The sequence below is a fragment of the Tasmannia lanceolata genome, unplaced genomic scaffold (assembly GCF_043159265.1).
Source record: "Tasmannia lanceolata isolate RefF3 unplaced genomic scaffold, GAP_Taslan_0.1 ptg000037l, whole genome shotgun sequence".
Lineage (NCBI taxonomy): Eukaryota > Viridiplantae > Streptophyta > Magnoliopsida > Canellales > Winteraceae > Tasmannia > Tasmannia lanceolata.
Genome location: NW_027518714.1, coordinates 17,901,954 through 18,036,714, shown reverse-complemented (window position 1 = coordinate 18,036,714; position 134,761 = coordinate 17,901,954). Strand labels below are relative to the sequence as shown.

Below are 134,761 nucleotides of genomic sequence, written 5' to 3'. Positions count from 1 at the left end.
TATTATATGTAGAGGAATGATAGAATGAAGAGCGCCCTTGCAAAAAATCAGCTCCAATAACACCTGCCGATCTACCACCGGCAAACACACAGAATTACCCAAGATCTTGCACTAACAAGATGGAGAAAATGCATGCCAACAAACCACAACCACCAAAGGGAGCAAATCACAAGCAATAACAACATGAATAACAACATGAAGACTAGAATATACGTGGTTCACCACAATGGGCTACTCCACAGACAAGATAACAATCAATCCACTATTTATAACCAAAATAGTACAATGTTACCTCGTAAAATCCACGGATAAACCCTTCTTTCCAACCTTCTATGTAGCCACAAAATAACCTCCAAGTCTCTACACCAAGTACATGGAAAAACTGTAACGCCCCGATTTTTCTTTAAAATACCAACTCGGTGCGTAGAAGAATATGACATCATTTTTCTCAACAAAACTTTCATTATTCCCAAGATCTCAAATACGTTTAGAGGATTTACAGAAATTAGGTCTAACTTATTACATCGTAATTCAAGACATAGTTGATACACATTTAAAACATAATTGTTCTTTTAGAACAGTTCTGCATTCAACTCTAGCATTCCTCATCTTTCATCTATACTTCACCTGGGGTTTGGAACCATAAAACAAGGAAAAGGGGTGAGCTCAAATAGCCCAGTAGGGTATAAACAACAAGTGATGTAGAATTGTCAAGCTCATAAGAACATGATATCTTGCAGATAGGACATCTCACATTATAAACATGGAAAGAAAGAATAAGCACAACATGCTTTCCAAACGTAGAGAGAAAACTCACAAAACTTGATATCAAGAATATATAGACTTCATTAAGCATAGATGCTTTCATTCATAGCCATATCTCAGCTCATAATCCTCTAGATTTACACTCTCTAGAGTCGTCATTACCCACGTGCACATGGAGGACTATAACGCGTCCATCCGTCATCATATCATAACTCAGTCCATATTCAGAATTAGGGTATCACAAGATAAACCCTAAACATAAACATATCTCATTGAAACAAGTTTCGGGGAAGAAAAACCCTTATATCCCCGAAAAACCCTTACATCAAAGAATCAATAGATAGGCAACACTTACATCAAAAACATAATCAAAGGAAAGGAACACCCCTTACATAAAAGAGAATCAATAGATAAGAAACCCTTGAAACCCTTACATCAAAGAATCAATGGATAAGAAACCCTTGAAACCCTTACGTCAGCAAAAGAGAATCAATGATAGGGGACCCTTACCTATAGTTTTCTGGTCACAGGTTTGTTTGAGCTTACACCTTGGAGTGAATAACCTGTAAATATTCTAATTTGTATCAAAGTCATGTTTTAAGATCATGGGCCCAGCATGCACTATTCATGTGGACCCCACATGTTACTATTCATGTGGACCCCACATGTTACTATTCATATGGACCCCATATGTTACTATTCATGTGGACCCCATATGTTAATATTCACGTGGACCCCACATGTTACTATGCTCAGCAGGTTACCATTCTTTGAGTTAGTTTATTTCTTGGCTACTATGCTTAGCAGTTTGCCTATGCTTAGCAGTTTGCCTTTCTGTGCTGAAAGTTTACTTACGGTTACTATGCTTGCATTTCACCGTTCAAATAAGAGGGTAAAACTTGCATAATCTATAGCGAGTTATCGCCTCTTATGCATGTTTTATCCTGATTTACATAGATGGATATTTACATAGGTGGTAGAACCAACCATTTACTTTACGGTTACTATGCTTGCATTTCACCGTTCAAATAAGAGGGTAAAACTTGCATAATCTATAGCGAGTTATCGCCTCTTATGCATGTTTTATCCTGATTTACATAGATGGATATTTACATAGGTGGTAGAACCAACCATTTACTTTACGGTTACTATGCTAGCATTTCACCGTTCAAATATGACTTGCATATAAAAGAAATACTTTAACTATTGAAAGATTTACCTTGATGAAGTGGATTTCCTTTTCCCTTCTCCTCTCTCAGATTTCCTTTTCCTTCTCCTCTCTCAGATTTCCTTTTCCTTCTCCTCTCTCAGATTTCCTTTTTCCTTCTCCTCTCTCAGATTTCCTTTTCCTTCTCCTCTTACTTTTTCTCTGCGAGCCTCTATTTATAGGCTTAACTTGAATTATTATATTATTATTTTATTTGCTTGAATAGTAACTTGAATTATTATATTATTAGTTTATTTGCTTGAATAGTAACTTGAATTATTGTGTAGGACCTACTTGTTGTGGGACCTACTTGTTGTGGGACCCGCTGGTGGTAGGACCCGCTTGTGTGGGGCCCGCTGATGTGGGACCCGCTTGTATGGGTCCCGCTTGTGTGGGACCCGCTTTTGGTGGGACCCGTGTGGGGTCCGCTGATGTGGGACCCGCTTGTGAATAGTACTCGGTGGGTCCTACTGTGAATAGTAGTTTTAAATAGTGCATCTCAATAGTGAACTTGCATAGTATTTCTGCATAGTAATCTTGCATAGTGACTATTGTGAATAGTAATATATATATATTTTACCGGTTCTTACAAAAACCTTCCTTCGAGAAGTGGTTGGAAAATTCTCTAACACAATGCTTGTGCTACAATAGACAAAATCCAATGGAGAAGAAGAATGGAAGAAGAAGAATACACCTTGATAAAAAGAGGAACCCCCTTTTTGCTTCACCACAAAAAGGCCTTCTAAGAGCCCAAGAGAACACCCCTCTTTTGCCCTAAACCTTCTCCTCAACCTTGATTAGATGAACATTGCTTTTGCTTCACCACAAAAGCCCTCCTAGAGCCCTCAAGAGAAAACCCTCTTGCCCTGCCCTAGCTTTCAACTCAAGAAGAACCTTGCTTTTGCCACATCACAAAAGCCCTCCTAGAGCCCCCAAGAGAAAACCCTCTTGCCTTGCCCTAGCCTTTTCTCCTCTCCTCTCTACATTTTCCCTTCTACTTCAAACTCTCTCTTTCATATACAAACCATATATATAGAGAGAAAGCATATCCCACTTAACGGCCAAGTGGGACGCACTTCAAGAATAAAATAGGATCGGTGATTTTGTATCACCAACTCAACAATCTCCACTTTGATACATAATCACCATCATGTCGAGCCATCCTTCTTGAAGCCAAGAGAAGATAAGCACTAATCCAACTTCTCTCCTTGAGCCAGCCACCATAGTGAACATATCCACCACATTCTCCATGATATTGGGCAGGTTTTTTTTTTTTTTGTGATGGGTTTGGATGATATTGGGCATGTATTTTTATTATGAATGATGTCTCTTTTCTTTTTCTTTTCTATTCTTTTCTTTTTGTTTTTTTTGTGGCTGTTTTATTATTATTTATTTTTAAAGAAATTATTTACTCATTGCTAGGGATTGATTTGCTGCCAGGCAAGGAGTAGATACATAAAATTAGACTTTGGTTTCATATATTTGCATTGTTTGGTTTATTAGACGGGAGCGAGGAATCCAATGTTCACTTTGAAATTTGTTTGATTTTTTTTAACAATAAAGGAAAAATTGTTTGTGATATGAACCTATCTTAGTTATTCTTAGCCTTAGGTATTAATAGCAATTATCCTATATTAGCTTGGATACTATTAGTAGTTATCCTATATTAGCTTTATTTTTTTAAATTATTTGGAAAGTGATATGTTACGAATCTTTTTAGTAGGGAAAGTAGCGTGAGAGAGATTTTAGAGAATAAAATAACGATTGTAACTTTCTTTTAAAAATCATGAATGAAAATAGTCTTCTTCTTCCCTTATACTTCTGTTGTCCTTAAGGGTATCTCCCCGGACATGAGATTAATTAAGTCTCTCTTCCAAGCCTCTTATTCAGTGGTATCAGAGCCGACGATCTCCGGCTTGCATATCAATAATCATGGCAGATGGAACCAGACTTAAACAAATTGAGGCGGAATTGAAACTCTGTTCTACAACAATTTCTAAACCGAAAGAATCCTCTTCTCATCATTCGGAAGAGCTCATGAAGTTGTAGGATGTTGTTAGACCTGGCAAAAAGTGACCTGGACCCGCGGGTCAGCCCGGCCCGCCCGTAAATTACGGGTCCGGGTCACCAATCCGTGACCCGTTTGAAATTGACCCGCGGGTCCACCCGGCCCGTCAAAACTGGGCTGGGCCGGGTGGACCCGCGGGTGCCCGTATAGAAGTGAAGTTCGAAGGTTTTATTTTGGCACCTTTTTGGCACTTTTTTTTCCGTAATTGTCATAACTTTTACTTTTTCTATGTATTTTTTTCCGTCATTGTCATAACTTTTAGTTTTTCTATGTATTTTTTTCCGTAATTGTCATATTTTAGAATATTCTTTCGGTTTTTTTAATTTTTCTACTTTGGTTCCATTTTCCCGTAATTTCTCATTTAAAACTTAGTACTCCATGATTATTATTTATTGCTATTATTCATTGCTAGCCACCTTTGTCACACATTGTACTTCTGCCAATCTTTGCACTTTGCACCACGCGACAATAAGACAAATCTCTCAAACAGTCAACATAAATGGTTGGCAAAGGTGGCTAGCAAATCCCTATACAAATAAAAAAAATCTTAAAAAATATGTCAAAAAATCCGTGTGACCCGCGGGTCGACCTGGCCCGTGTGGGCCGGGTCCGGATCCAAGCTTAGTGACCCGTAGAATTTTTCGGGTCATTTTGACCCGGCCCGTTTGACCCGGACCCGTACGGGCCGGGTCAAAACAGGCCCGGCCCGCCTGTTTGCCAGGTCTAGATGTTGTTGCTCGAATAGAGGTTTCGACAACAACTCAGTTTATGGAAATTCTACAGCGCTTGGGAGTGACAGTCATTCGTAATGTGCTCGATGATTCGAAAATTGGAGGTAATAATGTCGATCAGAGTGAGGTCACTTTTCCAAGAATCTCAGCCCCTCCTTCAGGTACTTTCCAACCCCGTTGTGCAAAGATTGATTTTCCTAAATTTGCGGGCGATGATCCAAAGGGTTGGGTTTATCGTTGCGACAAATTTCTTGGGGTTAATGGAATTGATATGGAGCAAAGGGTGGCCCTAGCTTCGATTCGCTTGGAAGGGAAAGCTGTTCAATGGTTCCAATGGTTTGAGCACACCCATGGAATTGTTTCTTGGCCGGTCTTCAAAAAGGCTATTTGTCAGCGTTTTGGACCAAGAGTGGGAGATGATCCCATTGGAGACATTATGAGGCTTCGACAGACTAGGACAGTTGCAGCATATTGGGAACGTTTTGAAAATTTATCTAGTTAAACTGAAGATCTTCCTAATCAATTCTGTGTAAGTGTGTTCATTGCGGGACTTAAAGATGAGATTCGACCAGGTGTGCAATTGCACAAGCCTACAACTCTTGATCAGGCCATTGAGTTGGCTAGGCTACATGAGGAATCAGTTGATGCTATTATTTGTCGTCCTCGACCCCCTCCTAAACTTGCTCTATTGCCTTCACCGCCAAGTCTGAAAGCTTAATTTGGTGGTAGCAATGACTTTCCTCCCATCAAACACCTCACCAAAAAACAAATGATGGAATGCCGAGAAAAAGGCCTTTGCTACAACTGTGATGAGAAGTTTGTACCGGGGCACCATTGTAAGCGACCCCAACTATTTCTATTAAATGGTTGTGATAACGACGAGGTTGAGGCAGAAATGGAAGATACTGATCTTTCCCCTGAAGAAGTTCCACCTGCGGATTTACAGATATCTGTGTTTGCACTTACAGGTTCGTCGTCATTCCCAACTATGCGTATTAAGGGGTTTGTAAAAAAAATGCCGATTATGATCCTTGTGGATTCCGGGAGCGCACATAACTTCCTGGACCCACGAGTGATGAAACGATCCGGTTGTGTCATGCAGAAAACAAATCCCTTGCCAATGACTGTTGAGGATGGTACTCTACTTTTTAGTACAGGGATTTGTCGTGAATTTCAATGGACGATGCATGGAAATAATTTTTGTGTTGAGGCGCATTTATTTCCATTAGGCGGCTACGACATGGTTCTAGGGGTACAATGGTTGACAACGTTTGGCTCAATAATGTGGGATTTTGCAAATTTACGTATGGAGTTTTCTCGTGATGGCAAAAAAATTGTTCTACGCGGTTCCACGTCAAGTGATGTTCCGACAATGGAGTCTCAGCAGATGAGCAGGGTTATGCAGAAATCTAAGCAAGGAATGGTAGCACAATCATGCTCCCTACAGACAACAATTATCACTACGAATCTTATCCGGATGATGGCACATGAGAACACCAGCGTGACTTTCCGCAAAAATTCCAAATTTTAGACCTTGATGACAAGGTCATTTTGAAGGAGAAGGGAAATGATACAAACCTATCTTAATAGTTATTCTTAGCCTTAGACATTATTAGTAGTTATCCTATATTACCTTAGATACTATTAGTAGTTATCTTATATTAGCTTTTATTTAAATTATTAGGAAAGTGATATGTTATGAATCTTTTTAGTAGGGAAAGTAGCGTGAGAGAGATTTTAGAAAATAAAAGAACGATTTTAACTTTTTTTGAAAATCATGAATGAATAATAATAGTATTCTTCTTCCCTTATACTTCTGTTGTTCTTTAGGATATCTCCCGGACGTGAGATTAATTAAGTCTCTCTCCCAATCGCCGTATTAGTTTGATTTTCATCTAGTTTATATGGTAGGTCTCTCTCATGCTCACAGCTCACATAGAAATTTGATGAGTATGTTTGTATATGGGCTCATGTGTGATGTTAAATGGATGCTTGCCTTATATGTGAGAATATGTATGTATATGTGTACATACATTATGTATGTTCGTATTGGTTGGTGGATGGATGGATGTATTTTTATTTTTTTTCGTAGGTACACTGGGATTGAAACTACGATGTCATGAGATACAAAGTCTCAACCAATTGAGGTATAGGCCCAACCCTGATGGATGGATGTAATTTTAAAACTTAAAAACATTTGATCATGGGTAGGTGGATGGATGGATTGTTAAAATATTTGATCAAAGTACTGTAATTGTACTTTTCCATTCTGTAAGTTGAGGAATGCTGTGCATATTCGTGATTAGGCTTGGGTTTTCTAGTTGCACACCCACCTAAATGTTCCCATGGATTCAAGTTTCTACCGAAATGTACACGTTTACACCTAAACATGTTGGGTCCATGTGCACCGATACAAAAATCTAATGGAATTGTTTGAGTACTGTATGTAGGTCGAACCATACACGTTTCCACTGAAATAGTCGAAACCCAACAAAAAAGCTTCACTTTATAGCACCCGTGATCATCATACTATTGATTTTTTCAAAAAAAATATACAAACAATTTTAATTAAAAAAATAAAGTAAAACCTAACCCGTAATCCCTATGTTTTAGGCTTTATAAAAAGGACTTATATCAACACTACCAAATTTTGATAATGACAACTCTCTTCATTTTACTAGTTTTTAAACTGGCTCTACAAAATGAAGAGAGTCATGTGATTGTCAAAACATGATGAAATGAAAAGAAACATTAAGGATGGAGATGTTTATCAGATATGTGATTGTTATAATACATGTAACAAAATATCTATCAGTCCTCTTTTATAATTACAATTTTTTATTTATTCAACACGGTCATATTTTAATAATGCATTATATTGTTCCAAACATGGTGACAATGCATGCCACTAGGTGTTCGATGTTGTTAAACCATTATGGAAGGTTTTCTTGATTATTTGATGGTTTTTAAGTGTGTATTTGCACTAATTCTAGCATTTCCTGAAGTTTCATCTTGACTTTTCATTATTTGCATAGGTTTCCATATGTTTCTGCTATTTTCATAGTTGTAAATTTTGTTTTGGTCGCCATTTCGTTTTGGCCACCGAAACGAAATTTCGGTGGGATTTCGGTCAAAATTTTTCGTTTACACAAAAAATATATTAAAAAATATGAGAAAAATCCAAAAAAATAAAAATCAATAGAAAAAGATGAAAAACTAATAAATAGTCCAAAATATGTGGCCCAAAAGGCATATTTATTACTTAAACACATAAAGTCTTGCACAAGTCCAACTGATAGTCTAATACATAGAAAAACATAAAAAAAAGATACATGAAAGTGAAACATAGACAATAGCTAGTAGCAACAACTCTCAGTCATCAGAACCTGGATGATCATACTCAATGTCTTCTTCGCCGTCTTCGTCGTCGTCGTCGCCGTCGTCATCGCCGTTGTCATCACCACCTGGACCACCAGTAGGGACATCTTCTTCAAGAGGCATGAGAAAGTCGTCGTCGTCGTCCCCAACCCAACCACAGCAGTAGGTGCTTCAAGATTTTCTCACACAATGTCTTCCGGCGTGAATATGACATCTTCTTCTTCTGCAACCCAATCCATCATGGCATCTAGATGGTCTATGCTCAAAGGGTCACTAGTGGTAGATGATTTCCTCAACAAGTCCCTGAAAAGGAAAACATTAAGTTTAATGTCAAAGGTTAAACTTAAAAGCTTAAAGTGATGAGGTGAGAGTTGAAAACATTATATTACGTTGTATACCTTTCTCGAAACTTAAGATTGTAATGGACAAACACCAAGTCATCTAATCCTGGTGCTCCAACCTATTTCTCTTTGCAGAGTGAATGTGTTCGAAGGTGCTCCAATTCCTTTCACACCCAGTCGCACTGCAGGTCTGACTGAGGATTCTGATCACAAAAGTCTGTAATTCTTCCACGTCACCTCTGAATTGATTCCACCATGCAACTGTAAAGTAACAAATAGTAAAGCATTATTTGTTGAGAGACTGAAAGTTAAAATGAATTATACTTAATTAAACAAACAACTCAAATATACCTGGTCCCAACTTCGTTCGGTTGCGGATTGCAAGCTTCATTCCAAACATACCTTTAGCCTCTCGATAATCCTCAATTTGATTGGTGATGAGGTCTTATGTAGCTTCATCGGGTACTAGTCGAGTGATGCATGCCAACAAGCCTCTGGTTACTTCACTGTGCCTAGAGAAGGTAGGAGTGAAAAAGAGAGCAGGGTTAAGAAAATATCCTGCTGCATGGAGGGGACTGTGGAGTTGCCTATCCCATCTTTGGTCGATGATCCTCCAGATGGGCACGTAATCTGATTTTCTCTTCAACCTCTCCTTGATGTTCTCTTTGGCCTTATCCATGGCCTCATATAGGTAACCCATCGCCGGTTTGTCCTGCCGATCTACCAAAAATAGCACTCTCACTAAAGGCTCGCTGATGTTTAGAATGTACTTGCATTGGTCCCAAAAAGATTTATCCAACACAGTGCTAACTACCCCTTCACTCAGTGGGTGTTGGACAAACCTACTAGTACTATACTCATCAGACACAAACATCTGCTGAAGTGCTTTCCGATTCAACACCAGACTTTGTATGCTAATAAAATTTGTAGCAAATCTAGTTGTAGCAGGGCGGCACAACTCCTTCCCACCTGTGAACTTCTTCCTCATCAAATTCAAGAGGCTTCCATGGTTGTAGATGAACTTTGTAATCGTCCGAGCCCTCTCAATTGTGGTTGCTATGTGAGAAAATACAGTCGGTTTGCACAGATGCTCCAAGATGAGATCTAAGCAATGAGCTGTGCACGGAGTCCAGAAGAATGTACCAAACGCGACTTCTAATCTTTTCCCAGCAGCTTTGTAACTTGGCTCACTGTTAGTTACAAATTGCACCACATATTCCGGATTCACCTCTCCGACAATCTTTTCAAAGATATTGTATAATTCATCGGCATTCTTCACTATGCCAGATGCATAAACGGATTTGAGGAATCTGACTCCTTTAGGGCAGTACACCAAAAAGTTGATTAGGGAACGTTGTTTGGTGTCTGTCCATCCATCTGCCATAATGCTACAGCCAGTGTATCTCCATGACATCTTAATCTCCTCCAAGTAGTTGTTTAGCTCATCCACTGTATTCTTCAAAATGGAACCCCTTAAAGCATGATAAGTAGGTGCCTTATAACTCGAACCCACGGCATTCACAGCATCAACCATAGGTTGCCAGAAAGGTGAATTGGCAACGTTGAAAGGGAGATTGGCATCGTAGCAAAGCTTGTCAACCGCCATGTCTGCTCTATCCACTGTGTCTTTGGTAGCCAAAGCACTTTTAATGCTTGGCTGGGCTCCAGGGGTTGTTCGTGGTGCAAAGAAATTCCTGATCCCTCCTGTGATTCCCTTCTTCCTTTTTGTACCACTCGGTTCTACAAGAATTTCCTTACCCCTTCGTTGAGGCAATGGTGTGCCAATGACTTCATCCTGCTCTTCTTCTTCGTCTGGTATGCCATAAAAACCTCCAACCTCTGCTCTGGATAGGCTCATCCTAGCCCTTTCTTTTCTCTTGGCATCTAAAAGTTGCTTCATTCGATATTTTACATCTTCAATCACTTTTTTGCACGATGCTACTTCACCAGGAACAACCGCTAAATGTTCTTTCAAGCGGGTTATACCTCTACCCGATATGACTTTGCAACAGAATATGCAAGTTATTTTATTTTTTTGACCCGGAACCAATGTACCGTAAGCCAATGCCGGGTCATTCGATCTAGCGGGTGCCGAACCAATAGAGGATGCTCCTGCAGAAGGTCCCGAACCCGACCCACTCATTCTAAAATGAAGTAGAAGAAGGGGGAAAATGAATTAGAAGAAAGAAAATTGAAACAAATTACAAAAAAATGAAGTAGAAGGGGACAAATGAAGTAAGAAATAAAAGAAAGGAAATGGAAAGAAATAAAGAGAACCTTGAGGTTGAACTTGATTTGAAGAGAATAAGATAATATTAGCCTTCCCTCACTTGAAATTTGTAGTGTAACTTGTAAGCCTTCACTTGAAATTTGTAGTGTAACTTGTAATTTGCAAGCCTTAGGAAATAGTTCTTGTAGTTGTAAGTTGAAGGTAGGCCTTCCCTTTGCTCCAAAATGGACTTAGATTGAGTTGAAGAAGAGTGTAGACTTGTAGGAATTTATTAGAATAGATAGTGTAAGTAAAAGTAGAAAAGAGAAGGAGAATCACTTATGTGAAGGTGGAGGAGAAGAAGGTAGGGGAAATGCTATTTATAGAGTTTTTTATTGTTTGTGCAAGTAAAAATGACTAGAATACCCTTCCCAACAGCTATAAACTGTCACATTTGGAGGCTAAAATGGTCAAAAACCCAAAAGAGCTGTTACAGGGGCATTGATGTAATTTCTGCAAAAAACAGTCAAACTACCTGTTATAGCCAATTTCGAACGAAATTCAAAATTTCGTCCATTTCAGACGAAATGAAATTTTGAAATTTTCGTTTTGTTTTCGGAACGAAAACGAAATGTTTCGTCCATTTCGGACGAAACGAAACGAAATTTATAACCTTGGCTATTTTACATGATTTCCACCGAAATTTTCAACCGAAACCAAAATGTTTCCGTTTCGTGATGATCAAAACACATACCAAAACCGACATTTGAATCCATGATATATGCTGAATCAGACATGTGCAACCTTGCATGTCACTAGGTATTTGATGTTGTTGAACCATTATCATTTACTATCTTGTTTATATGACGGTTTCTAAGTGTCTATTTGTGCTTATTCTAGCATTTCCTGAAGTTTCATCATAAAATTCTATCATTTGTATTTGTTTTCATACGTTTCCATGATTTTGCAGGTTTTCCACCAAAATTTCCCATTGAAACCTAAACGTTTCCATTTCCATGGTGTCCTAAACAGAAATTGAAACAAAAATTTAAAACCTTGAACACCTAGGTGTGGGGTTGTGGTGATCAGGATCATTGATCTTCTAGGTCTCCACTAGACAGTAGGGGAGTATCCAGTACTCTGCTCCCATGCCAAACAGATGATCAGATAGACACTTTTATAATATATTTTCCTCAAAATATTTTGAACAGTGACATGCAAGCTTTGATCAAGCTATCGGGATCTTATTTCAGCATTGGACTGGATATTCCCATATGCTCTCATGGTGGCCAACAGATCACTAGTTTCAATAATCACATCCACATGCAGCGTGTACAGTGACCTCATGACTAGGATTTTGATCCTTGTCATGTGACTGCTCAAATAAAATTCATCTTTGTAAGTGTATTATGGCAATAGGAATTCTTCATTCAATTAGGGCCTGTTTGGATGCCGAGAAGATTCTGATTTGGATTTCTCACATTTGCAGCCCTTTTTGCTTTGTAATTTGGATTGGATCAAATTCTTGGATTTCTAATTCAGCAGCTGACAGTGAAAAAAATCAGATTTCTAAATTTGCTGTGGAAATAAGAAATTGGAAATCCACAGATCTGGCAGCGTCCTTCACCCTCTTTGCTCCTCAACCTCTCCCCTCCACTAGGAAGTACCCCCTTCCCCCTCTCCCTCTACATGAGCTGCTGGATCTATTCATTTTGTATTCAAAACTCAATTCCAAATCCAAATACAAAATGGGAGGTATCCAAACGCGCCCTTAGGGTATTCATGTGAAATTCTGATATTAAGTCTATCGATTCTCAGTCAATGAGAAATTTGTTCATTCTGGCCCAACTTTGAACTTTCATCAGAATTTCACATGTGTGTTGGTAAGCATAATTATATTGGTGGGTGGATTCATATTGTATTTGGATTTTCACAGCTTGTGGGCATTTGTGTATATATGATACCTCGACTATGTATGTGCTTATGTGTTTACTTGTACATGTATGGGCATTAAACGACACAACTTTGTATAGTGTGAAAACAGGGATATAGCCATCAAATATATAAGATCATTGAGTGTAGATCTATTGTACACCTTTGAGTATAAGTAAACATCCCTTTGAGTATAACTACAAATGGGGGGTGTACCTTTTCCTCTCTTATCTATGCAAACACATAACAGAAATAGTGTCTCGTGATACTCATTCCCTTACACTCTAACATCCTCCACGAATTAGGCAAATAATCACCTTGTATACACTGTACTCTGTAAAAGTTGCTCTGTACACACGCTCTTATATATTACAAATCAAGAATTTGCCTTTGTGTTCACTATAGGATTATCTCATCTTATTGTGACTGGGATATTGTTTCGAAGATCTATCAAATTTTGATCTGCATAATTTAAATTTGAGTATTGTCTATGTAGGAACTTTCAGCTTGATTCAATGTCGAGTCATTGTTTGGCTGGAGGAAAATGTTTTAACATATACCTGAGATCATATTTTCTTCTTTGAGCCTAGTTTCATACCTCATTAGAAAACCATAGAAGTACATATTTCTTCTTTATTTCTTTGTTTTTAATTGCTAATTTTGAAATTGACTGAGGGAATAGGAACAATTGGCCAGTCTGATCTGATTCTCTAAGCCCCATACATGAAAATGTGGAAACTGAGCACCTTGAATGGACAATCTATTTGGATAGCATGCTTCTCTCTTAAGCGTGGAAAATTAGAAACTTCCTATGATTTGTGTACACGGACACAGAGTGTTGGACACTGCAAACCCTCAAAATTTAGAAATGGAGACACAGCTAAAATAGAAGGTATATATAATCATAATGTGTGAATATGGATTCGTGTCTCGTGTTTCAACAAAGGTATGAGTTGTCTGACATGGCAACATCTAAAAATCTAGAAATGGTGACATGAGATAAATCTTAGAATTAATCAACTATAATCTAAAACAAACATGAGATAATCAAATAACAATGCATTCATCAATTTAATCTAGTTCTCTTCCGCAACTGAGCACCTTGAATGGACAATCTATTTGGATAGCATGCTTCTCTCTTAAGCGTGGAAAATTAGAAACTTCCTATGATTTGTGTACACGGACACAGAGTGTTGGACACTGCAAACCCTCAAAATTTAGAAACGGAGACACAACTAAAATAGAAGGTATATATAATCATAATTTGTGGATATGGATTCGTGTCTCGTGTTTCGACAAAAGTATGAGTTGTCTGACATGGCAACATCTAAAAATCTAGAAATGGTGACATGAGATAAATCTTAGAATTAATCAACTATAATCTAAAACAAACATGAGATAATCAAATAACAACGCATTCATCAATTTAATCTAGTTCTCTTCCGCAACTGAGCACCTTGAATGGACAATCTATTTGGATAGCATGCTTCTCTCTTAAGCGTGGAAAATTAGAAACTTCCTATGATTTGTGTACACGGACACAGAGTATTGGACACTGCAAACCCTCAAAATTTAGAAACGGAGACACAGCTAAAATAGAAGGTATATATAATCATAATTTGTGGATATGGATTCGTGTCTCGTGTTTCGACAAAGGTATGAGTTGTCTGACATGGCAACATCTAAAAATCTAGAAATGGTGACATGAGATAAATCGTAGAATTAATTAACTATAATCTAAAACAAACATGAGATAATCGAATAACAATGCATTCATCAATTTAATCTAGTTCTCTTCCGTATCCAATATACATTGAAAAATGGAGACCAATATGATACAATTTATATAGTATTGAAATAAGAGTTTGTTTAAGGTTTTAGGTTTAGGGGAGGGGATATAACAACAAATATTAGTTCAAGAAGAGTTTATAATGGGAGAATAGTTAATAATAAAAGAGTGAAACACAATAGTCTATAATAAATAGAATGTCACACTTGATATGGTGCAAAAACGTGTCCACTTGCCAACATTAAGTCTAACACTTCAATCAGTACATTTAAAAGTGTCCAAAGGACTGTCGACACGTGTGTACACGCGTGTTGTTTCGGACACGGCACGATACGTGTGTCAGCAATAAATTCAAAGTGTCGGCTAAATCGTAGGAAACTTCCCTTCAATCCCCCCAGTCGATTCCAGGATCTCCGATAATGAATTTATCTCCACGATCTCCAAGATCCTATCCTCGACAGGACATAGGACTCCTTGTTATCCCAATAGGAGTCACCTCAATGATACTTTGGCAGATCCATGCAACATGCTGATTGAGTACTTTACACCCATCCTTAGTACCCAGCTAAACCTCCTTTATTGTGTTCATATTTGGCTTCCTTAATTGAACATAATTTCAATTTCACTGGTTTTGCAGGAAAAGATTTTCAATTTCAATAAGCTAAGTGACGAAATAGCTGAAGTACCTGAATATTGTCTATAGAACAAATTTGGAATCATATATCTAACTTAGAAATGGTGATTTCTTAAATTGGCAAGTCAACAAATATATGATTACATTGAAAATATAGAAAGATCACTTCATTTAAGTGTTCAATACAAAAAAGCGTATCTAAATCTTTGGAAGTACATTGAAACTAAACAGAGTTACCTTAGGGTACTACATGAGTCTCAAGTTGTCAAAGTATTGTCTGGCACAACTATTGTAGAAATTAAGACATGGAAACACTTCCATAAACTATAAATAAATTAATAAGATACATCTAAAATAAGATACAATAAATAATTAGAAGGAAGTTTGATTCAAAATAAAACTAGTAAACATATAAAGTAACAAGCAATGAACAAAGAAAACAGTAGAAGGTATGCAACACCATGGTTTTAAATTTCGACCGAAACCGAATTTTTCCGAAATTTCATTTTTCGCCATTTACCAAATTTCGGACCGAAATTTTGATTGAATGCCATTATTTATTTTTTTTAAAAAATGTTCCAAAATTTCGGCCGAAATTTCGGAAATTCGGTCCGGAGTTTCGAACCGAATTACCAAATTTCGGATTTTGCCTAAATTTCAGTTTTTGGTAGTTGATTTTGTGAGGATTGGATTATGAGAACCTAAAGAACTAAAGTCTTCTTATAATAATCAGTGGTAATTAGATAGACTGAATATAGAAAGGTTGTGAAAGTGAAACGATTAAATGTAGGTTTAGGTAAAGTGACGTACCACACGCTATATATTTACATACATACAAATGTATACTGCATGTGGTGTGTGTGTTATGTGAAAATTTGCTTGTATGTGTACTTGTGTGTGTGTGCGCGCGCCTGCATGCCCATACGTGCGCCGATAACTTGGGATATCAAAATGAACAAATATTTTCTAATTTTTCATCTTCTAATTGAGCTGGAATGGGTCTATTCAATGTTTCCAAATCTCACAATGCGACAATGTAGAAATCAATTTGCTGAAATTAGGAACAATGGCCAGTGCGATGGAAATGATAAATCAAATTCTCTCTGGTGGGACAATGCTATCCATCTGATCAATCCGCAGTTTCAAGACTCCCCCGCATCATCGTAGGCTCGTCCGAGTGGACTCCCTTTCACTTTGACTGCGTTCTTGTTCGAGTCCACATTTTGTTCTACAATGTCAACCAAAACTCCTTTGACTATGCTAAGTTATGTCAATCGAGTACTTAGCTATATCAACCGAGTACTCGATCGCGCCGCACCCAGTCAACAAGGATTTTCTTTGGCCGCATTTTTGCCTGCATCCGCATTTTAAAGCACTTCCATTTGATGAATTTCCAATTGGTTCAATTGTTGGGAAATTTTTCCATCCACACATGCGTCATGGATGAATAATCTAGATACACGGGCCGTGTGTGCAAATGGAGATGGTATATACTTACTTACTTGATATGCAGTCGTCAACTCATATAGTTCCTGAGTAATACATAATGAAGACCAGATAACAAGAAAGAAAATCCATTGAAACCTCATAATAGCTCTCTCTCTCGATGAAGTTTGATTTCTGGAAATGATCGAAAAAAGTAGTTTGGGGTGTACTAGTCCTGGTTAAAATTATCTGAGGCAGTGGTCTTTTCTTTCTTTTTCTTTTTTTTCAGAAGTTACGATGCTATTTTCCATGCCCATTGTCCCCCAAAACTTTGGAATTCTAGATAGCTTATAAGAAAAATACAGTCTGAAACTTTTGTTATCTATTTCTAAAAGATGGATCGAAGTGCTATTTAGAAAATATTTTTGGTTAGTGTAACCATTAGAAGCATTCTTTCTTCATTCTTTTTCACCATTTTTGTGATTTAACCATTTATGATGAAAATAGCTCTGTTTTTTTTTATTTTTTTATTTTTTATGAACAGGGTTATGATGTGGTTGCAATTGCCAGCCCCGAGCGCTATGTTGTAGGCTTGGACATATCAGATAATGCCATTAAAAAGGCTAATGAGGTAAGAGAGAATGGAAGCTATGACTATTATTATGCACTATCTACATGCCTACACCTGTATCATATTTACCAAATTTACTTTAAGCCCTTATGAAATACAAGCTGATTTAGTGAAATAATTAGCCTCTTTATTCTCTCTCTTACAGTTTTACTTGGAATGCAGTGAACTGTGAACAGCGCACTGAGAATACATGTTTTGGCTCATTAGCAAAGAATTTTAAACCTTGCATTTAGCAAAGAACTTTTGTTGCAAATTTAACCTCTTTGCGAATGGATCTCTTTCTAACTCTTTGCATAAAATGTCCAGTGGTATTCTTCATTGCCAAATGCAAATTTATTCACGTTTTTAAAAGCAGACCTCTTCACTTGGCATCCAGATGAGCAGTTTGATCTCATCTTCGATTATATGTGAGTTCTTTCTTTCTTGAGGTCCAAGTTCATTTCTTCTCACTCATTTGCTTGGTTTGGTTATAGGAACTTTTCTTTTGAAGCTCATGTTAGTATTGGGAAAATTACAGGTTCTTTTGTGCAATTGAACCATGCAAGAGGGCAGCTTGGGCAAGTAAATTTCGAGATATTTTAAAACCAGATGGGGAGCTTATCACATTGATGGTCCCGGTGAAGGTCAATTCCTTTTTGCTATTTTCATTTTTTTGTTTTGTTTTTTGAAGTTAATGAAGAATGCCTCTATATGGTGGTTGAAAACCCAAGTAACAAATATCGGGAATTTCTTGGCAAGGGAAAATCTTGGGATATCTTTATTTTTTTTTATTTTTTTGGATTTATATTGGGAAAAATAATTAAATATAATTATTTAAAATATATAATTTAAGAAAAATGTAAAATTATAAATATTGCGATATTATCACTATAATATTGTGATATTGTTACGGTAAATGATAAAAATGAAAATATCCCTGTATTTTTTTAAATCTCGGGATCATTCTGGGATATGTCGTTTTATCAAAATTCCGCAATAAAATCTCATATTTTGAAAACATCAGAGAAATTTGTGACAGTTGGAAACCACCTTGAGTTAGGACATAAAATCTTGGGATTCGAGAAATAGTATACATGCTTCCCATTTTCTAGCCCCTCTAGTTTTCATAAGTGACCCTCAAATCCACATTTTTTATTACATGGAGAAAATAAAACGAAAAATTTACTTCGTCGGGCATGTTTTTATATTTTCTAGTGAAAATCTATCTAGTGAAAATCTATCATTTATCTTTTAAAGAAAAAAAAAACATTAACATTATTTCTATGGCAGATCAGTGATCACGTTGGGGGACCACAGTACAAAGTTTCTGTGGCCGAGTATGTCTTCCTTCAGAACTTATTGTCAAGAGTTATGTTCATCATTTCTCGCTTTTTCCGTCTTTTCTTAAAGAAAAAACTTTTGTCCATCAAAAATTGGAAAACATATCTCCCTTCTTGGAGCAATTCCTATGATTTAGCCGACACTTTGAATTTATTGCTGACACACGTATCCTGCCATGTTGACACACGTGTCGTGCCGTGTCCAACACGGCACACGTGTCCACCCGTGTCTGCACTCCTTTGGACACTTTTAAATGTACTGCTACGAGTGTTAGAGTTAATGTGGGTGTGTAGAAACGTTTTTGTGCTATGTCAAGTATGGCATTCTGTTTTATTATTGCATATTATGTTTACCTCTTTTATTATTAACTCATCTTTTATTATAAATTCTTTTTTACCTCCTCATTAACTAATATTTGTTGTTGCATCATATATATACTTTCTATTTTAGCCGTGTCCGACACTCTGTGTCCGTGTCGACACGCGACACTCGTGTCCGTGTCCACTAATCTTAGAGCAATTCAATAGAAACAACAATACTTTTTGTTGCAGTTATGAGGAGGTGTTGCATCCAATGGGATTTGAAGCAATCTCCATTACAGATAATGAGCTAGCGATTGGATCACGAAAGGTATTTGAGTTGAATTGATTACTTGATTATAGCTTCTCTTTTCTTATTTGAGACTTTGTATTTTCACTCTCTCTCTATTCCCAATTGTTTTTCTTTGCTTGGGATTTCCTTATATTACACATTCTACTAATTCTATGAGCTTTGCTTGGTCATTGTTAGAATCTAATACTAACAAAGTGCCTTATAACCCCTTATACCCTGAGCCTTGAGAGTCTCAGGCTCTTTCCAAGCACTCTCAAGTGTCAGCAGGTATGTAATTCAACACGTGTATTGGTAGCACACGACGAACTCTAAAAATCAAACATGCTGGCACATTCACTACATTTATATGATATTCAAAGGTGACATTATGTGGTGCCCGTATTAGTTTATATAGAATTTATATGGTGGACGGCCATGCATGCACATGCAGCCCCAAAAAACAGTGGGGCCCACAATTTTTGGGTGATCCAAACCATTCATTTGTTGGGCCCTGATATAGATAGTGTTGGCCCAGAAAATCTTCTCCATAGGATGATCCTAACCCTTTGATTTATGGGGGTTTAAAATGGACGGCTTAGTATAAATAGCTGCACGAATGAAAGGGTTAGGAACCTTCTATGGATAAGATTTTCTGGGCCCACGCTATCTACATTAGGGCCCAACAAATAAATGGTTTGGAGCACCCAAAAAAATGTGGGCCTCACTGTTTTTGGGGCTGTTTCGTTTGATCACCTACATATAACAAAGTTCCTTTTTGAGTTCCTTTGGAACTCACATTAAAGTTAAATGATAGCTTATTTTGTAATTCTTAAGGTGATCATCATGTTGGAAGAGAGGAATATTTTTGTGGTTTCTTCTTTTTTTTCATAGTAGTGTTGTGTTTGTGTAAAGTTGTTTTGTTTGATAATTTCACTGTCTTGCAAATTTGTAATACTCTTTCTTCAAGTTTATGGGCTTTTAAAATTTCACTAACCTTATAAAGTAGTTACTTTTTACAGCTTAAATTCAAATTGAATCGATAATTGTCGTACCTAAAAGTTCAAATGTGATCATCCTGCGTGCAAAAGGGATTGTATATGTTCTTTTTCATATTTCATGATGAAGTTTACTTTGACTAAACGCTAGTTTGAGTATGCAATCTAATTGGATTTCGAGGAAATTAGATTGCAAGTTTACACAATACTCTCACCCAAAATCTTAGTTATTTGCGCTGAACAAACTAGCCCAAGTGATTTTTGTTTGATCATTCCCTTGTTTATTGAATGACTACTTATTTTGAGCTTATGGGTTCATGAAGGTTTATCAAATTCTTTTTTTTATGGTTTTTTTTATTTTTTTTATCAAATTCTCATACAATATAGTTTCATTTTAGTGCTCAATTCTTAACTGAAAGATGATTCTAGTTTTAAAAAGTTCCAATGTGATGATTTTGCCAGGGAAGAGAGTAGCTTGGAAGGTGGAAGATGTCACTAAAGCAATCTTTGATGTGAACAAAGACACATTTCTGATACCTGGAGAATTATCTATGTCCTATTTGTAAGTGTAATTTTCATTTCATCTCTCTCTCTCTCTCTCCATATGTTATGCAGAGGAGATTTGCTAGGCAATTTCCAGAAAGCCATTTCGCAGTTCACTTTTTCAGGAGAGAACAGCCACCTCAGATGAATCAAATGAATAAGACAAAATTTGCTTCGAGATGGCTGTTCTCTCTTGAAAAAAGAGCCCGCAAAAATGGCTTTCTATGAAAGTGCCTAACAAGTCCATATTGAGAGATTGTTATCTTGGCATAATCTATTTTTTGTTGTATGAACCTCTCAATTCTCCTCTTGTGAATCAAGGCATGACCATATTAGTATATGCTCTCTCTTGAACCATATATTTGAATATTGCTGTTTTATTTACTTGAGATATTATTATTTTGCACTATTACTCTTCACAAATATGGTTATTCGTTGGATTTTAATTCTATTTACAGGATACAGATAGTCCCTAGACCTGAATGAGGCTCGTTTCTGTGCAATTTTAATATTATGAAATGATGAAACCTAATCGTGGGATATAAATAGAGTTTTTATATGATGTAAGTTCGGTTTCGCGCATAATCAGGTGCCACCCTTGATAGCTGATCCAACAACACTCTACCTTTTAAGAGGATGTCGTTGGATCAGATATCAATGGCTGCATCTTTGTTATACCGTAATAACCTTTTAACACCTCTTTACATACTAAAAGACAAGATGAGTTAGTGAAAATATCAAAACATGGTTGTGCTCATATCATTTTCCTTATCAAAATCGTGTACGATTATCATTTTACAAAAAAAAAAAAAAAAGGATATTCTTATCATAAAAATGGTTAAAAATATGGGGTTGCACCCATCATTTACACAACATGGTTAGATGATCCGAACCGTCTATATGGTGGGTGAAAAAATAAATGGATGTTCTAGATCATCTGGTCTGTGCCCGGACAGTCACGTGTAGAGCAGCAATGGAAGCCATCTCGGATTAACAATTAAAATAAGGGAAATGATATACTCACCCCATTTTCTTACTTGGGACAGCCCTCTCTACCTTATTTATGACTACTCTTTTTACACTAGAGGAGGCTGCCCCAAGTAAGAAAATGGGGTGAACATATCATTTCCCTAAAAATAATTAATTTATCTAAAAATAATACTTTGCCTGTTTGCCTTTATTCAGTAGAAATATGGCAGCATTATCTTTAATAAATGCTTAATACATTAAGCTTCAAACCCAAAAAGAAAAAAGAAAAAAAAAGAAGCAAAAAGAGATTAAAGAAAATCCAAGCCCGAGAAAAGGAAAAAGTTTTCCTATAGAGATTTTCTTGGCAACCTCAACAACAGCAGCAACAAGAGTGAAGGCAACATTCGCACCCCTCATAGCAGCAGCAGCAACAGCAGCAAAGAGCAAAGACACTGCATCCAAAAATAAATAAATAAATAAAAATTAACAGCTAAATAAATTTAATGGAAAAATATATTCTCAGCTCCGTTTGGTTGCCGGAATTTTTTTGGTTCTTGAGATTTTTGTGTAACAAAAAACTTCTTGGGATATTGGTGGGAAAAAAAAACTCCTTGGAAATATCCCGGTAAAATAAAAATTCTATGTTTGGTTGACCGGACTATGGTGGAAAAAAAAAGCTTTGTTTGGTTGCTTGAACTGTTGGGAAGAAGAAAAAATCTTCTGCAAGCTCATTTTTGGTTCCTGGGATTATTTTGGTTCCTTGGAGTATTTTTCTTTTCCTTCCTGGGGTTTCGTGCGGGGTTATTTTGGTTCTTGGGATTATTTTGGGCCCACCAACCAAACTTGGGTTTCCTGCGGAAATTCCACAAAAGTCCCAAGAATAAAAAAAATTCCGGCAACCAAATGGAGCAACGGAATCAGAAACAAAGAAGATATTACCGGCTGTAGAGAAAACCCTTTTCTTCTTTTCTCTTTTGGACCATTTCACTATAAGACATATCTTGTGCAATTGGAGCTTTGATGTCCATTACTTGAAGCTTTGAACAGTACTCTAGGAAGAGAAGAAAACTATGGAAGCAGAAAAGGCGGAGTTGGGGAAAGAAATCAAGAGAGAGCGAGAGAGGTGCATGAAGGCTTTAAAGCTTCAAGAGTAGCATGTGATTGCCACAAAAAATGAAAGTGACAGTTCAACTACTTCATTGAAGAGGCATAGCCCACGTTAGAATTCTATGTTATTTGTGTTGATTATTTAGTATTACTAGCACCTCAAACCGTTCATCACATTGTATGTTTTAGGAAAAGAATCATCAAATTAAAATAAAACTGGTAATTATAGGGGAGTGATAAATCGACCCCCATATATCTTAAATCGACCCCCCTATGTGTCTCTCTCCATAGGGGGTCGATTTAAGATATATGGGGGTCGATTTATCACTACACTAATTCTATGTGTCTCTCTCTCCATAGGGGGTCGATTTAAGATATATGGGGTCGATTTATCACTACACTAATTATATTGTCAAATAAATAGAGACTAAGATTGATTTATGGCTAGAGTGTGGAATATCCCAGCTCCCTCTAGAGTTTGTGTGTTTGCTTGGACGGCTGTAGGGGGTGCTACTTGGGTCGGGTTGGGTTGAGCTTTTGCTTAAATTGAATTGGAATCAACCCGAACCCGATCCGATTTTAGGGTAAAAGCTCAACCCGAATTCTGAAAAATCGACTCGAGTTGCACCCCTAGACGGCTGTCCTAGATAAAGCCCTAGAGTGGACCACATCCACAGTAGAAATATGTGGGTTATTGATCACTGTGAGTTATGTGTGGAGGTAGGTGAGTCAGTTGATTGCATATTCATCCATTGCTGGACCGCCAGGCTTGTTTAGAGTCACATTCTTGGTAGATTCGGCATTTTTTAGGTTTTTCCTAGTATGCTTTCAGAGTTATTGGAATATTGGTCCAGTGTACCTTGGCAAAGTAGAGACCAAATACAATGGAATGTGATTCTACTATCTATCATTTGAGTGATTTGGAAGGAAAGGAATGCCAAGATTTCCAGAGGCTTAGTGAAGTCCCCTTAATTCCTCTTCACTAAGGTATTAGCGCTGACCATCTCTTGGGCTAAGGTCTTGCCTAGCTTCTGCTTTGTGCCGTCATATGACTTGTGGCAGAGATGGAGAGAGGTATATTATAGTACAGATCGGAGGTCGATCTTTCAATAGATTTGGGAGTCTCCCTTTAGTGTGTTCGTCGACTTTGATGGTTCCAGGATAGGGAACCTAGGTTTGGCCGAGATAGGAGGTCTCCTGCGAGACGAGCAAGGTGAAATGCTTTGGGCTTTTTCAGGCCTGATTGGGTTTGCGGACTCAAATGGAGAGTGAATCAGAGCAGTTCATCAAGGTGTAATGATGTTAGATACAAGGTCTCTTGACAAGGTAGCGGTGGAGGGTGACTCCCTCAACGTTGTTAGGTGGCTCAGAGGGAGTTCTCCGTCTCCTTGGCGGTTTGCTCATTTTGCTCATTAGATGGACGAGATCTTAGATTGTGTAGAGGGGTCCCCCGTTTCTTTTCATAGTGTACGGAGGTTGGCAAATAGTGAGGTTGATAGACTTGGTAGGGAGGGAGTCTCTAGGAGACTGGGGCAGCTTTGTATAGAGAGGTCCTCCACTCTCATGCAACAGCCGTTTCGCAAAATGCCTTCAGTGATGGTCCCTAGCAGATCCCTATTTTTTTAACATCTCCCCAAACATTAACTACATTAACACCCAATTGTGTTTGATGGACTAATCCTCTGTATCCCTCTGAAAACATCCCCCTCTACACCAAGGCTGGGTGTTACATATGAGGAGCGTGCCACAAAAAGGAAAAATCACGATGATCGTTCAGCGATCCTTGTGCGGAGAAGGTACATCACACTCATCAACGGAGATGATATTTTCAACCCCCGCTCCCCCCTCTCGCAGTATGCGTTTGCCCCCTTATAACGTGAACAGTGGGCAGCTGTAATGCTTTTTGATGTCAAATCACGTTAAAAGTGGGGTGAATGCGTACTGCAGGGGTTGAGAATATCACGGCCCTAGATTAAATGAATGTTTTTTTTTTTTTGGGTAGGTATTAAATGAATGTTTGGTCCATTTACCAAGACACTTGAAATTAAATAGATCTCTAATAAACGATAGCTTGGAGAAACGGGGTAAAAGATACTTATAAAATTTAGATTTAACATCTATCTTACCAGGCTTTCTGTGATCATCCAACCTATCATGTAGGCTCGACCTTTGAATTTAAAAAAGGCACATAACATTTCATCACTATGCTCTCAGTAGATTATCTTAGGGCCCTCTAGTGAACCATCATTACGAGATCATATACTACCAAATTGCAGATGACTGGGAATGTCTGATGTGGAAGTTTTAGGATATGGCACTTCCTACGGTAGGCTCCTCTAGATGAAGAACATGGAGAGAAAAACAAACAAACCCAAGAATCGCTAACCCAGTGAAAATGCTCTTTGCATGCTTCAAGCATTTTAATTTACAACTCCATGGGTATTGTCACAGTAAAGATAGCAATGAAGCACCTATGTTATTCCACAAAACTTCATATAAACCGATTTTTTCGCCCCCAACTATCAAGTAAAGAAAACGTCCATGGTATTGTTTTACAGAATAAACAAGATCAGGGAAACATAAAACACAAAAGGAAAAAATATGAAATTCAGGGGCAAGTAAATGACAATAGCTATAGATTTTATGGCTTCCAAGGCGGTGGCGGGGATGGCGTTTTCGGGTACAGCGGTGGGACTGCTGAAAAAATGGTGTTCTTATCAATACCAACACGACCACTGTTTGTAAGCGAAACGAGAGCCGCGACTAGACCAGCATTGCCGGCCATTGTAGGCTCGGTGTAGTTGTAATTGGTGCGCATGTCGCTGAACCCATCATTCCGGTCTGGTCCACCAACCATGGCCCCCGTGATTAGGTTCGGATTCGGGCCATGGGCGTCACGCCACTTCCATCCACCGGTGCACGAGTATTTTTTCCCGTCGTGAGGTATCGATGCACCACGGTGGTGTACATGCTTAGGATAGTTCGCACCGTATCCTACCAGGTAGCTCATCTTCTTAGGGTTGGCTCCTAATATGTAATTGACCTGTAGAAACACAAAATTAGTACATTTTGGTTTTCAGAAGGTTATTTTGGTCATTTGGGGAGTTTATTAAAACTTTAAGCTTTAGTAACTTTGTCATGATTCTTACATTCTATGCAATCAATAAGTGCTTGCATCTTCTGGTATAACACTGCCCATGAGTGAATGGGCAAAAATACCCCTTTGCATTGGTTCTGTTTGGATAACAGGGAATGTTTGGAAAGGGATTTACTAGGGACCATCGCAGAAGGCATTTCGTGGATAGGCTGTTGCATGAGAGAGCAGTCACATAGGCTCAGATTTTGTCTTATTCATTTTCATTCATCTGAGGTTGCTGTTCTATCACGCAAAAGCCTGTCTGCAAATGCCTTCAGCAATGGTCCCTAGCAAATCGGTAGTAACAGAAAATTTTCTCCAAAATTTCTTACTGTTAAATTATTTGATTACAATTGAAGAAAAAAGTAACTTTGAACCAAAGCCATTCAAGTTTTATTTACCTTCAATTTATAATGGAGGAATGATAGACTGAAGGGCGCCCTTGCAAAAAAATAGTTGCAAGGGCGCTCCTATTTGTTATTGTCAACAAAATGCATTTATTGTTCATTTAATTTTGTATTTGTCATTGCCACTTTCTTGAGATTAGGGGTGGCAACGGGGCGGGTCGGGGCCGGATGTTGGGGTCCCCTTCCCCTTCCCCTCTGCGGGGAATTTTCCCCCTCTCCTTCCCCTTCCCCTCTGCGGGGATGGTGGGGAATCCCCCTCCCCTCCCCGCGGGGAATATCTAATCCCCTTCCCCTTCCCCTTCCCCTTCCCCTTCCCCTCCCCGCATCCTTCGGGGACAAAATCCCCGCCCCGCCCCCTCTTTGGAACCTAATCAAACCAGCAAACAGAGCTTCTTTCTTCTACGTCCATTACAGACAATATTGTGATGAATGCTATGATTCTATTCATGTGATCAACAAACAGATGGACAAAATCAGAAATGCATGGATGAGACAACAAACATAAATAACAACAGGACCTCATCTTTCAGCAATTTTCTGCATAAATTATGGAATGATAAATAGGAAATGAGCACCAGGATTACCTTCATTAACAGACAGCCAATGTGCAAAAAGTAACTATTTCAGTAGTCACAATGAACTTTAAAAGTCCATAAGTGGGCGCTCACACACGCAAAATAATGTTCATTAGTTCATTCTGTATAGCATCTTAACCCCCAGATGAGCATGAGAAATGAGAATGGAGAAGAGAACAAAATCAACAAATGACTTATTTCTTTAACTGCAATTCAGTCTAATGCTGACATGAAACAAATTTCTAGTAGCTAAATTTTTCTTGTTGAAAATTAAAACCTGCAATCCAACCCTAAAATTTTGTTGGCACTACGATTTTTTGATAATTGCATACACTCAGCGTCTCAGGCTCTCAGCTTGTCTTTATTATTTCAACATTTGTGAAAAGGTTATTATAGTTCCCAAAATGCTCTCAGAAGCTAATTAAAAGGAAAAGACAAGCTAAGTTTATGTTTGGGGGAATCTTGTAGCCGATCCACAGAGTTTCTAGTAGTTTTCCTTAAAAAAAACACTTAAAAATTTACAAAAAAATGGCATTGATTAGCGGGGCGTAGCGGGGCGGGGCGGGGCGGGGACAACTCCATCCCCTTCCCCTTCCCCTCCCCGCACCGGGGAATTTTTATAATCCCCTTCCCCTTCCCCTTCCCCTTTCAAATCGGGGAATCCCCTCCCCAAACGGGGCGGGGCGGATCCCCGCTTTTTCGGGTGAAATTGCCAGCCCTACTTGAGATGGACGAATGGCGGCACCCTTGTAACTGTTTTTTGCAAAGGCGCCCTTGAGTCTATCATTCCTCTTTATAATGATAACATCCCTCCAAAAAAAAAAAAGGCATAACTATAGGGAAATGTTATCAGCATTCAGCACAACCATGTTTTGATATTTGCACTAACACATCGTATTTTTTATTATTTAAACAACTATCAAAGGTTATTACAGTTCCCAAAAAGCTCTGAAAAGCCAATTAAAAAAGAAAAGACAAGCTGCATTTGTGCAAATATCAGAACATGGTTGTGCTGATAACATTTCCCTAACTATATCATTGTCCTATAAATCTTGAAGACAAAAAAAAATCCTAGGAAAACCGATAAATGTTCTTCTCACAATCCAAACAGGAAGAGTACTCTAATCCTTTTTTTTTTAAATAACATAAGGGTATCCTCACCCCAGTGAGTCTTGGCGCAACGGTAAGCTTGCTCCATTGTGACCTGGTGGTCACGGGTTTGAGTGACGGAAACAGTCTCTCTGCAAAGCATGGGTATAGATGTTTACATCTAGCCCCCCAGACCCCCCGCAATGGCGGGAGCCTCATGCACTGGGCCACTCCCTAAGGGTATCCTCAGCCCAATTTTTAGTATGGGACTATTCCCTACGGATGCACACGATCACCACTAAACCACACGCATCAAGTAAGCCCTGGGGGATTTGAAATAGGGAGCATACCCATGACTTTAAGCCAAAGAACCAAACCCGTGCGGGCTGGTACTTTGATCTTTTCTAATGTAAAGCCCTTGCATCAATGGGAACTTTGAAAGAATATATTGATAAAAAATGAAGAAAATGAAAGGAATAAGGAATACCTGAGAGGTGGCGAAGCTACGGAGAACGTCGGAAGAGAAGTAGTTAGGACCACAGACCCATCCTGGAACGTTGACAGCATCCATGTAATCTACATATAGAGACGCCAAGAAGGCAGCATTTACTACATATTGTAGAGGTTGAGGCCTTCCATGATTAAGCTCTATCATTCCCCCTGCACCCACGAGAAGAAAAACATTTAGAACTGTTAGATGCAAGTGATACACATGTATGTATCCAAATGACTTAAGTACACATGTTTTCATGACATATAGTGGTAAAACATATGTTCTTCCGTCAAATATTTTCCTTTTTAGCTATATTTTGCCTTTGCCCTTTACATGATTATCAGCCCTATCTGCAGCTGAAGAATCTGACCAAGATAACAAAACATCGAACATGGAAATGACTTTAGAAGAAATCGATGGAAGAAAAGAGTCATCTAACGAATTATTGACGGACCACAATGACTCCGAAGGTGAGTCGTGGCTAGAGGTTCCAAAGAAGAAATAGTCCCGCACTCCCTGCTGAAGACACTCCCAAAGATCCCAATATGCACCCATAAAGCTAGCCCATTATGTAACTCCAGCACTCACCCATTGAGTGGTAAGCTAAATTCATAACAAATAGATAGTCTCTAGGGTTAGATCGAAGAATGTGGACCACTGGACCACTTGATATCATTTGTTTGCCCCCTTTTCTTTTAAATATGGTCTCTACTCTCCAGGGATAGTGGTGTTGCTTTGTGCTTTTCATTGTAATATCTTTTTTTCCCACATTAATACACTGGTAGGGGTCCTGCCTAACCCCAGCTTACCTATAAAAAAAGAAATGCCTTAAAATTCACGTTTTAATTAGCTGTTATCTAGACTCCCTTGTTATGGATATTGAGAATCGATTTTGAGTCCAAAACTGATTATGGAACTCAAAAATTACATTTACAACAAATCAAGACAATTGATTTTGGGATTGAGCCCTTAGCTCAATGGTGAAACTTTTTCTTCAACATGGAGGTCGCAGGTTCAATCCCAGCTTACCTACCAAATGAAAAAAGAGTTGATTTTGTAGGACATCATTAGTTGGAACACATGGTCTTGGTCCCATACCAAATGAACATTCTATGCATGAGATAAAGGACCATAAAATCAATGGTTTAGATTTTCTTGGTGGACCTCTAAGCTAGCCTTGATGGGTGAAGGGCCTAGAATCATCATATCAAGTTGTCTTCTCATTTGGTTAGACTTATGGTCTCAGTTCAGATCAACAGATCTGATCGTGTGCAAGAGTCTGAAGTGGGCTCAATACGTGTGTCTTTTAGGAAGGAGCATAAAAGTGACTTTCCTTTTACCATTTTCCAATGGGTAAAGATACACACACATGGCTATATATGTTTGGTAACTATGAAGTTTTTTCCATGAAATATAAGCTTAAAGTATTGAGAGAGGGGTAGCGGGAGACGGGGAGCATTGAGAGGCCAGTAGGGCGCGAATGAGGAGATGGTGCAAAGTGACTGAAAATAATTAAAACAAAAACTCTATTTTGAATATAGTTTTTCTTTTCCATATTTTTCACCTTCACCCTCTCCTCATTCATGCCCTCTCAATTCTCTCCCTCTCCCATCCTCCTTGTCACTCTCCTACCAATTGATATAAACTTGTATTCCATGGAAAAAACTTTCATGGCTGCCAAACGTGGCCACACATGCAGAGTAACAAGGAAGAGGAACTTAATTTTCTTGTCTCTTGCTTGTTTTGGGTTTGTCTTCAAGGCTATCATGACCCCAGTTGTTCTGCCTTTTCTTTAGAGATTGTTCTAAAGATTCGGCAGTGGTCTTATTCCTACTGTAGTATCATCTTTCTTTATTTAATATTTTGGTAGGGGTCCGCCTAACTCCCAGCTTACCCATAAAAAAAAAAACAAAACAAAAGTAACTTAATTAGAGTAAGTTGGAGATCTTTACCTTGGGTCCAATTGAAAGTGTTGAAATGGCGAAGGTAAGAACACATGGTGAGGTCTGTATCATTATGATAGCTCTTCAACATGTCCTCATAAGGGTACCCAGGGTTCAAAAAAATTCTCATCCTCGTTAACAACAGTTGTGCAGCGGGAAGCTTGTTGTCCCAACTCAACACATTCAAATCTAGTATCCCTAAAAACGCCTTCGCATTCTTCGGTATCCCCGGATTTGTGGCCAGTGCAAGATAAGTAGTATTTCCTGTGGCATAGTATAGCCAAGCGGCACCCCACATGTAGTCATCATAGTACCCAGTTGAATTGTAGAATTGGTCTATATAGGGATTCCCACGGCTATATGGTGTTCTTTTTCCAAAGTCCCTTGCAAATTTGAAGAGTGTTTCGGCCCCCTTGACAAGTTTCTTTGAGTAGGCTACATTGTCTCGGAAGACAATGGAGGCCGAGGCTAAAGCCGCGGCCATTTCGCCTGCCAAATCGGGCGCCGAGCTGCATGTTTGGGTCTTTCTTGGATAATCCATATCTTCTGGTCTCTCCCAGCAATAGTGATCATCTGGGGTGGTCGAACCGTTCAGTGCCCCGCCCACCTAGCAATTCTCGTCGTTAGAAGGGTATTTTTGTCATTTCATCAAAGTCAAAGAAAGAATAGTTTTGATAGTCAATGTCAAACCATCACATTGGCATTAATATAGCTTTGTTAGGCCTGTTTGCTTTGGATTTTGAAATTTAATTCTGTCCAAAACTGATTAGACTAGAAATTAAGGCTCTGTTCATTTTAGATTTTGGCAATGCGAGTTCAAAACCAATTGTTAGAATAACATTACCAAAATCTAAAAGGAACAGGTCCTGAACATAAGGCCTGGCCCTATTTGTTTTGGATTTTGAGAGCCAATTGTGAGTCCAAAGCTGATTATAATAATCAATTTTGGACTCAGAATCAGTACCAAAATTCAAAACAGACAGGGCCTAAATTTGAGTCCAATAGCAATTGGTTCTCAAAAGAAAAAACAAACATGACCATAGTAATCTTGTATTTGTACTTTAGAATCTACTATAGTAATCTCAACACTTGATATCAAGGGTATTTTGGTCATTTCAGCTTGTTCAAGCAACAGAAGTCAATCAGTACTTTGGTCTTCTGTTAGTAATCTTGTAATTGCAAACACTAAACTCATGAAGCACACAAGACAAAAGACAAATGGATGTTAGCTTAATTACCTGATACCCCTCTAAGGCCCCATTTTTTTGAGATTTTAAGTTCAAAACTGATTATTGGACTCGAAATTAAAGGTAATTTCGGGTCCAACAATTAGGCCCTGTTTGTTTAAGATTATGAAAACCAATTGTGAGTGCCAAATCGATTATTGGACTCAAATTTACATAAATTTGAGTCCAATAAATCGGTTTGGCAATCACAATTGATTATCATGATCTTAAACGAACATGTCCTTAGGCCCTGTTTGTTTTGGATTCTGAGAACCAATAGTGTGTCCAAACTGATTATTGGACTGAAAATTAAATGTAAATTTGAATCCAACAATTCTCAAAATCCATAACGAACATGGCCTTAATTTGGGACTCTCAATCAAATTCTCAAAATCCAAAACAAACAGGGCCTAAAAGACTAGCAAATGGGCAACCTATGATTATCAATGTCTATCAATACAGAAGCCTCTAAATCCAATAAAAAAAGTACACCAATGGCACTAATATTTGATACACACCCATAGAATTCTCTTTTCTGCTGCACCTCTAAAAGAGGTGTGAATAAAAAAACCAAGTTGAAAAGTAAAGATTTATTTGTGGTACCTGGCAATAGATGTGGCTGATGGTGGTTGCAGTGGAATTGAAAGTGAGAAGGAGGTAGTCAGTCCCCCATTTGATGAGATCCCTTATGTGATTGTATTCCCCTATGGCTTGGTATTTCTGACTATATTCTATCACACTCCAACTTAGCATGCTCATGGAAAAGGCCATCGGAAAATGGAATTTTATATTGTCTCCGGCATCGTAGTACCCTCCGACGAGACCCCCCTTTATCTCGGGCACGTCTGACCCGTCTTGCAGGCCAGAATCCCCGCGCCAAGGCACTCCATTGTTCTTCGGCAATCGGCCCGCTGCATGAGTCCCCATCAATATCAATAATTATGAATACAGTAATCAAGATGATCATGTGCTAAGGAATGAAGGTACAAGTTGGGTTGAGCTTTTGCTAAAAATTGAATTGGAATCACTCAAATTCCCAAAAATCGACCCGAGTTCCACCGTACTAAGGAATGAACAGTACCAGTTTTGAATTAAGGGGTAAAGACACTTTTGTAGAGGTCTTCATGGAGAGACTTATTTCTGAAATCGCCAAAATGCCTCATAGAAGAAAATATTACTAAAATGCTCTTTTATTAGATCATGGCCCAAATACCCCTATTAGACATTAACCCACAAAATATCCTTAGTTTTCCATTTATCTTGAACTGGTGCAAAGAAAGAAACAGAGGAGTGGCCAGTTAGGAAGCTTGTGAAAGCACTATGTTCTACCCTCGGCACCTTGAGCGCTAGCGGCTAAGGCTTTGAGAATTGATTTGTGTCCAAAACTGGACTCAAAATCAATTCTCAAAATCCGAAAGGAACATTGCCCTATAGGGTTGCTATGTTAAGGTCACTACAAGGAATACACTCATTGGAGATGAACAAAATTTGTCACCAAAAGACAATAATCAGTCCCTCGTAGTATACCCATGGTGTCGATCATGGCGCAACAGAAATATGACAAAAGTGCCCTTGAGGAAATAGGGTACAAAAAAAGAATATCCTAAGAACACCCATGAGAGAGAGAGAGAGAGAGAGAGAGAGAGAGAGAGAGAGAGACTTACACTTTTGTGCATTGAAGAAGAGAAGGGCCTTGTGGAGAGCAATAGTATAATTGTCAGGAGGAGGAGGAATTGGTTTGTGCTTGGGGATGGACTTAACGATAATGATAGGAAGGGCTATGACCACAAAACATATCAATAAGGTCCAAAAGATATATTTCAAGGCCTTCCTGCTGCAAACTACACACCCCAAATCAACATATTTCCCTTTCTTGTTATTGTCTGGAGGTCCCAACAACCAACTCTGCTGGGTCTCATCCAGTTGCTGAGAAAGAGCTGCCCTGTCCATGTCCATGTTCCGACTCCGCTCGTCATCTGTACTCAAGTCTCCATGGATTTCAAATGTACCTCCCCACTGATTCGCCGAATGCATCTTCGAAACTCAATTCAAATTCATCCACAAATAGATGTTTCCGAGGAGAATTCGATCTGATAAACTTCTACACAACAACACAATTGTATGTTTGATAATGCCTCAATGGTAATCACTGGCTTTCTTCCTGAGCAAACACTGGCCCGGGTTCTGATTGTAGGGCAATGTCATAATCTATTATTGAAGAAGAGCCTATTAAGACATCACTGGAATCAATTCAGATAAGCAAATTCAGTATTTATATATGATGCACTAGAGAATATTACCCAAAAATTGTTCGATGAAGTATCTTTTTTTTTTATTGAGGCAAATAGCACAGATGAGAGAATCTCAATACCAGAATAAAATTATAGTTATAACAGATTCAATCAAAAAGACTCAATTTAGATATCTATGGGATTCATTCAAAAACCCAATTCTGTAATCCTAAGATTTATAGAAGAATCAATGAAAATTTTTCATTAGAAAAAGAAGGAAACTTCCTAATAAAAATACAAATCAGAGCTCCTTACGGGAAAAAAAATCCCAGTTAAGATACCATTGAAATTCATATAGAAAATTCAACTGTCATATCCATAAGGCCCTGTTTGGATTTTTCAAGAAATACATTTCTGATGAAAACTTTTTTCTTGGATTTTTTTTTTCTTTTTGTGAATTATAGGGAAATGATATGATAATAGTTAATTAAAAGGGATATAGTCTTAATTTGAAGGCCCCTCTAAGTAAAAATTGAATAGGGTTGGTTAAAGTCATCTTTTTTTTTCTTAACAGGGCCTAAGATCATACAGAGATCAAGGAAAGAAAACAAAAACATAAAGAAGGACAAAAACCAATCTGAAATACCCAGAAGCTCCAAAGAAAGAAATACCCAGAAGCTCCAAAGAAAAAAATTACCTTTATCATGAACAGAGGTGCTCAACAATCCAAAAAACCTTCTGAAAAATCACCCACTTTTTATGAGTGGAAATTCATCATCAAGAGAGAGATGACCCCAAAAACTAACCTTCTTATCCTCCTCCTCCTCCTGCTTGAATTTTTCTCTCCCTTTGTCTTTTTCTATGCAAGTCTTTTTCTTCCATATGAAGAGAGATATTAGTCAAATGAAAGAGAAACGTGTTTTCCATTATTTTTTTTCCTTTTCTGTCTATGCATCTTTTTTCCTCTGTGTTGTTTATGAATTGGGTTGTTAGGGGTGCAGCTGGATTGATGGAGAACTCTGCGGTCACGCCAATTCAACTTGTTGGTTTTGAAAATCCATGTTGAGAATCGGTTCTATTAATATAAATTATATAATACATATCCTATAATCAAGGTTTTAAATTTCGGTTTCGGTACCTATTTCGGACCCCACCGAAATCCGAGATTTCGCGGGTCCGAAATTTGGTATTAAGGTTCGAAATGGGACGAAAATCTCGAAATTCCGAAATTTTGTAACATTTATTTTTTTATTTTTTAAAAATGCGTTCGAAATTTCGGATTTCGGACGAAATTTAAAAGCATGCCTGTAATATAAGCTTTTTCTATTAATATAATACATTATGTTCTATTTAATCATAATGAGCTTTCTCTATATATAATATTCTTTGTAAACATGACAAGGGCTGTTTGAGACTTTGAGGTAGGCTTAACTAGCCAGTGTTCACATGGTTTCCCTTCTTTAAAATGTCGTTTCCTCCGGCTGTCATGCTTTTTGGGTTTTGACCCTTTGCCAATTTTCTATTCTGCATTTTACAAAGGTACAAAAATTAGGCGTGCTACTTGGGTAGGGTTGACCCCGAACCCTGAACCCGACAGGTTCAACCCATTTCAGCTCTGGTTGAGTTGGGTTAGGGTTGGAAAAAGCCAACCCAATTTAATTTCATGTTGGGTTAGGCTTGAGGGCTTGAGTAACTCGATGCGACGCGACCGAACCCAACCCTTTTCGGCTTGTCCCACTAATTTTACCGTGATTTTCAAAATCAAAGGTTCTTAATTTCTTTTATTATTTTTTTCTCTTTTGGCCCCAATCCCGTCCTGACCCGATTTAGAAAATCAGGTTAGACGGGTTGAGTTAGGGTTACAAGATTTAGAGGTAGGTTGGGTTAGCGTTGACCCGCATTGCCCAAACGCTCACGTTGGGTCGTATTAGGGTTGAGGTAATGACACCTCAGCTTGGGCTAGGGTCGGTGTCAACATGATCCAACCCATCCCAATTTCACCACTAACAAAAAAGTAGTCAAAATGTACATTTTTGTATTGGGAAATGATATCAGCACAGCCATATTTTGATATTTCCGCTAACCCATATTGTCTTTTAGTATTTAAAGAGCTGTCAAAAGGTTATTACATTTCCTAAAAAGCTCTCATGACCCAATTAAAGAAGAAAACACAGCTGGGTATGTGTAAATATCAAAATGTGGTTGTGTGAAAACGTTTCCCTTCTTATTTCAAACAAGTTTTCATCTCTCATGCTGCGCTGCGCAGATTAAAGTATTAAACAACCAATTGCTCCAAAAGTTTAAGCTACTAACAGATGATGTTATTCAATCATCTAGACTTCAGTACTCCAACTCACATCTGGCCTCATTTTCTTCCTTAGGCCACCCACTTGTAGTGTAAAAGTAGTCATAAATAAATACACTAAGGCAGGGTGGCCCCGGGGAAGAAAAGGGACCAATATTTCACTCCCCTTAAACTTCTAAGGATTCATGTGGGCCTTATTAGTTTTGGTCATTTGGCCCGCATCTTAGCCCCACTGTTAGACCATTGATTAGCATGTATGCGGGTCAATTAAATTTTGGTCATTAATAGACCCTTTATGTAGGCCCTACTAATATATGTTTTTAGCTATGGGGTCCTCCATACCTCACTTATAGATCATTGATTAGCATACATGTGGATTCATATTTTTTGTAGGCCCATTGGTTTTTGGCCATGAGACAGTCCATCTTAGTCTTACTAGTTGATTAGTGATTAATACAATGCATCAATGCAGGCGCTACATTACTTATTTTAATACGCCCATTAGCTTTTTTCCGTGTCAGCTTTCATCTTAGTCCCACTAATAGATCATAGTTTAGTATACCTGTGAGGTTCATTGTCTTCTGTCCATTAAGACTTCTACATTGGACCCACTAGTAAACTACTCAATATTTTATACATAAGCCTCATTAATTTAGGAAGTGATATATTTGTCCCTTTTTTTCTTTTTTTTTTATCGGTAATTTGGGGTTAGGCAGACCCCCACCAGCTATATTAAAAAAAAGAAAATTTACAATCGAGGATAAATCATTCCGGATACATCATCAGTAACAATATTTGCAAGTTCCTCTGGAACCAATTCAAGAGTAATTGAGTCTTCTTTACAGATACAGTTGGGTTTGGATAAGAAGTCAGCTGCTCTATTGCCTCCACGCCAAATGTGGGTCAGCTTCCAGCTCTCAAAAGAGTTGAGCATGGATCAAATTTTTTCAAGCGTTGGGATTTTCCACCATGGGCACGGCCATAGCAGGTTTATGGCCATAACAGCAATGAGCGAATCAGATTCTATCCACAGTCTCTTCACTTGGTGCTGCGCGGCAGATTTGATTCCATGATGGATGGCTTCAATTTCTAATTCTTGGATTGGGTGAGGATTGCAGTTAACACAGAAGAGATAAAGGATTGCACCCTTGTGGTCTCGAAGAAGGCCTCCAATCAAGGCGGAATCACTAGCCAAGGAAGCGTCCGAATTCAACTTGATCTCATAGGCAGCAGGAGGTTCCTAATGACAAAATTTTGGTTCAGTGGCTTTACTGAACAGGGCAAGATTAAAGGTGTTGGAAATTCTCTGGTTTCCTTCAGAGTCTTCGTCTTCCAGCTTAAGGGCCAAAATACGAGACCTCGTTGCACTGATAATTCTACTTATAAGGAACCTTTTATAGGTTTTTTTTTTTATGAAATAGTCACGAGTTCCTTTCCTGCCAGATCAAGTAGATTGAAGCAGTGAGAAGTGTTCGGACAAGGGTGTAGGTGATATATTTGTCCCTTCAGTAGCAATGTATCAATGACTGCATGGAGGCTAATGTATTTCAGAAGGATTCAATGGGGCTGATTGCCACGTACATTCTACTGGAAGTTCCAAGTAATCAAAAGGGGCGGATATATCACTTCCCATTAATTTTTGGGCAGTGATAAATTCACCCCCTGGAAAGAAGAATACAGGGGTGTATTCTTCTTTAATGGGGTAAATTTATCACTGCCCTAACTTTCAGGCACAGGCAGTTCCATCTTAGACAAATTAGCAAATTAGTGATTAGTTTACATGTAGGATCCATTCTCTTTTTTGGGACATCAGCCCTCTGTGTAGGCCGCACAGCTAATACATATATAACTCTTTGGTATATGTGTGGGAGGCTATTTCACCCCAATCCCCACTAAGTGTGTTGCTAAAAATCAGTCCATTCACTTTCCTATGAATGGCTGAGATTAGTCTGACTAAAAACCGTTTTTTTTTTTTTAATCCCAGCCATTCACGGAAAAGTAAATGGGCTACTTTTAGGCGATACACTTGAGAGTTGAGAGAGAGAGAAGGTGGAATGGACTCTACCCACTGAAGATATTTTATGATTTAATATAAGTAAAGTGCTCATTTCCTTTTAGGCAGCAAACATAGATAAAGGGAAAATAAACGCTTAAAACAATTTTCTAAAAAAGTAATGAAAGTAAGAAAGGTTTTGCTAGGAAAGCCCTTTCAATGCACTTTCCTGCCAACTAAACATGCAAGAAATCCGAAATTTCGGATTTAAGTCAACACCGAAACCTAAATTGCCTAAACCCGAGACGGTACTGAAATTCAGCCAAAATTTCATTTTTTTTGTAATATCGTCCGACATTTTGAGAAATTATATAGCATTTTTCCCAAAATTTCTGCCGAAGTTTGGTGTGAAATAATATATTATTTTTTAATAGCGTACCCAATTTCGGACGAAATTTCAATTTTCAGTCTCGGTGAGAGCCGAAATGGTTACAGAAACCGAAATTTAAAACCTCGGCCACAAATTAGCATCTCGTCGCAAATTCAATAATGAAATTAACTTGGTGGGCCCTACCACATGAAGTCATTGTTTTCTTCATTTTTCTTCCTACTCATGCGGCCAATATTCAAAACAAGTAAAATTTTCTAATATGGAAAATGACACAGGAGCGGAAATACTAGTGGGAGGAAAATCCGACAATCCACGCTTGCTAATTGACCTAAATTAGCATTAGTAATTAATTAATTGATTAAAAAATATTTTAATGTCAAATTAGGTTTAATAAAACCTGGAAATTAGTGACATTTGAATGGGGAAGAGTTTGTATCCAGGTGGGTTTAGGGATTTTGGTAGGTGGAATGGGTTTTCCAGTTGTTGAATCCTGGAAAATAAACTAAAATAATATGAGGGAGGAAGAACAATGGGAAGAGAAAATATTTTCTCCCTGAAGATTAGCCTTCCATTTATTTAATTTCTTCCTGACTTCTAATAAAAAAGGGCAATGATATTTTCACCCCCCCCCCCCCTTCACTAAACATTCACCCCCCTTTATAACGTGAACAGTGGCCAGTGGGCAATTTTAACGCTTTTTGACGTCAGATCACGTTGAAAGGGGGGCGAATGCGTCCTGCAGAGTGGGGTGAAAATATCATCTCCCATAAAAAAAAATGCGTACAGGAAGAACTCGTGACCTGTTTATTTACGCCACGTGGCAATCAGTTATTAGTGGGATTGAACTCTCCTACTTTTCGAGGCTTGTAGTAAAATGACTAACATACCCCTATAGAAAGAACTCGTGACCACTTAACGCCACGTGGCAATCAGTTATTTGTCGGATTGACTACTTTTTCGAGGCTTGTAGTAAAATGACTAACATACCCATAAAGAGAAAATTAAAAACTGGCCTATGCAGGTCTCGAACCTGCGACCTTCGCGTTATTAGCACGACGCTCTAACCAACTGAGCTAATAGGCCTTTGTGACAAATTTACTGATTAATATATATTTATAGTATTTAATTTACTAGACAATTTCTGAGTAGACCCAAGCCAGATCTGCTAAAAGGTAAGCCTCTGTTCTCTCATTTCACCTTTTAGCAGACTCATTTTGTTTTAAATAAATAAAACAAAATCTGCTAAAAAGTAAGCATATGTTCTCTCTCATACAAAATTGAGAGGCCAAATGGCCTATCAAATCCTTACAAATTTATAAAATTCACTAACGGCCCGTTGGATGCCGAGAAGATTTTGATTTGGATTTCTCACATTTGTAGCCCTTTTTGCATTGTAATTTGGATCAGATCAAATTCTTCGATTTCTAATGCAGACAGTGAAAAAAATCAGATTTCTAAGTTTGCTGTGGAAATAAGAAATTGGAAATCCATAGATGTGGCAGTTTCCTTCACCCTCTTTGCTCCTCAACCTCTCCCCTTCACTAGGAAGTACCCCCTTCCCTCTCTGTCTCCCTCTACATGAGCTGCCGGATCTATTCAATTTGTATTCGTAACTCAATTCCAAATACAAAATGGGAGGGGAAATGATATTACCCCCCCCCCCCCCCCCCCACATTTTAACGTTATTCGTTAGATTTTAAAGGCAAAGAAAAACGTTAAAAGGGGTGAATTTATCCTCAAGCAGTGAACCACTCTCACAGAAACAGTTACAGGGAGGATTTTATCCGTTTAGGGGGGGGGTTATGCAAAACGGGCCCTAATTTACACATGAATCCTAAAAACTGTACATGGAAATGTGATGCTTAACAAAAACCCTAGACTCGGACAAAATTAATTCTTTTGTGATTTTGATAGGTATGACATATAACTCCAAAAATTAGACTTACAACAAGATTAGGTTGGACAGTGGACTGAGTTCACTCTATTGACTCCAACTCGGTGAATCAGCAGGTCGAAGAGAAATGGTTGAAGAGACTCCCATGCAACCTGATACAAGCTAGATCGACCCACTACAGAATGGTGGATCCCAACTTCGATTGATCCGAACCGTTCGCATGATATGGTATTTTTTATTTCGAATTGTTACGGCCGAGATATAATGCAAATCATTTCCATCGTTACATGCAGCGAAAACTAAATATAGGCAATGGTTCACATTCAACGCACAAGAATTTTGGGCATAGAAGATCCAACTAAATGCCTATCAAATGAACGTATTGATCAATCTAAGATGAGACTAAGGGTGTCAATTTTGGCTCGGGCTCGGAAGCTCGCTCGAGCTCGGCTCGAAAAAAGCTCGGCTCGAATCCTTAACGAGCCGAGCCGAGCCGGCTCGTTAAGCTTAACGAGCCGAGCCCGAGTTAGGCCAGGCTCGGCTCGGCTCGTTAAAGCTCGTTAAGAATTTAATATATTTAAATATATATATTATATATTAATATATACATTAAAAGGGTTGTCCATGGAGTGAAAGGGGGGGGGGGCAAAAATATGTCACTTCATTTTTGGAACCCCATTTGTTACTAGGACCACCCCCCATAGTGTAAAAAAAGTAGTCAAATTACACTAGTAGGGCTGTCCAGGGAAGATGAGGGGTGTGGACATAATATAATCCGAGCTCGGTAAGGCTCGCGAGCCTGGCCGAGCCTGACCGAGCCAAGCCGAGCCTGGCCAAGCTCAGCTCGGCTCGTTTACACCCGTTGATGGGACTCAGTTTATGAAACTCTTGATTGACTGTTTGATTGCCTTTTGAAAATTATAATAGCCTATATCTGCTTATAAAAATAATAAAAAAATAAAGCAACTGATACTCGCAGAATCATCATGACTGAGAGGGTCGGAGGACTGGCAATGCTCCTTTTACTGTTACCAAAATTTCAGATGGTAAAATTGTTGTAGAATATGTAATCAAGATAAAAGGAAATTGGTATGCTCCTTTTACTGTTACCAAAATTTTAGATGGTAAAATTGTTGTAGAATATGTAATCAAGATAAAAGGAAATTGGTCTTGTTGTCTACGGGAGGAGTCGCGTCTAAAGGAAAATTGGAAACAGAGGTAGGTTCTGCGCATGAAAACTAGCTCTGCTTTCCTTGTAGGTACCTTAACTTCAAATAGAGGGATAATTGCCACTGGTGTCACCGGCTTAGGGCCCCTTCCTCCTGGGCACCACGTGCTCGTCCCTCACCTCGACTGGAGGGGGATCTTGATGAGAGCAATTGTTGGCCTGGTACAATCACCTCAAAAGATAAGGGAGGTAACCCGACTTTAACCATCTTGGGAAGGGAAGTAGAAATCCTAATGAATTCTCTTAAAACCTGTTTGATAGGGAAAACGAAAGACCACAAAGGATCTTTAGAGGACCTCTGGCTTTGGGCACAAAAGCTTTAGGACATTCCATCCTTACAATGCCCCTTTACCTTGGCGGAGGATGAATTCTTGTTATGTTTGGTTCAAAACTGCAGGCCTCGCTAGTCCTTTCCAAAGGCCTGGAAGCTCTGGGGAATCATTTGAGCTCCCTCTCACTGTGGAATAAGGAAGTTACTCATGGAGAGGAACCTTTGTGGGTTAATTTTTATGATATCCCATTACATGTTTGGGATGTATCTATAGTAGAGGCTTTAGGGAATCTTTTTGGTAAGGTCCTAGAAATAAGGATGGAAGGCAGATACCAACATTGTATGAGCTTTGTTTCGGCCAAAATTTTAGCCCCCGGGAAGAAATATTTTAGGTCAAATGTTAAAATTAGGGTTCTTGATTATATATATTCCACTGGGATTGAAATTCTGGAAAAATTAGAGTGCTATTCTCCGACCAAATCCTCGTCAGGCTCTGCAGGCTTGGATTTTCAGTCATTGCCGCCGACAGAAGGCCAACTGAATCCTCCGAGACTGCCTTCCGACGAGTTTTTGTCCCCTATTCTGAATTCAAAATTTGAATCGGTCCTGGGTGCGCTGCCCAAGGTCAGATCTGACAAGGATCCTGGGCACGCCTTCCCTGACAGTGAGAGCCTTTCTTGCCTTTCCTTAGTAGGATCCGGGTCAATTGACCTTCCTGCCCCTGGGCGGAAAGTATCATGGCTAGATCTATCTACCAAGTTGAACAAAATATGTGCCTACCAAGCTAAAGCAAGAAACTTTGTCTTTGGCGAGACCACCTCGGGTTTAATTCTCAAGGCGAAGGTGGCAAGACCAAAACCTTGTTCACTCTTTTTGGAGAAGTTTGTGGGTGCTATAAGGAGGCCCAACAATGATCGGTTCCCAAAGCCTATCAAATTAACTTCCCATCTTCCAAGAGTTGGATTTGCTTTTGGTTAATTCATCTTTAAGCCTCTATTACTCGTAGATTTTGGCGGTTTTGTTTGGGAGGCCTACCCTTTAGTTTTTTCTAGGTGTTACGAGGCTATTAGGTGCACTCGTGGAGTACAAGCTTCCTTAAAGTTACTTCTTTTTGGTAAATGGAAATGGATTAAAAATCCCCCTTATCATGCTAACCTAAGCATTTGTCATTATTATGAAGGGACGGGATTTGTAGCATCTGAGGTTTGGTTTCTATGGCATCCGTGGTATAGAGCTTGAAGAACAATAAATCTAGTAAAAGAAAATATTTGGAGACACTAGATTTTGTGGGTAAGTTTCTCGTCAACCAACAAGTATGGATAACGAATCATCTTTGTCCTCTGGAAGTAGGAATAGGAGGTATTTCAGAGAGATTATGGTACTAGAAAACATTCTCATGAGAATGAGGGCGATGACCTACGATGAAGAGAAGGCCTTTATCACTAACCCGACCCACAGAGAGTTGTTGAGGGATCTCCTCCCAAAGCAGTGGGAATTATTTAACCTTGAGGCTGCAGATAGACCTTTCACCATGTTTAGGCTCCGTGAGACGGATTCTGTCAAGGATACCCATTCCCCATGTTACGAACATCCCTTCTTCCAACTGATGTTAAGAGAGGAAAGGACTGCGAGGCGATTGAATTGGGAAGCCAACAGGATTGTACGTATCCGTTTGGTTGAGGAGAGGATTGCCAGAAAAAAAACCATGTCTTCTTGAATCGACTGCTGGAGCACATGCTCATTGACATGCTGGTTTTTTCAATCAAGTACATCATGGAGGAGCTGGAGAAGTGCTCGGCATAGGAAAGCTGGTTGTCGATCGAAAAAGGGCGTCCTGAAGGGACTAATGAAGATGGACGGAGAATTATGTGGAATCCTGTTAAGAAATGGTGCGGGTCTAACAGAAAGTCGATGGATGGAAAAGATGCACGACTATTTTTGCTTATTTTAAGACTTCTCTCGGTTGGGCATGTCCATTCCAGTTCTCGTTGATATTTTGTAATGCAGGAGGATTGCTCGTCCTTGATGCTTCTCTAGTTTCAATGAAAAATGTCATACTCCAAAAAAAAAAAAAGATATTCGCAGAATCATATGTTGATAATTGCACTCACCTTGTCTTTTATTATGTTATGAGCTGTCAAAGGTTATAACAATACCCAAAAAGCTCTGGAAAGGCAATTAAAAAAGAAAAGACAAAATGAGTTGGTCAAATTACCAAAACATGGTAGTGCCAACATCAATACCCAAAAATAAATAGATAAGTGCCGTTATCAAAAGAAGGGAGTGAGGATATAATTTCACGACATGCAGGCAATATTTACTAAACATAACAGAAGAGAAAAATATTATTTCATTAGAAATATAACTTTTTCAGTCACATCTATATCCATATGAGACCCCCTGTTCTGATATTTTTTTTTTCCATTTTTACATCAATGACCAAACAAAAAACAATAGCAGAAACAACACATAGCAAAGAAAGCAAATGCCCAACACCAAGGCCACTTTGCCTGCTTAGCAGAAGCAAAAAACTCAAAAATCCCCCACATCAATGGATAAGACAGCCCATCTAAAACCCTGCCATCAGCACCCTAAGTACGAATACAAAGTGAAATACATGAGATAGCGACATGAAATTTATGCTGTAGTCACACTAAGTGGCTTCCCACGGCCAAGGGTGAATCCCCGTGTGCCATCTGGCATACGGGGTCCAGGTGGTTGCTTGGTTGCTATAGGCAGTTCATTTTGGATCGAATTACCCGAAGGGGGAGTCCCAATTGAAGGTCCTCCACGGTTATTGTGGTACTGACCTCGCCCACGTCCTTTGTTTCGGCCACGCCCCCTCCCTCCTTTCCTCGCTCCCCCATCCCTATCATTGAGATTCTCCTCTGCCTGTACAAGCATGTGAGATTCTGTAAGACTCTAATGTCGACAATATTTGCACTACCAGCCAATGTAAAGGAAAATAAAGGGAAATGAAATCAGCACAACCATGTTTTTATATTTGCATTACCCATCTTGTCGGTAATTATTTAAAGAGCTGTTAAGGGTTATTTCAGTTCCCAAAAAGCTTTTACAAACCAATTAAAAGGGAAAAAGACAATTGGGTTTGTGCAATTGTTAAAGAATGGTTGTGCTGATATCATTTACAAAAATAAATTGTATACTTGATAGGGAGGAAGGATTCCAGAGGCTTATTACCATGGGTTCATGTGACGTTTCGGAAGGTTGAGCATCATCAGGTTGCTTCTCATTCAGATGCTCAGATGTGGACACATCATCTTCCTCAGCATTCCAGTCTCCTTCATGTCCAGTCTTTTTTCCTCTTGCTGATTTCGTCTATAATACGTAAAATCAAGTTAGAAGCTTATAATTCATCTGATATTGAAGACATGAATTATCAATGTGTATTACTATAGAAGATCCAACAACTTCACCCGACTATTCCTTCTTCTTTTTTGCGCCAATCTAATTAAAGATTTCAAAATTTTGATCACAAATAGGAAAGTGGAAGATTAATCCAAATACTTCTCTGAAACAAAATAAATTTGGGACCCCTCGACTCCTGTGAGCACTAAAGTCTAAATCAAAGAACTTGATTTAAGATAAATTCATTTCAAAGTCAAATTTTGAGTTTCTAATGTGGGCCAAATGATGCACTAGTCATCCCAGGACCACCTTATCATTCTAGAATGGCTCGATGAATTTGCAGGCGGTTTTGAAAGAGGCATCTGCATTCAGAAGTTTGCATTTCCAACAGGTGGTTTAGCCTCATCAAGTCAAATTGACATGGACACACATGTGAACAGGGTTTCGATACAACTCCAGATGGAATAGTTTGCCTAATTTCTCTGTGAAATCTAAAATTCAGCACTAGGTTTTCCTAATTTTAAGGTGTGCTATCTTATATTTTATGGTGATTATATATTTAGGAAAAATATTTTTCACGTTATTGACATGGATGTATAGATATGATGGTACATCGGGGTTACTGATGTCCCAGTTTCAGATAAAGATACCCATGTCCAAGTTATGTATAGCTTCCACATAATCATCTGTGCAAAACAGCTGTCCGATAACACTATATGAAAGCAAATACAACATACAAAATATAACACCAGGAAAAAAAATAGTGACAAACTCTTGAACAAAGTTACCAGGATCGCCCTCCCACCCTCCGACCCGCGATCCGGGGTCGTTGACCCGAAACGTGGGTCGTTTGCGACCCGGATCACCAAAAATAGCAACCCGGATGAAAGGGAGAGATTCATAGAGAGAGGGAAAACTTCGGTGGACTAGGAAAATAGAGTTGCACAATAGTTTATTAATTTGTTCATATTATGTTCTTACTGCAGAACCGGGTAGTTATTTTCTGTTTGCTTTTATTTAAGATCGAGAATGAAATATATGTTGGTACTTAATTTAGTGATATTTGGAGATCTTCAAATTTTATAAATTATGGATTGGATTGGAACTGGAATTTCCATTTTGAATATATATGAATGGCATCCATGAGGTTTTTGGTTTTGTTTGTTAATTATATGTAGTATGGACTATAGAATGTTATTTTTGTAAAAATATATGAAATTATATATGAGTACCAAAGCGACCCAGATATGCACTCCAAATAGACCCGCGAGCTAAAATAGCCAACCGACTTAGCCTACCCTCATCGTACCGAGTACCGGGCTACCATCATACCCCGTACCCGTTCCCGTACCGGAATGAACCGCGTTCCAGGTAACCTTGCTCTTGAATGTATTCTAGAACAAGAAATTAAGATAAGTAGAAAGATGGGATCCTTGGAAGTTCTAGTAACTGTTCAAGCATCATGAAAAATAGAAAATAACTAGTGTTTAATGCATCTCTGTTGGGTGTCTGACACTTACGGTGTCTGATATCACAAACCCAGAAATCCACTATGAACATTTGTTTCATGATTAGACGAGAACAAAGAAGGATATATTCCAACATGTCAATTCATGAAAGTATAATGTATAAAATTGCATCCATATACAAACATAAAAGAAAATACTGCTATAGAAATAACACCAAAAGAAAACACTGCTATAGAAACAATATGGCATTATAGTGTTGTACAAATTGCCATTTTGACCTGTCAAGCAAACACACAGATACAAGCACTGGGAAAAATGCATGTCCACGTAAAAGCAAAGCAGTGATGACCAGGAAAGATAAAGTACCGTGCGTTTATGCAATAGACGAACTCGGAGGCCACTTCTCCAGTTCCTCTCGTCATTTAGTTCAGCAACCTGTTCACAAAGAAAACAAACAGCGTGTCACAGAGTTAAGGGGTGGTGATCCAAGGGACCATGCAAATTGCATAAAAACTGCCACTGCTAAATCTAAGATCGAAGAGAACTTACGGCTTTCTCAGCTTGCTCAACAGTCTCATACTCCACAAATGCGTGCAACTACAGGTTAAACAAACATTCTATCATGTCCAACAACATAATAGCCATAAAATCTTGCATATGTGCTCATGTGTTTACAAGCTTGAACTTGGCTCAGACCGAAGTAGGACCCATGGCTTGGAACTTGGTTGAGTTCTTAGGGTCCCTCTTATCATATATTCTTAATTTTCCCAGTGTTCATAATTTGAATGAAGACGTTTATATTTACAATTAAATCGTGTTTGCTGTTTGGATCAAGGTTGCCAGAGCGGGAATCGAAGCGGGAATCAAAAGCAGGATTCGAAGGCTCCCAGGGAAGAATCCTGCTCAAGGTTGCCAGAGCGGGAATCGAAGGCTCCTAGGGAAGAATCATGCTTCCTTGGTTTGGATTGCATCCTTCATTTCCGAAGAAATCTAATTACATGGTTTGGATGACAGCCTTTTAATTTCCCCGAAAATTGGATTAAGTGTTTTCGTTTTTTTTTCTTTTTTGAAATGGTTGAATAAGTGTTGTTTGGCTAATAATTTCAAGAAAATGATCTGTTCCCAAATTGGTTTTGAAAATCCAATGGATATTCAATATTAAATTTATCTTAATGAAAATTATGCATAACCTAATAGGCCCAAGTAATAAAATACAATAGAGGGCTACAAGAAAAACCCTATGCCATTTTCATTACCTATAAGGTCCCTAGACACTAACCATGTGTCCAGGAGAATATGTAAGTATGCAGTCAAAATGTGGGGCTAAAAATCATTTTAATGACAACTCAACTCAACTCAACTTAGCCTTTGTCCCAAACTAGTTGGGGTCGGGAAAAAATCATTTTAATGACGTGACAAAAATATCACAGGTTAATTTTCATGAGGGGAAGTCTTCTCTAGCGGCCATACAACATGAACAGTGACCGAAGTCTGCTGCCCGGATAATATAGCACAGAGGAAAATCCAGTCAGTGAAAGGATGATTGTCTAAAAAAAATCTACATTTGGTTTTAGATTTATTTTTTGATCGGTGGAGACAATCCTTTGCGGGTAAAACTCTCCTCTAGCACCGAATTAGCCAGGCGGAGACTTTGATTGTTGATGGTGTTGTCCAGCCAGTGGATATGGCTACACAAAAGTATTATTGTTTTAAAAATTGACCCCTACGATAGTTTTTTTTTTCATTTTTCATGAAACAAGGATACACCCTGAAATAGATTTCTAATAAAATCGTCCAATCCAAACTGCGTAAAATTATTTTATGTGGAAATCTTCATTGAAAAGACTTATGCACATCAACTCAACTCAACTCAACAAAGGCTTTGTCCCAAACTAGTTGGGGTCGGCTAAATGAATTCTTTAGAAAAAATTCATGAAGAAGGTAAAAGGAATCTATCCGGCTCTAATCTTGGTTCTAGTTGGGTTCTTCTATGTGGATCGTTTTCTTCCATTCTATCCTATCCAAGGTCATGTTCTCTGTTATTTTCCTAGCTATCAAGTTTTTCCTCAATGTTTCTACCCAAGTTGTTTTCGGTCTGCCCCTACCTCTTTTTATTCCATCAATTTGGCACGAGTTGCCTCTTCTCACCGGAGCATCCAGAGGCCTACGTTGGATGTCCAAACAATCTTAAGCAGTGCTCTCTCATCTTCTCCTCAATTGGAGCCATCCCCACCTTTTTACGAATGTCTTCATTTTTAATTATATCTAGCCTTGTGTGGCCACACATCCATCTAAGCGTTCGCATCTTCGCTACACTCATCTTATGCACATGCTGCTTCTTGGTGGCCCAACATTCTGAGCCATACAGCATGGCTGGCCTCACAGCTGTCTTATAAAACTTTCCCTTTAACTTCGTAGGGATTTTACGATCGCACAGAACTTCTGAGGCAAGCTTCCACTTCAACCAACCTACTCTTATTCTATGGTTAACATCATCTTCAATCTCTCATTCCTTATGTAAAATTGAACCAAGAGAGCGAAAGATATCCCTCTTAAGTACCTCATGTCCAGTCATATTTACTACATCCTCGTCCCACCTCCTTACATTACTAAAGTTGCATTCCATATATTCTGTCTTAGTGTCTAAAACCTTTAGATTCCAAAGTAGTTTTCCATAACTCTAATTTAGCATTTACTCCTGCTTTGGTTTCGTCAATTAATACTATGTCATCTGCAAACAACATACACCACTGCACCTCATCCTAGATACCCTCCGTAAGCTCATCCATAACTAGCATAAAAAGATAAGGGCTTAGAGCTGATCCTTGGTGCAGTCCTATTATAATTGTAAACTCACTAGATGTGTCATCCGTGGTTCTGACACTAGTTACTGCTCCATCGTACATATCCTTAATCACATCAACATATTTAGTAAGCACTTTTTTCCTTTCAAGGACACACCACTTAACACTCCTGGGAACCCTATCATACGCTTTCTCCAAATCAATGAAACTTTTATGCACATCCAAAAGATTAAATTTTTAGTGGAAATTACCATTCAAAAAAAATTCTGTGGAAAGCTTCATTGAAAAGACTTTTATGCACATCCAAATGCACCTAAATCATGGTTTGACGAATCTCTAGAACTATTTTTCTCTCCTCTTTTTTTTTGGCTTCAAGGACTCAAATGTTCATCCAGAATCCCTTAATGTTGAATGGGTTATTCCATTTGATTCTTCTCTCAAATTATAGTTCTTGGAGAAAGAAAACGTAAATTAGTTATCGTTAAAATTTTCAATTTCTATTGGAAAAAGAACAAGAATGACAAAGAATGCATTTCTATTAGATTTGGATCTCAATGAGGGTTAACAACGAAGAAAATTCGAGAGAAAGAGAAGTAGCAAATGTTTGTGTATCATTGCATCTACAATGGTTTGCCGAATCTTTGAACCAAAAAATGGAGATGAGAATTCTTCTTCATTCGTTAAAGGGCAGTTAGGATAAATGGATTTTATAATCAAGGATAGTAAAATCCAAGATTTAGCTTAAAAATATTGTTTTGATAGATAAAATCCAGGATTTTATAATCCTTCAACTTGGATTTTATGTAAGGAATCCAGGTTTTAGAAATCACTCTCCTATCCAGAATTCCAGATATTTATAAAACCTGGATTGGAAAAACCTCAAGCGACTCGTCTCTGACTCTGCACTCGACGACAAGCTCGAGGTTCCCTCCCTCCCTACCTCCCTCCCTCTCCCTCTCTCCAAACCCCTCTTTTTTGTTTTTTTTTTTCCTCTCATCGAGTCACTTTTCTTCATTTTCTTTTATATGGACACTTTTCTTCATCATTCCCGCGCTCTATTTTCTAGGGTTTGGGTTTTTGAAACAAACGCCTTCTTTGAGATTTGATCTCTGTGATTCATCTTCATTTTGTTCATTTCTTGTTTCTTGATATGTGATTATGTCGTGCTTTTTTTATTCTTTTGCTCTGTTTCTTTCACCAGGTGATAAAGGTTTGAGTTTTGGTTCTTGGATTTGGTTTTCTGGTATTGAAAAGTAAAATTTGGAGGCTTTTTTATATATTTGGCAGCTGAGATTCTAGATTTTTTTTTTTTTTTGAATGGCATTCTAGATTTATCTTTTCGTGTGTGTTTCTTTCTGCTGTTGCTTTCAGGGCTTTTAGCATTTATGGGAATTGATCTTGGGGTTAGGGAGAAATTAGGGTTCGTCTTATTGTAAATTGATTTTGGTAGGTTCCATTCCTGTATGCGGAATGAGATTTTTCTTGGTTCATCAATCAATATGTAGTATTGAGTGGATATTTATTATTTTTTAGCATGGTCCTGGATTTGCGAATTGTGCATTGAAATGTTTTTAATTCCATTGGTTCGGGTTTAGAAAGCCTTTTCCTCTTCTCTTTTTGAATTTGATTATTCTTAATTTATTTTATGGTCCTCTTTGTGGCTGCATAGCAGATTATGATATTTCTTCTCATTCTATGTAGGATTTTTAGGTTTTAGAGTTGAAAGACTTGGCCAGAATCCCAGAAACAAACAGGAGCTCGAGACCGGCGGCAGATCCATGAGATGAATTCGTCATCCAGAGAATGCAGTGGCAAGTGGAATGTGCTTATTAACTGATAATGTTTCAGAAATGGAACATTAAAAACAAAAATCAGTGTTTTAAAATTCAGGTTACACCCAAACAGCATAATTCTGAATCCTTGAAAATTACAGGATGTTATCCAAACAGTATAACTTAAAATCCAAGATTTAATTGTTAACTTACCAACTTCTCCAAAAGCTTAAGCTGTTGCCACTTGGTAAACACGTGGCACATGTGGTCCTACTTTGGGCCGACCATCGCATGTGGATTTTTGCTATCCGGGAGGTTTGAAATCGAGACTTTTGGCTCTGATACCATGTTAACTTACCGACTTCTCCAAAAGCTGTTGGAGAAGGGCAGTATTTAATCTTTTATACTTTAACACTCCCCCGCACGTGTGGCCCACTTGGCAAACACGCAGTCCCACCTTGGGCCGACCATTGCATGTGGACTTTTTTTTAACCCCGTAGAGTTCGACTTGACAATTTGGTGGCTCACTCTAACTTTATCGTGTGAAAAAAAACTGACTAAGCACCTTTAACGCTAACTAAGCTCACAAGTTTTGAAGAAACTGCAACTCTTGAATGAGAGAAACCACAATTTTTCACCCTTGGGATACAGCATTTTCAAGGTGATTTTTGGGGGATCGGTGTTTAAAAGATTATAAACAAAACACTTTTGAAGTTGAGTTCATTCTCTCCTCTCTCAGTTCATCACTTCATCTCCACATTATTCTCTTTATTCTCCCTTGGCACTCAGAATTATCTCTGTGGTTTTGGGGGGCTGGAATTTAAAAGATTACAACTCCACCTGACAAAACTCGTTGGCAGTTGAATTTCATTCTCTCCTCTCTTGGTTCATCACTTCTTCCAACATTTGATCTCATCTTCTCTAGTCACACAAGCCTAGGTTTTACTTACTCTTCCATATCCTAGCATAAACCCCTCCCTTCTTCACCCATATTTTTCACTACTCCTTTTAAATTTCCCTCCTCTTTTTCCTTTTTTGTTTCATGAATTTTTGCATCTCTTTTCAATTGTTTTACCAATGTTTCATTATCCTAATACCCATTCAATTTGACAAGTTGACTCACCTGGAAGAGTGGGCAAGTTCAACCATCTTTTTACCATTTTTTTCCATCACAAACTAGCCATAATTCAAAAGAACACATACCTTGTTACTGAAAAGCATATCCATTTTCGCTGATCTAGAAGCTGCAGAAGCGGCACCATTGGAGGTCTGAGGAGGACAGGTGCGGATTGTTTTGACACTGCCACAAAGCATCATTTCACAACATTCACATCTAGGAATGTCCAGCACAAGAATAAGAAGAAGAAGAAAAGAATTTACATATTAGCAAGAAGTGCCCCACCTGCCAACAGTGGAGAAAACCTTCATAAGGTTTTGGAAAGAATGATCCTCGGGAAGATTTTCAGAAACAACCATGCGAGACTGCACAGCGGGAGAACAGAACAGGCCAATATTATGCCAAAAATGGAAACAAGTGGATACAAGCAGAGGCAGAATATTGAATGAAAATAACCTGTAACTCTTCCACATCTGCATCAGTAAATGGATGTTGGCGTCTAACTTTCTTCCCATCTTCACTGACCACCTGTAGAATGTAGAAGCATCCCGGGAAAGACTGATCTTAGAAAAGAGGAAAAAAGGGCTTCTGATAGAACACAAAGTTAGGGAGTTTATGAAAGAACTTACAAGCTTTGATGAGTTCCGGAGAGCATTAGCAAGCAGGGGATTACTGCTTGCAAGGGCTTTAATCTTCTTAAAAGAAGCAACAACTGACATTGGCACTGTTCAATAAACAAGGTTTTTTCCCAGTTAAAAAATGATAAACACAAACAAAAAAGATCAAATTGCAAACTTAGAGCTACCATTCATTAAGTTTCAGAACCACCATCCATCAGTGTGAATGGTGACTTTTTCAACCATTTCTTTATAATAACGGTAATAATAATATTAAATTCACACTCAATATTTCTAATAAGTAATATTGGCACTGCTCTCTTTATTTCATACTTTTGTAATTAGCTGTTAAAGGCTGCTAAAATTCCCTAAAAAATACCAACAGCTAATCAAGAAAGTATTTAATAAAATGAGGATTGTCATTACCAAAACTGGGGACTGCCAACAACAACTGCTTACTATGAATGAAGACTTTTTCTCTTCTATAGAGAAAGTATTGTATAGTATAAATGGTCTCTTTTCAGCTCTGTAGAAGAGAAAAAAGACCACCATAAATGATGAATGGTGGATTTTCCTAGAGAGAAAATCCATGCATGTACATGAGGGCATACTCAGCACCATAAATGGTGGATTCTGGAACCAGTATTCATATAGATTGGTAATACTTCTGTTTTACAAAAATAACAAAAAAAAAGGCATAAAGAAACAGAGCAACCAAATGACCACTAATAGTTTATGACTTCACAGGCAGTTGTTAATTTTCATTGAAAAATCCACGAGTGACCAGAATTTATTATATGAAAAATATGAGGATAAAAATGTAGTCCTTGGATTTCAAACGACAGCACCAGCATTTCAGAAATGACCGGCATGCTTATGACTCCTGTAAACACAACTTGTAATGTCCAAATCCTGGCTTTCCGTGAATTTTTTCCAATTATCATATTCATTTTAAAAAAAAACATTTTGTTTTAGTTTTCGAAGATGATGAACACACTCTTTTATGGATTCTTCTCTGTATGCATATCTCCCTCAGTATGAGGGGACCTTTTTGTGGAAAGGCATGGGGGATTCAGCTACATATAGAACATTTAGATGGACCTAATTAGAAATGTACGAAGGAGCAATAAATAATTACGATATCTCGACCAAGAAATGAGATCTCTGCAACAACTAGATGTAGTCAAATTTAAGCAAATGCGACCAGAAAGAAATAAATGTGAACAATGCTCATGCATTTTTTTACTGTGATACTTTGAGAATGGAATAGCAAATATCTTACCAAACCCCTCTGGATCTTTGTTAATGAACCTCATCAAATGATCAGTCGTAGCAAGGTTGGCATCACTAAAATAATACTCCACCTAAAACATTTAAAATTGATAAGTCCCAGAGGACATCAATAAGACAAAAAAGTAAGAGAATCCTTGTACAGAAATGAAAAAGCATGCCTTCAAAGTGATGTTATGGAACACATAGTGCACTCTAAGGTTCAAAAATAAGATCCATGCCCGGGTTTAACTAATATTTAACTCATCCATTTAAATTCTCCAAATACATGCCATTAAAAAAAAAATCTCCACATACATCATTTGATGCATGTTCTCAAATGAATGTAACTGGCTACCGTCACATTTCTGATTATTACCAAATCAGGGTTATACTGTAGAATGTGCAGTCGATAGCATGTGGCAGCATAAGTGAAGGATGAAAGAAGGCTTTAGTACTTTTACTAATTTCTGATTTTATGTAATGCGTCATCACTGCAGGGACAGCTCGTCCCATGCAGACTACTTATTTTAGTTCTATATATATATATAGAACTAAAATGGTCCGTGAGCACATGCTGCTCACGAACCATTTTAGTGAGCAGCTGCTCAGATAAGTGAGCAGAGCTCACAAAAATTGGGGGGCCACATTGTTTGGATGATCCAAAGCATTCAGTTTTTCCTCTATTACTATATAGCAGAAGAGAAAGTCAAAGATTTTTTTCTTTTTCTGCAAAATTCTACCAGATTTACACGTAGCCATTAGATTTCAATCTTTTACCATTTACCCCTTAATTGCTATACCATATCTATATCTATTTATACCTATACGAAAGGATAAATTCATCAATTGCAATTTTTCCCAACTCTCTCTCTCCCTCTCTCTCTCTCTCTCTCTCTCTCTCTCTCTCTTCAACGTGACGAACCTCGGCGCTTCTCCACCACATGGATTTAGGGATTGCTTCTCCACCACATGGATTTCGGGATTTAGGGCTTTGGTTCGGGCTCTCTATCTCTCCAGAAGTCTCTCTTTCCCAAGGGCCACCGATTCTCTCTACCACATGGATTTAGGGATTTAGGGTTTCTGTTCCATTTCGTGAACCACATTTTTTTTTGCAATCTTCCAACCCTTTTGTCTCTACCAGGTATGTAGGCTTCTTCCTTGTCTTCTTCTTCTTCTTCTTCTTCTTCTTCTTCCTTTCAAGAAATTGATTTCACAAATTACTTTTTCTTATTTCTTTGGTATTTCAGGATTTTCTCTAAAGTGGGTATAATGTTTCAGGGATTTAGGGCTTTTGTTCGATTCCATTTTTTGCACTACATGCAGAAGAAAGATAGAGGGATCTTCCAGGCCTTTTCTCTGGTTTTTTTCCTCTTAAATGGATTCTATATTTTCTTTCATTGATATGACCGGTGTAGGATTTTGATTTGCTGGTCAATTTTGATGTTATTTGGAGGTACGTCAACAGATCTTTCACCACTTGAGGGTTTTCGGTATGAAGTTTGAATGCCATTATCTTCCTTCAATTCTAAAATGTAAATCTAAAACCTATTCTTTTTTCTTTTCTCCTCCATCCAACTTTGACCTTTGCTGGGTTCCTTGTCTTGAAGGCGAAGACCTCCAAGCTGAACCCCCGATTTTGTTGTTCAATATTATCACGTGCACGCGAATTGTTCGATGAAATGCCGTTTGGATACGTGGATTTAGAATCCAGGTTTTAGTTTGAAAACAGTGTAAAAGAGGGTTCATGATCAAGCTACTAAATGCTGTCGTGACAGAGTTCTTTGGATTTTAAGTAAGAAATCCAGGTTTTAGAAATCTCTCCCCCATTGTGAGATTTCTAAAACCTGGAAGCATGGAATGATCTCCTGCTCTCTTGTTGTCGGAAAGAAGGGCGAGAAATCAGAAAACGATGGCTGCTCTCTTTCTTCTCTCGTCTCCCATCTACAATTTTGAGGAAACCCAAGATTCTAAAATCCGCATATCCAAACGGCCCCTGATAATTCATAGAGCATCGCATTGGTTGTTTCTCAGCAAGTTGCCTTGACCAGCCATCATAGATCCATGCAAATCACAGATCTGGGCTGGCTTCGATAGCAAATACTGTAGCATTAGATAGAGCATAAGAGCAATAAATATCAATAAAATGAGAAAAAATAGGGAGGATCTGAATGAATCCTTACTAGAACTGCTTGTATATCCTTTCTAGAAGAACTCTACTCATCTACAAGACTACAACATTAGATTCGAAAAATCCTAACTTTACCAGCACCAAACAACTTACTATTCTAATAGACCTTCGAAAGAAACTTCCTTAAGAAGCAACCCATTTTCCTTGTCTCGTCTACGAATGGAGCCAGACGACATAAGAGCAGTAAATATCAATAAAATGAGAAAAAAATAGAGAGGATGTGAATCAATCCTTCGCTAGAACTGTTTGTATCTCCGTTCTAAAAAGAACTCTACTTATCTACAACATTAGATTTGAAAAATCCTAACTTTCCCAGCCGCAAACAGCTTACTATTCTAATAGACCTTCCAAAAAGACTTCCTTAAGAAGCAGCCCATTTTCCTTGTCTCGCCTATGAAAGGAGCCAGATGGCATGGGCCCTAACTTTCACCTGACGGCGATTCAATTACATCAGTTGAATCCCATTCCACTTCCAGCTTCTCAATATTCATTTAAAAAAATTCTCATGACAATTAGGAGAGCCCTTACATTAGCTTATTTAGAATCCCAAGTATGATTTCATGACATCATTAGAATTTCACAGAACCCATCCAACTGCCACAGGAACCAGATTCCCAATCGAGCAACCCTCAATATTTAATTTTTGATTGACCTCCATAGGTGGTTTCCATCAAGCACGGATGACTTATTTCAGACCAAATGACCACAGATACCCCTTCCAACCGCTAATCATCTCATATAAGGGAATATTGCAGCTCTCAGAAACAGACTGAGCTTGGAGGCATCTTTATCTTTGAAAAGTTTGTCATTTCTCTAGTTTTTTATTCTCCGGCTTCGTTTTATGATTCTCCAGTCATTGGACACAAGATTAAGGGGACCTCAGATGCCATCATTCCTATGTCTCCTTTAGTGTCACCAACAATGTCAGGCATGCCTTCTTCATTTGCAGAAGCTGCAACAAATGAAAAATGGTCGATGATGTGCAAGAAGTAACTGATCTACATAAAAACAATTGGGATGTTGTGACTTTTTTTTCTTTTTCTTTTTTCTTTTTTTTTTTTTTGATTGGTAAGAAAGCGGTGACTTGTCCCAAAAATAAGAATGTAGTGGGATGGACGTGGACATATAAGATAAAGCAGAGGTCTGATGGAATACTAGACAAATACAAAGCTAGACTTGTTGCCAAATGATATAACCATCAACTTGGTTATGAGGGAACTTTCAGTCATGTGGTTAAAGACACAATAATACAATCAATTCTAGTGTTATGGGTGGAAACTCAATCGGATGGATGTGAAAAAAATGCTGGGGATGATTATGAGAAAATTTATCAGCTCAAAGGTGGAATTTAAGTTAAGTTTCGACATGAAGGATTTGATAGACCTTCGCTACTTTCTTTGGTACTGAAGTGGAAAAGCAAAGAAAGGGATGACGTAAACTCAAAAAAAAGGTATGTTATAGATCCCCTTAGTAGGTTTCATATGCTGAACTGCAAGCATATTACAACACTTGCAGTCTACAATAAGAAGGCTAGCAAACAAGATACAGATAGGGTGTCAGATCCTCAGATATATAGGTGTATGGTCGGGGCACTTCAATTTCTGACTTCTACACAACCTGACATCACCTATAGAGTGAATCAAGCATGTCAATTTATGAACGATGCAAGACAAGAACGCTTATAAGCTGCTAAGAGAATCACGAGGTAGCATAAAGAAACCTTAACTCCTGGTTCATTGTATAGATCATGTCAAAAGAAAGAAGAAAGGTTGGTCAGATTCTCAGATGATAATTGGGCAGGAAATCCAGAAGATCAATTACTAGGTACTATGTAGTGTTTAACGATTCTTTGGTTTCCTGTAGTAAGAAGCAACACACAGCTCCAAGATCTAGTGTGTAAAAAGAGTACAGATCAATGACTTCCAATGATGCAAGATTTAGTGTGTAAGAAGAGTATAGAGCAATGACTTCTACTATGGCCAGAATGAAACGCATAAAAATTAATTTTCACTTTGTTGAAGAGTAGAAAATGGTGAGATAGCTCCAGTATTTGTTCCAAGTAAATACAAGGTTGTAGAAATCTTCATTAAAGAGCTCAAAAGTGATTATTATATACGTGTCTATCTAACAAGATGAACATGGTCAAAGACATAATACAACTTGAAGGGGGTGTTAGAAATAACATTTAAGTCATTGTTTTCAGTATTGAGCGTACACATGTATCTTATGAAGTTATGATGTGTCTTCATTTCTTTTTGAATGACGTGCCTTCATAAATGGTAGTCGTGTAATTTAAATTCAAAAAAAGGGCAGTCTTGTAATTATGTAACTTAGATCTTTATATAAGCATGTGAATAGACCTGTGTATTACAATGAGAAATACAATACTATAGCAGAACCAATTAGGAAGGTTCTCCTTCTTTCTTCTCCATGAAAATGGTCTGCTTCCTCTCTCTCACATAAGCTTGTACGAACTGTAACAGTTATTGGGTGTGACGCTTTTAGAATAAGAGTACATTTGCTATTTGAGAAAAAAAATTTGTTGAAAGATCTAGTATAATACCAGTTTCAAAATGATTATTATTTGTCATTGGAAAGTTTTTCTTGAGGTTTCAAGTAATATTAATTACTGGATATTTTTATGATTTCGATGTGGATTTTCTGCAGAATTTCATGTGTGTGTTTGGGTAGGATTGAGCGAGAAAGAGGAAATTGGAATGAGACTTGAAGAAATATAATTGGAAGTTAATTTTCCATACGGACCTTGCCAGCTTTGGTTGGTTTCAGAGTGAATCGAATGCGCTCAAACAGATCATGAGTCAACCAGAAGACCTGCTGGCCACGTCTTTGGCATCTAATTTTTCCTTGATCTCATTGAATAAAGAATGGGGGATAATAATCACGGGTGAAAAATAAAGATAGAAGATCTAAATGTCAATTTCCCTTTAATTGGTCCGACAAATGAGTTGCTTTGCCTTAAATGAGTGATTTACAAACACGTAAATTATTAATCATATAAAATAAATAGAGAAAGCACTTCTCTAAGAGCAGTGAAGGACTCCATGCTAAAACTGTTACGAACAAGAATCAGGTCGTAACGTGATTGATATTCTTAGAGGAAGATCGCCTCTTGATCCACTTCGTGGGAAGGATCAATCGTCCTTTGTGCAAAAAGACACAATTTCTAAGATGATTTCTTCATTCATGAAATAGAAGATTACAACTTATTTATAACCCACAGATCCTATGCAACTTTCCAAGTTAATAAGAATCCTATCGAAATCTACTTCCTAATTAAATAATAGCTTAGTAATTTAAGGGTAGCCAATATGCTAAGAGTCCTATCAAATCTTCATATACTACAAAATATAGATAAGTACTAAAATATTGTTAGCAACCACATTAATATCAAAAGCCAATTTAAATATTGCTAAATCCTAATTTATTCAACTCTAAGTGGGACGCATCTATCTAGGCACGTATCATTCCACCCGCCTCGAAGTCAACCTTGTCCTCAAGGTTGAAGATTAAACGTTGGCTAGTTGGTGAAAAATAAGATCTTATTCAGGACTTTCCGAAGTTCTTCCCTCTTGCCTTTTTCTTATTCTTTCTTCCCCCTCCCGCCTTTCTTCTTTTCTTCGTCTTACAATGAGTCATCCTTTCTCACGTTGTCATCAAGGGACGTGACAGCTCCATCTTCAAACGAATCCCATCGTGTTGTTCATCAAAGCTCTTTTGCCATTTCTTTTTTTTTTTTGAAATGATTGCGATTTTAATGCATTGATGGTCGAGGATGAGGATCTTCTCCATGGCATTGGACATGATGAGAGAGAAGATGGATTTTCTGGCAACGAACTCAACAACACTGAAAATCAACGATAACTTTTTTCGTGGCTTCTTCGGTTTTTCTTTTATCTGCTTTCTTTATCCGTTCTTTTTTTCTCCTCCTTTTCTATTTCGTCGTTTCTTTTTTATCGTGCAGGACTTCTCGATCGCCATGTTGATTTTGTTCAAGCCTTCAGCAAATCGTCGATGTCCTTCCATCAATTCCAAAACAAGTGCTTTGATCTTCAGAAAATATTCACGTATCGAATCTAAAATCTCTGAAGACATAGCCATGGTGTAGGATCGACTGCTCTAATACCAATTGCTACGAATCCGAATCAGTTCGTAACGTGATTGATCCACTTCGAGGAAAGATCAGCCTCTTGATCCACTTCGAGGGAAGGATCAATCCTCCTTTGTGCAAAAAGACACAATTTCTAAGATGATTTCTTCATCATGAAATAGAAGATTACAACTTATTTATCACCCATAGATCCTATGCAACTTTCCAAGGTAATAAGAATCCTATACAAATCCACGTCCTAATTAAATAATAGCTTACTATTCTAAGAGTAGCCAATATGCTAAGAGTCCTATCAAATCTTCATATCCTACTAAATATATATATAAGTACTAAAAATATTGCCAGCAACCACATTAATATCAAAAGCCAATTTAGATATTGCTAAATCCTAATTTATTCCACTCTAAGTGGGACCCATCTATCTAGGCATGTATCAAAAACCTACAAAATTTTACACAAAATCAAGGAATATAGACTGCACTAAGGCCCTGTTTGGATTGCAGGAACTTTCTGTAAAAGTTTGGTTAAAGAAATTTTTTTCCAAAATTTCATCATTTTCCAACATTTGATTGCATAATGTTGACTTGAACCACCGTAGTTCAAGTTTTATTTACTAGGGCCTTTAATTTATAATGATGTCCATAAAAATTATCAATTCCCTTTAAATTACGGAAACAACAACAAAAAAAAATCCTAGCAAAGAAATTTCCTAAAACAATTTTCCTGCAATCCAAACAGAACCTAAAAAGAATCAAAACCAAGAATGTGGCTTGTGAACTATACTAATCCAAGTTAGAATCAAAACAAACAAGAAAATGGGATAACTTGAACAATATTTCTAAATTTTCCTACTTCTTTCACATATGAAAAGACATAACTTAAACCAATCATATTCATTTTTTACTTGAAGAGACCTCCAATTTATGATACTACCACTGTAAATTAACCATAATCATATCAGTTTCCTCTAAATCATGGAAATTAAAAAAAAAAATTATATCAGAATTGTTTTTCTTACAATCTAAACAAGGCCTAAAAAGAATCCAAACAAAGAATTTGTCTTTAAATTGAAAGAAAACAAGAAAAAGACTCACCTGATTCACGATCTTCTGCATAACTTCGTCCGAAAGGCCATCCCTCGCAGGACCACTATCCTGATCAGAAGCCCCCTGTACAATCTCACGCTCTCCGTACCCACCGAAATACTGAACCGATCCATGATTCAAAGGCGAGACATGAAAAGGAGAATTAGGCGAAGGAAATACCTGAGTCTGAGAGGGAGTTTGAGGGATCACCACTCGCGGTGGTGGCGGCTGAGTCACCGGAAAATTACTCCGGTGATTCGGCATCCGAGGGACAAATTCCGGCGCTCCGGCGTTGAGTCGACTGAAAGAAGGGTTCCGGCTGAGAGAAGGATCGGAAGGAGATCGATCGGAGGCCGAGATGGCGATTTGATCGACTGATACTATTGATGTTTCTAGAGTTTCTAGTAGAGATCCATGGGCCATTTTGTTTATTAGGGTTTTGGGGTAGGGATTTTATTTTTACAGAGCCCGGTTAGGGCAGAGAAGTGGGAGAGTTCTGATCGAGAGTGCGTCAGGTAGGTATTTATAGGTGATGGGATCTGAGATGACGACAAAAGATTAGTCGAGAAGAAATGGATTTTTTTTTTTAAATTGCCTTGATCTTTGAGAGAATTACCGTCGACCCTTTCCTTGGATTTTCTTTCCGAGTTTCCGACCAGTCGTTATCCGTTTGGTTGCCGGTATTTTTTTTGGTTCTTGGGACTTTTGTGGAACAAAAAACATCCTGGGAGATTGGTGGGAAAAAAAACTCCCTTGAAGTATCCCAGTAAAATAAAAATCCCTTTGTTTGGTTGCTTGAACTGTTGGGAAGAAAAAAGTTCTTCTTTTGGTTATTTTGGTTCCTCGGATTTCGTGGGGGATTATTTTGGTTCCTCGGATTTTTTTTTCTAGCTTTGGGTTTCGTACAGGGTCATTTTGGTTCGTGGGATTCTTTTGGGCCCACTATATAACCACCAACCAAACGTGAGTAGTTGAGATGCTTCAAAACGAAGGCTACTGATATTTGCACTGCCAAGTTTTAATAATTGAACAAACTGGGGGTTGTTTTTTCTCTTGGCTTTTGATGTTAACATTAGGAAATTTTATAAATTAGGGGTGTTTTGATTCATAATATAGAAGTAGATGGAAGGGAAATTATTTTTGCATTCCTTTACTTTCTTTTTCTCTTGATTTGGTCCATTTGGATGCCCTTAAAAGCAAGAAGGTAAATGTTCACTATGAAAGCGCGTTTGACGTACATGGAAAACACTTTTTCGAGAAAAAGGATTTCCCTTATCTCCTCCCCATCGGTTGATGCGACAATGAATTTTCCCCTTATAATTTTTCGGCAATTACAAGAGGAAAATGTTTGAATAACTCTCTCTCTCTCTCTCTCTCTCTCTCTCTCTCTCTCTCTCTCTTTCTCTCTCCGTCCTTAACAAGAGTTTAGGGTGCTAATGTATGTGCCCTAAAAGCCAGTTACTATGTGTTAAGGGTAAAATCGGCATGTCTCAAAGATGCTCGACACGTGGCATCACTGTAGATTGGACACCAAACTTGCCTCTATGAAGTAGAATCCCACAAGGATTCCCCAAATCTCCGGAATAATAACGCCACCAAAATGGAAAGCGCCACTGAAGGAAATTCCCACTAGGGACGGAAACTCTCCAACAATATCGCTCGCCCAAAATGGAAAGCGACTCCATTAAGGAAACTTGGTACTTATCTCCAAGAAACCGCCCAATAAGGAAAGAATCCTATTGAGGCAAGTTCCCTAAACAGTTGTAGACTTTTCTTTTATAAAAGGGACCCTCACGCTCAAGGAAGGGGATCAACTCATTGGTAATCCATATCTCTCCCATCTTCTTCTCCTTGTTTTGTTTTCTACTATGGTGCCGATTTTCTGACTTGAGCGTCGGAGTGGTCCCCCGGAACCACAACTCCAGGGTCCCTAACTCTTTCTCTATGAGTGCAAGATCATCACAGATTCCGGCCCTACCCATCTAGATCGAGCGATCGGATTTCGGCATCATCACTATACAATACATTTCAATTAATTAATAAATTTCATAACATTTATTGCGTACATTAAAGGAATGAGTAACGTGCTTTTTACATTGAACACATGTTTTTTCCCTAGGTAGCAAAGTAGGAATATCATGCCCATGGATTCAAAGATCCTAATGGGACAAGGAGATATGATATTCCAATTCTTTGCAGGCCTTAAACGGTCCTAGTTGGGTTTGGAGTGGACATCTCTCCCTGTACACATCTAGCATCAGGCCCGGCCTCCATACATGAATTGGGGTGGCGTATCTCAATCATTGGGGTAGTGGACCCTAAGCAGGCGACATGCGTGCATAAAGGTTTTATGCATCAAACGGGATAACTAAAATGTTTCTCAAATAGAGTTTTCCAAAACTATGTTTTGAAATGGAATTTCCAGATGCAGTTGCGGGTCCTAGCTGGTTGATTGATTGGAAAGTATACCTTGAGATGGGCCTAGGGTGTAGTAAGTTACACATAGAGATGTGATTAGGGTCATTTTGGTAATATGGCCGCTCGTCTTCAAGAGCAATGCCTAGTGGGGGCCACTTGCCTAAGTGCGATCGTATTTGGACAACAAAGCAAGATCGCAATGGGACCCTTAGGGTCCTACAGAATGGGTCATCGGATCCCTACAATGATCCCACTCATAACTCATTTCACCGGTTAGAATTCTTGGAGAATTCGGGTTCCGAATTTATGGATTAGAAAGAAAGGTATATTTGATATACGTGTTTAAGGGAGAGGATATACGCAGTAGCATTGGTATATATGCTTGAGTGCATATACCATAGTAGTGTTTTATGTGGGAATAATTAATTAATTAGATTAGATTAATTAATTTAGGATTAAAGAGGAAACTTGGATTTCTATTTATGGCAGAGAGAGAGAGAGAGAGAGAGAGGAAGTAAATTGCTCATTTAAAAAGTCTGAGAGAGAGAGAGAGAGAGAGAGAGAGGAAGTAAATTGCTCATTTAAAAAGTCTGCTTTAGAAATAAAAGAAAGGAAGTTTCTTTCATGAAATTCTCTTGGAAATGTGATATTTTCACCCCCTGCAGTACGCATTCGCCACCCTTATAACGTAAAGAAATTAATAGGAAGTTGATAACGTCGCATCCCCCTTATAAGTTGGATGAGGGGAAAGAGAGAGACTTACTAGGACGTTTTCTCACTCTTTCTCTCTTTCTCATAGCTTTTCTCCATCTCTCTTTTTCTTTCTCTCTCTGTTCTCTAGAAAGTTTTGAGATTTCCATCTTCTTTGGCTTAAAGATGAAAAGTTGTTCTCATTCCCCACTGTCCGTGAATCTTTTGAAGCCACTATTTCGACTTCCAGTGTCTTCATCTTGGGAAGATCGAGGACCAATCGAGGAGTAGATCAAGTGAAAAAATATCTTACCTTCTACCTTCAAATTCAAGGAGCAAAGATCATAACTTTAATCTTTCAGTATAAGACTCTTAAAACTCAAGTATTTCATTCATAACCACATGGAATCTAATAACAAGGGTCTTGGGATGGGATAAAAGGGATTAGAAGTTGAGTAGAAGTGTAGAACACCCACCTTCTTTTTTTATCCGTTTAGTGCAGCAAACTCCTCTTTGCCAAGGGTTTGAACATCCCCTTGAATAGATTTCGTCTCTAGAATAGCTAGAGAAGATTTTTAGATTTCGTTGGAGAACCATAAAATAGACCTTTGAATAGATTTTGTGGGAGACGATTTTGATATTTCTTACCAATTTTGTCTTAACCCAAGGTCTCACTGCCAAACAGCCGCTGGAGTTAGAAAATTTCTGATTCCAACTCTTTCCAATCCCATTTCTTTTTCTGTCGGCCAATCACACTTGTTGATTCCAATTTATCTCCTACCATCCAAACGGAACCTTGAGAAAAAAAGGAAATGATAAACGCGCCCCTTTTCATCACTTGAGACACCCAGCAGCTGCAGAAGGGCCGATGTACTTCACGTCATAAGGATTCAACGGATTTGATTGCTACGTACACTGCAGTTGGGTGTCCCACGTTCATTTTCGGGGAAAGGCCTGTTTACACCTAATAAAAATGCTTTATATGCTGCATATATGGAGGTGCACGTATTTTTTTCTTTTAAAGTAAAGTGGGGTCCACCTTGTTCAAAAATCTAAACCATTTAGTTGGTAGGCCCCAATGTAAATACGTCATACCGTGAAAATAATCTCCATTGGATGGTCCTAACTCTTCGATCTATAGAGATATCTATATGGTGTGGTTTTATCTATAGATTAAAGGGTTACGATCATTCAATGGATCTGATTTTTGGGTATGGTCTAGTAAAAGTCCCAACAACTGAATGGTTTGGATCTTCGAACAAGGTGGACTTTATTGTATTTTTCGAAATAGATACTCAATAAACGAAATACTTTATTGTATTTTTATACACCGAGCCCACCTCACCTACTTGCACACATCATATAATGCGCATTTTTTAGAAAATTAATCCCGGGGCCACTTTGTTCGAAGATCCAAACCACTCATCTGTTGAGCTCCGACCACTTTGTTCGAAGTTAAGCTTCAACGTAAATAATTTATGCCTCAAAAATCATCTCGATGATCCTAACCATCTTATCTAATACGGCAACACCATATATGAGTCACCATATCTCCTAGGGGAGTGATAAATCGACTCCCCATGTGTCTATCTCTCTCCTCTATAAATCGACTCCCCATGTGTCTTTCTCTCTCCTCTAGGTTAGAGAGAGAAAGAGGAGAGAGATAGACACATGGGGAGTAGATTAATCCATTTGGGGAGTCGAATTATCACTCCCCATCTCTTATCTAAACATCATTTGCTGGTCCCGACTAAGGGTTCGTCTATAGAGAGAGAGAGAGAGAGAGAGAGAGAGAGAGAGAGAGAGAGAGAGAGAAGTGATTGTGACTTGTAAGAATAGGGTTTTTAAACCGTGCAAGCCCGCATAGTCCAAAGTGGTTTTGACTTGTAAGACTAGGGGTCTTTAAACGGTGCAAGCCCGCATAGTCCAATATTTTTCAAAATGGACTATACGGTCCACACCATAGGAAGATCCAAAGTGTCAATTTAATTGGCCACAGCATAACTAGGTTGAGCCCCCCAAAATATCATTTCCAAAGGATGATCCCCACAATAGATCCGAGGCCTAGTATCATCCTATGGAAATGATTTTTGGGGCATAACCTATTTACATTGTGACCCATAAAATGGACGGTTTGGATCAACCTATAGTAGGGAGCGTGCAATCCATTTCCCTGTTCTGAATCTATAGTGATGGTAGACACCCCTAAAAATCCATTAAAAAAAAACACACATCAACACCTATCAAGAAAAAAAAAAAATCTAGTAAATTGAACTAAAAAACTGAGGAAATACCATCAATCTTTTGAGGCAGCTTCTTCACCTTCTTCTTACATCCATAACAGTCTATATTCACTTTAAGGACCCAAGTCTACACGTGGAACAAACCCAAGAAAAGAGCAAGCTTGTCATGAGGGGTTGATATAAATAAAACAAAACTATAGAGAGAGAGAGAGAGAGAGAGAGAGAGAGAGAGAGAGAGGCCTGGATCTTCAAGAACTTGAAATCTTATTCTTTACTCATCCCTTCCTCTTGGAGGGTTATTTTTATCAACCAAAGAGAAAGACAAAGAGGCAGGGATTTGGCAGAGAAAGAGAGAGAACAAAAGAGTTTAGAGCAGCTCTAGAGGTGGTGGGTACACATCAAAATGCCCTTACCTCTGCTTCTCTTCCATTTTCTAGAAAGATTGGAGTAGTTAAGGGGGGAAGCTGAGTTGTGGTGAATTGAACCTGTGATACAATTATACAAAAACCCAAAGAAATAGAACTCATAATAAATGTCATTACTGACTTTGGGGGTTGAATGTCAAAATGGGAGATTTTCTACAGATTTTATATGACGTGTGGCTGTATAAACATACGATGCTCCTAACTGTCCATTTTATGGGCCACATAGATAGGTTGTGCCCAAAAATTCACTTTCATGGGATGATCCTAGCCCTCTGATCTATAGAGGAACAGTATATTATGGAAAGCTCTATAGACCATAGGGTTGGGATCATCCTATGGAAATGATTTTTGGGTTACAACCTATTTATGTTGTGGACCAACAGATGGACGGATTGGATCAGGCTATGGTGTGAGCCGTACCATGCTTTTTGAAAAGTATGGGTTTATACGCCACACATCATATAAATTACTCTGCGGGTAAACATGGGGTAAAACGTTTGTTCACTCCCACTATGATATGATGGTTGTTCTAGCGGGGACCCTCCTAGAGAGGGAAATGATAAATGCACCCCTTTTCATCACTTGGGACACCCAGCAGCAGTGTACCAATGAGTGCAGAGGGTGTAAATAAAACAGAGCAGAAAACAGAGACTTGAAACTAGCTTTTCTTGCTTAATCAATCGAGTGAAATGGATTACAAATAAATAGACTAGCAACAACTTTAACAAATATAAAATATCTAAAACTACTTCACTAAAGTCTTGGTCTTCCTCCTTTTATTGAAGATAGCAAAAGATTTCATATGATAGCAACAACTTTAACAATCATAACAAACATATACTACTTCACTAAAGTCTTGGTCTTCCTCCGTTTATTCTGACTAAAGATAGCAAAAGATTTCTCATGCAACAGAATCTGAAGGCTCAGTCAACATTCCTTATTTCTTTAGTGAGAAGTTGGTGATGATCTTCAACACTTCCCCTCAGCACCAACTCTCTTTCTATGACACCAAACTTCTTCCTGAATTTCACAAATTTCTTCAAACACAAACCTTTTGTTAATATGTCAGCTATTTGCTCATCTGTATGAACTGATATGAGGGAAATTTCTCCACGAAGAACCTTTTCTCTTATGAAGTGATAATGTATTTCTACATGCTTTGTTCTAGCATGAAACACGGGATTCTCAGCTAGTTTAATTGCACTTTCATTATCACAATAAATACTAACCACACAACAAGTGATTTGATTCAAATCTTTCATCAATTGAACTAGCCATACGCTTTCCTGCGCTGCCATTGCTGCTGCTCGATATTCTGCTTCAGTTGTAGATAGCGATACAGTGGGCTGCCTCTTACTGCACCATGAAATAGCACCGGAACCTAGGCTGAAAATATAACCTGTTGTAGACCTTCGAGTTGAAAGATCTCCAGCGTAATCCGCATCGCAGAACCCAACAATTTCACATTTCTTCCCTGCTTCATAAAGTATACCAAAATTCAATGTTCCTTGAATATACCTTAGAATTCTACGAATTGCATCGAGATGTGGCTTCCTTGGTTTTTGCATGAAACGACTTACAACCCCAACTCCTTGGGCTATGTCAGGCCTAGTTAGAGTTAAATAGATTAAACTCCCTACTAGTTGCCTGTACATGATTGGATCATCTAGTTCCTCTCCATCATCTACCTGAAGCTTTGCATTAATTTCAACTGGGGTTGTAATGGTGTTGCAGCTTGTCATTCCAAATCGATCAAGTAACCTTCTTGCATAACTTTGCTGACCGAGAAATATCCCATGCTTGCTCTGATCCACTTCAAGTCCTAGAAAGTGTTTGAGCTCTCCTAATTCTTTCATTTGAAACCGAATTCCAAGATTTTTTCTGATTCTAGTAATTTCTGCAACATCATTCCCTGTAACTATCAAGTCATCGACATAAACTGAAATGATTGAAGTATTTCCATCAGTGATTCTTACAAATAAACTAGAATCAGATGAGGCTAGTGAATACTCATTTGCTTGCAGAAATTCAGCAATCTTACCATACCAGGCTCGTGGAGCCTGTTTTAAGCCATATAAAGCTTTTCTGAGTTTGCAGACATAGCGTGGGTCTTCTTCAAACCCCTTTGGCTGTTCCATAAGAATTTCTCTATCCAACTCGCCATGTAAAAATGCGTTCTTAACATCCAACTGCCACAATTTCCATGACTGACTTGCAGCTAGAGCGATAAGGACTCGAACAGTAGTAATTTTTGCCACAGGACTGAAAGTTTCATCATAGTCATGACCAAACTGTTGAGAGAAACCTCGAGCCACTAGCCGAGCTTTAAATCTTTCTATTGATCCATCTGTTCTAGTCTTGATTTTGTATACCCATTTGCATGAAATGGGTGTTGCTCCTGTTGGTCGAGGCACAAGATCCCAGGTTTCATTTTCTTTGAGAGCCTGGATTTCTTCAGCCATGGCTTTCTCCCATTCTAATTTTCCTTGAGCTTCTTCGAATGAAATTGGTTCATTGATGTGAACTTCATCATCTATTGTGACTGTCCATGCTGCAGTTAAGGCTGAATTTGCATACCTTGGATTCGGCTTTGGAGTTCGAGATGATCTTCTAAGTTCTGTATTGTCCTCTTCAATTTCTGGTTCGTTCCATTGAGATGGTCTCAACTCTTCTGCTGTTCTGGTTTGATGCACAGCTGTTTGCCATGGGCTAGATGATGTGGTTGCTCGATTGTGTATCTCCTTTTGACAAGATTCAATTGGTTCTTTGTCTATTTGTTCGAGCATAGCATCCGATCCCATCTTTTCAAGTAGCTCTACCTCGAACTCTCTGCTGTCTGGAAGGGTTGCATGCTCTAGTGACCACCACGAAGATGCCTCATCAAAAACAACATTTCTCGAGACATGAGCACGTCCAGTGGATGGATCTACACACCTCCAACCTTTCCTTTCTGAATCGTAACCGGTAAAAATGCATCTAACAGCCTTCTTTTCAAATTTGCTGCGTAAATGATCAGGTACAAATACATAACAAACTGAACCAAAAACACGTAAATGACTTACATTGGGCTTAACACCAGACAATTTTTCAACAGGTGAAATGAAATTGAGCTTTGGTTGAGGAAGACGATTAATAACATATGCAGCGGTCTTCATACATTCAGCCCAAAACCTGGTTGGGACATTTTTTGCATGCATCATGCTTCTACATGCTTCAGCCAAATGTCTGTTTTTCCTTTCTGCTACCCCATTTTGCTGGGGTGTATTGGGGCAAGTAAGTTGTCTGCGTATCCCATGCTCTTTCAGATAGGATGAAAACTCATTTGATGAGAATTCACCTCCATTATCAGATCTTAAACATTTGATTTTATAGCCAAGATCATTTTCTACTTGTTTGTGAAACTCCACAAACATTTTGAATACTTCAAGTTTTTCTTTCAAAAAATATATCCAAACATATCTTGAAAAATCATCTATAAATGTTAATAGATAACTTTTACCTCCAATGGATGGAATTTTCACTTTGCCGAGGACGTCAGAATGCACTAGCTCAAGCGGCTGTTTTGCTTGGAACCCAGATTCGGTGTATGGTAGCTGATGTGCCTTCCCATATTGACATCCAGAACAGACAATGTCAGGTCTAACTTCAAGGTCGGGAAGCCCTCTTACCAATTGCTTTTTCATCATGACTTTCAGCTTCATATATCCAACGTGTGCAAGACGAGAGTGCCATAAATCAACAGTCTCATTTTTTCGAGTTCTATCAACATATGCATCTTGGGCTGTCATAACATAAATTGATTCTACCCTCTTTCCTTCCATGCAAGGCGTCCCAAAAATCTGCAATTCTTTGTAGATTTTTACATCATTTGGACCAAAGATGACAAAATTACCTGAGTTAGTAATTTGAGATACTGACATCAGGTTCTTCTTCATGTTGGGAACGTGATAAACATCTTTGAGCAGGATATGCTTATTGCTGGATCTTGGAATGCAAGCGGCATCTCCTACATGAGCAATTGGCAATTTTGCATTATTTGCTGTCACTACCATCTTCTTTCCAGTGTACTCTGTCTTTGTGAGGAATTTTTGCCCATCTCCTGTCATATGGTTTGAACAGCCTGAATCAATGATCCAGTCTCTAGAATAGTCTGGTTGATCTGAGACATTTTCCTCCATAGAGCTTGTAGATACCACGTGATTAGAGGCTGTTAAAGCCATCTCAATTAACTCTAACGGTTTTTCATCAGAGATAAGGAGATCTCCCCATCCTTCTAACTGATCTTCATCAATGACAAGAAAATCTGCCCATTCTTCTTCATTGTCCTGAAAATTTTTCTTTTCAGCCACCAAGGATTGGTCTTCAACAATGGAGACAAAATCTGCCCATTCTTCTTCATTGTCCTGAAAATTTTTCTTTTCAGCCACCAAGGATTGGTCTTCAACAATGGAGACAAAGGCGCTCCATTCGTCCTCGCTATTATCATTCTGTTGAACATCATTCGATGTAGCAGAATTTCCTTCTTCAGATTTCTTCTTTGGTGCATAGCAATCCCTGGCAAAATGACCAGGCTTGCCACAGTTGTAGCATGTCCATGTTTTCTTTGAACTTGAGCTTGATTCACGATTTTTGTAAGCTTCCCCTCCTTGAGTGCTCCCTTGCCAAGGCTTTGATTTTGATTTGGGCTTGCTTCCCCGACCTGTGAAGAGTACCTCTTCATTTTCTTTCAAGGATATACCTGCAATTTGTTTTGCCAAACTCTCTTGATTGGCTAGAAGACTTTCCAATTCAAGTAGAGATGGCTGAACTGGCCACCCTTGAATAGCTGTAATGAACCCATTGTATTCGGATTTTAAACCTCGAATAATTATCCTCCGTGTACGTGCATCGGTGATTTTGGATTCTGCATCAAGTTGGGTGATATCATGACAAATACCTTTTACTTTCATGAAGTATTGGGATATTGTCATGTTCCCTTGAGAGACTGATCCAATCTCATTCTCTAGCATCTGGAGTCTTGCATCATTTGTTTTAGAAAACAAAACAGCAAATGACTCCCAGGCTTCCTTAGGCGTCTTGACTTCACGAATATGGCCTAACATATCCTTCTGAATGGTGGCCTTCAGAACAAACAAAGCTTTCCCTGCTTTGATCTTCCACTTACGTGAAGCATCCTGGGAATCGGGTGTGCAGTTGGGAGGGACGGCATCAGCTCCATTCACAACCTCCCAAAGATCTTGACCCTGAAGATACGACTCCAGGCATGACTTCCAGTAGTCATAATTCGTGTTATTTAGCTTCTCGATTCCACCTACTGAATTGGTGAGATCCATGATTGCAGCCAAACAGCAGGTCTTCGATCACAGCTAGATACGATCGCAGCAAACAGCAGGTCTTTAAATCTCCAAAACCTCAGCAACTCTCCCAGAAAATTGCCTCAGCTCTGATACCAATTGTAAATAAAACAGAGCAGAAAACAGAGACTTGAAACTAGCTTTTCTTGCTTAATCAATCGAGTGAAATGGATTACAAATAAATAGACTAGCAACAACTTTAACAAATATAAAATATCTAAAACTACTTCACTAAAGTCTTGGTCTTCCTCCTTTTATTGAAGATAGCAAAAGATTTCATATGATAGCAACAACTTTAACAATCATAACAAACATATACTACTTCACTAAAGTCTTGGTCTTCCTCCGTTTATTCTGACTAAAGATAGCAAAAGATTTCTCATGCAACAGAATCTGAAGGCTCAGTCAACATTCCTTATTTCTTTAGTGAGAAGTTGGTGATGATCTTCAACAGAGGGTACACTATGAGTGCAGAGGGGCTGATGTACTTCACGTTAGAAGGATTCAGCGGATTTGATTGCCACGTACACCGCAGTTGGGTGTCCCATGTGATGAAAAGGGGTGCATTTATCATTTCCCCGTAAATAATTTCCCCGCTTCCTTGACATTTACCCTAGAATGGCCAATTTGAGATACCCCTTGGATTCATCAATTGCAGGGGTGAATTCATCACCACGCTTTAAAATAACAATTTTGCCCCTATAACAAATCTTTCAATACGTGAGAGCAAAGATTCATCATTTAAAGCATCTAAAAGAGTGGATCACCCTAACCTTTCACCCATGGTCGTAGGAATGTATGAAGCTTCATAGTGATGAATTGGTTCAGATGGATTTTGGTCGTTGGTGGAGTTTTGTGTTGGAGAGGTCGTTTGTAAGAACCAGCAGTTACTCATCAAAATAAAAAGGTCAAACGAAAGAACAAGTAGGGGTGAAACTTGGGTCGAGTCGGGTGGAGCTTTTGCTAAAAAATGAATTGCAATCAACACGAACCCAACCTGATTTTATGGTAAAAGTCCAACCCGAATTCCCAAAAATCAACCGAGGTTCCGCGCTGCCCACCAGTTACATGTTCTTTACCAGACCAAAACAGGAACAGATGTATAAAGCAGCATTGGCTTAAGCTTGAGAATGTGTAGCGCTTCACTAGTTTAATGGATATGCTGGACCCTACTGTCAACCCTAGATTGCATCCAACCCCAACAAATGGAGCTTTGCGTTTTGCACCCCTTTACTGAATAAGGCTTAACCCAAGTATCAGACCCAATCACAAGTGTCAATCAAATCCACAAATCATGTCAGCTGGAGAATAGGAGAACCTGAAAGTTATTGTTACACTAAAATTGCATAGTTTGTATGAATCAATTGACAAACAAAAATGATAATTAGGCATAAGTTTAACTCTACAAACAAAAATGACAAGTAGGCATGAGTTTAGCCTCCTTACCACATAAATTGAGCATGCAGCCTCAACTTCTGGGTCTGTTTTCTACTCATTGAGGAGGTCGGCAGACGTGGCTGACGGTATCCTGTGACGCTTTAGAATCCGGGAAGTAGCGACTTTGGCCAAACTGTAGTTCAACACAACTACCCTTTCATCATCCAAATCAAATCTCAAGGTCTCTTCCTTGCAATCCTCAACGAGCTTACATAAATGCTTCAGGTTCTCGACTTCCACGCCATTCACCTTCTTCACCTGGTGTCACCATACGTTATGATTTCAGATCGATATGTAAATATATCTGAAAATTTTGAATATCACTCCTGTCCAACTCAATTGACTAACATGAATGTTTAGAACATTATCTCCAATGAGCATCCTAGTAGGACTAAGGGATCAATCGCTATCAACGCTAGCTGGAACTGCAAAAGTGAGATACTTTCAATATTACAAACCTGTAGTTCTGCCAGTCGCTCGTATCCTATATTTACATCGTCCATCAGCACCTGAGACAACACAATGTGACAACAAAATATCAGCTATAGGTTTGTAACACGAAAAGTTCAAAAAGTAAATTAATTACTAATCTTAACGAACACTGACTGAATAGCAAAAAGAGGATGATGATGAAATAGGCCGATCCAACAGTACCGGTATCTAGTAACCATAATGAAAAAGGTCACTAAGCTGTGATCATTTTAAAAAAAGAGGTGGTGGATTCCCCAAATCCTCATAGGGTTAATGTACTCAAAACGCAAGGAGTAAACAACCCACTGAGGGAAAAAATAAAAATAATGTAGAAAGTTGGTAGGAATGGATGTAGATGAAACAGCAATGCCAATGGTGGCGCTGATTGAAACAATGACCAAACCTGTTCCCTCCATGCAGCGAACATTGTATTCATTGTCAGTTACTTGGACTTTTATAGGATCCCTAGAGCCCTAGGAAAGAGTAGAAGATTTTATAGCACATCAAGGTGCTCCAAAATATAGCCGCCATGGTAGATAATGTCGGTATCGTATCACCCATATTGGCCGATATGGATACATATCCGTCAAGGCCAATACGATATTTGACAAGATATCAGAGTTAAAAAAAAAACGTTCAAAAAATAATAATAATAATAATTCAGAGTTAAAAAATCACAGCAATATTGGCTTGGTATCAGTCACATCGTCCCAATACAGAGCTATCGTTTGGTATCAGCGCGGCGCCAGCGCGTATCTGCTGATACCAAGTTAATGTGGTGTCATCTCATTCTCTACTTGAGGCATAAGAAAATGTTAAATGGTGCCATATCTCAGAGCCATAATCCTTTGTTTTTTCCTTTACAAATAACCCTACATTTCCTCTTTGTCGTTGTACTCAGTCATTTTCTCCTAGATTTTCCCCTTTTCATCTTTCTTCTTTAGCTGCTGCCACATAGTCTTCATCTTGCTTGATCGTCAACTGCCGATGGCCGTCCCTCTTTCATAACTGTATTTCCTTGTAACCATAGTTAGCAAAACGTGATACGGAAAAAATACGGGACTGGAAAAATTCAGGTTTAATACGGCATTGGTTCAAAAAACATAGTGAAAATGATGGAAACGCCAAAAAAATGTACAATGAAATAACCGTGTTTAATATGTTTGGCTTTAAAAAAAACAAATTAAAAAAAAAACGGGTTTCTCTGCATATGTGTGTGTGTGTGTGTTCGCATCTGAAATTTTCAAATTTGTCTAATGTCTGAAAAAAACCATATGATATCCAAACTAATGTATTTACCTAGTGACACTTGATCTAAAGTTGGCCTGATGTCGAATTCATCTGAGCTTCTAAACCCAATCAGCCATATGCAAGCAGTTTTGCAGGGAGTCTTTCATTTGAATTATGATAACTGTTATTTGTTCTATAAACTGAATTAAAACATAATAATTGACAATGGGTTGGTGCGATTTGATCCTTGTTACTGAATCTTGAACAATAGATGAAAGATTGAAAATTCGGGGTGTGTTCTTTAAACATTCTCTTAATTCTCATTTTGGAAGCCAAAATCAATTCTTATTCTTTGGAGCGCTTCCAGAATTAGAATTATGTTTTAACTGACATCTAAATATTTTTTCTAGTATTTCGGAACATAATTACGTTCACATATACAGAGTAGTAATTTGTAGGATATATAGAGGCGGCCCAGTGCACGAGGCTCCCGCCATTGCAGGGTCGGGGGAGGGCTAGATGTACGCAGCCTTACCCCTGCTTTGCAGAGAGGCTGTTTCAGCGATTCGAACTCGTGACCACCAGGTCACAATGGAGCAACCTTACCATTGCGCCAAGGCTCGCCCTCAATTTGTACGATATATGCCAAACATAATTAAACAGAACAGGTGCCCCAGTAGGAACCTACCGGATAGACAGATCAGGTAAATAAAGGGTGAGCCCCTAAATAGGGAAATATGTGCCGCACATTATATTACAACGATGTCATGCTCAACTAAAGCATACTGGTAAATCAAGGTTGGCACTCGTAATGCCTTCAATTTAAAAAGCTTAGAGAGGCAACAGATAGAGGTAGTCCTGGCCCAAGGCAGACTTCAAGTTTTCTTGCTCTGAAAATGATATACTTGCCCCTTTTTCTTCCCAGGGTCAGCACGTTATAGTGTAAAAGTGTAGTCGTAAATACACTGGAGGAGTCTGTTCCGGGAAGAAAAAGCACCATTTCAAAAAAAATTATCACTTCCTTGCTTGCTTTTAGAAAGATGGATGTAGGTCCCAACCACTCTCATTGGTGGGAACAAGTGGCCTTATGAAAGGGGAGTAGGTATGCACACTTATTTGGATGATCTAAACCCTTCATTTGTTGTTTTCTTCCCCGGTAAAGGCCATTCCAGACTTCTCCAAGACCTTCCACGGGGCCTCAAAGAAAAGCGGTTGCAATGACCATGACAAAAAACACACATGATCAAGAACCCGAGCATGGCGTAGTTCTACAACCCATGCCAATCCCTCAAGCTTTGCCACTATCGTCCCATATAGATCCTCCCTCTATTCTGCAATCAAGGCATTTCAGGTCAAGAGAGAGTTTAGGGTTTCTGGTCATACAACAATATTTTCCAGGGACGTTAGGGTTTTGGAGATATCAAATTTGCGCATGGAGGGATGAATTGGAGTCGACGACAGGTAACGAACCAGTGGAGAAGGAGGAGGGGCAGTGTTGAGGAAGGAGGGAAGATCGGGAATCGTAGAAGCTAAGAAGGGTTCTGGAGTATAAATGAAAGGTGATGATCACGACTAGGGTGGGGGGTGAGGAAGGGTTGTTGCAGAAGAGGGAGGAGGGAGTGATGTGGGTGACGACTACTTTAGGGTTCATCGCCGGCGGATCAAAATTATTGGACGGAGTCGTTACCGGCGGGCCGTCTCTATGAGGTAGAGCGCGAAGTACATGGGGAAGGGATGAGACAAGAGGAGGAGATGACTCATTTCGTCAATGGGAAAGACGAAGAAGAAAACAATTGTAACAATCCGGCTTCCATTGCCTGAGGTCGCTACGGAACAATTAAAATACCACATAATTTTTTTTTTCAAAAGACCACAAGTTAAACGTAAGCGAAAGCAATATAAAATTTTAACCCAATCAAAACATTTCTATAAATCTTCATCCCAAGATTGTTTTTTTCAAAACACCACAAGTTAAACGTAAGTGAAAGCGATATAAACCCAATCAAAACATATCTATAAATCTTCATCCCAATAAACTTTGTTCCCAAACAATAAAATCACTATCCCAAACCATTAAAATTGAAACCCAATTAAAACCGGAGTCCTCAAACCAAATAAAATCAAATTCATCTAACTACAACTCCCGGTCATGGCAAACTATGTCATTCCGAAGACTGACACCGACACTCTCATTCCCGCATGCGTTTCGTCAAATGTTCTCGTTTGCAAACGCTCCTTCTTCAACATTTACATTCACTGTAGTGTAGGTGGGTTAGAGCAAAGTAATGAAAAGGCTCAAATAATAAAACTAACCAAACAACCTGATATTTACCAAACTAATTATTACAACAATGAAGTCATAAAAAGGCAATTGAAATTTGTTCGTAATATTTAAAACAACAATTAAAGATAATTATGAAATTAAATAAATGCAGTGCATGACATCAAACAGAATGCATCTCTTTCCCCAATGATCATGCGGCAATCCCAATATTATTTTCTCATGTATAATGGTGGCTTATAGCATGCCCGGCGATCAAAGACCACCCATTCCCTAATGGAATGTGATCCACTTTAAGATTTCTATCAGTTCACCTCAAAGGTTCCTCCCAATTGCATCGTCTACCAGCTGTCGTACGCTCTCGGACTGATCGGCTTTTAGCTTTTCGTCCAAGGTTTGATCAAAGGTTTCTCCTTAGTCCTCCCTCCCATTTCCCAATCCTAAGTATGACACAAATTTCTCGATAACAATGCTTTTCCCTCATTTTTTATAAATCTAAAAATTCTCCTATGTGAAAATACATAACCTACAACTAACTAATAATTAATCTCATCTCATTTTACAAAAGAATCTATAAAATACAAATATTTAAAACAAATCTCCCATAAATAATGTAACAAATTTATAAATAACAAACATAACGGCAGTAACTAGATAGATAAATTCAAGTAATTTAAATCAGGCTTACTAATTAAGTCAATTCGATACTTGCCTTATTAACTTACTACCGAACGAATTTAATGATCCTCGAAGTTTAAGAGCGAATACGGTCTGCAACAAGGTCACAAGATTTTTTTAAGTCACCATTATTAGGTTTTGTTAACACTTCCCTAACTTTTTAGACCCTCATCATAGCTAACCTTTTTTTTTTTTAATTTTCTCATCATAGCTAACCTAGGCTATGTATTTTTGTCTTTTATTAACTTTACAATACTTAAGACTTTCATATTTCAATTATATAACATATCTGCCCTCTACTTTAATGTCTTTTCTTACCTATTAAATTTAATAAACCAAAACTTAGATTTTTCCTAAGAAGACGAAAAAGTTAACGTAGTTAACAAAAATCAAAATCGTTGAAAAATCAGAATTATATAACAAAATTTTCAATACTACATTATTGCTATTACTCTCATATTTCTGTGCAAAAACAGAAATAAAAAACAGAAATAAAAGACAAAAAATTCGCCTCATAGGACGAAACAGTTTTGTGTGACCAATAAAACTGTTTATCGTCGAAAAAGATGAAATCCCTTCAAAATTTCTTAAATAGGTAGATTTAATTATTTTAAAATATCTGTACGAAAATCAGAACATAATTCCGGAAAATTTAGAATAACACGAACTGTTTTGTGTGTTTTATAAAAAACGAACTAAAATCCAAAAATTAGTGAAAATAATTTCAGAAAGTTCCGAAATTTTAAAGTTACATTATATATTAATTAATATAATTTACTGCAAAAAATCTATACTAATCTCCTAAAAATTCCTAACAAGACAAAAGTGATGGTGCGAAACTCAAAAACGGGATTTGTTCAATTTAATTTCGAAAAACATATTTAAATAAATTTTAACTACTTTAACATGCTTAAACTTAATCACAAGATTCACAACTATAATTATATCAAAATCAAATATGTATTAAGACTCTTTCACATCAACATTAGCTTACTTTTACACTGAATTGCTTATTTAATCCTACAAAAATAACATGCTTATTTAACTAGGACCCTAACATATCCTCTTTACTAATTTTACACTAATCAAAGACAACGTAAAAAAGGTTTTCGAGGCACTTAGTTGATTTGAAACGAACTACGACGATTCGACGAACTCTAGTCTTTCTTCTCCTTTTCCTCTACTCTCCTTCTCTCTCTCTCTCTCTCTCTCTCTCTCTCTCTCTCTCTCTCTCTTCCTCTTTTTTTCTCTTTCTCTCTCTCCTGGCCGTACCTCCCTCTCTCTATTAACGTGAATTAGAGAGAGAGAGAGAGAGAGAGAGAGAGAGAGAGAAAGAAAGGGACGTGCACCTATTTTTATAGGTGTGAGTGTTGGTTTCTAATTTTGTTTGGGATTCTTTCCCACCTATCCCAAATTCTGAGTTATTCTATTCTTTTCCTATAACTTCTCCCCATATACGTATCTTATTTGATAGAAAGCCTTCCATTTTTCCAAAATTCCAATTGTGATGCAACTGGGCCCTCCTTTCATTGTTAAATTCGTGCACACTCCTCTAATATGGGGGGCATATGGCTATTTTCTTGGGAATGTAGTCGGTTCCCCTCCTTTTAGTATATATCTTTATATATATTATTATTATGGGGCCCACAAGTGGCGCCCAAAGTGTTTGGGAAAACATGCCATACGAAACACCCAATTGGAGTGGGCGGGCATATAATAGGGAAGGGATAATTGAAATCCCTAAATTTTCTCTCCCATAACTCTATTTTCAATCCGAAATAGTAAAGTGCCTAACATACCCTTATGTCTTCTTTTAATGTAGTTTACTAACAAGGGTAACAATAGTCTCATAGATTTCATTAATTTTGGGGTGCCATTAACATATTTTTGAAAAAAAATGATGGAAATATCAAAATTTTTGAAAATAATTTCAATAATTTTCATGGTCATTAGAAATTTTTAGGAGATTAGCTGATTTTTTGCAGTAAATTATATTAATTAATATAATCTAACTTTAAAATTTCGGAACTTTTCTGACATTATTTTCACTGATTTTTAGAATTTGGTTCGTTTTTTATAAAAACACACAAAACGGTTCGTCTTATTCAGTTTTATTGGTCACACAAAACTGTTTCGTCCTATTATGCGAATTTTGGGTTTTTGATTTTTGTTTTCGAACAGAAATCCTAGATTAATAAAAATATAGTATTAAAAATTTCGTTATATAATTCTGATTTTTCAACGGTTTTGATTTTTGTTAACTACGCTAACTTTTTGGTCTTATTAGGAAAAAAATCTGATTTTTGGTTTATTAAATTTAATAGTTAAGTAAAGATATTAAATTAGGGGGCAGATATGTCATATGATTGAAGTATGGAAGTCTTAAGAGTTGTAAAGTTAATAAAAGACAAAAATACATAACTTAGGTTAACTATGATGAGGGTTTAAAAAGTTAGAGAAGTGTTAACAAAACCAAATAATGGTGACTTAAATAAAGCTCGTGGCCTTGTTGCAGACCGTATTCGCTCCTAAACTTCAAGAATAATTAAATTCGTTCGATAGCAAGTTAATAAGGCAAGTATTGGATTGACTTAATTAGTAAGCCTGATTTAAATTACTTTAATTTATCCTCCTAGCTACTACCATAATGTTTGTTATTTATATATTTGTTACATTGTTTATGAAAGATTTGTTTTAAATATTTGTCTTTTATCGATTCTTTTGTAAAATGAGATGAGATTAATTATAAGTAAGTTGTAGGTCATGTAATTTCACAAAAGAGAATTTTTAGATTTATAAAAACAAAAGAGAAAAGCATTGTATAACGAGAAATTTATGTCCTACCTAGGATTGAGAAATGGGAGGGAGGACTAAGGAAAACCCTTGGATCCAACCTTAGGCGAAAAGCCAAAAGCCGACCAGTCCGAGATCGTACGACAGCTGGTAGGCGATGCATTTGAAAGGAACCTTTGAGGTGAACAAATAGAAATCCTAAAGATGATTACATTCCATTAAGGAATGGGGGTCCTTGATGATTAATGATCGCCTTAGTTATAAATTCCGTTCCGGTCGCCCTTCCGTTTCAGCTACTGGAACGGAACGTTTCGGTGTTTCGGTCGTTTCGTTAGAAACTTTTCGTTCCGCTCCGGCGAGGGGAATTGTTTTTAAAAAAAAAATAGTTAAAAATATGAAAAAAAAATCCAGTGGGTATGGTAAATTTTTGGAATTTTTGTTCCACTCCGGCGAGGGGAATTTTTTGGAATTTTTTAAATTTTTTTCTAATTTTTTGCAAAAAGACGAAAATAGCCTTCCAAACAGCACCCCCACTGTCATAAAATGAGGGTAAATATGTAAAATACACTCCCCAACAGCCATAAGGGCATTTCTGTAATTTTTTGGATTTTTTTTGAATTTTTTTTATTTTTCCAACTTTCCAACCCCATTCCGGCTGAACGGACCGGAACCGGAATTCCGGTGCGTTCCGGCCGGAACAGGACGGAATTGATAACTAAGATGATCGCCGGCCAGGCTATATGCCACCGTTATACATGAGAAAAGAATGCTGGGATTACCGCATGATCATTGGGGAAAGAGAGATGCATTGTGTTTGATGTAATGCACTGCATTTATTTAATTTCATAATTATCTTTAATTGTTGTTTTAAATATTGCGAACAATTTTCAATTGCCTTTTTATAACTTCATTGTTGTAATAATTAGTTTGATAAATATCAGGTTGTTTGGTTAGTTTTATTATTTGAGCATTTCCATTACTTTGCTCTAACCCACATACACTACAGTGAATGTAAGTGTTAAAGAAGGAACGTTTGCAAACGAGAACATCTGACGAAACGCATGCGGGAATGGGAGCGTCGGTGTCAGAGTCTTTGGAATGACATAGTTTGCCATGACCGGGAATCGTAGTTAGATGAATTTGATTTTATTTGGTTTGAGGACTTCGGTTTTAGTTGGGTTTCAATTTTAATGGTTTGAGATTGTGATTTTATTGTTTGGGAACAAAATTTATTTAACTTGTTGGGATGAAGATTTATAGAAATGTTTTGATTTTGTTAAAATTTTATATCGCTTATGCTTACGTTTAACTTGTGGTGTTTTGAAAAAAAATTATGTGGTATTTTAATTGTTCCGTAGCGACCTCAGGCAATAGAAGCCGGGTCGTTACAGTTGTGGTATCAGGCAATGGAAACCCCTATTATACGCCGCCCACTTCAATTGGGAGTTTTGAACGGCAGGTTTTCCCAAAACTCTATTTTCCATCGGAAATAGTAAAGTGCCTAAAATACCCTTATGTCTTCTTTTAATGTAGTTTACTAACTAGGGTTAATATAGCCTCATAGGTTTCATTAATTTTGGGGTGCCATTAACATATTTTCGAAAAATAAAAAGGATGGAAATATCAAAATTTTTGAAAATAATTTCTATGATTTTCATGGTCGTTACAACAACGATTTAGGGCTTCAGACGGTTTTGTAATTTAGAAAGGGGACGGGTAAATTTGGAAAAAAGTTTTGCACGTCTAATTCGCATTTTAATCGTTTTCAACCATAGATATAAATTCCGTTCCGTTCCGGCCGGAACGGACCGGAATTCCGGTTCCGGACCGGATTCCGGAACGGAATGGGCATATTTTCCGTTCCGGCCGGAATTCCGGTCATTCCGGTCGGAATTCCGGTTTCCGGCGGAATTCCGGGCGGAATGGCCGGAATTCACTGTTCCGGCCGGAATGGCCGGACGGAAAAAATCAAAAAAATTCAAAAAAATTACAAAAATGCCATTAAGGCCGTTGGGGAGTGTATTTTACAGATTTGCTCTCGTTTTATGACCGTTTTATAGTTGTTGGGAGGGCATTTTTCGTCTTTTTTCAAAAAAATTCGAAAAAAAATAAAAATAAAATCCAAAAAATTACATAAATTCATTTATGGCTGTTGGGGAGTGTATTTTACACATTTGCCCTCATTTTGTGACCGTTTTGTAGTTGTTAGGAGGGCATTTTTCGTCTTTTTGTTATTAAACTTTGGTTTTTAAGTAATAAATATGTCTTTTAGTTCATTTAAGTGTTTCTTATATTTTTCTAACAATTTCTAATTTTTTAGGATTTTTTTCATATTTTTAACTATTTTTTTCAACCGGAACGGAAAGTTTCGACCGGAACGCTGAACGAAACGGCCGGAACACCGGAACGTTCCGTTCCAGTAGCCAAAACGAAACGGCGACCGGAACGGAATTTATAACTAAGTTTTCAACTGAAATTCATTGTTTTAAACAGCAGCAGCGTTTTATAAGCCGTATTATAGGGCTAGCCATTAAAACGAGATTTTTTCAAAAATACGCCGTTTAATACGGCGTTTTGCTACCTATGGTTGTAACAAGCCCCAAGGACTAGGTTTTCAATCGAACCCCGTTATCGAGCTTACAAGCTTTAGAAGAAGATATAAACGAAAACCTCTAGATCTTCAGTTAGGTTGTCATTTATTATAATATGCACAGCCCCCTTTGTCTGGTCTAGAAATCCCCTTGTGCTTGGTTTCATTTGTTATAATTAAATGCTAAAATCCACACTAAATCTCGGGAAGTATGCAATTAATTCCCTAAAGATAAACACTATAACCTATGCTATCAGAGATAATAAACGGTGTGTGCACGTGAAGTCCAGTATTTTAAAAAAGTACAGTGGGGCCCACTTCATAGGAGGGTCCAAACCATTAATATGTTGGGCCACAACGTAAATAAGATGTATAGCGATAATAATTTCCATAGAAGGATCCTAACCTTTTGATCTGTAGAGGGACTGCACATTATAGAAAACCAGACTGCACTTTATAGAAACCTCTCCACTAAGCCTGCCAGCTTTAGCTTTTACCCAGCATGCAATCTCAAGGCTTCAGCCACGACCATAAAGGATCTCTTTGGATAGCCCCATCTTGAGCCTTCGCAGAATCCTTTAGGGGACCCATTCAACAGCACCGAGAACCATTTCATCGTAATCAATAATTTAGGCAATCCCAATCCACATGATCGTATGCATTCTCCATGTCAACAATAGAAGGAACCCACGAATCCCGCTCCTATGATAATTGTTCAAACATCCATTGGCAATGATATCTCCCCGCCAAGGATTCCTTCCATGCACAAGCTTTAGCCTGTCGGCAAGAACCAAGGTTTTAAATTTCGGTTTCGGTTTCGGTCGCCATGGAAACGAACATGTTCAGTTTCGGTTTCGGTTGGAAATTCAGTAGAAATCCTTTAAAATCACAGATACATATGGAAACATATGCAAATGATAGAACTTTTTTTTTTAATGTTACAAATATAGAACTTTAAAATGAAACTTTAAGAAAATCTAGAATAAACACAAATACACACTTGGGAACCATCATACAAGAAAACCATCCATAATGTTTAATAAAATCAAACACCTAGTAACATGAGCCATCATGCATGTCTGATAATTTAGTACATAGCACGTTTTACGTGTAATTCATAAAAATATGTATACATCGTACATATCCCATATTTCACATGCAATTCAAATAAATAAAATTATGTGTGCATTTTGGTTTCAATATCATTTCGTTGGGGATGGAAATGGAAATATTTCAGTCATTTCGTGTCAATTTTGGTGGAGATTTAACACCATGGCAAGAACCTTGGCTAAAATCCTGTCTGCACTGCCCACCAAACTGATGAGCATAAAATCAGAAATGTGGGGTCATCCCTCTTGGGTATGAGTAATGAAGGAAGCTCTGACACTCTTTCTGAAGAATTTGACAATGTATGTCATCAGATCATATTAAGTCACGTCCCAACACTCATCAAAAAGCCAAGCAAAATTTATCTGGCCCGAGTTGAAGAATTTGACAATGTATGTCATCTGGTCCCATTAAGTCACCTCCCAATGCTCCTAAAATAGTCAAGCAAAATCTATTTGGCCGAAGTGTGTGATCCCCTTCCATGGCAAAAGCGTCTTAACCTCATATGAGAAAGGTTATTTTAACTCATCCTGAGAAAGGTTATTTTAACTCATCCCTATCCCCACAATCACTAGCCTCTACATTTGGTGGCACTAACAATGCTATGGAGAAATTATATAATGAAGGGCGGTATAAACACGTACTTATCATCCCATCCTTGATATTTGATCCGACAGCAGCTAGCTGACTTTTTGAGGAGTTGGGTTGTAGCCCACCACCTTCCATTTGACCTCATATTGGATGACCATTCTATTAAAGTCCTCCTATAGCACACTCATAAAGCAATAGTAAAAAAATACTTTAAGGTTACCACAGTATTAAGTAGAATAGAGAGGGGGGCGGGGGAGAGTCTAGTACAATTCTCTGCTTTCATTAAAAATAATGTTTAAAATGGGTTTCATATGAATTGTGATCAAATAAGCAAAATATCCCTACCTAGACAATTCTTGCTTTCATTAATTTAGAAAATAATGTTGACACCGACTTTTATACAAATCATAGTCAAGAGAAAAAAAAATACCCCTGCTCAGATAACTTGTCTATTTTCAACAGTAGCCCCTTTTCTTCTCTTTCCGTCCAAAAATTAAATATGGCCAAGGATCTCTAGTTTCCTCTAACCAGGAGAACCCGGACGTTGCCGACCCAAGGCAAGATATACCAAAGTTTTTGCACCAACCAAGAATCCATAAGGACTCACCAAATCTGTCCATCAAATTTGGTTCGTTGAACTAGGCTAGCTCAAAACAAAAAGGGATCATCCCCCAGCAGCTCATCATTGGCTAAAGAAAAATCGGGCAACTATCCATGATCGGCTTGAGCAAAACCCTACATAGTGCCAGGATAGTCATCTTTCCCTCCTGAGCAGAGCAAGAACCTATCGAGCCTAAGACCTATTTATCAAGGGGCACCTAGATGATTGGAACAAGTAAAGCATGCCTCCCCACAAAGTACAAAAAAGTTGTCATACTAGCAACAAGTCTTAATATCCCGGTCCACATGGATAAACCTGATCAGGTTTAAGTCCCATCAATTCACGAAGGGTGTACCATCAGTCACGAATGGAATCCAACTTTGCCCACATGCTACCCCTCATATCTGAGTTATTAGGTGCATATAACAGAAAAAGACCATCTGGAGTTATCAACTATCTTCCTAAACAAACCAATAACAAAGAATTCCCCAATCTTTAAAGGCTGATATTGACAGATTACAGACCAAAGTTCCACACGATGCCCCTGTTGCATAGAGAAAGATACACCCCACTCTGTTTCCACACCCCATATCCCACAGATCAGAACCACACGATGCCCCTGTTGCATAGAGAAAGATACATCCAACCCTGTTTCCACACCCCATATATCCCACAGATCAGATTGACCAATAGAATTAGATTTAGTCTTCCACACGGTAAAAATGGAAGTTTATGCTTGCACACAACCTCTGTAACGTGGGCTTTTTTCTTCAGGCTGCCCAACCGCCTGATGTTCCAACTATCGATCTTCATCGAATAACCATTAACTTCCATGTCTTCTTCAGGCTGCCCAATGGCCCCAACCCACTGATGTTCCAACTATGGATCTTCAATGAACAACCATTAACTTGCCCATCTATAATTCTTGTGGTGTGTGGAAGGAAATGGCCGAGGAGAGTGTGAGAGGGGCGATCAAGCATATGAACAGCGATTGCCGATGAACATGAGGCATGCGCCAGCTACGATGGCCACTTGGGGAGATGGTTGAGGAGGGGATAGATGAGGGGATGAGGGTCGAATGTGCATGGAGGAGGAAGGTGAGTAAATTGCGAATGGGAGGGAGGGCCAATCACAAATCCGAAATTCTGATAGATTTTCAAATAATGTTTCCAAACTCCAAACTGATTTCCAAATATCACCGTCTCTTCATACGTTTCTAAATTTGGAAATACCACATATTTGGCACAAATCCAAATCCAAATGGTAAAAAGGGAGACAAACACCAGATTTGGATTTGGATTTCCAAATTCAAGATTTGGGAATACCAAATATTTGGAACAAATACCAATTGATAAAAAGAGAGGCAAACACCGGCAAAATCTAAGGTATCCAAATGGGCCCTAGATTTTTTTATTACTTTTTTTTGAATGGTATGGGCCCTAGATTGTTTCTAAAGTAAGAATTTGATTTGATTAGAAAGTAAAATATATGATAGGAGTTCTATTATTAAGAGTTTGGGTTTAGTCGTTCTGCAGATTATTGAATTCGATTTTTGTTATTTTGCTTCTCTCTAGAATGATTCTAATCATTTTGTCTGATGACTCTTCCTTTTTTAATAGAGACTTTTCTAGTTTAATTTGTTTCTAGTTGGGAATATTTTTCTCCTTTGGCCTTTTTGCTTTCATTTCTGTATCAAGAATAATTTGTTTTCCATAAGAGGAATGCTAGCTGCAGACTCAACCTAAACACACAAACACAATCCCACAGATCCTATATTTTCTGGTTGAAGATTTTCAAAACAACAAACTTTGCCCATGTGCATGAGTGTTTGATCCAGTTGCCAGAGTGGGAAGCAAGTGCGAGAAGCGAAAGCGGGAAGTGAGGGGTTTAGAAAAGAGAAAAATCGGCAAGCGAGAAGTTTTAAAGAAAATAAAGAGAAAATGTTTAGGAAGTATCATTGAAGTCAACATGAAGCATATAATAAGCCTCATTGGTAGGGGTGCAACTTGGGTCGGGTTGGGTAAGGTTAAGGCCAACCCGACCTGACCTGATATCCAACCCGACGAGGTTCAACTCGACCTGACCTGAGGAACCCTTTTTTCCAACCCGAACCCGACCCAACCCGAGTTTTTAAGCTTACTAAAAAAAAATGATAAAAAATGTCGGATTTCACTTGGGTCGGGTTGCCCAAACCCCCAACCCGAACCCGATCTGAACTCAATCTGGCCCAACCCGACTTTTTTTCCGGTTGAACCCAACCTGAGTTGCACCCCTACTCATTGGAAGCAAAAAAGTGCATCATTGGAAGCAAACAAGTACATAGAAAGAGTCGGATTGTAATAGGTTAGGAAGGGTTAAAATAGGTAAGGATTGCAGGTAGAAAATAAGACTTTGTGACTAATTAGAATTACTACTTTTAGAAATTTACAGTTTCACATGTTTTCTTCATCTTAATCAAATATTAAGATTTTGGAAAAGTTCCACATAAATTTCATGAGCAATGATAGATACAAGGGAGCCCTTGCATAAAGAGCCACAAAAGGGCTCTTCATTGGATCCATGTCATTTTCAGTTACATTTTAAAATTGGTTGAAAAAGTAAAATCAGTTACATTTGATGACGTGGATCCAATCAAGAGCCCTTTTTTGGCTCTTTATGCAAGGGCTCCCTTGTATCTATCATTCCTCAAAGTTCATTTGAAACTTAAGATGAGTTTTCAAGTTTTAAATGAACTTTTTTAAAATAAGATCCTTCAGCATTATCAAAAGGAAAAAATATTCTTTTTGGAAGAAATAATCACCTAAAAAGGAAGCGTAATCTTTAATTAGGATGAAACACATAGGAAGCTTCTGGTTAAATTTGGGAAGCGAGAATAACTTACCTTTCGAAGCGAGTTTCAGGGAAGGAGCTTCCCATCTAACTAGGAAGTTTCCGGTAACTATGGTTTGAGGTCCATCTGCAGACCTTTCGTCCGTTGCTGCCATTCTTCTTTCTACAAATGCCCCCTATTATGAAACCCACCAATCCAAAATATATCAAAAAAAAAATAAATGAGCTGATATCTATCTTTAATATCGTCAGTTCAAGCCTACCATTTTTTCAAAATTATCAAAAATTCAAAACACCTTTCTTTCTACAGATACATCACTGGTCTACGCTTCTGCCCTCTGCTTGTCCATCGTCCGGTTCATAAGATTGTCTCCCTATTTCTCCTCCAAAATACAGTTTCTGCTATCCGAAGCAAATTCGATCAAATAGTGACATATTGCGGGCATAGTTTTGTCAAATATACGATTGAAGAAGGAGCTGGAGAGTAAAGGAGACAGTCGTCGCTCGCAACTCCTCGAAATTTTGGTTCCAAAAGGAGGCCTGAAAACCATTTTCCACCATGCAAAATGCTAGGTCCCGATGGGCTGAAACTAAGTCACCGCAGCACCCAGAAGAAAAAAAATGCAGAGACCAATCCGTCTCACCTAGAAAAGAGTATCTTCTTATTGAAAACCAACCCTCTCCACAGTCTTTCATCCACACAAGACTTCAAGCTTCGTCCTTACAATTACTCTACAATACTATTTCTCAAAGATGTGTTCTCCCCAATAACAGAAGTGTCCAACTCCACCAAAAAAGATCAAACCCCAACCAGAACCCCAAGACAGGTAAAAACTTCCAGACATGCACTTAGAACAGGGTTCTGCAACAATAGCAAAATGTTCACAATAAGAATACTGATGGGATACCCTAGTAACATTGAAAAGGTCTACTGGAATCTTCTAAAATCCCGGTATAGAGTTCCAAAGCTCGAGGTAGCCTTAGTGAATAGTGACAACCCGGCATCACCTTCTCCACCACCCTAGTCGAGTGCAACATGAATCCATACAGCTACACAAGGAATCTTGTGTCTATGTTCTTAGGCCTACAATGCACTAGTTAATAGATAAGGTCATGGTGATGGATGGCACACGATAAAAAAGATCGAGGCCACGCATGATAAAAATGTGTCAAGCGCAATAATGCATGCATGATTGTGATGGATGGCAAGCTATATTAGGAGTGGACTATGGATGAAAGGGGGATAAGAGCACCATGTCCCTTCTGGGGCCGGGCTTATGTAGTGGGTGAAGGTATTATGATCCTTTTAAAACAGGAAGAAACTGAAAGTAATATTGACCTGCAAATATTAAAGATTGGATAAAATAATAAAACAAGAAGATAATTCATCCCAACAACACTGACAATTGTCAGAAAAAAGTGCACTGTGGAACCCCATACGCATAGCCTGTACACTAAAAATATCTTTTATTATCAATTATCTATGTATGCATCCAAGCATACGTAACACAATTGAAGATTATAATATATCATGTAAAACAAAAAAAAGATACCTATACAGAAATATTTTTAAGTAAAAATAGTGCAAAAATAATAAAACAAAAGACAAATTAAGGTCATTCCTTGATTGCTTCTCACAATAAGTTCCTAAGTTCTAAGTGAGCATCAAATATTGTGTTTGCCTGGAGGTTTACATGTGCAGACTAGTGTCACAAGATAGAAACACACCATCAATATACGATTAAAACATTGATCCAGTAAGTATCAATCAAATTGGGATACGCGTATGACTAATTTAATTCAACAAAAACCAAAAATAATACCTGAGAAAGGATTACAAGTTGTTCACCAGACTTTCTAGGCAAGTCCCGTAGTGCACGTTCACATAATCGACGGGGTGACGTATTATACCAGTCTTCTCCATATTCGTGAAGGTAAGGCTGGGTCAGTGGAACAAAAACCAGGCCAGCAAAAATGAAGAAACTAGGCAGCTTATCAAACTGATGAACTGGGACTAATGCTTGTAACTGCAGAATCACCAAAGTTCCCACATTAACCATAAAACAAGCAATTTCATTCATTTTGTAAACACATTGATTAAAAAACAAACAATTTCAATCTATTTGCATCCAGTTATCAGGGAATTTCAAAAGAAGTTCAAACATGTTGTGTGAATAAACAGAAAAGTTCCAAGAAAATAAAAAATAGCAGCTTGAACAAAATCAAAGGTGTCCTTGCTGTATAAAAATATAACAAGGTCTTTTTTAATGCTAAATATTCAATGCTGATCATATAATGCACCCTATGTAGAGAACTCACAAATTTCCAGGAAAAATGATATTTAAGAGAAGATTTGATTGAATAAAGCTAAGAAATGATTGTAGTCTCCAATAGAAAAACATAGACACAGACGCGCTCACGCACAGCCATGGTTTTAAATTTTGGCCGAAACGAATATTTCGGTTTCAGCCTACATTCGCCGAAATTTCACTGAAATTCTGCCGAAATGTCACCTAAATTTCGGAAATTTCGGTTGAAATTTCGTTTTTAGCCTTTTTTACAAAATGGTGGAAATTTTAAATAGATCCACCGAAATTTTAAAAAAGTCCACCGAATTGTTATAAATCCCACCGAAATTTATAAAATATTCACCGAAATAGCCAAAATTTCGGTCGAAATAAAATTAAAAAAAAAAACAAAATCATAATCATACTTTTACATGATTTCGGTCCGAAACCAAAACGTTTCGGTTTCGGTGGTGACCGAAACCGAAATTTAAAACCTTGAGCACAGCACAGATAATAATTACAATAACAGCAACCTAAAAATAACTCACAGGCGCGCTCACGCACAGCACAGATAATAATTATAATAACAGCAACCTAAAAATCAGTGTTTAAAAACTCCTTGACTCGGCAAGGAACTCGCCCGAGTCGACTCCTTTTTACCTCGGCCGCATTCCGCGTTTCACCACATCCGCGTTCCGCGTTTTGCCTTACAGAGTCAATAAACTCCTTTGACTCTCCCGAGTTATGACCTTGTCAACCGTGTTAACCGCGTTCTTGGCCGCGTCCGCGCCGAGTCAACAAGGATTTTTCTTGGCCGCGTTCCGCGTCAAATCCGCATTTTTAAACACTGCTAAAAATACTCCCTCTTTTCTCCCAAAAGAGGTATTTTCATAGTTACATGAAGACCCTAACAGGAGTCCTAATCCCAGCCATCTAGAGTTTTTGGACTACTTTCCTAACCCAGTGGCCAGTGCCACCTTTTAAATTTTAAAATCTTAACACAACATTAAAAATGTTAACTGGTCAATAATAAATCTAACTTCTCTAAAACAGTATCTACTGAAACTCTTAGCTAGAATCTTCAAAATATCAGGAAAAACTATGAAGCAAAGAGAGAATGTATGACGAGGTGCTGGCCAAGAAGATTAGCGATATAGAAGAAAGAGAAAATGATCAGAACGGCGAGATCAACTTGAGGGGGCTGTGGTCCCAATTAAAATGTTGCAGCTTATGATCACAAACAACCAATGTTGTAAATTTCGTTTCGGTGGCCATGAAGTTTTGGCCACCGAAACGAAATTTCGGAAAATTTCGTTTGAAACTTTTTGGTAAATTTTGTCAAATTTCGGTAAATTTCAATCAATTTCGGCCGAAATCCGGGACGAAACAAAATTTTTGACCTTTCGTTCCAGTTTTCGGCCGAAACCGAAACGTTTCGTCCATTTCGGACAAAACGAAACGAAATTTACAACATTGCAAACAACTTTTGGGTCATGATAATGTATGGGTATTTTGACATTGCTCCTTGTGTATTTCTAATGATATTATTTACTTCTCAGGGCAAGAAGTACAGATAAGCTCAAATTATCAGCACGGATAGTAATGGGCTAACCAGACATCTCACAAAATATAGAAGCGAAACAATAAATTATCATAAGATAAAAGAGAAATGATAATGAAGAAACAGACTCACAGGTTGGAGAGTAATGCTGAATTCATGCTCTGCACCATCTCTCAAAACTCTAATTTTGGCCGTTTCATTAGGTTTCTTCATAGAGACTAGATGATCGAACGTAATTCGCTCTCTATCCCTGAAAGGAACTACACACAGCACCAATAAGTAAAGGAAATACATGGAAAAAAACTGTAGAAATGAAACGCACTACAAAATGCCAAATGCATGGGCAGAATAGCAATAGAAAGATCACATAAGGAAATAATGGGAAAAACTGTAGAAATGAAGAGAACTACAAAAAAAATGCCAAACACATGGGCATCTACCTGTCCCGTCGTTCGCTATAGGCACGCCATCGAATGCCAAAATAATATCGTCCTTTTTCAGCACACTGTGTGCATCCGAAAGAGGATTTATTTTGCTCACAAGGACCCCAGTCATTTTGGGGCGCATACCAAAGTGCTCTCTCAATTGCACATTTTCAATGGGCTGGCATGACAAACCAAGAGAACAAAATCCGACATACTTTCCACTTTCCTCCACGCCTATTATGAAATGATTTATTACAGGGACTGGTATTATATACCTGCAGAAAGTCAACATGTACCAAGTTATTAAGTAAACAAAAGACATTAGTACCAGGTTAAAGTTACTGATGGATGTCTATAAAGACAGTTCAAATAAATTATATGCATCCTATAGACCTTCTAATGCTTTGGCACTGTCTTAAAATTCAAAGGCATAAAACAAACTTGCTACATGCATGTCCTAGCATTATCTGTGGATTATGAAACTATGTTGAGTAGAGTAGTAGTGAAGACATTTTTCAGTGCAGAACATGGACATGAGAATCATCCAAATGAAAAGGAAATGGACAGAAAGTGTCACATACAGTGAACCTGGAAAACCAACAAGCTATCCCACATTACAGCCATGGTTTTAAATTTCGGCCAAAATCCGAAATTAGGGACAGAAATTTTGAAATTTCGAATTTTGGCTTAAATTTCGGACGAAATTTGGTCATTTCACCCGAAATTTTAAAATTTCCGCCAAAATGACCGAAATTTCGGATTTAGATTTCAGTTTCGGTTGAGGCCGAAACCGAAACCGAAATTTCAATCCTATTTACAGCTACATAGTAGAATTAAAAGATATAACACCACAAAATAGTTATTCTCCAATGAGGAGCAACCTAATTGTAATATAATGAGGTAACAAGGCAACCCACTTTGGCGAACAACCCATCTTGTGGGCCATGCCTTGGACGTCTAGAGGCCCAAAAACCATCTTGATGAAGCAATTCTAACCATCCAACCAGGACAAGAAACTTCAGAAATCGATACACATTCAATGTTTCAAAAATGCATTTGATTTCAGTAGTTACGATTGTCTGATCATACATGACTTTTGTGAGATCCAAGATGGACCTAATCCAGGCAATATGGGCACATTTATTAGATTACAATGAGGATGCATCTCCCTGGGTGATTCCTCTTGCACATAAATATTAGTTTATTAAAGCACAAGAACAGCAATGTGCATCTAGATAAATAAACTATATTAAGCCATGTAAGAAGTGGTTAATAATGCTTTTTTTAATAATACTAAGAAAGAAGTTTGTATGAATTAATTTTCCCTTATAGCATGTTTGTCCAACAATCATGTATGCTGTGGCATGGTTTTAAATTTCGGCCGAAACATTTCGTTTCGGCCGAAATATTTCAGTTTCGGCAGAAAACGAAATGAAATGCACATAGTTTCGGAAAAATACAAAATTTGAAATTTTGGAAATTTCGGTGAAATTTTTATAAGATTTTGTCCGAAATTTCGTACCGAAACCAAAACGTTTCGGTTTCTCTGATGACCGAAACCGAAACCGAGATTTAAAGCCTTGTGTTGTGGCCAGTTTTTCAAAAGGAGTCTTTGTAAAATGGGGCAGCATAACATTTTTTTTAATGATAACGGGGCAGCATAACATACAGAGGGGGATTGAAAATACCCATAGGAATGAACAATAATATAAGACACTCAACACACCCAGCTGAGTACATGAGTCCAATAGTTTTACCAAGTCAATAAAAGGAACAGTTTTATTTTGTCTTGGTCGATGTTTAGAATGTCAAAGTTCGTTAACTTGAATATTTGAGACCGGTGGAGTTAAAATAGTTACAGACCCTACACCGTTATATAGAAAGGAGGTCACAGGACCCAAAACAATAAATAAGTCATTTCAAAAAAAAATACAATACAATAACATGAATCAATAGAATGCAAGTAGGGACAATCAAGAAACTTAATATCAAGTGTACGACATTGAGGTGCAAAGAACATCTATGTTAGTTGAACGTCAAATATCATAGGGTATAAATAAAAAGTAAGACAAATACAAAAGATGGGCTGTAATGAGCAGCGGAAAACACAATCAGAAACAAACAACAATGTTGAAATCCAAGAGATCTCAAATCTCTCAAAAATTTCTTTTCCCCTTGGTTAAGAAAACACACAAAACCTCACAACTAGTAACCCTAATACGTGGCTTATATATTAATGCCACTACATCAAGAAATTATCAAAATGCCCTTTAGCACAAAACTCACAACTCGACTCGTGTGTGCGTCACGAACATTAGTCCGCCAGGGTGATCAATCATTGTCAGAATACAAGACACCTGAACAACAAATAACCATACAAGTAAATGAGTTTTTTAATCTATTTTTGCAATAGTTGGTATGAGTAAGCCTAATGGATCTCCATTCATAGTCTTCATTTCCCATCTCTGCTGGCCAAAAGATGGTGATTTGAAAAAAAAAATTCTCTTCAATAAAGATAATCACCGTGTGATTATAAGATGATGGTTAGAAAAAAAATGCTCTTCAATAAAGATGATCACCGTGTGATTATAATTACATTTCACTTACCTTACCGGTCACAGAAAGTTCGACAAAGGACATGGAACTTGCCAGCCCAATTATCTAATGTTTGTTGTTTAATGAATCTTTTGCCAAGATCTAGTTATCTTGACCTTCAATAAGAATAACCAGTAAAATTTTACTGTGTGGCCATAATTTTTACTGAATCTTTTACTATTACCAGATATTGAAATCACCTATGTACCGCCAGAGGCAATAAAAGGCCAAGCTTAAGCCGATTCCTCGCTGCACATCATGTATCTGATAATTTGCCATTAACACAAGATTTACCTGATGAAGAAGTCTTCTATTAAGGAAATTTGAAAAGGATGGCAGATGTTATTTCACGGGGCTTCTCAAAGGTCTAGAGGGGGGGCCGACATTGTATTTTGCACCCCTGAAAATGGTATATTACCATATTCCTTCACCAACATCGACCCATGTTCAAATAACATTGCAGAATATGGGGCGCTAATTATCGGACAAGAGATGGTAATCGACACTACAAGTGTTAGGGGACTCAAAACTGATTATAAATCAGCTTCTCCATGTTTACGAAGTAAGAAAACCTAAATTGGACCCTTAATTTGAGAAGGCCCAGTAGTTGATGGATCAATTCCAACATATACAAATGACGCTTATAAATCGTGGATAAAATGCTCAAGCGGGTGCTTTGGATAAATTAGCCGCATCACTAGTGCTTCCTGGTAACGAGATAACCCAAGTTAATGTTAGAGAACGATAAATTTTGTCATCTCTATATGACTTTCTTGAAGACGAAAGTGCCATTGTTGACACGGTCTCAGTCTATGATATTGAGATTGAAATAAATGCCATTGTTGTATAAATAAGTTTGGCTCCTCAAAAATTTATTTAATATTAGAGGACTAACTGTCTTGTAAAAAGAGAAAATCCAGGTAAACAGCATATATACTAATTCCAGCATTAGTACAGTTTATTACCAAACAGTGGAGAAAACTCATTTCAAATTAATACAATGCTAGCAGAAAAGTAGATAAAAGTGTTCCTGGAAATGAAAGAGCATCATCAAGCACGATCATAACAATCTCAGGAACCGCTTATTCAAACAGATTAGCCAATCTAGGAACAACTCATCCATCAAATTTCATCCCCGTGCCAAAAGGCCCCAAACGAATCTGGTTTAGGGAATCCAAGGATGGCATGGATTGGAGGAATCATTAGATATAGTGGACGCAGAAGGTACGAACGGTTTTATTATGGAAAAAAATCTAATGAGGCAGAGATCATAGCTCTAACATAAGGTATAAAGGTGTAAGATGCAAACTTTCATGGCCTGGTCTTGGAAGAGCATGACTCAACAAATGCTATCAGGTGGTTGAAAAATAGGGGAATCCGCACCGGATGTCTGCAGACTATGAAGGAGATTTGGATTCTTTCTCTAGTCCTAGATTTTTGTTGAAGATCGACAAAAGATAAAGAATAGTTTATTTTTCCAGCTGCAAGGACCATGACACCACTGTTTGGAACTGATGTAGCAAGTTTAGCATCACATGATAGGGAAAGCTGTTGCACAATAATTAAGATAAAGAATAATATGTAGAGCATACAAAATAACAACAAAAGTATCACTGATTTGATAACTCACCCAATATTCTCCGCACCTGAAAGATTTTGAAAAGCTACCCCTGCAACCTTGTCACCCATGATTGCAGGACCTCCGCTGTTTCCCGGATTGATAGCTGCATCAATTTGTATAGCCATGAGATTGGTTGCACCGTGGACATATTGTGTTGGTTCAACTCTAGAGACAACACCTTTAGTTACAGAAATAGTGTCTCCACCTGCAGCCAGGGAAGGAATCACAGTTGTATATAATCGCTTAGAAGATTGAATGGATAATTATTTTGTAATGTAATTCTTTCACCCAGAGCCTATTATTTGTAACCATGCATATATAAATATTTGTGAAAGTTCATATTTCACTGGACTTTTAAAATGCCTAATTCAGTCATTCCTGCTGAGGAGTTCAAGATCCTTATATATTACAATGCATGTTGAATAGATAAAGTTCATCTTTCTTTCTTTTTTTGAATGGTGGATAAAGTTCATCTTCTTCATTAAAAGTTAATATCTTATGCAAACCTCAGGTTCATGGGTCCTTTATGGAGAATTTGGAGCTGAAAGTGCTTAATGTTCGGCGAATTTCAGTACTGTGAACATCCAAACAAATTAAACATTCAAAGAAAGTGAATCAAATCTTAGCTAGAGTTTCCACCATATGTTAGCCTTAGAGATAATTCATCAAATAAACCAATTCCACCCAAATAGAGCATGCAATAATGAGTTAACACTTAGTAAACATCAAATATCTAAATAAGCAAAGTAACCAAGACTAGGGCCCAAACACCTATGACAGCAAGAAACGGTGAAAGGAACTGCTAGGAACTTAGTCTGACTCGGAATACATTAAAATCAGAAAATAGAATAGGAGAAAGAGAATATGAGAGGCAAAGATTTGCTGTCGATAGATGAAGAACAGCAAGATGAAAAAAATAGCAGACACTATGACTGGTTGTTATGTGGAAGAATGGGAAGACAGTAGGGAGAAAAAAACTGGGACAGATCAGGTCCAGCCAACAGGGGAAGCAAAGTGGAAAGATTGGAGGGATGTCGGTTGTACAAGTGGAAGCGGGAACAACGGGCAGTCAAGGAGGAGATGGGTAGTTGTTGCCAAGGTTTGAAATTTTGGTTTCACTTGAAACAGAAATATTGGGGGAAATTTTTAAATTTTCAGTGGAAATTTCGGTGATTTCAGTGTAAATCTTAAAATTTTGGCTGAAATTTCGGAATAAATTTCGGTTTCGGACCCGGCCAAAATCCGAGCCCCGCCGAAATCTGAAATTTCGGTATTTCAAACAAAATTTAAAACCATGGTTGTCGGCTGATGTTTAAGGCAAATAAGAGGGCCGACTTGTAGGGAGAGGGCAAAGAAAAGGAAAGGGGAAATATGGAGGATTGTCAGCTATGTTAACCGTCCAAAACAGAAGAGAAAAGTACGGAGAAAGAAGGGAAAAAGAAAAGAGGGAAAGGAAAAGGGAAGGAAGAAGTGGCGAAGAGAAGGGAGGAGGTCTTACCATGAGAGAAAGAAGGAAGGGGGTTTGCTGCTGCTTTGCGGCTGAAAAGGGGGGTGAACTCACGTCCAAACTCAAAATCGTGAATAGGGCTCTCCTCTTAAGTTTTTATAAGGGGGCATTTGGGTGACTTAAGTATTGGGCCCTACATAATAAGGCTTATACTGGTGAAACGACCCGACGACAAACTGAGGAGCACATCCCCCATGGCAACATAACCAGGAGGTTTCTCCATATACACTTCCTCCGTAAGATCACCAAGTAGGAATGCATTTTTGACGTCCAATTGATATAAGGGTCAACCCCAGTTGACAGCTAAAGAGATCATTATGTGAACTGAGGGTATATTGGCCACGGGGGAGAAAGCCTAAGTGTAGTCAACACCGAACGTCTGAGTGTAGGCTTTTGCAACAAGTCGAGCCTTAAGCCGCTCAAGAGTCTCATTTGGTAGATAATTAATGGTGAACACCCAACGGCAGCCCACAGAAAAGAGACCAACTGCCACGTGCCAATTGAGTGGAGAGCATCCACCTCAACATCCATGGCAGAATACCAACCAAGATGAGCTAAAGTATCTGCAACAGACTTAGCAAGGTGATAGAAAACAATCCAGAACGAAATGTACGATAGCACAGTGAGAAACGATCATAGGAAACCAATTGAGAAATAGGATATGCTACACTATGGGAACGAGTGCTGGAAGCAATAGGAAAATCAGGAATAGTAGAAGAGAAAAAGAGAGATGAGGGAGAAAGTTAGACATTAATCTCCTCTCACTAAAATGATATATATAGTACGTGATTAGGGTTATACTAGTGAAATGACCAATATACCCACAATATAACACTGATATGACGTGATACATCTAACAATTTGGATATGTTTCCATATGTTTCTGTGATATTTCGAGATTTCTACCGAAATTTCCATCCAAAACCATCTCCATCACAACTAAAAGTATTTTACATCAATACGAGTACGAGTATCGGAATCCAACACAGGTATTTTGTCGAATTCAGAAAATCCTAAAAAGAAAGATGCATGGATCCACCAAAATATTTTAATCAATTCTCAAATTTTATTTTTTTACATAATAATATGGTCATAACAAGTAATATATTGAAATTTGTAATAGATTAAGTAAATAAAATGTTTTATTTTCATATAAAAATACTATTATGATGGATAAAACTCAAAATATGCGGTAATTGTAAAGTCGTGGCTGTGGTATTAAGAAAAAATCTATGATTTAGCCGACACTTCGAATTTTTGCTGACACACGTGTCTAGCCGTGTCCGACACGACACGCGTGTCGACACTCCTTTGGACACTTTTAAATGTACTGCTATAAGTTTTAGACTTAATGTGGGTGTGTGGACATGTTTTTGTGTCGTGTCAAGTGTGACATTCTATTTTATTAATGCATATTGTGTCCACCTCTTTTATTATTAACTCTTCTTTTATTATAAACCATTTTTTAGCTCTTCTTTAACTAATATTTGTTGTTGTATCATATATACTTCCTATTTTAGCAGTGTCTCCGTTTCTAAATTTTGGGGGTTCGCCGTGTCCGACACTCCGTGTCCGTGTCCACACACGACACCCACATCCGTGTCCACGGATCATAGGAAAAAATAGATAAAAAAGATGAAGTGTCGCAGCGAACCCTGAAGTACTAGAATCTAACACGTGTCCAACACGGGTACTTCGCTGGTACGCCCATTCAGAAGAACCGGTATAACATGGATCCTAATGCATACCAGAACTGAAACTTGAAACCTTGCGTCCATTCTTGAAACTTATGATAAGATTGGGGAGTATTCCACAAGCATTAAGTACCAAGTACACATGTCAGTGTAAGAGTATCCATAGATTCTAGAACTTAGTACATGATGAATAGTTCCCGATCATAGCTACATAGCCAAGGCTTTATGAATGCACACATTCTTTTTTCTACGCCTACACACTCACGTATGAAACTTAGAGAGGCCCTTAATCATTCCTGAAACTAAAGTGAAGTAAATAATTTGACTAGGAGACCAACTTGTGTATTTTTTAAATAAAAGAATAATTTTGAGTGATTGTACAATGAGGGCTAACTACTTTTAAAAAACCATAATATAACATGCAATTAAAAAAAAAGGGCGGCCCAATGCACGAGGCTCCCGCCATTGATATAACATGCAATTAGAAAGCTAGAAATAAATCATATAAATTGATTAGTTTAGAAACATAAAAACCTAAGAAGTTTACAAAAAATTAATGGTTGGAGTAACGAATTTTGTTATGTCACTAATATGTTAGAATTACAAGTTGTAGACACCCTATTTTGTCAAGACAGGACTAATGATAGGTCTACTATTAAAAAAAAAAGGACTAATGATAGGTCGTTGCGATGATGAATCCTATAATGAGTCCCGAAGCTTCTCTAAGTCTTTTTCTCTATATCTCTCTCAATATTTCTCTAGGTTTTCCAAGACACAAAGTTACCCAAACCACCAAAACAACCAAGCCTACATCCAAAACCATCTGCGTTCACCAAAACCTTTTGAATGAGCCCTGAGTCGGTCAAACAAGTTGGTCAAACAGGGGTCCGAAGGATAAAGCCCGATAGCTCGGCACCCGCTTTTTATAGCAAAAACAACATCCTGAAGATCCAATCACCAAAACTCAGCAAAAGCTCCATCAGAAGCCATTTTTGGGAACCGGAAACCACTTTTCAGTCACTTAAAATCACTTTTTGGGAACCAAAAACCACTCTTGAGTACCCAAAAAACCTTTAGGGAACCAATAAACACTTGTCACAACAACCCATAAACCAAAAACCAAGAGTCAGAAGTCTGAAACCCATCCCGGGCCCGGAACCAACAATCGGGACCCGAAAACCACTTTTCGAGAGGGGGGGGCACCCCTTCCCTGCGACTTTGAAACCCCCAAAGTCGGAGCTGCAACTTTTCAAAGTCACAGCTGCAGCTATAAAGTTGCTGCCGCAACTTTCCAAAGTCGCAGCCGCAACTTTAATGGAAAGGCCATAGAAGATTAGGAGGGGTCCAAAGTTGCAGCCACAACTTTCATGGAAAGTCTATAAAGGCCTTCCGATCCTTCATTTCTCATGCTTAATCCCATTCTCACTCCTCTTCACGCCCTTTACATCCTTGCTCTGGTTTTCACAACCCCTTTTTTATATGAACACCCCTTTTGCCTTTTAACTCCACCCTCTTTTGATATTCACAGCCCTTTCCCCTTTGGTTTCAGAAAACCCTAGAGAGAGAAAGTTAGAGAAGCTTGGGAAGATTTCCAGAAACTAATCCTAACCAGTTTCTGCCAAAATCTCTTTTGATATAACACCGGACGTCGGAGTTCTGCCGAAATCTCTTCTGATATATCACCGAACTTCGGAGTTCTACAGAAATATCCTCTGATATATCACCGGGCGTCGGAGTTCTGTCGAATTTCTGAGGATTTGGAGCAGCACCAACCTATAGACTACGTATATTACAGCTTTCTGTACTTCCCATTACAAACTAGGTAGTGGGTAGCTACGAGGTTTGGGATCCTTTTGGCCCCGAACCCTGTAGCCTAAATCCCCTCCATTTTCACAGATAGAGTTCTTTTCTCTCTCCTTATCCCACCACTCTGTCCTAGGTCCCACCATAGGTAGTGAGAGACATGAAGAGAGCTTTACGCTCCTAAGGTGTTGGACAAATAAAAAACACTGAACATTTTTTCTTCATTTTCAGTTATTTATTTCCTATCATTTACTTCCAATAATTAGGATCATTATAGGATTTGGGAATCCTTTTGTCTCAGTTCATACAATACAAATCTTATTTCCCTCTATATTTGGGAGCAAAAAAACCCACTTTCCTTTTATTCTCTTTCCTTCTGTTTAAAATCCGACTCAAGAATAAGCTCAATCGTAAAAAAGAGTTTAAAATCAATTTTGCTAGAGTTTTCCCACATCCACCAATTCAAGTCAAGAGACCGGGTTCTCCCGGGCATGAGGAGTGCCTAACACCTTCCACTCATGTAACCATATCCCTTACTCAGATTTCTGATAAGACCATGCCGAAAACAAAGTTAATCAGGGCCTTAGGCCCCAAACTAAACGGCAACTTTAATTATCGCCTTTCTAATGAAACGTAGATCATGGGTCCTAGGCCCTAACCTAGGTGGCGACTCTGAGAACCATAGTTTTAAATTTCGGCAGAAATATTTCGGTTTCGGTTTGGACCGAAACCGAAATTACCTTGAATCGGATTTTTACATGATTTCCCCAAAATTTCACAGAAATCCGAAATTTCGGCCGAATTCTAACTGAAATTTCGTTTTTCACCCTTACAAAATTTCTACCTAAATGTAAGAGATTTCCACCGAAATGGTCGAAATTTTGTACTTTTCCATGGAAATTTTAAGAAAACCGAAATTTTTGTCAAATTTTTACATGATTTCGGCTGAAATTTCCACCGAAACCGAAATATCGGCTGTGGCCGAAACCGACATTTAAAACCTTGCTGAGAACCTCTCTTTTCCCGTGAAATTCAGATCTTTATCCCAAGTTGACATGAAACACAGACACAAACACACCCCTAACCAAAAGGGAACAAGAGAACAATTAACAAGACATAGTGACATACCACCCGAGTGTGGGGAGATACAAAGAGATAGGGCGGGTCTCCCAGGACAACGCTCTCCCTCCGCTATTCGGGATCCACACAAGTCAAGAACATAATATTCATACAAAATTTCAGTATAATATAAAAGTGTGATGTTATGCCTATATCTGATCCTTTCCATGCTAGTATAGAAATCTATGTTAGGAGGATCCATCATAATCAATCCTCAACATACTATAACCCAATACCATTACTCAAATAGAAAGCAAGCAACATGTGTGAAAATGTTCTTGATGGAAATTATTGTTTAAACATAGGTTCAACGGAAAGTATGGTCACCTAGTTTTTTTTTTTATTCTTTTTTTTTTTTTAGAATGAAAAGGTACATTATTTGCGGTGAGCGTGGATAGAACATGCATCCTTCAGATCTTCTGAAGTACAGTTACCTAGTTTGATGGTTGTTGCTCCTATTTGTCACAGGGGAACCAAAATTTCAGATGCACCACAAAATGAAAAGCAAAGTATATAATATATGATGCTATCGGTTCAATATCGTATGTATGTATATACATATTTATAGGATGCTACCAGTTCTATATGTGTGTATATCGGATGCTATTAATTATGCCTTCAATTGAAAGAAAAGGGGCAATGATACAACAGCCTCGAACAGAGAATGACTAAGATTTGCCTAATACAAGAACGACAAGGTTCATCCAATCTGAAAGTGCAACAATCCTACACAAAAGAAAGATTTCTTTTTCAATGGTTATACAAAAGAAGGATTTGAAAGCCAAGATCCATCAACCCAAAAGTAAATGAAGTTAAAACTTGTTAATTGATGAATTAATAACTTCATACTCGTTCATCTAGGGTAAAATTCTTACCTTGAGGGTAGCCAACAACAGCTACACCTTCTTGTAAAAATGGAATGTCCCCAAGCTCCAAAAAATGCATTCCTTCCCAAAATTCTTCGTTTTCAACAATGAGAATAGCTAGGTCACATTCATGTCCAATAGCTTGAACATTTGCTTTATACTTGGTAGGAGAACCATGCTTTCTCACAAGAACAAATGTATGATCAGCTACAACGTGAGCATTGGTCAAAATCCTTCGCCCTTGAAGAACAAATCCTTCATGTAGATTACAGTAACGATAAATTAGAGAAGTGACGTAATTCTTAATTTCCAAGCAAAATGGATACGTCAAAATTTTGAGTTACAAAATTGGAAAGGATAGGGTTTTTCAGATTCACAAATCATAAACATAAGAGTAATTTAAGGTTCATCATACTTTAATTTACAAGCAAGGGTAAAATGGTGTTCTTCAAGCCTTTGAATTATAATACTTTTATAGATGGGCCTCCTCAAGATTTAAAATACTAGACAAGAAGATTTTGTTTGAAGTTCTAAATTCCAAATAAAAAACAATGAGAATCATCTGTTCTTACCTTGTTCGCTATTTCTCCACAAAAAAAAAAATGATTACAAATCCCTTCAAAACTAAATAAATACCCCCCCCCCCCCCAAACATAAATTGTGGGCCGTTAGTACAACATAACTTGTGGGCCCTTAAATAGAAATATAAAGTACATAAAGTAACTACTTAAGGGCTTGCTTCTACACCAAATAGCCACATGATGCAACCATTTGCATATGAAAACAAATCCCTAGGTGTCGAGTTGGACATCTCAATGTTCTTCTTAGACCCGTCCTTGAGATGAGTCCTCTTCTCACTCCTCTGGTGTCGTGTTGGACGTCTGAATGTTCTTCTTAGACCCGTCCTTGAGATGAGTCCTCTTCTCACTCCCTGCTACTTCCCTTTCAAGTTATTAGAAGGCTTGGTGTTTGAGTCTTTCTTCTTTACAGCGTCATTCACTACATAGTCGACTAACCTTCTAGCTGCGGTATGTGCTGTTGTGAGGTCTTGCACTCCCCTTCTCTGACAATTTGACTAAGCCTAAGGTTTTAGCCCTCCATGAATTGGAAGAGCTTGTCCTCCTCTAACATGTTCCTTATATCTAGCATTGGTGCAGAGAACTGCTTCACATACTCCCTAAATTTCCATGTGTTGGAGAGATCTTAGATTCTTTCAAGCAGTGAACCCGAGTGTCTCGGACAAAAATTGGGCCTTCAGCCATCGCTTTAAGTCCTTCCAAGATTCAATAACATGCCACTCTACCTCTACCTGTTTATCCATATAGTGGGGTTTTGTTCCGTTTGCAATATTATCCTCATAGTGGGTCCGCCGCCACAGTTTGGCATCGCCGGTGAAGTAGATGGTGGGTCTTACAACTTTGGAGACCTCCTCGGCTTGTATGATATGTAAGTATTGTTGCATATCAAAGAGATGCATCGAGGTTTTGGCACCAAAACACTACCAATTTTTCCTCACCATTACCGTCTGTAGCTCCTTGGCATCATGGACGCCCCAGAAGCATCGACGTTTTTGCACCCAAGCCCTACCAGTTTTTCCCTCACCATTACCCCCTGTATCATTGCCAGTGGTTCTCAGGAATAAATTCACCTTGTAGGTAACAAACTATATCTGAGCTGTAGGACCTCCACGGTAAGCATAGTCACCACACTAAGTGTCTAAACTGATTCAGCTAAAGTGTATCGCTTATCTATGAAGCACGGGTGCGGGTGCGACACGACACGGGTACGCGGGTACGTGATTTTCCAAAAAATTCGGGTGCCTGTGCGTTCGGGTGCGTTGAATATAATAATATTTTTATTATATATTTATAAAAAATTTAAAAAAAATAGGAGAGCAATCAAAAAATAATAACATCACCAAAATGGAAAATTCTAATATTACTCTTCATTTCATACGTGATTAAGTTCATCATTAAAGCACCAAAATAACATAAAGCATCAATGCATCATCAATCCTTATTCCTAGAAGTCTGTCGCCTCATCTCCAATATCGACAACATCATCATCTACGTCGTTAGTAAAAACAATGGACTCCAACTCCGACTCATCCAAAGAAAGACTAGCAACTTCAAGTACCCCTACATCATCGAAGGAATCAAATGTATCTCCACCTATGTCCCACATCTTTGTCTCTCCTTGCTTATATTGTGGAGTTTGTCTTGAGAGAAGCCGAAGATTGTTATGAACGAAAACCAAATCTTGAACTCGTTGTGGAGTTATCTTGCTCCTCTTGAGAGAATGCACAAAAGAGTAAGTGCTCCAATTCCTCTCAGCCAATGAAGCACGGGTGCGCCCAAATGGGTTGCGCACCAGTACCGGGTGCGCTCAGGTGCGCCCTAGGTGCGTGTCGGGTGCGCACCCGTATAGTTTTTAAAAAAAACAAAAAACAAAAAACATAACTGGGTGCGTTTGGGATGCGCACCACAACGCACACGACTCGTTTTAAGTTTTTTAACTTTTTTTTAAAAAAAAAGAGAGGTGCTATTTTAAATAAAATTTAGAGGGTTTTAAAACCCTCTCTCTCTCTCTCCAAACCCTAACCCTAACGGAGAAGGCGACGGCACGGCACAGGTAGCCTCTCTCTCCTCTCTCTCTCTCTCTCCCTCATTGTTTCTCTCTCTCTCCCTCTCTGTTTCTCTCTTTCTCTCTCCCTCTGTCTCTCTCTCCCTCTCCCTCTCCCTCTCTGTTTCTCTCTCTCTCTATTTCTCTCTCTCTCTCCCTCTCTGTTTCTCTCTCTCTCTATGCCTCATTCTCTCTCTCACTGTCTTTCCCTCTCCCTCTCTCTCTCTGCCTCTCTCTCTCTCTCTCTCTCTCTCTCTCTCTCTCTCTCTCTCTCTCTCTGTGAGTGTGTAAGTCCCTCTCTCTCTCTCTCTCTTTATTTGGGTTCCCCAATCCCCACAACTGATTGGAGCCCAAATCAGTTTTTCGAGTCAAAATTATGTTTAATTTTGACTCCAATAATTTGATTTTGGATCACAATTAGGGATTTAACCATTTAGGGAGGGAGTTAGTTTTTAATCCATGTTAATTTGGGATTGTGATTTGTGACAACCGATTGGGAGCCCAAAAGTCCAAAACTGATTTCTGGAGTCAAAATTATGTTTAATTTGGACTCCAATAATCTAATTTGGCATCACAATTAGGGGTTTACCCATTTAGGGAGGGAGTTAGGGTTTAGTCCATGTTAATTTGAGATTGTGATTTGTCCCAACCGATTAGGAGCCCAAAACTGATTTTTGGACTTAAAATTATATTTAATTTTGATTCCAATAACCATTTTTGGGCTCGCAATTAGGAATTGAGGATTTAGGGACTTAAGGCTTTAAATTAAACCCTATTTATTTGAGATTGTTGTGTTTGCTTACTAAAAAGTCTAAATTTGTGTTTGTTCTTTCTTTCAATAGATTTCAATCATAAGAATCAAGAATGTCTTCATCCGGGGCTAGTAGTGCCGCCCAAGCCACACATGCACCGCCTTCTACTTCTAATGATGAAGACCTCTCGAAGCCCTTGTAGAGGTATGCCACTAGATTTGATAAAGATCCTAAGGGTGGAGGGAATGTGAGATGGGAATGTAATTTTTGTCATAAGAGTTGGAATAGCTCCTACACAAGGGTTAGGGCGCACTTATTGAAGGAATCAGGACAAGGAATCGGAGCGTGTCCTAAGGTAAAAGCAAGTGACCTACACGGAATGCAAAAGTTGAAGGAAGAATGCTAGGAGGCTATGAAGCAAAATGCTCCCAAGAGAGTGCCATTGCCGCCATCATCAAGTAGTGGATCATTGAGTTGCCCGAGTAATATGTTTGTCCCTCCAAGTTTTGATCTAAAGAGGAGGAAGACAAGTGGTCCAAGTGGAAGTGTGAGTGCTATTGAAAAGGCATTCAACATGGCGGCCCGTGATCACCTAAATGGGAAGATTGCTCGGATGTTTTACTCCGGTGGCTTGCCATTTCACCTAGCAAGGAACCCACACTACACGAGTTCATACTCTTATGCGGCCAACAATCCAATTTCCGGTTATTTGCCTCCAGGGTACAACTTGCTAAGAACGACTCTACTACAAAAAGAGAGGGCAAATGTTGATAGGTTGTTGCAACCCTTTAGAGATACATGGAAGGATAAAGGGGTCAGCATTGTTAGTGATGGATGGAGTGACTCACAAAGGCGGCCTCTCATTAACTTCATGGCGGTAACCGAGGGTGGGCCTATGTTTCTCAAGGCGGTAGATTGTTCGGGGGAGACAAAGGACAAACATTTCATTGCCAACTTGTTGAAGGAGGTAATTATGGATGTTGGGCATGAAAATATTGTCCAAGTAATTACCGACAACGCCGCAAATTGCAAGGCGGCCGGGCAAGTTATTGAGGCACAATTTCCTTCTATCTTTTGGACCCCATGTGTGGTGCACATCCTCAACCTTTGTTTGAAGAACATATGTGCGGCGAAGAATGTGGAAGCAAATCAAGTTACATATGACGAATGTAGTTGGATAACGGATGTTTCGGGAGATGCTAGCATCATTAAGAATTTCATAATGAATCATTCCATGAGACTAGCCATATTCAACGAGTTCAACACTTTGAAATTGCTTTCCGTGGCGGAGATTCGATTCGCGAGTGTTATTGCTATGCTTAAGAGATTGAAACTCTTAAAGCAAGGTCTTCAATCAATGGTTATTAGCGACAAATGGACTTGGTATAGGGAGGATGACGTGGGGAAAGCGAGGTTTATAAAAGAGAAGGTGTTAGATGACGTATGGTGGGATTCTATTGACTACATACTCGCATTTACATCCCCCATCTATGACATGCTTAGAGAGTGTGACAGGGATACGCCTTGCCTTCACTTGGTTTATGATTTGTGGGATACCATGATAGAAAAAGTAAGGGCGGCGATATATAGGAAGGAAGGAAAAAGAGGAAAGAAGAGGAGTCCAAATTTTATGACGTGGTGCACGAGATTCTTATTGCTCGTTGGAACAAGAGCAACACTCCACTTCATTGCACTCCACTTCATTGCTTGGCTCATTCATTGAATCCAATGTTAGGTGACTTTAAATTTATTTGGATTATTAGCTATTTATGTTTATTTCTAAGTTCTAACTTTTGACTTGAAATTTGAAGCTAAATTAGTTTTTTCTTTCTTAAAGGTATTATAGTGAGCAATGGCTCAGTGAAGATTCAAGTCGGGTGCCTCCACAGAAGTATGTGGAAATTTATACTGAGAGGATAAAGTGCGTCAAGAGGTACTTCACCAATGGACCGCACAAGAGCTAATGTGGAGTTCGCCAAATTCTCCATGAAGTCCGGATTATTCAATGATGTTGATTCCATCAATGAACGGTTCACTATGAAGCCTCATGAGTGGTGGCCCATCCATGGTACATGTGCCCCTATGCTTCAAAGCATAGCTTTGAAGATTCTTATGCAACCTTCATCGTCATCTTGTGCCGAGAGGAATTGGAGCACTTACTCTTTTGTTCATTCTCTCAAGAGAAACAAGATAAGTCCACAACGAGATCAAGATTTGGTTTTCGTTCATAGCAATCTTCGACTTCTCTCAAGACAAACTCCACAATATAAGCAAGGAGAGACAAAGATGTGGGACATAGGTGGAGATACATTTGATTCATTCGATGATGTAGGGGTTGAAGTTGCTAGTCTTTCTTTGGATGAGCCGGAGTTGGAGTCCATTGTTTTTACTGACGACGTAGATGACGATGTTATCGATATTGGAGATGAGGCGACGGACTTCTAGGAATAAGGATTGATGATGCATTGATGCTTTATGTTATTTTTGTGCTTTATGTTATTTTGGTGCTTTAATGATGAACTTAATCACGTATGAAATGAAGAGTAATATTAGAATTTTTCATTTTGGTGATATTATTTTTTTGTTGCTCTCCTTTTTTTTAATTTTATAAATATATAATAAAAATATTATTATATTCAACGCACCCGCACCCGAATTTTTTGGAAAATCACGTACCCACGTACCTGTGTCATGTCGCACACGCACCCGCACCCTGCACCTGCACCCGTGCTTCATAGCTCTCGGCACAAGATAACCATGAAGGTTGCATAAGAATCTTCAAAGCTATGCTTTGAAGCATAGGGGCACATGTACCATTGATGGCCCACCACTCATGAGGCTTGATAGTGAACCGTTCAGTGATGGAATCAACATTATTGAATAATCCGGACTTCATGGAGAATTTGGCGAACTCCACATTAGCTCTTGTGCGGTCCATTGGTGAAGTACCTCTTGAAGCACTTTATCCTCTCGGTATAAATTTTCGCATCCTTATGTGGAGGCACCCGACTTGAATCTTCACTGAGCCATTGCTCACTATAATACCTTTAAGAAAGAAAAAACTAATTTAGCTTCAAATTTCAAGTCAAAAGTTAGAACTTAGAAATAAACATAAATAACTAATAATCCAAATAAATTTAAAATCATCTAACATTGGATTCAATGAATGAGCCAAGCAATGAAGTGGAGTGTTGCTCTTGTTCCAACGAGCAACAAGAATCTCGTGTACCACGTCAAAAAATTTGGACTCTTCTTTCCTCTTTCCTTCCTATATATCGCCGCCCTTACTTTTTCTATCATGGTATCCCACAAACCATAAACCAAGTGAAGGCAAGGCATATCCGTGTCACACTCTCTAAGCATGTCATAGATGAGGGATATAAATGCGAGTATGTAATCAATAGAATCCCACCATACGTCATCTAACACCTTCTCTTTTACAAACCTCGCTTTCCCCACGTCATCCTCCCCGTAACAAGTCCATTTGTCGTTAATAACCATTGCTTGAAGACCTTGCTTTAAGAGTTTCAATCTCTTAAGCATAACAATAACACTCGTGAATCGAATCTCCGCTACAGAAAGCAACTTCAAAGTGTTGAACTCGTTGAATATGGCTAGTCTCATGGAATGATTCATTATGAAATTCTTAATGATGCTAGCATCTCCCGAAACATCTGTTATCCAACTACATTCGTCATATGTAACTTGATTTGCTTCCACATTCTTCGCCGCACATATGTTCTTCAAACAAAGGTTGAAGGTGTGCACCACACATGGGGTCCAAAAGATGGAAGGAAATTGTGGCTCAATAACTTGCCCGGCCGCCTTGCAATTTGCGGCGTTGTCAGTAATTACTTGGACAACATTTTCATGCCCAACTTCCACAATTACCTCCATCAACAAGTTGCCAATGAAATGTTTGTCCTTTGTCTCCCTCGAACAATCTACCGCCTTGAGAAACATAGGCCTACCCTCGGTTACCCCCATGAAGTTAATGAGAGGCCGCCTTTGTGAGTCACTCCATCCATCACTAACAATGCTTACCCCTTTATCCTTCCATGTATCTCTAAAGGGTTGCAACAACATATCAACATTTGCCCTATTTTTATAGTAGAGTCGTTCTTAGTAAGTTGTACCCCGGAGGCAAATAACCGGAAATTGGATTGTTGGCCGCGTAAGAGTATGAACTCGCATAGTGTGGGTTCCTTGCTAGGTGAAATGGCAAGCCACCGGTGTAAAACATCCGAGCAATCTCGCCATGTAGGTGATCACGGGCCGCCATGTTAAATGCCTTTTCAATAACACTCACACTTTCACTTGGACCATTTGTCTTCCTCCTCTTTAGATCAAAACTTGGAGGAACAAACATATTACTTGGGCAACTCAATGATCCACTACTTGATGATCGCGGCAATGGCACTCTCTTGGGAGCATTTTGCTTCATAGCCTCCTTGCATTCTTCTCCAACTTTTGCATTCCGAGTAGGTCACTTGCTTTCACTTTAGGAAACGCTCCGATTCCTTGTCCCGATACCTTCAACAAGTACGCCCTAACCCTTGTGTAGGAGCTATTCCAACTCTTATGACAAAAATTACATTCTCATCTCACATTCCCTCCACCCTTAGGATCTTTATCAAATCTAGTGGCATACCTCCACAAGGGCTTCGAGAGGTCTTCATCATTAGAAGTAGAAGGTGGTGCATGTGTGGCTTGGGAGGCACTACTAGCCCCGGATGAAGACATTCTTGATTCTTATGATTGAAATCTATTGAAAGAAAGAACAAACACAAATTTAGACTATTTAGTAAGCAAACACAACAATCTCAAATAATGGGGTTTAATTTAAAGCCCTAAGTCCCTAAATCCTAAATTCCTAATTGTGAACCCAAAAATGGTTATTGGAGTCAAAATTAAATATAATTTTGAGTCCAAAAATCAGTTTTGGGCTCCTAATCGGTTGTGACAAATCACAATCCCAAATTAACATGGACTAAACCCTAACTCCCTCCCTAAATGGTTAAACTCCTAATTATGATCCCAAATCAGATTATTGGAGTCAAAATTAAACATAATTTTGACTCCAAAAAACAGTTTTGGACTTTTGGGCTCCCAATCGGTTGTCACAAATCACAATCCCAAATTAACATGGATTAAAAACTAACTCCCTCCCTAAGTGGTTAAATCCCTAATTGTGATCCCAAATCAGATTATTGGAGTCAAAATTAAACATAATTTTGACTCCAAAAACTGATTTGGGCTCCAATCAGTTGTGGGGATTGGGGAACCCAAATTAAGAGAGAGAGAGAGAGGGACTTACACACTCACAGAGAGAGAGAGAGAGAGGCATAATGAAAGAGAGAGAGAGAGTGAGATAGAGAGAGAGTGAGGCAGAGAGATAGAAAGGGAGAGGGAAAGACAGTGAGAGAGAGTGAGACAGAGAGAGAGTGAGGCATAGAGAGAGAGAAACGAAGAGGGAGAGAGAGAGAGAAGAAGAGAGAGAGAGAGAGAGGGAGAGAGAGAGAGAGAGAGAGAAACAGAGAGGGAGAGAGAAACAGAGAGGGAGAGGCTACCTATGTCGTGCTGTCGCCGTCGCCCCATCGCCGTCGCCGTCGCCTTCTCCATTACGGTTAGGGTTTGGGGAGGATGAGAAGAGAGAGGCTGAGGGGAGAGAGAGAGAGAGAGAGAGAGAGAGAGAGAGAGAGAGAGGGTTTTAAAACCCTCTAAATTTTATTTAAAATACCCCCCCCCCCCACTTGTTAATGGCACCTCTCTTTCTTTCTTTTTTAAGTTTAAAAACTTAAAACGAGTTGAATGTGTCGGGGTGCGCATCTCAAACGCACCCGAAACGCACCCAGTTATGTTTTTTGTTTTTTTTTAAAAAAAAACTATACGGGTGCGCACCCGACGCGCACCCAGGGCGAACCCGTGTCGGATACGCACCCGGTACTGGTGCGCAGCATATTTGGGCGCACCCGTGCTTCATTGTCGCTTATGCTCCACTATATCCACCCTCACCTCAAGGTTACCAAGTTATTCCTTTGTGGTCGGTAGTTGCGCTGTGGCTTCAGCTTGCTCGGGCTATCCTTGAAACGGACTAGACTATTGCGGATGTGAAGAGTGTGTTCCATGCCCACCATTTGCCATCCTCTTACGTGAGTGTTGGCCGCTTGGGTGTGTGAAATATGGTGTTGATACCAACTGTACAGGCCTTCAGTCTGATTAGATCGGTGCGGCACTTGCAATTGTCCCTCAACAAGGCAAGTCGGCCAAGAAAGGTTGCGGGGATTAAACATTTAAACCCTCAAAGCAGCCGCAAAAGAAAAGGTACGTTCACAAGCACACAATAGAGAAAAGGTGTCATAGGCAATGGAGAGGAAAGAAAATGATTTTTATTGTTGATCTTAGTCAATGTACAATATACAAGGTAGCACAGCTACAAACTTCCTAAGGGGACCCGATCACCCGTTGACTACAATGGAGTCCCTACCAAGCTATGCACTAGCAAGCACCACTTCATGACGAAACAAGCTTTCAGGTTAATAGGTAGAGGCACTTTCCTAGCTTAGACAGGAGGGCCCACTAAAGGTGCTATGGACATAAAGTTTTGAAGGCATGAAGAGACATTTAATTCTTACAATACCGACCATGTTCACAAAAGCACACTCCATGCCCAACCCAGGCCCTTACATAGTGGCCCCAATGGCACTGACACTCTAAATATGTACAATTACAAGTCATGGGCCCACATGGTGGTCACTTGAACGACGATGGACGAAATGACACTACGCAATGGGAGGATATGAGAGTTTTTAATCCTGGGATAATCTCTTTTCAACAAAAAAATGAGCATTAAGGAGTGTTTATAGATAAATCTTTCTTTCAGGTCCTCATTTCTAGCAGGGAGAGGCCCTTCTCCCTTGAAGAATGTGATTCGCTCTGATGCTTCCTAGAGTGGACGCTAGTTTTTGGCCAATGGAAGCAGGTACAATCCTTAGAAATCTTCTTCAAAGCAGAAATAAAATGTTACCAGCATGTGTGATGTCCAAACGTGCGGTCGAGAATGTGAAATGCCTTTTCATCCATCACATCGCATCGCAATTTATTCAGCACTAGATTCTTAATTTTTTTGGAGTGAGTTACGTCTTTCTCAAAAGCATCAATGAGGTTATGGTTATGGCAAGAGAGGCCGCATTCTTTCAAATCCTGTCTCCGCAACATCTTTTGTTTTGGTTCGAATCTAAGGACAATAATGGTTCAAGTCTAGGGAACCCTGATCCTGCCGAGAATGGTGGTGTCCTTAGAAATGATTTTGGAGAAGTGATTTGGGCCTTTGCAGGGCCAATTGGAGTTGCGGATGCCTCGAAAGCAGAAGTTCAGGCTGTTCACCAAGGAGTAAAGTTATTGGATTGAAACCAAATGGATAAAGTGGTTGTTGAAGGAGACTCCCTAAATGTTATTCGATGGCTAAGTCACCCGTGGAGGTTTGACAGCTTCTTTGACGAGATGTTTGATAGATTTGGTCCTTCCTCGATAGCGTTCCGTCATATTCGGCGATCCACCAACTCAGTGGCAGACAAGTTAGCCAAAGAAGGAGTATCTAAAGAAGCCTTTGGCTTTGTTTGATACCTTGCCGCCTTAACCTTCTTGTTTTTTGTGAGCCATTGGCTCGTTTTCACTTTGTAATTCCTCTTGTACTTTGACAACCTCAGTCTTTCATTATAATATTTGGCTACCATTAAAAAAAAATAAGGACAAGCATAATATAATATCCCATCACAAGATCATTTTACTATGGAGGCTAGTGTGAAAAATAAAGAGCATGATTATTCATTGGCATTGGTGAGAAATGAAGTATAGCGCATGAAGGTACAAATTTTAGAGCATAGACAGAGGCAATGGAAGGCATTTCAAGGACCAAACCATCCTATCAAGCTCTCATTCGGGAATTACGAGGATATGAGATGTTAGGGACGGTAGAAAGGAAGAAAATTAGCCTAGTTGGGTCTCTTAGGCATTCATGATTCCAACGAAATGGAGAACATATCTCCTCTGAAAGGTTCTAGTAAAATCATTTAGGTTGAATTAGAAGTTGAAGGGAATCCAATGGATGTAGCTAAATAGGAATTGAAAAATACTTTACTTCCTTGGAGTGTACAGGGACTATTGACAATACAGTTAGGGCTCTTATAACTTATATTCCCGGTGGCATACTTTTATATAAAATATTAGAGCATATTAAGTATTAGAAATTAAGTCTATCACCCGATTTTTCTTGCAATCTCACCACCCTATAAATTTCATTTCTTTTTTTAGCATCTAATACTAAGAGAGGGTGGGAAGATTGAGATGAACAGTCTTACTCTTGTCATTTGAGAGAGATGAGTTGACAGTCTTTCGCTCTTGTGGTTAGTAGCATACTGTATAACACAGCCTCCAATTCTGTCAGAATGCTAGTGGTATGAAATGTGATTAGGATCTGTGAATTTTGACACCTGTTTTATTTTCTATTTTCTTTTTCCTCTTCTTTTTCCTATGGTGTACCTACATATAGTATTGTAAAGTATATGTACTTTGAACAACATTTTCAAAAAAGGTTCTCTCTTATATCTTATATCAATAGATTTTTTTCAAATTTTTTTTTATGTATTAGAAATAAGAGATTATAAATTACCAACATAGGAACACCGTCGGTTACGGGTCTAGCAATAGGATATTAGAGATTATAAATTTATGGAGCATTAATTATGAGAGCCCCAAACGTATATGGATTTAAGGGAGCAACATTGATGTATCTTTGTTCATATTTTGTGAGAACATGATGACTTAATCATTCAAAAAAAGGAAAAAATAAATAAAAGAGTTGATGAAGTAGCAAATACTCTAGCTAGTGAATGTGCACATAGACAAGGAGAAGATATATGCAGTCACGGTTTTAAGATCTGCTTGATCGTCTTATCATTGAGGGTGACTCCCTCAATGTTATAAGATGCGTAGGGGATGGTGTTTGTTATCCATGGTAGTTTGCTAATACTATGGAAGAGATTATGATTTATGCATGTGGATGTGATTGAGGGTCATAAACAGAAATCTAGCACATTTGGCGTTTGGCTAATTGCAAAGCGAACCGGCTTACTCGTTTTGAGATCAATAGAGATGAGATTTCTATGTTTAATTTTTTTCCTCCTAGAGACTCTCGCCGAATTTTTCAATTTTCTGTGTTTAGTGGGTTTTGTGAAGATTGTTGTTTTGTTTCTTTTTTGAGACATCCTCAATCATATTGTTTCTCTTGCTCTTTTGATGATATTTTACTATCATATAAAATAAAGTGATATTTTATTGTCATTGAAAACTCAAACTGATCTTAGGGCTTCTTTTGCTCTTTTAATGATATTTTTTTCCTTTTCATTGTATAATGTATTCTTTTTTCTTTTTCTGTTCTAGACCATCAAGGTCTTCTTTTAATGAAATTTATTGCCATTAAAAAAAAAATTACTATCATTCAAAACACAAACTTTTCTTAGGGTTTCTTTTGCTCTTTTAATGATATTTTACTATCATTCATCAAAACAAAGTGAACATAGACAAGATTTGTATACAACAATCTCTGACTTAACCATAACCCCTGAATTTTCTGTTTGTGCTTATTAATGAAGTGTTAATTATCAAATAAAGAAACCAAAAAGAAAAAAGAAAAAAAAAACGAGAAGTGTGTTCTTCTAATCCTCCAAATACAAATAAAATGGAATCAATGTACCTAGAAATTAGGACTCTGTACACGATAGATTATTCAAAACCCCAAATTAACAGCCAAAGGCTAAAGAAGCTCGACAACCATGAAAATTACAGTCAAATAACAAGTTGAGTTCGTTAAAAGTTCGAATCATAAATTTGGTGCATAGGTGCCGCAGAGCTCTAAATTACAACAAACAAGCAACACAATAATCTTTAATTTCTAAACTAAAAGCATCAACAAATAACAAATAAACATTAAAAAAGAAGACAATACATGAATCTTAGGCAATTCTCTAGAGTTTGCTTCTGATAACAACAAATCCTAGGCAAGAGCAGCAAACAGTCATTATGTTACAAACCCGAATCTCCTTTGTGCTGAAAACACAATTTCTGGAATAAAATTCTTCATTGATTTAAGAAAGGCTACCTACATGTTATTCATAGAAGAAAACCCCATAATCTAGACTACCCTTATCTCTAAAACTCCTACCTATACTAAACAACTAGAGATCAAAACTAAAAATAACAAAAATCTAAACTAATTTATTATATCACCCTAAGTGGGTTTCCCCCAAAAAACAAATCTCAATTAAACAAAGTGGGCCTTACCCGATCCTGTTGTTTCCCGTGGCGATTTAGTCTGCCAAGGGAGAAAGTAATTGGGACTGCTTAAGACTGCGAAAACCTTCACAACTGAGTCAAGCGCGAGCTTAATTGCGACATGGGGGTCTGTGTATCGATCATTATTGAAATCTTCCTCTCTGGAAATCGGATAAGAAGAGGTTTTGTTGTTGAATAAAGGGGCGGCAGTAGAGAAAAGAGAAAATGATGTAGAGGGGTTATTGAAAGGAGTGAATAAAAGAGGAGGAGGAGAGAGAGTTAGGGTTTCGTTAGAGAGATGGAGAAGGGAACGGAAGAACAGAGGGCGGAGATGTGAGAGCTTTCCAAGGCTGCGGAAGGAAAAGGATAGCATGTTTTTGTTAGAGAGAGATTGAGGGTTTTAGGTTTTCTAACGGGCGTTAGATTTTAGATTTGAGTTTTTATAGGATGGTGCAGTCCATTTTTGAAAAGGGCATGATTTTTTCACCCCAATGTAGGATTATGCACCTCACTGTTGACGTAATTCGACGTCAAAAGCGTTAAAGTCTGCCCACAATTCACGTTAAAGTGGGGTTCATAATCCTACAGTGGAGCGAACAAATCACTTCCTTTTGAAAAATTACAAAGAGTTTTTATATGATGAAATGGTTTTAAATTTCGACCGAAACCGAAATTTCCCTAAATTTGATATTTCCTGAAATACCAAATTTCGGAATTTCAGACTGAAATTCCGGATATTTGGGTAATTTCGGTCCGAAATTTTGAGAAAATGGCACTTAAAAAAAAAAAAAAAATAGATGTTACAAAATTTCGGATTTTGCCGAAATTTTGGATTTCGGTTGGGTCCGAAATAGGTTACGAAACCGAAATTTAAAACCTTGGTTATGCCCAAGAAAATCATTTCGATGTATGAAGGACTTTTCAATAGATTGGAGGGTTGTGAAACTTGTGATCATCCTATAGAAATGATTTTCTTTTTTTTTTTGGGCACAACCTATTTACGTTGTGGCCCGTCAAATGGACAGTTTGGGTCATCCTATGGTGTGGATTGTACGGTACTTTTTGAAAAATACTAGATTATACACTTCATGTAAAAATCATTTCTTTGCACAAAGGACATGTGGAAACCTCAATAGATTGGTGGCTTGTGATCATCCTATGGAAATGATTGTTTGGGCACAACCTATTTACCTTGTGGCATATCAAATGGACAGTTTGGATCATCCTATGGCGTACGCTGTATAGTATTTTTTGAAAAATATCGGATTATACAAGCTTACACCATATAAAATCTCGATTTAGCACCTCAAATCCATTCATTAAGTGGGGTTTGGAGATATGATCAGGACGTTCATCATGTGGGTCTCACAATGGTTGGGTACAATCTGAACGTAAGATTGGTAGGGTGATCTATTGTTTGTTCAAATGGATTTTCTAACTTCTTGGATAGTAAAGTGCTTGTGCGCTTGAGGCGTTATAACGCCTCCCATTAGTTTAAATGTTTGGATCCCACATACACGAACCAATTGGAGGCGTTATAGCACCTCAAGGGCACCAATTTTTTTTTGTGCGCTTGAGCGCACAATTTTATTCCTCTTTTTCTTTTTTTCTTTGGTGCATACCAATCTGAGTGGTTAGAAACCTACGATCGTATTGGCAGCAAGAAAAATAAGAGAAAGGTAATTTTACTAGGCCTGTAACTCAGGTTGGCGGGTCGGGTTGGGTAGGGTTTTTTTCCGAAAAACCCACGATTACCAAACCCGCCCCTACCCATGATAAATTTCGGGTCGGGTCGGGCCGGGTTTTTTTACGTGACGCAATTTTTTAAGGAAAACTCTTGTTTGGCAAGGCAACTCAACTCATAGAAGTAGAAAAACTCAGGCATGGCAAACTCTTTAGTGCATTAACTAACTAGTCCAAAGAGAATAAATTGATGTGTTACCAAATGAAAATGATTATACTCATATGAGATAACACAACAAACTATTTAGTGCGTTAACTGTTGAAACTTGAAACCTAGAGCTAAAGGGGGGAAGCGAACAGAAGATGGAAAGAGTCCATGTGATTGCGTGCGTGCGTGAGTTTTACTTTTAAGTTTTCACTTTTAAAGTAATAAAGTTTTAGAAAAAAAAATACATACTATATAACTTAAGTAACTCGGGTCGGGTCAGGCCTCTTCAAACTCGGCTTGACCCAAGATTCATGCGGGCTTTTGGATCAGCGACCCGGCTCGACCCGAAACCCGAGAAACATGAACCCAACCCAAGCTATTTTTGGGTCGGGTCGATGCGGGTCGGGTAAAACCCGACCCAAGTTGCAGCCCTAAATTTTACCATTAAATCTCTATCTATAAGATATATTCCAATGTCACTTAGAATCATGATTTAGACAAATATTTTAAATCTTAAGTTGATTGAAGGCTATTTTTGTCAACTTAAGTTTGGTGTAATAGGATTCTCCATCGGGAACTCGTTCAATCCTTGGTTTGAATTAACTAGGCGACTCAGTGAGTCAACCAAAAGTAGATAGTTTTAAGTTACTTTTACGAGGGATGATGGATACAAGGGAGCCTTTGCATAAAGACCCAAAAAAGGGCTTTGATTGGATCCACGTCATCAAATGTAACTGATTTTACTTTTTCAACTGATTTTAAAATGTAACTGAAAATGACGTGGATCCAATGAAGAGACCCTTTTGCAGCTCTTAATGCAAGGGCTCCCTTGTATCTATCATTGCTCTACTTTTACACATAATACTAATACTTAAAACGGAATATAAAAATGCCACTGATGTTGGCACTACCATTTTTTGATAATTGCACTAACTCAGCTTGTTTTTTCTTATTTAAATTGTTTTCAAAGGTTATTACACTAACCAAAATGTTAAAAGAAGCCAGTTTAAAAGGAAAAGACAAGCTGAGTTTGTGCAACTATTAAAACATGGTGGTGCTAATATCAGTATCCTATAAAAATCAATGGAAGCTATATAATGAAAGACAAATTGGCCTACTTTTCTCAACTAGGTTGGTTTGCTCGGGAATTGCCCTAGCCGACTTGATATTGGTGAAAACCCATTTGATGAAATTCAACATGCTTTTTACAACCCCTCACCCCGTTTAGTGAGTGAGTTTAGTTGTCTCGAGAAAGTACCTAGTCAACCAACTAATTTGTCAACCTATGACTGAAAGCAAATATTTAGTTTTTGTTGAAACATAACAACTCAAAATTGAAGAGAGGAGGCTCACATACCATTAAGATCCTCCGAGCCTAAGGATACAAAGGTATTGTGTGCACGATAACCTTACCATTACATTCCATTCACATGTTAATCTAAGATAGTTTGATCCCATTCTGTACGAAAAACATTTAGGGGCCGTTTGGATACGCAGATTTTAGAATCCAGGATTTCTTCAAAATTGTAGCTAAGAGACAAGAGAAGAAGCGGATCAGCAGTCGTTTTTTACTTTTCACCCTTCTTTCTGTCAGCAAGAGGGCAGCAGATCCTCCCATATTTTCAGGTTTTAGAAATCTTAGGATGCAGGAGAGTTTTTTAAAACCTGAATTTCTCACTTAAAATCCAAGAAACCCTTCAAGACAGCATACATCAACTTGATCATGAACCCTCTTTTACACTGTTTTCAAACTAAAAACTTGGATTCTAAACGGCCCCTTAATGTACACATGATGCTTGCTTACAGTCACTACCCTAATAACCGAGATAAGACACCCCAATATGTGTATGGATGCAACGGATGATGTCCGTTGTGTACATGAAGAGATGTCCTCTCTCAACACCAAATGTGAACTTTCTAGTTTCTAGGTATGCAAAGTACTAGAATATAATATCTTCCCGTCCTTTAGGATTTGTGAATATACATGCAAGATATTCCTAAATTGCTAACTAGGGAAAATATGTGTTCAATGCAGATCCTTTTTAGTTACCTAATAAAGAACAAAACTTGGCTCAGGTAGGGGTCTGAGTAACTTTCCTCAGACCCATTGTTGATAGTCTAATAGCAAGAGGTGTGGAAATATCAATTACTTCTAAAAATAAAAAGTAAGCATGGAATTGATATTTCCACAACCCCACACTCTTTGCTACCCACACTCTTTGCTATTATAGGGGGGTCTGAGGAAAGTTGCTAAGACCCCGACCTGAGCCAAGTTTTGATGCCTAATAAATGTTAATAAGACGTGTTAATAAATAAGTCCGTTACAGATTCCTTTTAATTACCCAGTAAATGTCAACCAATAAAATAATAATAAAATTATTAAATAAATACTAACTTTTTGTCCATATACACAAACACTTAGATGATCAATAAGGCGTGTCATGACATATTTCCTTAATCTCAACTTGATAGACTAGATCAATTTAAGAAAATTTCTTTAGCCTAAGTAATAAGTTAAATTTTCTAAGAACTACATTGATGTTTTCTTGTATAACATAGCAGTGAATAGTTTTTCTCAAGAGCCCATTAGGGTTATAAAATTTGTTAGAAAGCTAAGCCCACACAATTGTTTTGCATGATAATAATCTCATGTGCACATATTGTCTCTGTCTACTATACATAGGGGTTGAGTAGGGGTATACCCAAGTAAGCCCCATGTCTAAAATTAAAGGAACCAAACCCAAACCCAAGGTGTCCTCAAGAGGCTCCACCCAAACCCAACCCTAAGTCAAAATTAATTATAGATCGTCTGTTAACAAATCTAACAAAAGTAATGAAGAAGAGTCGAGTACCCATATTACACCTAAATGAGTATCCATATTTTACCAATTTGAGTACCCATGCTTAGCTTTTTTTATACCCAAATGGCACTAAAAAAAAATATTGAATATAGAAGAACGAATGCATGCATGCGTTCAGTTAAAGAAGAAGAAGAGGGGGATAGAACAATATGTTTGTAGTTGTACTAATGTGGCATGGAACAAGTGTCTTAGTCTCCTAAGGTGATTGCAATATGGTTTATTCACTGTATAAAAATTCCATCTTCAAGATTTCTCTCATTATATCAGAACCCATCTAAATTACGTGTCTCTCAGGGGGTTTAGTCGTGATGGATTTTGAATGTCTACTGAACTCTTCTTAAATGTGTTTGGGGACTTCCATGAACCCACATTAAGGGCTCCACGAAGAAAATCTCAACCGTTCCATGAGATTTCTGTTCAGGATAGGACCAAGACCAAGTGGGTCATCCCATGCTAAACTACAAAATCAACGCTCAGGATTGCAGATACAAGCCCTACTGGGTCCCACAAACCAACCGTTACCATTTACCCACATGTCCACCTAGTCTTTCCATTCCTCAGAGATCAAATCAATGGAGATCTAACCGCTTATGCCAAAACATAGGAATAAATGAGTCAAAAACGAGATGTGGATATGACAATGTGAAGAAGAAGCAAATGACATGATGTATCATGTGAAATACGCATAAAGATGACAGAGAGAGTCTGACACGTGGGAGTACGTGTGGGGGCTCTAGCATTTACTGTTCTCTTCTCACTCGCACGCTAATCCCCTCTTTTTTCTTCCTACCCTTTTGTCCCCCGCCCGTACTGGGTCCCACACCCCATTTAAAAAAAAAAAACTTTATTATACGCACGTATCCCTAAGCCCCAAATAAAAACACTCTGACGTGAAATGTCACACACCTGACATCCCTCTCTTTCTGCCCAGAAACCAATGCACAAGTCAACCTAACTTGGACAGAAAAAACCAGAAGCGGTTTTGTAAAACCGGTAGTGGTTTTGGGTGTGCGGTTTTCGCGGGCTGAGCTACCCAGGATTAGTCACCTCGAAGAGACGGGGGTTGGGGACAAAGGGGACTGGAATTTGCAGGTTAGCCTCCGTACGGGCATCAAGGTTGACCGGAGTTTACAAGTTTCTGTTTGTATCGAGGGGCGAGCTTGGGAGGATTGGTTGGTCAACAGAAAGGGTATATGAATGGGGTTTTTTATGATGATCTTGGCCGTCCATCATCAGGTTGGGCCCAGTTATAATTATTTGACGAATCCAAGCCGTTTGGTTAGCAGTGGATTTCCCTCCTATTTTCCTTGCACAAAATCAGACGGGTAGGATCTCCTGAGCCTAATCTAAACCATTGTCATCGGGTCCCACTAGATCGATGTATGGATAAAATTTTTACTGAAACTTTGGATAAATTTTTCTTCCACAATTAAACCCTGTTCGTTTGAGATTATGTTAACAGATTGTAAGACCTAAACCTATTACTGGACTCAAATTTAAATGTAATTGTGAGTCCAATAATAGGTTTTGGACTTATAATCGGTTGTCATAATCTCAAACGAACAGGGCATTAGACAGAGATGATATGATTAAATTGAAGGCCCCCTAAGTAAAAATTGATTAGAGTTGGTTTAATTTATGGTGTTTTTAGCAAGTGAAAAATATTACAAAATATTAGAAGTAGTTTCCTTTCCAATTTTCCATTCCTTTCAAGAAAATTCCACCAATCTAAACAGTTATTTCCACTCGTTTTCTATCATTTTCATCACTTTTGTTTGTCTTTTCCTGAAAATGACTTCATTTTTCAAAAAAACAAAAAAAAAACGAGGATGAATTGCCATTATTTTTAGAAAAAGACACGCAGAATTGATTAAATCAGATTTTATAAGTTGTGTGCGTGTGAAGTCCGGTATTTTTCAAAAAAGTGGGCCTATGATCCTAACCGTTCCTTTGTGGGGACAAAATGTAAATACTCCGAACCCCGTCAATGATCTCAATAGATGGTGCTAACCAACCGAGGCGTTGGCTCTTCCTCTTCGGCATATAGTCACGGGTTTTCTCCCTGTTGACGAGTGTTCGAATCCCACCCCCGACTTACCTGATACACGTGGTGAGTGGGTCGTTGTGTGTATCTGTAGGGACTAGTCCTACTCCCGAAGGGGGTGGGGACATCCTACGTCATAAAAAAAAAAAAATGGTGCTAACTCTCTTATTTGTACCCTATACTAACAAACACGTGGAATAGTTCTCTTATAATTTCCCTTTGAATTTTTTTTCATGAAGAGCCAAACAAAACCTTTTTACGAGGCAAATGCCTACATTTCTGGCGTAATTTACAAATTCTCGGGAAAATGGCGAGCGTGTGGTTTTGGACTATGGGACAAATGATGGAAATTAGTCGATTTTACCGGGAATATCCGGTTTACATATATTAACTAGGTGCAGTCCCGTGGGACGGGGCGAAGAAAAATTAGTATTCTAAAAAACTGTCTACAACCGTCTCTCTATCTACGGAATTGTAAATTTTTTTTTTATATAATTTCGTGTGTATCTATTCATAGAAGTCCAATAGGCATTACTCTCCATAAATATAGCGTGTATCTAATCTATACACGCAACTTCTATATATCATCTCTTTTAAGAGAGAGAGAAAAATATACATGCCAGTTCTGTATATAAACTCTTAATTTTAGGCAATATTTCTACTCATTGATTTTAGCCTTTTTTTCAAATCCAAAATAAGAAGCGTATTTTACCATTTTAGGAGATTTAGTCTGTGGAGAGATATTATTTTAATCAATTCTTGATTTTTGGCGATTTTTTCATTCTTTGATCATAGGCGTTTTAAATTTCGGGTGCCACATCCCCTTAACAGGTTTTTAAATTTCGTTATTAAGGTTACGTGTGATAGAGGAATACGTGTGAAATGGTGTGCCACCCCCTTAATGCGTTATTAAATTTCGGAATGCAGTGGGGTGACACGTGGCGCAACCTCAGCTTCCTACATTCAGCTTTATATATCTACTAGTTATCAAGCATTTTTAAATTTCGGGATGCAGTGGGGGTGCCACGTGGCGACACCCCAACTTACTACATTCATATATATATATATATATGAGGAAAGTGTTGGTGAGCTTAAGCTCACCAAACTTATGGTGAGCTTAAGCGCCCAATCACATTGGGGTCTACTTTGTTAGGATGATCCAAAGCATTCATTTGAAAGGCCCTTACATAGATGGGGTGTGTACCAAAAATCAGCTCCATAGGATCATCCTAACCCATCCATTTGTGGAGGTCAAAATGGACAGACATTATTTGTCCACAAATCTGCCCATTTTTGTCCTCTACAAATGGAGGGGTTAGGATGATCCTATGGAGCTGATTTTTGGTACACACCCTATCTATGATAGGGCCTTGCAAATGAATGGTTTGGATCACCACAGAAAATGTGGGACCCATGTGATTGGGGCCCTTAGCTCACCAACACTTTCCTCTCTCTCTCTCTCTCTCTCTCTATATATATATATATATATATATATATATATATATATATATAGAGAGAGAGAGAGAGAGAGAGAGAGAGAGAGAGAGAAGTTCTACCACAAGTGGCTTTTAGCATGCAGTGAATGTTTGTCGCTTGCATTAAATGACCGGTAGTATGTCATTTACCCCTCACTTTTACCGGCTACAGCCAGGCCTCGTAATTATCTTTCTTTAAATATCGAATTTCTTGCTCTAAGTAATACCCTCTACTCATTTGGTCATTTTCTATAATGAGAAAGTCTGTTCAATCACAATGCATCATCTGATCTGAGTAATACTTCTCTCATCCTGACCGTCCATTTGGTGACAGTCAGTTTACTGCTTCAAATCGCCCGTAAAATTATTTTGCTTTGGTGTTAGGAAATATTTTGTACGCTCAGGCAAGAAAAAAGGAGGGGAAGAAAAGGGGGGCGAATATATGACTTCCCATGTGAAAATCACATGCGAAGAAAAGCAAGAAAGTTATGTATTTGTATGCCAATGAAGTACACAATTGGAAAGAATTGGGCTCGTTCCCGTTTTATTTTTGGGTTTTCTTACGTGTGTTATTTCTTGTAAATTTCAAAAGTAATTCAATTCTAGTTTTTAAACAGGGAAGAGAATATTCGCCATCCTTTCTTTTTTTTTTTCTCCGGGGCACCTCTTCTAATGTATTTATGGCTACTCTTTTTACACTACAAGGAGGTGGCCTCGGAAGAAAAGGCGTGGATATATCATTTCCATACTTAATGTTATGTGATGGAGACCTATCAGCAACACCATATTGTCTTTCTAACAAACAAGGCCTTTGAAAATCTAATTGACTTGGGATAAAAGATGATTATAAGTTAGTTTCCTAGGGAAAAAGGTTTGGAGTGAACACATCTTCACATAAGTCATGTTTTTAGGGTGAGGACAATTTAAAATATTGTAACTATTTTGCACTAAAAATGAGGTATTACTGAATTTGAAATACATATGTTCAGCCTGTGTTTGTCAATAGTTGGGAAGGAAAAAAACAGAAAATGAGATTAAATTTAAGAGTCACATCAGGTTTTCGGCTTCGGGTTTTTGTTTCTTTAAATTATACCAGGTTCTTCATTTTTTTTTTCTTTATATTATACCCGACCCTCGATTGGGTAGTGTTTTCAACATCAAACCATATACAACCCGAAAACCCATGATTTCTAAACCCGACCTCGGTTATTTACGGGTCTGGTCGATGCAGGTAACATAAAACCCGACCCAAGTTCCAACCTTACACGAAAGGTGCACATCACCCCAAGATGATCGAGCGATCTGTAGACGTTAATTTCACTAGAATTCTTTCTTTCTTAATCATGGATTACACGCAATTGACTGAATGCCTAATTTAGTAGGTGTGACAGTGATAGATTGTTAGGGGAATCCTAAATGTTCATAATAAAATCTTTGGGATAGCATGCATAATATTTGGATTAACATACACCATTTTCTTAGCTGGTAATGTATCATATTCAAACACGAATAGGATACTCGTATATTAATTTGTTATATTCTGGGAAGTAATATATTACCCCTCCTTTTCCCTGGCCACCCCCGTTAATGCATACTCTATCAACACTAAAGGGGACGAGTGTTATTTATTTTGTTAGTTCTATTTTTTTGGAAGGAAGCCCTAATGTAACGAGACTTAAAACTCACGACATGCTCATGTGTGAGTCTGTGACCACGCGGGTCGCTTTCCGCGACTCCTTAGGGGGGGAATTTTCCGGCGATCAAACGTCAGATAGCTACCTTTTGTAGGGCAAAAACAAATTCGCACCCCCATTAGGATAATTCACACCCCTTTAAACCGTAAAATCTACGACATACCCTCCTTTAAACGGGGTGCAAATTATCCAACAGGGGGTGCGAATTTTTTATTCTCCCCCCCTTTAATCATAATCTTACTATAAATCTCTCTCATTCTCTTCGCCGCCCTTTTGCTCCGCCCTCGCTCACTCGCGCTCTCTCTCTCTCTCTCTCTCTCTCTCTCTCTCCACCATCTTTCCGTGCTCTTTCTTTGCTGACAAAACCTTTTTTCTCGATTTGTCTTCATCTCTCTCTAACTTTTCCTTTGTGTTTTCCGGCTAGTCGGAGAGAAATCCGTCAGTATTCCGGCGAAAAAAACGGAGGTGAAAAGAAGACGAGCAGAGGACTTATTTGCGTGAAGAATATAAAGCGAACGAGAGGATAAAAAAATCTCTCTCTAGAAGTAGAAAAGAGATCTAAGCAAGGAAAGGCGAAAAATAGAGAGGTAAAAATCTCGGTAGAGTAAGTTTTAAGAAAGAAAGACGAAAAAAGGTGAAAACCGTCTTTGTTCGAAGAACGTGTAGAAAAAGCGAGTTAAAAAACTTAAAAGTTTGTAGATTTCGAAGAGAAGAAAGAAGACTGTAGAAATCGAGGAGACGAAGAGAGAGTTAAAAAAAATAAAAAAAAATAGTCGTCTCTCAGATCGCTTCATTTTCTCCATTTTTAGGCGATTATTTTCGATTTTTTTTTATTCAGATCTGATCTTCTTCAAAAGGAATGATGAGAATGCTCTTTGATTCGGTTAAAATTTCACGAGATCTGATCCAAATCCACTGGTAAAATCATCTAAAATTCTTCTATTTTTCAAGATCTCAAAATTCTTTCCTTAGAAAAATTAAATCTCTTCTAAACAATGTATTGACGATATATTGTTTAGATCTCTAACGGATTTGAAATTTAGTTCGATTGATTTTTGTATAAATCTTTTCAGATCCGCATTTTCGCTTATTCAAGGTTTGATCTCATCCTTTTTACAGCTCAATCTCTTAATTTGACTTATCCTTTTGGATCCGTTGCAAATCTCGCAACCTCAAATTCCTTCAACAAAATAAAATACAGAAAAAGGAAAAAAAAAAAAAGGTTTCAAATCGAATCGAATATCGGCATCAGATCGAGGAACGGAAGCAACTGAAAAAGGTACGGATCTTTGGACTTTATATATTTTTAAATATTTTTTTTATTTTTTTTCCATTGAATATTAGATGTAGAGAATAAATCAGCAGATCCTCTCTCTTTCTCTATCTCTCTCTAAAATGAGTTCTCATTTTTCTATCTTTCTCCTATTAACTGTCGTTAAAATTAGGTTAAGGGAAGAGAAGAAGAGTTCATCCATTAAACATATATTGACGCCTGTATCGTCAGAGGTATGATTTTTTTTAGAATTTTGTTCTTTATACCATGCCATTTTCTTCTCGGTAAGGTTAATTAGAATTTCATTTCTCCTGCACCTGAAATACACTTAATTTCTCTCTCTCTCTCTCTCTCTCTCTCTCTCTCTCTCTCTCTCTCTATTTCGTTTTATTTTTATAGATAAAGATCTTCCTCTGAATCTGATACATGGCCTTGTTGGTGCCACGCTAAATTATTACTTTATAAACTTAAGCCTCCTCAATTCTCCTAACCTTATACATAAAAAGCGATTTTTTGTACCCCCCTCTTCTTTGGTTAACTGGGTATTGTTCATTTTCTTTTTTCCCTGTCAAGCTGTGGATTGCCCCCTCTTTTGTAGCCCCCCTCCCCTCCCCTCCCCTCCCCCATCGCTGATGGGTGCTTAACTGTAATTCCAAGGCAGTTTGTTCCCTTTGGTGTGGCCTTCGAGCCCCCCTAACTTTGTACTCTTTCTCCTTTTATGATATCTGGTTGGGGTCCTGCCTAGCCCTATCTTACCAATCAAAAAAAAAAAAAAAAAACGATTTTTTAAAAAAAAAAAATTGGCAGGAATTCAACGTCAATTTTGTCCTGCTACTTATTTAATTTATTTGAAGCAACCATACTGACTAAGCAGTCTAAGCAGAACACTTATTTCAATGTTTGATTCAGCCGTTGGTAAAGAAAAATATATAATATCATGTCTAATTGCAGTAGCGTGTTTAGCAGTAAAAGCTTACGTTTTTAGTTTCAGGAATTTTATGCAAAATATTTCTGAATTTCATTCCATTCTTCTCCTCAGTTGGAATTGCACCCCATTTGGGTTTTCCGAAAAAATCATTTCACACCAAGCCAACAAAGAAATTACAACAGTAATTCAAAAATTAAGCTTTTTCTCTTCCTGACCACTCTTTTTTTGCATTTTCTTTTCTTGTTTTGTACAGTCAAAGAAAAATAGAAAAAAAATCCCGAATTTCAAATGTTCCCCATTCCAGTTCTAATCTCACGACATAAATCTGTTACCAATTAATCAATATACTAATTGCTTCAATTCGGTCAAAATTTTCCATTCTATCACTACTGTTTTTAGTTAAATTTCATGTCTTTCTCATTGCAGCGGTAATTGCACCACACTACTCTCTTTCAAGCTAATCTATCTTGGTGAAAATTCATCTAAGACCTCAACTGTTTACGCCAGACCAACGCTCAGATGGCAGCTTCAAACTCCCCTTGCGCCGCGTGCAAGTTCCTCCGGCGGAAATGCCAGCAGGACTGCGTCTTCGCACCCTACTTCCCTCCAGACCAGCCCCAGAAATTTGCTAACGTCCACAAGGTCTTCGGAGCGAGCAATGTCACCAAACTCCTCAACGAGCTCCACCCAGCCCAGCGTGAAGACGCCGTGAATTCTCTGGCCTACGAGGCCGACATGAGGCTTCGCGACCCAGTCTATGGCTGTGTTCGTGTCATCTCCCTCTTGCAGCACCAACTTAAACAGCTCCAAATGGATCTCAGTTGTGCTAGGTCTGAGCTCTCAAAGTACCAGAATGTGGGCATTACCGGGCACGGCCTTATCGGAAATTCTCCGATGGGGATTGGGCTGGGCCGGGAACAGGTCTTCACCCGTGAACAGCAGATGATGATGAGGAACTATGATGCAGAGATGGCTAGGCTGGGCATGAACGGTGCTTATGATTCAAGCCTACTGGGGATGAACGTCTCGGGTAGCATTGGGCCATTGGGTCAGCTCTCACAACCTAGAGCTGGGGATGATGATCGTCGGGGCATCGCGCCTTCTTAAGACTATCCTCAAATTCATGGTATGTTTTCTTATTTCACTTCTTATTTCTTCTGTGAAAAAAGAAGAAGTAGGTATCATAAAATGACATGCTAGAGAGACTAATATTCAACCTATTTAAATACTTTTTGGCAATGTCAGAAATAAAATTTGAAAGATGGATCTCTGAAGAAAGAAATGTGGGAAATAAGTTCATAAATTAAGAATGTTAACTGGAATATATGGTTTATAGAGTACTATTTTGAAGTTGAACTCATTCAGCCATTTGTAGGGTCTGATTGGACTCATAAATTATGGAATGTTTATTTTCTGCAGTACACTATTACCACTTTTTTCTTTTTCGGTGGACTACTGTTTTCTAATTGCAAACATGGGAAATATCTTTACGTATCATTGAGAAAATTAATTTAGTGTGCAGCCATAGAGAAAAATAGCCCCAAATAATTAATGGGGCCCACATGTACAGAAGGAGGAAATTTAATTTTTAATCTTTTGATTCAAACATATAACCTTTTTCATTAATGTTTTTGCATGTTGGGTTTTCACCATTTTTTTTTTTTTTTTTCATTTGGGTGAAAAACTCAAATAAATTTCTCATGCAGTTGTTTCTCTTAATGATTTCTTCATGCCTCTTGCTATAATCATTCTGAATTTGTTTCTCTTAATCATCAGATTTTGGGTATATGAATTACAATGAGAAGTGAAATTAGGGTAAATTAAGGTTTTCAAACAGACATGATTGCACCTAATATTTTAGAAATCACCCAAAATGCCCCTCGTAAAAATGTGTATAATATGTGTCATCATGGACAGTTCAAGGGTAGTTTGATAATTTTCACTCATTTTATTTTGTTTTGGGTGTCAGCAGGTATAAAAGGATGAGGATTTTGGAACGGGGTAGAGAAAGAGAAAGCTTGATTTTGTTCAAATCCATAGAAATATATATATTTTCTTTGTTTTCTTCTAGTGATGTCTTTGTAGTTTGTTCTATCATGTCAAGTCTATCCAGGAGAAGATAGACCTTTTGATTTCTCTAGTGCGCATTGTAGTTATAGTAGTATGGCTCCCTCTAACCTCCGCCGTGAGTGGTACCTGTTGAAACTAGTCATGCCCTTCCATATTTTCTTCTTTTATTATAGAGGCTTGGAAAATTAGAACCTAATTACATGAACAATTTTATAGCTTTTTGAAGTCTAATCCATTGTTGTCTATCCATATCACTTGTATCATGGTTCGTGCTTGTATTGGACTTTTAGAGGGGGTGGAAATATCATTTAGGGGACTGATATCTGCATGACCTTATTCTGATCTGATTGGTTGCTTAGGGAATTCTAATAGTTAGCTCAAAAGTGTAAAACAGAAGGTAATTTTACCCAGATTTAAAACATGGTCGTGAGAATATCAGAGCCAAATATGTATCTATATTGATATCTGTACCACCATGTTTTGATAGTGGGGCAAGGTCACCTTGTCTTATACTTTTTAATTTGCAGCTGAAAGCTTTGCAGGAATTGTAATAACATTTTGATAGCTGGTTAAACAATTAAAGACAAGGTGAGTACGCCCCATTATATGAAAAGGGGGGAAATGATACGTCTCTCACTATCTAGAAGACAAGGAAAGAAGACAAAAGGCAAGTGTGGGAAGGATATGAGAAAAGAAAGGGTACCCCCAAAACCCTACCAACATATTTAGAAAGCAAAGGCAGGAAGATGCATCTGGAGGAAAGTTGTGATGTGCATTTAATGCATGAAATATCCGTTGCCAGAAAAAGAAAATGATATTACTGTTCTCATTCAAAAACGAAGTAAAACAAAACAATGGCACGACAATGATGACGTATCTTAGCAATGATGGATTATCCTTAAGTGCATGGCAATGTCATATCCATGTATGATGGTGGTTCACGCGCGTGGCCATTTATCCCATCCACATATGCATGTAAATGAAGCTATACATACATGTATTTGCATGGTTGATTTATGTATGCTCTTAAGCTTGAAGTTCACCAGAGAGATTTAGAACATTAAATTATTTTTTTTCATGGAATATTAACTTACCAACTGTTTTCTTCTACCCACTTCTCACGCTCTCCTCACTCATGCCCTCTCAATTCTCTCAATCTCTTTCCCTCATTGCCCCTCACATATAAGACGATGATGGAAGGAGTCATGTTCTAGCATGGATTGTGAGGAGTTTATAGTTTCGAGATGGAAGCCCCAAGACCCTGGGTGCCTAAAATTATACTTTGATTGATAGAGTTTGGGCAACCCGGGTCCGACAGATCCACTTCAGGTCGATCCGCCTATGTCTTAGTCACTATCTATTCAAATTCCTCACGGGCCAGATCAGATTTGGAGTGTTCTTCGGATCCTACTTCCCATGTCTCGTTCATAATCCATTTCATATTGGACCATCCATCGCAGTGTGTCCAAGCAGGTCCTGCTCGCGAGCGCGAGTACAAGCTGCAACGACGACGGCACAATGTGTTAGGGACTTAGGGTCAATGGCTGAAGAAGAAAGAGAAGAGGGTGACTCAAGACTTAAGAGAGATGAATGACAAAATACTGAAAATAGGAATCGTTCGAAAAAACATATGGCTTATTTTTACTAAAATACCCCTGAAATAATACTTAAAGTTATACAAATTGGAGGGTATTTCATAAAGTAGTATAATAAATTCAAATTTAGGACTTTCCCATGGGTATATATGTTAGTTGCCTAAATTAGATCAGAAATAATTTCAGATGTGTTAGCCCAAGGGTTCAACCTTTGTCACTTTCTCAAGTCATGTTTTGATGATTCTAAACATAATATGATTCTTCATATTATTTATGATCTGATTCCTGCAATTAGTGTTAGAATAAATGTACTAAGCAAGCAAGGCTTGGACCAAAGTTTGAACATCATTTGGCGCCAGGGAAGTTGC

At 38.3% G+C, this 134,761-nt stretch overlaps 3 protein-coding genes, 1 non-coding gene and 1 pseudogene across 15 annotated transcripts; 1 reads left to right on the top strand and 4 right to left on the bottom strand.

Annotated features, from left to right (window-relative positions):
• Positions 1–25,092: 25,092 nt before the first annotated feature.
• Positions 25,093–34,779, bottom strand: LOC143860346 (endoglucanase 12-like). Of its 4 annotated transcripts, none has more exons than XM_077370932.1 (6): positions 34,433–34,779; positions 33,169–33,744; positions 32,108–32,415; positions 30,288–30,885; positions 28,330–28,502; positions 25,093–25,678 (listed from the first exon to the last, which is right to left on the bottom strand). In XM_077370932.1, exons 2-6 carry the CDS (start codon positions 33,536–33,538, stop codon positions 25,277–25,279), a joined length of 1,851 nt encoding a protein of 616 aa, XP_077227047.1. In that variant the 5' UTR covers positions 33,539–33,744; positions 34,433–34,779; the 3' UTR covers positions 25,093–25,276. The 4 variants fall into 4 exon arrangements, with proteins under 4 accessions (XP_077227047.1, XP_077227048.1, XP_077227049.1 ...); XM_077370933.1 differs by having other exon boundaries at positions 33,169–33,730; XM_077370934.1 differs by having other exon boundaries at positions 33,169–33,712.
• A 4,654-nt stretch (positions 34,780–39,433) lies between these two features.
• Positions 39,434–39,507, bottom strand: TRNAI-AAU (transfer RNA isoleucine (anticodon AAU)). The gene has a single exon. It is a non-coding gene; the product is annotated as a tRNA-Ile (tRNA).
• Positions 39,508–44,149: 4,642 nt separating this feature from the next.
• Positions 44,150–62,159, bottom strand: LOC143862601 (la-related protein 6B-like). Of its 2 annotated transcripts, XM_077373663.1 has the most exons (11): positions 61,820–62,159; positions 61,649–61,759; positions 54,248–54,329; positions 52,978–53,072; positions 52,805–52,876; positions 52,634–52,713; positions 52,435–52,531; positions 47,205–47,252; positions 47,022–47,090; positions 45,019–45,156; positions 44,150–44,709 (listed from the first exon to the last, which is right to left on the bottom strand). In XM_077373663.1, the coding sequence occupies exons 1-11, from the start codon at positions 62,060–62,062 to the stop codon at positions 44,455–44,457; spliced, it is 1,290 nt and encodes a 429-aa protein (XP_077229778.1). In that variant the 5' UTR covers positions 62,063–62,159; the 3' UTR covers positions 44,150–44,454. The 2 variants fall into 2 exon arrangements, with proteins under 2 accessions (XP_077229778.1, XP_077229777.1); XM_077373662.1 differs by having other exon boundaries at positions 61,649–62,159.
• Positions 62,160–74,071: 11,912 nt separating this feature from the next.
• On the bottom strand, positions 74,072–118,961 carry LOC143860031 (protease Do-like 10, mitochondrial). 3 transcript variants are annotated; one of them, XM_077370537.1, is made up of 8 exons: positions 118,572–118,961; positions 104,866–105,111; positions 97,877–98,072; positions 93,667–93,926; positions 93,359–93,486; positions 91,201–91,404; positions 74,665–74,715; positions 74,072–74,464 (listed from the first exon to the last, which is right to left on the bottom strand). In XM_077370537.1, exons 1-8 carry the CDS (start codon positions 118,933–118,935, stop codon positions 74,258–74,260), a joined length of 1,656 nt encoding a protein of 551 aa, XP_077226652.1. In that variant the 5' UTR covers positions 118,936–118,961; the 3' UTR covers positions 74,072–74,257. The 3 variants fall into 3 exon arrangements, with proteins under 3 accessions (XP_077226652.1, XP_077226654.1, XP_077226653.1); XM_077370539.1 differs by lacking the exon at positions 104,866–105,111; XM_077370538.1 differs by lacking the exons at positions 74,072–74,464; positions 74,665–74,715 and adding an exon at positions 84,686–85,026.
• A 9,831-nt stretch (positions 118,962–128,792) lies between these two features.
• On the top strand, positions 128,793–133,852 carry LOC143862262 (protein ASYMMETRIC LEAVES 2 pseudogene; annotated as a pseudogene). Of its 5 annotated transcripts, none has more exons than XR_013240242.1 (5): positions 128,793–129,445; positions 129,647–129,806; positions 129,973–130,033; positions 131,155–131,854; positions 133,326–133,852. The product of XR_013240242.1 is annotated as a protein ASYMMETRIC LEAVES 2 pseudogene, transcript variant X4 (transcript). The 5 variants fall into 5 exon arrangements; XR_013240243.1 differs by lacking the exon at positions 133,326–133,852 and adding an exon at positions 132,701–133,029 and having other exon boundaries at positions 131,236–131,854; XR_013240241.1 differs by lacking the exon at positions 133,326–133,852 and adding an exon at positions 132,701–133,029 and having other exon boundaries at positions 128,794–129,114.
• The last annotated feature ends 909 nt before the right edge of the window (positions 133,853–134,761 follow it).

What these genes read in the sequence shown, in the direction of transcription:
- LOC143860346 (XM_077370932.1), bottom strand. Translation starts at nt 33,538, where the DNA reads ATGCATTCGGCGAATCAGTGGGGAGGTACATTTGAAATCCATGGAGAC. An exon ending in CTTCTTCAATGCACAAAAGT is followed by an intron (nt 32,416 to 33,168) that starts GTAAGTCTCTCT and finishes GGACTCATGCAG; the next exon opens with CGGGCCGATTGCCGAAGAAC. An exon ending in CACTTTCAATTGGACCCAAG is followed by an intron (nt 28,503 to 30,287) that starts GTAAAGATCTCC and finishes TCGTGGGTGCAG; the next exon opens with GGGGAATGATAGAGCTTAAT.
- LOC143862601 (XM_077373662.1), bottom strand. Translation starts at nt 62,062, where the DNA reads ATGGCCCATGGATCTCTACTAGAAACTCTAGAAACATCAATAGTATCA. An exon ending in GTTTTCTCCACTGTTGGCAG is followed by an intron (nt 52,532 to 52,633) that starts GTGGGGCACTTC and finishes GCTTTGTGGCAG; the next exon opens with TGTCAAAACAATCCGCACCT. An exon ending in ATATGCTTTTCAGTAACAAG is followed by an intron (nt 47,253 to 52,434) that starts GTATGTGTTCTT and finishes TTTAACCTGTAG; the next exon opens with TTGCACGCATTTGTGGAGTA.
- LOC143860031 (XM_077370537.1), bottom strand. Translation starts at nt 118,935, where the DNA reads ATGCTATCCTTTTCCTTCCGCAGCCTTGGAAAGCTCTCACATCTCCGC. An exon ending in TGTTGTTGGCTACCCTCAAG is followed by an intron (nt 98,073 to 104,865) that starts GTAAGAATTTTA and finishes CCCTGGCTGCAG; the next exon opens with GTGGAGACACTATTTCTGTA. An exon ending in TCAGGTGCGGAGAATATTGG is followed by an intron (nt 93,927 to 97,876) that starts GTGAGTTATCAA and finishes GACTTTCTGCAG; the next exon opens with GTATATAATACCAGTCCCTG.